Genomic DNA, 143,143 nt, shown 5'->3' on the forward strand with positions numbered 1-143,143 from the left:
TTTCCCTTCTCCAGGGGATCTTCCCAACCCAGGGAATCTAAAGTGAATCCAACTCAAAAGAAAATCATATTTCTTCTTCTTCTTTTTTTATTGAAATATATTTGATTTACAATGTCTTCTTAGTGTCAGGATACAGCACAGTGACTCAGTAATACATATGTGTGTGTGTGTATATATATATATATTCTTTTTGAGATTCTTTTCCCTTATATTAATAGGCCATTATAAAATATTGAGTATAGTTCCTTGTGCTATACAGTAGGGCCTTGTTGATTTTATATATATATATACATATATATATATATGTATATGTTAATCCCAGCCTTCTAATTTATCCCTTTCCTCACCTCTTTCCCCACTTTGTTAACCATAACTTGGTTTTCTATGTCTGTGAGTCTATTTCTGTTTTGAAAATCATTTTTCTGGATTCCACATATAAGTGATATCTTATGATATTTGTCTTTCTCTAACTTACTTCATTGAATATGATAACCTCTAGGTCTATTCATGTTGCTGCAAATGGTATTATTTAATTCTCTTTTATGGCTGAGTAATATTCCATTGTATATTTATACCGTATCTTTTTGTCTATTTATCTGTCAGTGGACTTTTAGTTTGCTTCCATGTCTTGACTATTGTAAATAGTGCAGCTCTGAATGTTGCGATTTGTGTTTCCTTTTGAATTATAGTTTTCTCTAGATATATGCCCGGGAGTGGGGTTGCAGGATCATATAGTAACTCTAGTTTTGGCTTTTTTAAGGAACATCTGTACTATTCTCTATAGTGGTGCAATTTACGTTCCCACCAACAGTGTAGGAGGGTTCCTTTTTATTTACACCCTCTCCAGCATTTATTATTTTTAGACTTTTTGATTATAGCCATTCTGAAGGGAGTGAAGTGATACCTCATTATAGCTTTGATCTGCATTTCTCTAATAATTAGCAATGTTAAACATTTTTTCATATGCCTGTTGATCATCGACATGTCTTCTTTGGAGTAATGCCTATTTAGCTCTCTCCACTTTTTGATTGGGTTGGGTTTTTTTTAATATAAAAAAGTTGCATGAGTCTGTTGGTATATTTTAGAAACTAATCCCTTGTCAGTTGCATCATTTTCTCCCATTTTTGTTTTTATTTTCATTACTCTAGGAGATGAATCAGAAAAGATACCGTTGCAATTTATGTGGACAAGTATTCTGCCTATGTTTTTCTCTAGGAGTTTCATAGTATACAGTCTTACATTTGACTCAAGTTTCTTTAATACAAGGGTAACATCTTCCCTTACCACCTTTCATTCTGTGAGTGTATGGTTATGCCAGTTATTGAGCCTGGAAAGCAGACCCTGAATTTGGAGATGTGGGAGACCGGTGCTTGATTCTACCTAAATGCTCAAATGGGGTGTGTGCACAAGATGAGCAAAACTGTGCTGGGATTAGCCTCCACTCCCAGCATCTGTCAGGATGTGGACCAGACAGGGGTCATGCCAGAGTGCCCTCATGTGGTCATCGTGTGCCTACAGATCCTCTGTGAGACCAGAGGGGACCCAAGGCTCAACTCCTAAGGGCTGAGGAAGGAGGACCAAGTGAGTACTTCCAGTAGTGATGCATCAGCCTGGATCACAGGAACGAGGATCCCCGATAGACTCTCCTGGGATCCCGTGGTACCACCTGTAAGAGGCAACTGACTCATCAGTCACTGAAACGTCTACCTGCCCAGAGAGCAGAAGGCAGCCTCAAGACTGTGCCAGTTCAAAGAGGGGCTTTCCTACCCCATCTGCCTCTCCACATGCCTCTCCACCCCCCACATCCTTTTCCAACACTGGAGGGGGGAACCAAGAAACTGGATATGATGCGGGTGCAGGAAGACTGAGAGAGAAGAAGAGGCTGACTGCAAGACAGGGAAAAAGGGACAAAGCCTTGTCCTGTTCCACAGGGACCTGCCCTGATCCACAGTGGGGAAGGTAAGGAGATTTGGTGCTCAGTTAGAACTTACTGTTACCTCTGAATAGCAGGAAATCCTTGTGCCTGCCTGCCTTTTCTTCTAAGAACAAGGGAAGATTACCTCTGTTCAATAAACTTTATAAGGGCTGTGGGAGACGAAAATTAAAATTGAATTTCAAGTATGTTACAAACACTGCTTGTTTCACATACCAGTTGTATGCGTATCAACACCCAGTAGGAAGGAAACCTGTTTAGTTTCAGCTTAAGGTGCTTACTAAGAAAAGTAATCCAAAATTTGGAAAGAGGCAAAGGGGATTACTAGGTGCTATTTCTCTGTTCAGCTCAAAGTTTCTAACAAGCTTGCTAGAAAAATCTTCTTAGTATTGATCAGGCTGTTTTAAAATTCTAAAGATGACTAATGTGAAGAACAGCAAATGATATTTGTCTTAAGAGTAGAGACGACATCCAAAACCATCATTTATTGCTCTGTGGGAAATTAGCCATGCTTATAGTAATGAAGCAATCTCATTCTACATAAAAAAAAAAAAAGTCTTTCCTGATTAACATATGGACTCTAGTTCCTCAAATGCTCCTTGAAGCTTTATCACCCTGCTGGTCCCCTCATTAATGACTTAATCAACCCCTGACACATTGTGATTTTATATATGGATGAAATAGTCATGCTTTGTGACTTTTTGAAAATTAAACTTCACAACTGTTTCCAAAACTTACTTGGCTGTCAAAACCCTATAAGCTTTTTTCCTAATCTCATTAAGCCCACTGACGTCCCTGGGAACCATATTTCAAGGAATTTACTTTGGAAATAGCTGCCAAGGCAGTGTATTAGGAGAACAAAGGAAGTGCATGGCTTGTAAATAGGCATGATAATCCTTGAGACTCCCTTGGACAGCAAGGAGATCAAACCAGTCAATCCTAAAGGAAATCAGTCCTGAATATTCATTGGAAGGACTGAGGCTGAAGCTGAAGCTCCAGTACTTTGGCCACCTGATGCAAAGAGCTGACTCATTGGAAAAGACCCTGATGCTGGGAAAGATCAGGGCAGGAGGAGAAAGAGGTGGCAGAGGATGAGACGGTTGGATGGCATCACTGATAATGTACATGAATTTGAGCAACTCTAGGAGACATTGGAGGACAGCAGAGCCATGGGGCCACAGTCAGACATGACTTAGCAACTCAACAACAATGAACAATGATGATCCTTATTGATTAAGCAAAAGGAAGATTTCAGGCAGTCCAAAAAGACTAAAAATCGAGACAGCACCCCAATTCAAACACTCCTTTCATCCCCCAATCAACCCTGAGAGTAATGTGAGGTACCACTGTTTGGGAAGATGGAACTAAAACATCCTCATGTCAAACATTTTGTTAGGTATTTGAATTTTGGCATAGATACATAGATACATGTAGGAACATATGAGATTGCTTGTAATTAAAAGAAGGTTCTTATGTTATTGATGCCTACTTGGAGAAGACCAATAATCATAAAACTATATATTGGAATTACAGGTAACTATACCACTCAGAGACAACTGAGCAATGTTCACCTCTTTAACCAACTGATTCCATTTGCAGAATCAGGATGAAACCTAAGATGCTATTAATGTCATCTCCTTACTTCATTTAACAATTTGTCATAAATATTTTCCCTTGTCATCAAATATTGTTCTGCATGATTTTTAATGGCCTCAAAGTTGTCCATTCTAGGGAGGTACCAAAATTTATTTGACGAACTATGGACCATTGAATTATGGACTATTCAGATTGCTGCAAAGTCCTAACAATTTCTTTAGGCTGCGTTCCTAGAAGTGGAAGGTTAAAATGAAGTGTATTTGTCAAATATTTTTTAACATGTTGCCAAATAGTCTTCCAAAAAGATTGTACAATTAAGAATTCCACCAATAGATTTATGAATGTGCTGGTTTTTTTTTATTCTCCACAAAATGGGGTATTGTACTTTCAAATATTTTAGTTTATTATAGTGGTTAATATAACTGGTTATTTAACAGACTGATATTTCATGACTTTAATTAGCATTTGATTATTAATAAGGTCAATACTTTTCCAAATATTTTGGCCATGTTTTCCTACTTGTGTGTTTATTTTTCCACATGAACTTTAGTATCAAATTGATTAGATCCTAGAAAGACTACTGGAATTTTTATTGAGGTTGTGTTAAATTGATAAGTTAAATTACAAAGAACTCATGTGTTTCTGATACTGGGATGTTCTATCCAGGAACACTGGATGTATTTCCATTTGTTTAAAATTCACTTTTTTATCTTTTAGAAGTGTTTCAAAGTGTCCTCAAATTCATATTCATTTTTAGTCTCCACCCTTAAATACATTTGCTATATTAAGCTGTCTAGCTGTATGTCTGAAGGCCCTTTTTTGTATGCTGTTACTGTATTTTGTTACCTTAACGGAACCTTCTGTGGACTCAGTTTTTACCATTTATTCTGAGGTTTTTTGGGACACTATTGTATTATCTGCAACAGAGATAGTTTTACTTCTGCTTTTTTACACCAGTTCTCCTGCCTCTAGTTGATTTACTTTTCTAATTAGCACTGGCTAATACCTCTAGTACAATGTTAAATAGTCATGTAGATAATGGACATCCTTTCCTTTACTTGACCTCATAGAAATGCCTCTAGTATTTTCCCTTTAAGTGAGATGGCAGTTTAGAGCAAAGATATATGATATTACATATAAATATATATATGGAAAGTATCCATCAATTTCTATTTTTAGGATTTTTTTAAAAATCAGGAGTAAGAGTTGAACTTTGTCAATGATTTTTCATAGTCTAGGGATATAATATTATTTTTCTCCTTAAATCTGTTAATATGATAAACAGCTGACCCTTTAACAACATGGTTTGAACTCCAGGGGTCCACTTACACTCAAATTTTCTTCAGTAGTAAATATTATGAAAGTGAAAGTGTTAGTCATTCAGTAGTGTCCAACTCTTTGTAACCTAATAGACTGTAGCCCTCCAGGCTCCTCTGTCCATGGCAGAGAATACTGGCAAGAATACTGGAATGGGTAGCCAACCCCTTCTCCAGGGGACCTTCCTGACCCAGGATCGAACCCAGGTCTCCTGCACTGCAGGCAGAGTCTTTACCATCTGAACCGCCAGTGTAGTACTACACAATCCATGATTGGATACCTCCATATCCTCAGACAGGAACTGGGGATGTGCAGGAACCTCAGACACAGAGAAACTATATATATACTAAGGGTCAACTATAAATTATTGTTGGATTTGCAACTGACAGAGGATCAGTGCCCCAAACTCACATGTTATTCGAGGGTCAACTATATTATATTAATGAATTTCCTAATACTGTACCAACCGTGCATTTCAAGATTAAATTGTATTTGGACATGATGCATTGCTTTTTTCTTGACCATACTTTGTGGCATGTGACCAACCAGGGATCAAACCTGTGCCTCCCTGCAGTGGGAGGATGGAGTTTTAACCACTAGACCATCAGAGAAGTCCTGATGCATTGTTTTCTTAATGTGGTATTTGATTCTATCCACTACTACATTGTTTAGTATCTGTCAAGAACTGAAGTGTGTCCACCTAAAATGTTGAGTTATAGCAAACACCCTCTTCCAACAACACAAGAGAAGATGCTACATAGAGACATCAGCAGATGGTCAACACCGAAATAAGATTGATTACATTCTTTGCAGCCAAAGATTGAGAAGCTCTATACAGTCAGCAAAAACAAGACCGGGAGCTGACTGTGGCTCAGATCATGAACTCCTTATTGCCAAATTCAGACTTAAATTGAAGAAAGTGGGGAAAACCACTAGACCATTCAGGTATGACCTAAATCAATCCCTTAGGATTATACAGTGGAAGTGAAAAATAGATTTAAGGGACTAGATCTGACAGACAGAGTACCTGAAGAACTATGGACGGAGGTTCCTGACATTGTACAGGGGGCAGGGATTAAGACCATCCCCAAGAAAAAGAAATGCAAAAAAGCAAAATGGCTGCCTGAGGAGGCCTTACAAATAGCTGTGAAAAGAAGAGAATTGAAAAGCAAAGGAGAAAAGGAAAGATATACCCATTTGAATGCAGAGTTCCAAAGACTAGCAAGGAGAGATAAGAAAGCCTTCCTCAGTGATCAATGCAAAGAAATAGAGGAAAACTATAGAATGGGAAAGACTAGAGATCTCTTCAAGAAAATTAGAGATACAAAGGGACTATTTCATGCAAAGATGGGCTCAATTAAGGACAGAAATGGTATGGACCTAACAGAAGCAGAAGATATTAAGAAGAAGTGGCAAGGATACAAAGAAGAACTGTACAAAAAACATCTTCATGACCCAGATAATCACGATGGTGTGATCACTCACCTAGAGCCAGACATCCTGGGATGTGAAGTCAAGTGGGCCTTAGGAAGCATCACTACGAACAAAGCTAGTGGAGGTGATGGAATTCCAGTTGAGCTATTTCAAATCCTGAAAGAATATGCTGTGAAAATGTCACACACTCAATATGCCAGCAAATTTGGAAAACTTAGCAGTGGCCACAGGACTGGAAAAGGTCAGTTTTCATTCCAATCCCTAAGAAAGGCAATCCCAAAGAATGCTCAAACTACTGCACAGTTGCACTCATCTCACACGCTAGCAAAGTAATGCTCAAAATTCTCAAGCCAGGCTTCAGCAGTACCTGAACTGTGAACTTCCAGATGTTCAAGCTGGTTTTAGAAAAGGCAGAGGAACCAGAGATCAAATTGCCAACATCTGCTGGATCATCAAAAAGGCAAGCGCATTCCAGAAAAACATCTATTTCTGCTTTCTTGACTATGCCAAAGCCTTTGACTGTGTGAATCACAATAAACTGTGGAAAATTCTTAAAGAGATGGGAATACCAGACCACCTGACCTGCCTCTTGAGAAATCTGTATGCAGGTCAGGAAGCAACAGTTAGAACTGGACATGGAACAACAGACTGGTTCCAAATAGGAAAAGGAGTACATCAAAGTTGTGTATTGTCACCCTGCTTATTTAACTTATATTCAGAGAACATCATGAGAAACGCTGGGCTGGATGAAGCACAAGCTGGAATCAAGATTGCCGGGAGAAATATCAATAACCTCAGATATGCAGATGACACCACCCTTATGGCAGAAAGTGAAGAACTAAAGAGTCTCTTGATGAAAGTGAAAGAGGAAAGTGAAAAAGTTGGCTTAAAGCTCAACATTCAGGAAACTACGATCATGGCACCTGGTCCCATCACTTCATGGCAAATAGATGGGAAAACAGTGGAAACAGTGGCAGACTTTATTTTTGGGGGCTCCAAAATCACTGCATATGGTGATTGCAGCCACGAAATTAAAAGACACTTACTCCTTGGAAGGAAAGTTATGACCAACCTAGCATATTAAAAAGCAGAGACATTACTTTGCCAACAAAGGTCCCTCTAGTCAAGGCTATGGTTTTTCCAGTCGTCATGTATGGATGTGAGAGTTGGTACTATAAAGAAAGCTGAGTGATTAAGAATTGATGCTTTTGAACTGTGGTGTTGGAGAAGACTCTTGAGAGTCCCTTGGAGTGCAAGGAGATCCAACCAGTCCATCCTAAAGGAGATCAGTCCTGGGTGTTCACTGGAAGGACTGATGTTTAAACTGAAGTTCCAATACTTTGGCCACCTGATGCGAAGAACTGACTCCTTGGAAAATACCCTGATGCTGGGAAAGATTGAGGGCAGGAGGAAAAGGGGACGACAGAGGATGAGAAGGTTGGATGGCATCACCGACTCAATGGACATGAGTTTGGGTGGACTCCAGGAGCTGGTGATGGACAGGGAGGCCTGGCATGCTGCAGTTCGTGAGGTCACAAAGAGTCGGACAAAACCGAGCAACTGAACTGAACTGAAAATGTTGAGTCCTAAGCCACAGTACCTCAGAATGTTTGGAGACAGAGTCTTTAAAGAGGTGACAAGTTAAAATGAGGTCTTTAGGGTGGGTCCTAATCCAATGTGACTGGTTTCCATACAAGAAGAGGAGATTTGGACCCAGACAGGCATACATACGGAAGAAAGGCCAGGCCATGTATGGACTAAAGGAGAAGGTGGCTGTCTGCAAGGCAAGTAAGAGGCCTCAGAAGAAATCAAACTTGCTGTCCTCCAGGACTGTGAGAAAATAAATTTCTGTTGTTCAAGCCACCAAGTCTGTAGTATTTTGTTTAGGCAGCCCTAGCAAATAATAAGTATCTTAGCCTTGATAATCATAAGTGACATCAATGTGTAATTATTTTTGTTATTATTTTAAGCAGAAAGCAGTATAAATGCTATACTGGCTTTATAAAAGATTTCTCCAACATCTCTTTGTTGAAGTTAATCCTCTAATAGACTCTTCAAAAGGAGCTCATAAACTCCATATTTCCCAAGCTTTTGCACACTCAAAACAATTTTTCTATAGTTTTAAGACTTGAAGAACAACATAGTGGGTTGAATCAGTTCAGTTCAGTTCAGTCGCTCAGTCGTGTGAGTGGTGTCCCACAAAAAAAGATGTTCAAGTACTAACCTCTGATACCCGTACATCAACTTATTTGGAAAATGGGTTTTTGCAAATATGCATGTGTGTGTACTAAGTCGCTTCAGTCGTGTCTGATTCTTTGTGACCCTATGGACTCTAGCCCACCAGGCTCCTCTGTCCATGGGATTCTCCACACAAGAATACTGGAATGGGTTGCCATGCCCTCCTTCAGGGGATCTTCCCAACCCAGGGATCAAACCCATGATCTTATGTCTCCTGAATTGGCAGGTGCGTTCTTTACCACTAGTGCCACGTGGGAAGCCCTTTTGAAATAAATAAATATCTGCTGTGTTGGGATCAGTGTATCCTGGGTTTAGTACGAACCTGAAATGCAATGACTGATGTCCTTCTAGAAAAAAGAAGGTGAGATTTTAAACACAGAGACACAGAGGGAAAGACTATGTGCAGCCAGAGACAGATTGGAGCCATGCAGCTACAAGACAAGAATGTGGAGAGCTGCTGCACCTGCTGGAAACTAGGAAGGAGGCTGGAACAGATTGTCCCTCAGGGCCACCAGAAGAAGCGAATGCTGTCATCACCTTGATTTCAGATTTCTGGCCTCCAGCACTCTGAAAGAATAAATGTCCAGTGTTTTACGCCATCAGGTTTGGTAATTGACTATGACAGCTGTAGGCAACTAACACGGACTGAAATCTTCAGTTCACACTTTTTTTTCAGTGCTGTTCCATGATTGCCTGCCTTGTATGTTACTTGGGAGAAGTCTGAAGTCCGATGGCTGTCTAATTCTCCTGGCCTTGCAAGTTATTTAACCCTTTTGCCTGGAGGCTCTGAGAATTTTTTCTTTATGGTATAACTTACTATACTGGGTCTCAGAATTGACCATTCTGTGTCAATTTTCTCAAACAGTTGTGGGTTCTTTCTTTCTTATAAAGAATGATGGAGATTAGTGTTTTATTTGTTTTTTTGGCTGCTTCATGGCTACAGGATCCCAGTCACCCAGCTAGGGACGGAACATGAGCCACAATAGTGAAGGCCTGGAGACCTAGCCGTGAGGCCACCAGGGAGCCTCCATGTGGGTTCTTTATATAGTAGATTCAAGTTATTTTCATTTTTGGAATTTTTTTTGGATTATAGGTTGAAATATTAGTTCCGGTCTATTGTCTTGATTTGCTTCTCCAATTATAGAAAATTTGGAGCTTTTTACCTACCTGCCATTTCAGTCATTTATTCTCTGGCCCTTTATACTTCTTTTTCTCATTTTTATTCTTTGATGGCTTTTCTGACTTTTAATACCTCTCATCAGATTTTTTAAACTTTAAACTATTCTCCCTTGGGCTTGGGCACTTTGGCATTTTTTCTTTAATTTGAGATGAGCTTTTCTTCCTTTTCTTTCTTGAGTTCAATCAACTCATTTCCTACTTTTTGTATATTTTGTTCTTAGTTCATTAATTTCTTATTCAAGACATTCTTCATATCCCAAATGCTTATTTGGAGATAATTCATTTGCTTTTGTGTGTTGTATTATAATTTTCTTATGCTTTGTGCTCATTTAGGGGGAAGGAGGGCTTCCCTGGTAGCTCAGACAGTAAAGAAGAATCTGCCAGCAATGCGGGAGACCTGGGTTCGATCCCTGGGTCCAAAAGATCCCCTGGAGAAGGGAATGGCAGAATCAGACATGACTCAGCAACTAACACTTTCACTTTCCATTTTTATCAGCTGAAGTGCTTTTATTTTCCTTATCTGTTTCCTACTTACAATGATTTTGTATTGATGAAAATTCTCCATTCCATGAATGGTGGTTTAGAGTTAGATCATAAGATCATAGCTCAGGACTGCCCTCTCTTGTCAGTGTAATAAAGTTCAATTTCTTTAATGAATGACCTTCTTTTGGAAAGGAAGAGAAAAAAATTGTTTATGACCTTTGATTTCAGTTCTTATAATGCCAAATTTCCTCCTCTTTTTTTCTCTGTACCACCGAATCTTCAAAGAATACTTTTCCTTTCCTTTTAAACTTTCCTCCCCTCTTCTCCTTTTCCCTCTTTGAGGCAATTACCTTGGTCCAGCTCACTTTTAGTTTCTTGCCTTGTAGTCAGTGTTTGACCCACTAGAACACCGTCTTTTAAAAACTTAGTTTCATCCTTAAGTTCTCCTTTCTCTTCTCATCTTAGATTGACTTTTTTTTTTTTTTTTAAAAGATAGTTGGTGATCAGAATTTTTTCCCACTTATTTCCTTTCACTTTTGGTTGTTCTGGATCACTGTTGCAATGCTTGGGTCTAGTTGCCCCATGGCATGTGTGGCCTTAGTTCCCCAACCAGGGATTGAACCCCAGTTCCCTGCACTGGAAGGAAGACTCAGCCACAGGATGTGGTACTTATCAAGAGACTAATTATATTATAGTCATATCATCATTCAGTCTTTACTTCAGGAAAATTTTAATTTCCTATTTAATTTGCATCTTCTTATTTTCCCCTCAGTAAAATTTTATTATCTTCACAATTATCTTGCCTTTTGCTTTTAATTTGACTCCTGGGCGTTTTATATTTGTATTGCAATTCTTAATGCTATTTTTTGCAGTGTATTCTCTACCTTCATCAAGGAACACTATTGTTTTTGTCAATTTTGTATTCAACTACCTTGTAGAATTCTCTTACTATTTTTTCACTTGACTCCCTTAGTTTTTTAAGGAGACACACTATCATTTGCATGTAATGATATTTTATCTTTTTCTTGCTGATAATGACACCTCATTGACTGTTGTCTCTTCCAATGGTTGGGACCTCCAGCACACGTGTAACAGTAGCAGGAATGATCAGCATCTTCGTCTTACTTCTGTTTTAGATAAGAAGTGTCTCTAGTAGTTAACTACTAAGCATAACTGAAGCTGATGGTTTGATATGTTCTTGTTGTTTAGTTGCTAAGTCATGTCCAACTCCAGTTCACAGACCCTGTGAGCTGCATCACACCAGGCTTCCCTGTCCTTTACTCGCTCCCTGAGTTTGCTCAAACTCATGTCCATTAAGTCAGTGATGTCATCCCACCATCTCATCCTCTGTTGCCCCCTTCTCCTTTTGCCCTTAATCCTTCCCAGCATCAGGGTCTTTTCCAATGAGTTGGCTCTTTGCATCAGGTGGCCAAAGTATTGGAGCTTCAGCTTCAGCATCAGTCCTTCCAATTAATATTCAGGACTGATTTCCTTTAGGATGGACTGGTTTGATCTCCTTGCAGTCCAAGGGACCTCAAGAGTCTTCTTCAACACCACAGTTTGTATAAATCTTTGTGCTTTACCTTCCTTATGGTCCAACTCTCACATCCATCACTACTGGAAAAACCACAGCTTTGACTATATGAACCTTTGTTGGCAAAATGATGTCTCTGATTTTTAATAAACTGTCTAGGTTGGTCATAGCATTTCTTCTAAGCAGCAAGCATCTTTTAATTTCATGGCTGCAGTCACTGTCTGCAGTGATTTTGGAACCTAAGAAAATGAAATCTGACACTGTTTCCACTCTTTCCCCATCTATTTTCCATGAAGTGATAGGACGGGATGCCATGACCTTTGCTTTTTGAATGTTCAATAGATTCAACAGACTAGATCCAGTAGACAGAGTGCCTGAAGAACTATAGACAGAGGTTTGTAACACTGTGCAAGAGGTGGTGACCAAAACCATCCCCAAGAAAAACAAATGCAAGAAGACAAAGTGGTTGTCTGAGGAGGCCTTACAAATAGCTGAGAAAAAAGAGAGAAGCAAAAGGCAAAGGAGAAAGGGAAAGATATACCCAACTGAATGCAGAGTTCCAGAGAACAGCAAGGAGAGATAAGAAAACCTTCTTAAGTGAATAATGCAAAGAAATAGAGGAAAATAATAGAATAGGAAAGACTAGAAATCTCTTTAAGAAAATTGGAGATACCAAGAGAAAGATAGACATGATAGGAGACAAAAATGGCCAGAACCTAACAGAAGCAGAAGAGATTAAGAAAAGGTGGCAAGAATACACAGAAGAACTGTACAAAAAAGCACTAATGACCCAGATAACCACAAAGGTGTGATCACCTAGGGCCAGACATCCTCGGAGTGTGAAGTAAAGCAGGCCTTTGGAAGCATCACTACGAACAAAGTTAGTAGAGGTGATGGAATTCCAGCTGAGTTACTTCAAATCCTAAAAGATGATGCTATTAAAGCACTGCATTCATGCCAGCAAATTTGGGAAACTCAGCAGTGGCCACAGGACTGGAAAAGGTCAGTTTTCGTTCCAATCCCAAAGAAAGGCAATGCCAAAGAATGCTCAAATACCATACACTGGCACTCATTTCACGTTAACAGGATTATTCTCAAAATCCTTTAAGCTAGGCTTCAGCAGTACATGAATCGAGAACTTCGAGATGTACAAACTGGATTTTAAAAAGGCAGAGGAACCAGAGATCAAATTGCCCACCATATGCTGGTTTGATATAGTATTGTTTAAATCGGGTGTGCATTGTACAAAGTGGCAGTTCTATTTTTATTGTGTTAGTTTAATAATAATAATATTTTCTTAAGTCTTTTAACATTATACTGGATTTGATTTGTTGTTAAGAAATTTTCCATTTATATACTGGTATTTGTCTATGTTTTGATTTTGTGGATATCTTTAACAGCAATTATGAATAAAGCTGCTATTCATAATGACTAATAAAGTCCATAAATTGAATTAAGAAACCTATATTTTTCTATGATTTGACACAATGAAAATTAATTACTCTTTAAAAATTTGGAAACAACTTACCACGTTTTCTTTTCTTTTGTTCTTTTTTTATTTTGCTGTGCTGCCCAGCTTTCAGAATCTGTTTCCCAACCAGGGATTAAACCTGGGCCATAGCAATGAAAGCCCTGAATCCTAACCAGTAGACCACCAGGAACTCCTCCACATTTTTCTTTTAGGTAATCCTTAGTATCTTAAAAAATTTCTTCTTCCTTTATCTCTACATAGATTATCTTTAATTGTTTTCTTTGATTTTTGAATAATGGTGAAAAATCCAAAAGTTACAGAAGGACACTTACCCTTATATACCATTCACTTCTCCCCAGAGGCAATCACTGTTTCTTGTGTATCCTTCCTAACATATTCCGTGAATGTGAGTATAAGTACCTATCAGTGTATTTATATTTTTATTTTTTACACAAATATACTATACTACACATGCAGTTCTGCACCTTACTGTTTTCACTGTACATCTTAGGGTATGGGTCCAAACTGGTCCATGTAGAGCTGTCTCTACATGGTCTACCATTGCTTGAGTGTACCTCAATTTAGTTCATTTAATTAATGTCCTGATGCTGGACTGAAATTTACAGTCTTGCTATGGTAAACAATACTGTAATAAATATTTTTGTACACATTATTATTCTACATGACACACCTATTAGAATGGCTAAAATCCACACCACTGACAACACCAAATGCGGATGAGGTCGTGGAGCAACAGGAACTCTCATTCACTGTTGGTGGGAATGCAAAATGTACAAACACTTTGGTAGGTAGTTTGACGGTTTCTTACAAAACTAAGCATACTCTTATGATATGACCCAACAATTGTTCTCCTTTATGTTTACTCCGAGGAGTAGAAAACTATGTGCATACAAAAACCTGCCCATAGATGTCTACAGCAGTTTTATTTATAATTGCCAAAACTGGGAGGCAACCACGATATCTTTCACTAGGTGAGTGGATAAATAAACTGCAGTACAACCAGGCAACGGAGTATTAGTCAACAATAAATAGAAATGAACTATCAAGCCATGAAAAAGACATGAATGAAACTTAAAGGCATGTTATAAGTAAAAGAGGCTAATCTGAAAGGCTACATACTGCATGATTTCAGCAGTGTTGTGTTCTGGAAAAGGCAAAATTATGAAGACAGTAAAAAGATCAGTGGTTGTTGGAAGCTACAGAGGGAGGGATGAATAGGAAACGAGTAGAGGATTTTGAGGGCAATGAAAATGCTTTCCATGATACTATAACAGTGGACACACGTCACTATGTGAAGTGAAAGTGAAGTCGCTCAGTCATGTCCGATTCTTTGCGACCCCACGGACTATAGCCTACCAGGCTCCTCAGTCCATGGGATTTCCCAGGCAAGAGTACTGGAGTGGGTTGCCATTTCCTTCTCCAGGGGATCTTCCCAACCCAGGGATTGAGCCCGGGTCTCCCACACTGCAGGCAGACACTTACCGTCTGAGCCACCAGGGCAGCTCACACGTTTGTCTAACTCACAGGATGGACAACACCAGGAATGAACGTAATGTAAACTACGGGCTTTGGATTATAATGATGTGTCAGCGCAGATCCATCCTTTGTAACAAATGTCCCATAACAAATATAACCAATTCCCAACATGGGAATGTGGTGGTAGGGGAGGTTGTGAACCTATGTGGACAAAGGTGGTATGTGGGAAACGTCCGTAATTGCCACTCAATTTTGCTAAAACTTCTCGAGAAAAAGTCCACTTTTAAAGTCATAGGTGTGATATTTCCGGGTTAAAGGACACATACACTTAAGTTTTTAATAGATATAATGAGCTTTCCATAAATACAGCAACAGTTTACATCAGCATTGCCTATATTTCCACTCACCCTCATCAATACAATGTAACTGAACTTTTTGATCTTTGCTAAATTGGTAATGGACTAGGGTAACTGCTTATCATTTTAATTTTCATGTTTATTATAAATCAGATAGAACATCTTTTTTTTCTTGTATTATGTCTGAGTCACTTGAATGTCCTTTGGGGGTGAAATGTCTGTTCATTTTCTTTCCATATTTTTCAGTTAGGTCTGCATCTAATTTTAGAGTTAGAAATACACAAATTGGAATGGGAATGATGGTATTGAGATCTTATATTTTGGATCAAAAAATACAGTCATCATATACTCCACAGTCAACTTTGCATCTTTAAGCATGAGATGAAATTAGAACAGAATGAAAAAAGTCATAGGATATGGGTACTTTTTCTATATATCTGGATACAATATCAGCCTCTTAACATAAGGAAAAATACTCTACCTAAATGTTACAAACAGCATAGAATCAAGTGCACTGTCTACAGTCCTGACCTTTCCTTAGATCATGCAAGGTTCTTTGTGTAGCCTAAAATCTGGAGAGCTGCTGAACATGCTTTTAGTAGAACAAAGTTAAGCACTGTAGCATATGTGATCTGCAAACTGACAGTTTAAAGTAGCCTGAATAATTCAATTGGGTTTTGGGGAGGCTAAAAACTAGGAAACTGACAAATAGTGAGCATCTATTGCAGTATCAAATGAGACACTGACTTTTCTATTACTTTCCTGTGAGTGGGTGAAAGTGGAGTCACTCAGTCGTATCCGACTCTTTGCAACCCCATGGACTGTGGCTTACAAGGCTCCTCTGTCCATGGAATTTCCCAGGCAAGAATAGTGGAGTGGGTACTCCAGTACTTTCTAGGAAAGTAGTACTTTCCTAGAGCTACCTTAATACAATAAAAACAAACTGGATAGGTTAAAACAGATTTACTGTCTCATGGTTGTGGAGGCTAGAAGTCTGAAATCAGGTTTTTGAAGTGCCATGCTCCCTCTGAAATTTGTGGAAGAGTCCTTCCTTGCCTCTTGGCAGCTTCTAGTGACTTGCTGGCCATCTCTGGCATGCCGCCGTGTAACTGCCATAGCTGCTTTGCCATCACAGGAAATCTTCCTTGTGGGTCTCCATCTTTGCAGGGCAGTCTTCTTATAAGGGTACACCACCCCTAATCCAGGACGACCTCATCTTTACATCTGCAATAACTCCATTTCCGAGTCAGGTCCCATTCTGAAGTCCTGGGGTTTAGGATTTCAACATACCTCTTATGAAGGGACACAATTTAATCCATAGCAACCTTTCACCAGATTATTTTGGGAGAAGGTGAGAGAAGGTGAAGGTCAAAGATTTTGACACCTATATCCACAGCACTCAGCCCACCTGAGCCATGTGGGCACTGGCTGTAAGCACACGATGAGGAGTCACCAAAAGCTTAGATTTCAGAGGAACTTACGGGGCACGTCTGGCCCCGGTGGAGCCCACCCCTTTCCTGGTTGGTGATTCACTGAACTGCAGGCTCCATCTTCAGTCATCACCCTGCCACCCTGGCCCTGACGGGATGAGTTGCAAGCTGGAGAAAAAAAGAAACGCACTAAGAAAGGTGAAATGACCCCCGCCCCAAAGTCAGATTACAGACCAGACTGTAGGCCAGGGAGACTTTTTCCACTTCCTGGGCTATTGTGCCTCGTGGGGGCCGCCTCCTGCTGTCCACCTTGTCCCCTTTTTAAAAAGACAAGAACCCACAGGTGGAGCTGTCCCTGAAGTAATCTCAACTGATCAAAGTTTCGACCAAAAGCCGTCCTTTTTGAATTTGACACCTGTTGGCCACCTAACCTATTAAAAGTCTATTCAACAAAGGCCAGATTTTGCTGCTTGGTTCAGTTACCCCTCCACCAAGAGTCCTCTGTCTCACTGTGGGTAGCATTTGAACTTTTGCTGGTTTTCTCAGAATTAACGTGCAGCCTTTCCTTGTTCTCCTGAGGAATTTTGTACTATTAATCCACTCACATCTAGGTGGTTTGTTCTCTTCTTTCCCAAACACATTTTAGAGCATTTCTTGCCCTTTTCAGTGGCCAAGGGATTTTATGCTAATTTCTAGAAAGGGAATAAAAAGTTATTGTTGTTTTTAATTGTTTTGGTTGCGCTAGGCCTTTGTTGCTCTGGTCGGGCTCTCTCTAGCTGTGGTTGCAGGCTTCTCATCACGCTGGCTTCTCTTGCTCTGGCCCATGGGCTCTAGCACAGGCTCAGTAGTGGCAGCACAAGGGCTCAGGAACTGTGCTGCCTGGGACTGGTTGCTCTGAGGCATGTGGGTTCTTCCCAAACCAAGGATCAAACCCATGTCCCCAGCATTTGCAGGCAGATTCTTAACCACTGGACCACCAGGGAAGGCCTATCCTTATTTTAAAATGGGAAATGTATATATATATATGTCTATATCTAGATATAGATATGTCATCGCCAATATACTGGATTGGCCAAAACATCTGTTCAGGTTTCCTGTAATATCTAACTGAAAAACCCAAATATTTTGGCCAAACCAGTATATAACCAGCATGTGTGTGTGTGTGTGTGTGTGTGTGTGTGTGTGTATTTACAGTCAGCAAATCACTAGACCATTCAGTCAGTTCAGTCGCTCAGCTATGTCCGACTCTTTGCGACCCCATGAATCGCAGCACGCCAGGCCTCCCTGTCCATCACCAACTCCTGGAGTTTACTCAAACTCATGTCCATCGAGTCGGTGATGCCATCCAGCCATCTCATCCTCTGTCGTCCCCTTCTCCTCCTGCCCCCAATCCCTCCCAGCATCAGGGTCTTTTCCAATGAGTCAACTCTTCTTATGAGGTGGCCAAAGTATTGGAGTTTCAGCTTCAGCATCAGTCCTTCCAATGAACACCCAGGACTGATCTCCTTTAGGATGGACTGGTTGGATCTCCTTGCAGTCCAAGGGACTCTCAAGAGTCTTCTCCAACACCACAGTTCAAAAGCATCAATTCTTCGCTGTTCAGCTTTCTTCACAGTCCCAACTCTCACATCCATACATGACCACTGGAAAAGCCATAGCCATGACTAGATGGACCTTTGTTGGCAAAGTAATGTCTCTGCTTTTTAATATGCTATCTAGGTTGGTCAGAACTTTCCTTCCAAGCAGTGAGCATCTTTTAATCTCATGGCTGGCTGCAATCACCATCTGCAGTGACTTTGGAGCCCCCCAAAATAAAGTCTGACACTGCTTCCATTGTTTCCGCATCTATTTGCCATGAAGTGATGGGACCAGATGCCATGATCTTAGTTTTTTGAATGTTGAATTTTAAGGCAACCTTTTTACTCTCCTCTTTCACTTTGATCAAGAGGCTTTTTAGTTCCTCTTCACCTTCTGCCATAAGGGTGGTGTCATCTGCATATCTGAGGTTATTGATATTTCTCCCGGCAATCTTGATTCCAGCTTGTGCTTCTTCCAGCCCAACATTTCTCATGATGTACTCTGCATGTAATTTAAATAAGCAGGGTGACAATATACAGCCTCGACGTACTCCTTTTTATGACCTAAATCAAATCCCTTACAATTATACAATGGAAGTGAGAAATAGATTCAAGGGATTAGATCTGACAGACAGAGTACCTGAAGAACTATGGATGGAGGTTCGTGACACCGTACAGAAGGCAGGGATCAAGACCATCCCCAAGAAAAAGAAATGCAAAAAGGCAACATGGTTGTCTGAGGAGGCCTTACAAATAGCTGTGAAAAGAAGAGAATTGAAAAGCAAAGGAGAAAAGTAAAGATATACCCATTTGAATGCAGAGTTTCAAAGAATAGCAAGGAGAGATAAGAAAGCCTTCCTCACCGATCAATGCAAAGAAATAGAGGAAAACAATAGAATGGGAAAGACTAGAGATCTCTTCAAGAAAATTAGAGATAGCAAGGGGACATTTCATGCAAAGATGGGCTCAATAAAGGACAGAAATGGTATGGACCTAACAGAAGCAGAAGATATTAAGACGAGGTGGGCAAGAATACACAGAACTATATAAAAAAGATCTTCATAACTCAGATAACCACAATGGTGTGATTATTCACCTAGAGTCAGACATCCAGAAATGTGAAGTCAAGTGGGCCTCAGGAAGCATCACTATGAACAAAGCTAGTGGAGGTGATGGAATTCCAGTTGAGCTATTTCAAATCCTGAAAGAATATGCTGTGAAAGTGCTGCACTCAATAAGCCAGCAAATTTGGAAAACTCAGCAGTGGCCACAGCACTGGAAAAGGTCAGTTTTCATTCTAATCCCAAAGAAGGACAATGCCAAAGAATGCTCAAACTACTGCACAATTGCACTCATATCACATGCTAGCAATGTTCAAAATTCTCCAAGTCAGGTTTCAACAGTACATGAACCGTGAACTTCCAGATGTTCAGGCTGGATTTAGAAAAGGCAAAGGAACCAGAGATCAAATTGCCAACATCCGCTGTATCATCGAAAAAGCAAGAGTTCCAGAAAAACATCTACTTCTGCTTTCTTGACTATGCCAAAGCCTTTGACTGTGTGGATCACAATAAACTGTGGAAAATTCTTAAAGAGATGGGAATACCAGATCACCTGACCTGCCTCCTGAGAAATCTGTATGCAGGTCAAGAAGAAACAATTAGAACTGGACATGGAACAACAGACTGGTTCTAAATCAGGAAAGGAGTATGTCAAGGCTGTATATTGTCACCCTGCTTACTTAACTTATATGCAGAGTACATCATGAGAAATGCTGGGCTGGAAGAAGCAAAAGCTGGAATCAAGATTGCCGGGAGAAATACCAATAACCTCAGATATGCTGATGACACCACCCTTATGGCAGAAATGAAGAACCAAAGAGCCTCTTGATGAAAGTGAAAGAGGAAAGTGAAAAAGTTGGCTTAAAGCTCAACATTGAGAAAACTAAGATCATGGCATCCAGTCCCATCACTTCATGGCAAATAGATGGGGAAACAGTAGAACAGTGGCAGACTTTACTTCTGGGAGCTCCAAAAACACTGCAGATGGTGACTGCAGCCATGAAATTAAAAGACACTTACTCCTTGGAAGGAAAGTTATGACCAACTTAGCATATTAAAAAGTAGAGACATTATTTTGCCAACAAAGGTCCCTCTACTCAAGGCTATGGGTTTTCCAGTGGTCATGTATGGATGTGAGAGTTGGACTAAAAAGAAAGCTTAGCACCGAAGAATTGATGCTTTTGAACTGTGGTGTTGGAGAGGAGTCTTGAGACAGCAAGGAGGTCCAACCAGTCCATCCTAAAGGAAATCAGTGAATGTTCACTAGAAGGACTGATGTTGAAGTTGAAACTCCAATACTTTGGCCACCTGATGCAAAGAACTGACTCCTTGGAAAAGACCCTGATGCTGGGAAAGATTGAAGGTGGGAGGAGAAGGGGATGACAGAGGATGAGATGATTGGATGGCATCACTGCCTCAATGGACATATGTATGAGTAAACTCTGGGAGTTGGTGATGGACAGGGAGGCGTGGCGTGCTGCAGTCCATGGAGTTGCAAAGAGTGGGATCCAACTGAGCAACTGAACACTTTTTTTTCTTTTTCTTTTTTTGGTGTGATGACCATATAAGTCCAGATGATCCTTTAGCCAATATTTATTCCCTGCTCCATCCCCTCATTGTGTGTTTTTTTAAAAGAACCATGGCTGTTTTCTCTAGATTCTATGCTAGGAAATAAAAAAAAATCTTGCTTGTATATCATATGATAGCTGGGTGGGCTTTTTGTTTCAAAGCATGACAATTTTGTCAGGCATAATTTTCAGATTATCATCTGACCGACTGTTAGAAGTGCAGGCAACACAGAGAGTTATGGTTTCTTCATGAGCTACACTTCAGGTATTTTCTTCTTTGAATCCAGACCCCAGAGAGTGCTGGCTGAAAAAGTCTGGTGGACTTCATTCTGAAGAAGGCAGAAAGAAAATGCCAGTCTCACCTTCCCCAGACAGCAGCAGCAACAGTTCTCTGAAAAGTAGAAAAGAGAAAAGAAGAGGAAGACTAGACTTGAATAGAAATTGTCACTTTTTCTCCCACTGGGAGGTCATTATTTGACATGATGTGGGGTATGCAGCACTATATCTCTCTTGCTTTCAGAAGTCATCTAACAAAATCTCAGGAGGACTTGCTTACTCATAAATCAGCAGTGTAAGGTTCAGTCACATTACAGCTTGCATTCTAGGAGGTAGACACCAAGGAGAGGCGGTGGGGGTGGAGTGGTGAACTATGGACTCCCTGCCCCTCTGGGTTCAAGAGGTTGGAACTTAGAGGGTGGCATGCTTCCTGTTGTCTTCATAGGGGTATTTAGGTGGGATTTAATCCTACATTACCTCTCAGTTATTAGTACTTCACCTCAAAAGTCCTACACTCTTTACCTACCAGGGCCCCAGATAGAGGTAAGTGAGGCACTCTCCTGGGGGCAAAATTTAGGGAAACTCTAAATAGCTCCAGTAATCAAGATAAACGGTATTCTAAAAAAAAAAAAAATTGAAAACAAATTGCAAACAAAGATGCTAATTGCTTGATTTTGTAAACAAAACTTTGAGGGCTGGGATCAATGTGAGAGAGAGAGGTGGGCTTGTCCAAGTGCAGGGACAGATCGTTCATTTCAAATTTTGATACATTGTTTATCATGGATTTTTGCATTAATTTTGACTTTTTAAAAATTTGAACTAAAATATATTTATCTTGATCATTAACTTTTTTTTTTCGAATCCATAAATATTGCAACGGAGGCAACTGTCTTGCACTGGCCTCATCCGAGTCCCAGCCTTTAAAATAGTGACAGGTCGACAAAAAGCTATCCACTTTTCCTAAAACACCATTCTTAGATAAGGACCAGGCCCTAGAGTACGGACGCCAGGCCGTGAAGTCCCCGCGTCCCGGGGGGTTTTGACCCTAATCTGGGCTTCCCGCACTCGGGTTTTACACAGCGCGTTCTGCCCGGCCTTACCCGGAGCAGCCAGCCGGCGCAGCCGGGCCACCTCCGCTCAATGCACGTCTGTCCACCGTATGAGATGGCCCTCTCCTCTCAGAGCTACCCGAGTTTCACCCTCCGCCAAGCCCGCGAACACCAGTAGCCCGCTGCGGTCAGAAGCCGGCACGTGTGACCGCTCCTGCGCGATCCGGTGCGCCGGCGTGACCAGAGGCCCGCGCCGCCCCGACTTCCCCCGAGCTGTCCAGGAGCGCGAAACGCGCCGTGCGCGGCAGTGCGCAGGCGCGGCGGCCCAAGGCGCTTCCTTCCGCCTGCTCCACCGCCGGTCCCGCGGCGCGCCGGGCTCTGGGCCGCCCGGTGGGGGGCGCTGCCGACGGGCGCCGGAGACGGGCGGGGGCCCCCGGGGTGGTCGGGGCCGGACTCGGCGCCCCGGGGCGGGGCCGCGCGGGCGGGGATGGGGCGGGCGCGGGGGTGGCCAACCGGGCTGGCGAGCGGCGGCGGCGGCGGCGAACTGCGGGAGTGGCGGACCGAGGCGCACGGTCGGACGCGGCGCCATGCGCGGCCCCCCGGCTTGGCCGCTGCGATTGCTCCTGAGGCGCGGCGCAGCCGCCCGCTCCCCCGAGACCCGGACGCTGTCGACGCACCCGGCGTTTGCGAGGCCTGGGGGCGTGGAGCCGGCGCTGCTCGCGGGTGGCTGGGCCGCGCGAGCCCCGCGGCGATGGGCGGGCGGGGGTCCCGGCGGCCCCGCGGGCGGCGCGGGCCTGGCGCGGCTCCTGGCGCTCTGGGAGCGGCCCCCCGGGCTGTCTAGGTGCTGGGCGCTCTCCGGGCCCGTCGCCTCCAGGCTCGCGCGCTCCGCGCTTCCTGGCTGCTCGACCTTGGTCGCGCGGGCCGCGGGGGAGGCTTGGCGGCGCGGGCCGGCCTTGCCTGCTGCCGCGGCGACTCCCGATCGTCACCCGGCCTGGCCCGCAGCGGCCAGGCGCTCGGAGGCGCAGAAGCTCCTGAGCCTGGCGCAGCCCGAGCGCCGGAGGCTGGCAGGTAGGGCCCTCCTCTCGGTCACTGGCGACCTTCCCCTTGCGAGGTCCGGGGCCGGCGAGAGGGGCACTGAGCGGGCGGCAGGGGGCCTGGGGCCATTGGACTCGGTGAAGAGGACAGGGTGCTTTTACCTGGGCGTCCTCCCTGGGGGTACGGACGGAGCGCGCCTGCTGTAGCGGTGTGGATCCACAGGTGCGCGGACAACCTGTAGCATATTATGCAAATAGAGAGGCATCTCCTTATTACAGTCGTCAGGTCTGTTTCGCTTTTATTTTGCCAACGTTCTCAAGTGACCTGGGTTGTTTGTTTGTTTTTACCCTATCTTTGTAAAATGAATCGTAGATTCTAGTAAGCCTATTTTGTAATATGCACTTGAAGCACTAAAAAAAAACACAACACATTATTTGCTTCAGGTTAATTTCTTAAGCAGCCAACATTATTTTTATTCCGTGAAACAAAATGATGTAAACCTTTCAGGTTTGTCCCGTTTTTGCCTCACTGAGTGCTAGGCAGGAAGTTACTAAGCTCTTCAGAAGAGTCAGCACTGGCTATAGTCAGTGATCGGTAAACTCTAGAAGTGTTGAGAAACTGTAGATCATAACGCAGCTAAATCATAACTGAGTAATTTTAAAAAGTAAAAATGAATATCTTTAGAAACAAAATTCAGATTTTGTATAGTCTCATTTTTAGCCATAAAATGAAGAAATGTTTCAGTGCAAAGTCCTTGTAATATCTAAACAGCTTTGAGGTTTCTCCAAATCTTCATTTCTTTTAATAAATATTGAGTCTTGTGTGCTAGGCCCTTGGGTTCCATTGATGAGCGGAAGGAATCCTGGTTCCTGCTCCTGCTGGGGCTTGCAGTTTAGTATTGAAGGGGCATTAATGAAAAGATCATGTGACTAGAGATAAAACTGCAGGTTTGATGAGGGTTCGGAAAGAGGGCTTGTAATGTTCTCAGGCTTGAAGCAGGTGAGAATCCCACATTTTTTGTTACACATCTGTTGCTTCAGGAAGGATAGTCCTAGAGAGCGATTTGTGGTATAGGGCAGGCTGGTGTGGTAGAGGGCAACAGAGTGTGAACGTTTTACCTCTCCCTGACTTTTACAGCTTCGTGGGATCTTGGTGTTACTGAGGTATAAGGAGAGTAATCTTGTCACTTGTTTGTGTGTGTATTTTTGATGGAAATTTTTTTTCCTTGTTTCTCTTTTAAAAGAAAAACTTGAGACTGGGAGTCCTCATTGGACTATGAGCTTCTTGGGAAAAGAGCTGTGTCTGCTTCATCTTCCTGTCTGGTCCTTAGCGTGTGTGTGTGGCACAGAATCGGGCATAGTGTGCCTTCAAAGAAGGAATAAGTGATGGTCCGACCAGGCCCACATGGAAACCTGAGTTTAGAAACCCTGAGCACTGCAGGCTGTGTCCATCATCTTCATATGTAATTAAAAATAAGTTAGGAAATCCAGTTTTGTTCCTGAAATTTTAGATGTCAAGGAAGCTTTTAGGTATCAGGCTCTGGGCGCCCACGCGTTCTGGCCATGATGGGTGGCCCAACCCCACCTGTCTGCATGGTCACGCTCCCTATACCTTTGTACTTGTTCCCACACGTCCTGTTAGCCTGCTCAGAAGACAGCCTTTAAGGAGGCAAGAGCTGTACCTCCTTTTATTTTAAGAAGGGGAGCTAGTTAGATTTGCTGCCTTGAATAAGTGTGACTGTATAATTTGAGGGAGTAAGTCTGGGATTGGTACACTAATTTTTTCCCACCTTTCAAACAAATAATCTGCCTGCAGTGCAGGAGATCCCAGTTTGATCCCTCGGATGGGAAGATCCCCTGGAGAAGGGAAAGGCTACCCACTCCAGTATTCTGGCCTGGAGAATTCCATGGACTGTATAGTCCATGGGGTCATGAAGAGTTGGACACAACTGAGTGACTTTCACTTTTACTTTTCAAACAAACAGTATATACATATTGTATTTAATATGATGAAAGCTCCTTATTAAGACATAGGGTTGCCTCAGAAGTTATTAGGACATAGGGTTGCCTCAAAAGATATTCTGTATACTATGTTGCAGCCACTCTGAATGATGACATTTGTAAGATTAAGAGAACGTTGAGGGGGGATCACCATTAATTTGTAACTTATTCTTGTAGGAGCAGCCTTAGATGTTGGCCCATCTCTTTGCAATGCTGGAAATAACTAGCATGTGTGTGTGTGTGTGTGTGTGTGTGTGTGTACTTTAAGTCAAGAGGCCTGAAAAAAAGCTGAATTGAAGAGAAGGAATTCCACTGTTAATTTTTAGAAACAGGAATACAAAAATTCTTCTTCAGAAGTTTAACTGTATGATTGAATCTGTGTTTTCATCTGTGTTCAGCAGTTTGCTGAAAATGTGCCTGAACTGTGACCAGAACGCTTTGCTCTTAAATCATCTGTATCCGAAACTTTAAAAGCAGGGTCTGCCGTCCAAGGTGCCTGCAGGTGTCTGCAGAAGACTGTCATGTCCATCTGTCTTCTGAAGGAACCACAGTCCTTGATGCGCCCCGTGGCCCTTCCTCCCTGTGTCTCACTTTGTGTTGGAATTTGCAGCTATCTTCCCACAGCTGTGGCCTCCAAGGTTGCTCTGCAGTCACTTTTCACTGATAATAAGTCTTATCATCTTGGTCACAGGAGCCTTAGAAGATGAAGGAGCTCACTGAGGCGCCCCTGTGGCCGAGGGGATAAGAGGGGACTGGTCTGAGCTCTGCTCCCGGTCTGGCAGATAGAAGAGGCTGCCGGGGCGTCCAGTGGGTGAGAGGGTGGGAGCGCTGTGCATGGAGGTGGGAGCTAGGAGTGAGCCCAGGGCCTTAGGGGGCAGTGGGATGATAGTGATGGAGGGTCTTGGTGCAGTGGCCACCACGGAGACTATCTTGCTCATAAAGTCACTCCGTTGTGTCCGACTCTTTGTGACCCCATGGACTGTCCATGGAATTCTCCAGGCCAGAATACTAGAGTGGGTAACCTTTCCCTGCTCCAGGGGATCTTCCCAACCCTGGGATCAAACCCAGGTCTCCCACATTGCAGGCAGATCCTTTACCAGCTGAGCCCCCAGGGAGGCCCAAGAATACTGGAGTGGGTAGCCTATCCCTTTGCCAGCGGATCTTCCTGACCCAGGAATCGAACCGGGGTCTCCTGCATTGCAGGTGGTTTCTTTACCAACTGAGCCACCAGGGAATATTCCCTGGTAAGTCACTGGTCAAATGTGGAAGGTGCATGTCCAGGCCTCCACCCCCAAGCTGTTCACTTAAACACTGGTAAGGACTTGTGTGGTTTGAGACGAGGACAGTTCTTAGAGTCTGATGCCCGCCAGGAGCTTTTGCTCCATTCATAGTTGAATATTATGGAGCCAGACCGTTAAGTGACCAGAATGAGGAGTGATGAAACCAGTGGGTGTGGTAAGCAAGTAGAGGGAGAGCCATGCTTAGAATGGCTACATCCTGCAGCCCAGGTCAGGGCTGAAAATTCTGACAAGGACAGTGCTCGTGGAGCAGTGAGGCTGAACCCAGAAACAGAATTGTTCCAGAAAGCCTGCAGTGTGTATTTGCTTTGGAAATACCACATTCCAGAGAAAACCTGAACATCCTTTAGCTGTGCTGTGAAACATGCTAGTCGGAGTTGATTCAAGAGTGAAATACCAGACATTGAAGGGACTTAGTATGGGGAAAAAATGTGAATTTTCTTTACTTTTTAATGTTCATTGAAGACTAATACTTTGGATATATTGGATCAAATAAAATGTGTCATTAAAATTAATATTACCTGTTTCTCTGTAACGCGGCAACTAGAAGATTTTAGGTTCTGTGGGCAGCTCGCGTGGCACGTGTGCTGGACAGAAGTGCCATTCGTGGGCAGGCCCATTGTGGTCCCTGCAGCACAGATGCCAGCTCTGTCACTTGCACTCTAGCCTGGCCCAGACCTTTCTCTCCAGGTCTCTCCACAGCCTCAGAGGCTTCCTCAGCGCTCCACTTCCTGCTGACCGGTGGCCCTGGCTACCTCTTGCCTTGTCCAGGTTAGCTACTTGCCAGCCTCCTTCACTTGAGCTTCTCACCTGCCCGGGCCCTCTATTCCTGTGTTCTCTGTGGACACTGAAAACTCCTTTCCTCCTCTGTCCCTGCTGTTAGAGAGTGGGACCCAGCTGAGAGGGGCCCAGGTCAGTCCTGACGACTCGCGATGCCAGCTGTGATGCAGATGCTGCGTGTGTGTGCGCTCAGTCCTGTCTGACCCTTTGCGACCCCATGGACTGTATAGCCTACCAGGCTCCTCTGTCCATGGGATTTTCCAGGCAAGAATATTGCAGAGAGTTGCCAGTTTCTTTGCCAGGGGATCTTCCAACCCAGGGATCTCCCAGTAGCAGGTGGATTCTTTACCAGTAGCTCCAGCTAGGAAGCCCAGTATGTTAATAGATAATAGTGGATACTTGTCGTTGGCTGGATACTGACACTGGGCTGGAGACGTCATGTGTGTGTGTAATTTCTCACATTTCCTGGAGGGAGAGGTTGTTTCTATTGCCACCTTCTAGATGAATAAACTGAGGTGCAGAGAGTTTGAATGAGTCAGTGGAGGTCAGACAGCTAGAGGACAGAGCTAGGGCACTGATCCTGTCAGTCCCAACTTCAGAACTCCCCAGACTAGCTCTTAAAAATGCCTGCATTCCTTGTCACCATCCTATCCCCACTGCCCCTCCTCCCCACTTCACCTCAGTTTCCCTCTTGCCTGCAGCAGGGCAGCCTCGGGTCCTTTCATTTTACTCTGCAGCCGGAGTGAATCATTTAAAATACAGACCTGACCGGCTCACTCCCCAGCCTGAGGCCCTGTTAGGCCTGCCTTGCTGCAGCGGCCCTGTTCTGAGAGCCTGGAGCCTCCTACCTATTCTCTGCACCACAGTCCCTGCTGCTGCTGCTGCTAAGTCGCATCAGTCGTGTCTGACTCTGTGTGACCCCATAGACGGCAGTTCACAGGCTCCCCCGCCCCTGGGATTCTCCAGGCAAGAACACTGGAGTGGGTTGCCATTTCCTTCTCCAATGCATGACAGTGAAAAGTGAAAGTGAAGTCGCTCAGTCATGTCTGACTCTTAGCGACCCCCTGGACTGCAGCCTACCAGGCTCCTCCGTCCATGGGATTTTCTAGGCAAGAGGACTGGAGTGGGTCGCCAGTGCCTTCTCCGAACACAGTCCCTATCCCAGTGTTAACCGGCAGCCTTTCTGCTCCCTGGCTGTCCTCACCTTCCCCAGCAGAGGTCCCTGGTGTTTTCTCAGCTTGGTTGTGCCAAGATGAAGAAGACAGATTTTTGTCTCGGAGTGTGGTTCTGCAGTAGATGAACTGGGTGACCTTGTGCAAGCTCCCTCTAAGTGCTTGAGTTTCCTCTCTGGAAAATGAGGATGGTGAGAGCATTGTTGGAGGAGACAGTGCATAGCAAATGCTTCAGATAGTGGTGGGTAGTTAGTACCTTAGTCCGTGAGTGACATGGGGCTTGCTGCACCTGCCTAGCTCTGTGGGCAGATGAGTCCTTAAAAGCTCTGTCCTGTGTCTAGCGATGGTAGACAGGCTGTGCAGCCATTGCTGCCCCCAGACCTGCTGGTCCAGGACCTGGGTACTGGCCACAGCCCTTCTCCCAGCAGCCTGCCTTTCAGGTTTTCCTTCTTTCTTTTCAAGGAGATTGCTCTCATTCTTTGAATGCCATGACTGGGTAGACTTAGGGTAACAGAAAAATGCTTGAAAATACCTGTCAAGAGACAGTAACAGTCAGGCAAGGAAGAGGAGTAGCAAACGCTGAACCATGGCAAAAGGTGGAGAATATCCAGAAGGATTGTGGTTTACTTGGCTCATCAGGTTTGGGGAGGAATCAGAGATGATAGTTGTGGTGCAAATCTACATGATTCATGAATGTCAGAGACGGTGTTGTGTAGTAAAACCTTAACAGAAATCCAGCTAACCCAAAGCAGAAATTTTTTTTTTACTTTGTATACATTTAACTTGTAGAAGATCCAACCAGTCCATCCTAAAGGAAATCGGTCCCGAATATTCATTAGAAGGACTGAAGCTGAAACTCCAGTACTTTGGCCACCTGATGGGAAGATCTGACTCATTTGAAAAGACCCTGACACTGGGAAAGATTGAAGGTGGGAGGAGAAGGGGGCAACAGAGGATGAGATGGTTGGATGGCATCACTGACTCAATGGACATGAGCTTGAGTAGACTCCGGGAGTTGGTGATGGACAGGGAGGCCTGATGTGCTGCAGTCCATGGGGTCACAAAGAATTGGACATGACTGAGTGACTGAACTAAACTGAACTTGTAGAAGAAAGAGGCAAATGGCAATAATAATTGTTTGTTTTTGTTTTTAAAGGGGAGATCCTGAAGTGATTTTTTTAAGATGGACTATTTTGGCTTCGCTGGCTCTTTATTGCTGCGTGTGGGCTCCCTCTAGTTTCAGCGAGTGGGGCTGTGCCCTCGTGGCGCAGGGCCTTCTCGCCACAGCGGCTTCTGGTTGCGGAACGCAGGCTCCAGTTCAGCAGCTGTGGCACGTGGGGTTAGCTGCCTTGCCGTGTGTGGGATTAGTTTCCCAACCAGGGATCAAAACTGCGTCACCTGCATGGGCAGGTGGATTCTTAACCACTGGACTGCCAGGAAGTCCCTGGAACGGATTTTAGTTCAGCCAAATTCCTTTTTCTTTGTGATCATTGTCATTACTATGTTAGAACTAGTGTGTATTCATGCTGTACAGGTTCTTATTTTGGAATCATAACTGAATTTGAAAACTGGAGACGGGAGGGAGAGATGAATCTTGGTAGCACTTGGCATGCGTTACACTTACGGAAATATTTGCCAAAGGGAAGAACCAGACTAGAGAAACTGCCTGCTGATGACAGATGAACCAGGTCTTCCAGGTTAATTCCTGGGTCGCCAGCACACTGGTTTCTGTGGCCGTGCCCTGCAGAACCTAAGCTACACATGCTCCCAGGACCCTTGGGCTTTCAGTCCTTCTGAGCACAGTCATCAGGAACACTGAGTTTTAAACAAGATCCTGAGTCTTACAGCAAAATAAAATGGCACTTGGCCAGGTTTATATTATGCAGTCAGGCTGTGAGGAAGGGGTTTTTTTAAGCCAGGCACGTGGGTTTCCTGGCTCTTGTAAAGGAGTCATTTCCACACGGGCTTTCTGAGCTATCAGATCTTGTGTTTCTCTTTAGGCTGTTGATGAACTCTGACATGCTTTTCTCCCTCCTTTGCCACAGTTCAGTTTGTTCATTCATCCAGCCAGTATTTATTGAGCTTATACTATATGCCTGTCCCTTCAGGCAGTCATGATATAACAGTGAACAAAATAGATAGAAATCTTTTCTCCTAACGGAGAGATACAGTAGATAAGTGAAACTTTCCCCAAAGACTGGGAAATGCTGGAAAGAGAATGAAAGGTGTGTTGGGGTCTGTATTATAGATGGGGTTGCAGAGCAGGCCGCCTTTGAGGAGAGGTGTTAGAAGACCCCAGGAGGGAGAGAGTATGGGCAGTATTCCTGACTTAACAAGCTCATATTTCTCCTAGAGCTGTTTGCCAGCTGAACTACTGGTTGGCAGAGTTTACGCTTAACTCTTCGTATTAAGGTTTTGTAAAAGTGAAGCCTTTCACTGAAGTGTTGGCTTTAGGCAAGACACAGAGAAGCTATTTGCAGGGTGTTGGGAGCACCCATCCCCCACACTGTGTCCACTTAGGGTCCTCGCCATTGACTGTTCAGTGATGGTGCTAGCAGGGGGGTGGGGGGCCAGGAGGGACAGAGGGAGCCCCAGGAGGACAGAAGGTTCACAGTGGCATACATATGCACCCTGCCCCAGTCACCTGGTGCCACTCTGCAGAAGGAAGCTGTTACTCCTGTGTTACTTCTCTGGAGATGTGCGTGCGTCGCTTCAGTCATGCCTGACTCCTTACGACCCTGTGGACTGTAGCCCACTAGGCTCTTCTGCCCATGGGATTCTCCAGGCAAGAATACTGGAGTGGGTTGCCATGCCCTCCACCAGGGGATTTTTCTGATCCAGGGATCGAACCTGCGTCTCTTATGTCTCCTGCATTGGCAGGTGAATTCTTTACCACTAGCACCACCTGGGAAGTTCTTTGACCATGGCCCATCTGTAAAGGTAAACATGTGGATGTATGTGTTTATTTTTGAAAGATCATTGGGTGTGTCAGTTTAGGGCTTCCAACAAGCAGATGTCGGAACAGAATTAGATGTACAAGAGATCTACTGGGGTGAACACATGTGAGAGAGAAGGCAAAAGGAAGTAGGAGTAGGTGGGCAGAGCCTTTGGTCACAATGCAGGTCTGAAACCATGATCCTCCTTGAAAGTTTCTATTTACTTTCTTAAACTGTGGATGCCCGTGGAGAGGTACCAAGTGTACATTCCAGACACTCAGACAACATATAGAAACTGAGCCATTTGCCTGTTGGGTACACAGCTTCGGGCTAACGAATTTCTGGGGTTATTTGTGCCTACATGAACTTAAGAACCAACTAGCAAAAAAGCCCCACAGACATTTGTGTCCTCGGCTTTTCTTGATCACAGTGTGTCTTAGTGGATTGCTTCATGTTGTTTCCTATAGAGTCACCTCATTGTTTTTAATGACTGCATAATATGTATAAAATACATGTTCCATAATTGATTTAACTTTTCTTCACTAAGGAATGTTTAGAGTATTTTGAATCTTTTGCTGGTATAAGCAATGTCTTAATGAACACCCCTGAGTGTACCTTTTTTTTGCATACACATATGGGAGTGTATCTATATGTTAGAGATCGAGTTGGTGGACGAAAGGGAACGTGCATTTACATTTGACCGGTAGGATCTCATCACCTTCCACTGCGACTGTGCCCATTTGCATAGCCACTAACAGTGTAAATGCTGCTTCCTTGCAGGTTCACTAACAGGGTGTTGTCAAACTCTGAGCTTTGCCAATCCAGTAGATGAAAAATGATACATCTTTGTGTTTTAAATTTGCATTCCTTATTATGAAAGTAGTTAGCTGTGATACATGCTTTTCCTAATTGGATTTTTTCAATATTTTCTTTTCTGAAAAGATTCTATGCCTTCGTCTTTTTTTTTAAGGAGTGTGAACAGTTGTGTTCTTGCATATTTTTATAATCATGGTGATACTCTGGTACTTTATTTCCCAAAGCAGTCATATTAAGAAGGAAGGTATCACATGTGTAGTGGATGCCCATACCTGTTTTCCATGGCTTACAGTCTTGTGAAATATTAGACATAATCAAGAGCTTTACCTGCATAGTTTGATCTTCAAGCTAAGATACAGTTAGATGCCAAGGAGTAACAACATATAGCATGAATGTAGGAAAAACATCATCTGAGTTGAACCCCTAGATCAAGAGGCAGGAGGGATACCTGAGAGGATTTTTGTGATTAGCTCTCAGTTACTCCTGGGGAAGAAGAGAGAAACAGACCAGGGTAAAGCCAGGTCATCTGGTCTGTATACTTGGATAGGATCCGTGCCCTCTACAGACACCCTGCCTGATGTGGCCCAGAACCATTTCTGGCTCTCCTCTTTAGTCGGGGGTCCAGGGGCTAAAGGGAGGAGACTCCCAGCCTCTGAGAGCATCACATGCTCTGAAAAGTTTATTCGGGAAAGAAGTTGATGAACTCAGCACCCTGTTCCTTGGGCAAAGCACCGATGAACCCGAGAGTTACTTGTGTTTTCCAGCTGCAGTTGGGTTTCTGGCGGTGTCCAGTGTCATCACCATGTCCGCCCCCTTCTTCCTGGGGAAGATCATCGACGTCATCTACACAGACCCCTCTGCAGACTGCAGCTCCAGCCTGACCCGCCTCTGCCTGGCGCTCGGAGGCGTGTTCCTGTGTGGCGCCGCGGCCAATGCCGTCCGTGTCTACCTCATGCAGACGTCAGGTGCCGGGACCCTGCTCCTGGGCGGCCTGGGTGGGGCGGGCCTCGTGGGCTCCCTGTGCTCCGGCCCCGAGGGCAGGGCCAGCCCCAGGCTGGAGATCCTGGTGGGCAAGGGACTCTGCTCACCCCTCCTTGCCCAGCACTAGAGCTCAGTGGCCTGGGGGCCTCCAGGAGGTTGGGTGGTGGTGCGCAGCCGCGGAGCTGCCCGCGCGGGGCGGCCCTGCCAGTGGCGGGCTGAGGCTGCTGCGTCGCTGTGTGTCCCCTGGACACCCTGCGGCCCCTCCCCGTGTCCGTCCCCGTGGAGCTGCCCGTGGCGGGGTGAGGCTGCTCAGTGTCGCTCTGAGGCCTGCTTGTTGATGGGCACTGACCACCTTGGTGACGGAGCCTGGGACACCCGACTCCACGTCGATTGCTGGCCGCTTAGCTGATAAAATGCTCTGTAGATAATTAACCAGCTCTTGCCATTTGAAAGTTCAATCCAGGAAAGGACTGTGAAAGAAGCAGAATTAGCTTGTGAGCAGTGAGCGTGGTAAAACTGTACACTGCACTGTTGGTCACTGTCCTCTGTCATCGGCCCCCGGGCTGTGGTCTCTGCGCGGAGCTCTGCGCTGGGTGCAGAGCGCAGGCGCCTGGGTGTGCGTGGTCTCCCACCAGGCCGGGACCTGGGCAGCTGCGGGTCTGCAGCGGAGCCCCCACTGAGGCCGCTGCTTTTGCCTTGCAGGTCAGCGCATCGTGAATAGGTTGAGAGCTTCGCTCTTCTCCTCAGTGCTGAGGCAGGAGGTGGCTTTCTTTGACAAGACACGCACAGGAGAGCTCATCAACCGTCTGTCCGCAGACGCAGCCCTCCTGGGGCGCTCAGTGACGGAGAACCTCTCAGACGGGCTCAGGGCTGGAGCACAGGCTTCGGTTGGCATCGGCATGATGGTACGTCCCTCAGCTGCTGCGTCCCGTCTGTGCACCCTGGCAGGGTGAGACCACTCCGGTGAGCTGTGCGCAGTACCGTGCAGAGGCCTCGGGGACCCGGGGCAGTTGCCTTGTTGGCACCTGAACCTTTGTTTCTTATGGGGAGAACAGACTGTGGCTTTTACAAAAGCTTACCTTGTTGCCTGGGTTCTAAGAACGCGGTGGGAATGAGCCACAGGTGGGAAGAGCCCTGGGTGCCCAGTGCTGGACGGAGGAGGAACACCAGTCTGTCAGTCTGTCCAGCCATCCGTCCTCGAAGGCAGGAAGCTGCCACTGTCAGTCATCTCTGCAGGACCTGAGGGCTGCTTCCTGTCCTCCTCCTGTCAGGGGCAGGGTGGGCTCCCTCTGCATAGACAGGCAGCTCTGCACTCATTTACCCTCTCCACCCATCACATCTGTTTCTCTTTAGCTGGGGACTGGAGGCCCTCACATATGCTTGCCTCCCTGCATACCAGGTGTCTGAAGACACACCTTCTCCTGTGCTGCTGACTGAGAGAAATGTAGTGCAGGCCACGTGTGCAATTTAAATCTTCTAGTTGTTGTTGTTCAGCCGCCAAGCAGTGTCTGACTATACATGGACTGCAGTACACCAGGCCTCCCTGTCCCTCACCATCTCCCGGAGTTTGCCCAAGTTCATATCCATTGAGTCGGTGATGCCATCCAACCATCTCATCCTCTGCCACCCCCTTCTCCTCTTGCCCTCAATCTTTCCCAGCACTAGGGTCTTTTCCAATGAGTTGGCTCTTCACATCAGGTGGCCAAAGTATTGGAGCATCAGCTTCAGCATCAGTCCTTCCAATGAACACCCAGGACTGATTTCCTTTATTGACTGGTTGGATCTCCTTGCAGTCCAAGGGACTCTCAAGAGTCTTCTCCAGCACCACAGTTCAAAAGCATCAATTCTTTGCTGTTCTACCTTCTTTGTGGTCCAACTTTCACATCCATATATGACTACTGGGAAGACCATACATACCCTTAACTATATGGACCTTTATATATAAAGTGATATCTATGCTTTTTAATACACTGTCTAGGTTTGTCATAACTTTCCTGCCAAGAAGCAATTGTCTTCTAATTTCATGGCTGCAGTCACCATCCTCAGTGATTTTAGAGCCCAAGAAGAGGAAATATGTCACTGCTTCCACCTTTTCCCCTTCTACTGGCCATGAAATGATGGGACCGGATGCCATGATCTTAGGGGTTTTTTTAATATTGAGTTTTAAGCCTGCTTTTTCACTCTCTTCTTTCACCCTCATCAAGAGGCTCTTTTAATTCCTCACTTTCTGCCATTAAAGTGGTATCATCTGCATATCTGAAGTTGTTGATATTTCTCTAGTAGCCACATTTCAAAAAGCAAAAAGAGGAAATTCAATAGCAGTTTAGTGGTTAGGACTTCACCCTTTCACTGCTGAGGGCCTAGGTTGAATCCTGCAAGCTGTGTGGAGTAGCCAAAAAAATTTTTTAATAAAACAGAAAGGTGAAATGAGATTAATTTTGATAATAATTTTACTTAATATAAACAAAGTATTATCAATTCAACATGTATTTAATATAAAAATTATTAATCAAATATTTTTCACATTAGGATTCTAAAATATACTGTATATTTTATACTTACAGAACATCGAAGTCTGGAGGCTTTCATTGCAAATAACCAGTATTTAGATTTTGTAAAATTTGTGGTTGAAGAAGCACACACGGAAATCTCCAGACATACTTAAAACTTTACTAGTAACTGAATAGAAATGGAATATCAGCTTTTAAGATTTAATTTTAATTAAAGCTAAAATTTAAAATGTAGTTCCCTAGCACACTGACCACCTCTCAGGTGACCATTAGCCATCAATGCTGTCATCTCGGTGCAGTTCTAGACCCTAGAATGAGGACTGTGGCTGATTTTTCCTTACAGGTGGAAACGCTGAGGTTTCTGACCAGTGTCCCAGAGAGCACTCAGTCCGGAGCAGAAGGCTCTGTTGCCAGAGTGAGCCTGTAAGGTCTACCATACAGAATGGAAGACAGCTTTGAACTCTTGTGTACACGCAGCCAAGAGAGAAGCCAAGCTCTGGGAGAAGGCCCTCCTGTACCAAATAAAGCACCATTTCCAGATGAGAATAGTCCGGGGCTCAGGAAGAGTGGCAGTTGAAGGGCAGGGCATCAGAGGGGGCCTGTCCCAGTGTCTTGAGCTGCATCACAGCCCCACGAGTGGGGGCTCAAGCAGCAGAAGTGCGTTTCCCTCGGGTCTGGGCTCTGGGAGTCCCAGGCCGAGGTGCTGACACAGTGGTTCGTGCTGAGGCCTCTTCCCTGGGCTCGCGTGCAGTCGCCCTCTCGCTGGGAGCACTGTTCCCATGGCCTTGCCCTGTGCTTCTGTGCAGAGAGCTGGCTACTCTCTTATGAAGACAGGCTCAGGGCCCTCACCCTTATAGCCTCATTTTACTTTCATTCCTTCCCTCGAGGCTCCGTCCACACCCAGCCCCGTGGGGTGTAAGGCCTGTGAGTTTTGGGGGGACGAAGATGCCAGCTTATCACAGGGCCTTATGAGGAGAGGTCCCCTGGCATCTGGCCTTCAGCTCTGGAGGGACTGACATGCTCATTCTTTCTCACGGGTCCCTGGACCTGACTGTGGGAAGCCTGCTTCCTAGAACCTAATGATGTCTGTACCATACTGTCAGTTTAGTAGTTCACATGTGGGGTCTTCCTCCCCGCATTGAGAGGTGTGTTCCTGATTCTCCAGTGCTCCTTTCCATGACAGCACCTGCCTCATCCTTCAGAAGGTTATCTCTGAGCATGCAGCTGGAGCAGAGGGAGGCAGCGTCCTGAGACCGTCCCCAGGCTCAGGGACACCAGGGGGTGTTCCTGCCCTGCCGTGCAGACAGCTTGCCTGGGCTGTGTTGTGTTCAGACCTGCCCGATTGCCTTGCTGCTCCGCCTGTGTCCTGCAGGCCACGGACACCCCAGTGCCTGCTTGTTTGTTCAGCGTGGCCCGTCCCCAGAGGTTGAGGTACTGAGCTCACTGCCGCCTCAGGGCCTCTTGCACTTTCTCTTCCAAGACCACAGGGCACTCCGGGTTCTCCCTCTCTCTGTGTCTCACCTGTTTTCTCTCTGGCTCCCACCTCTCCTCTCCCCTTAGATGGAACACCCCGTGCGTCAGTTACCTCCCAGGTGCCTAGGATCATGCATGCTGCCTGTAGGCCTTAGGTACTCAGTTGTTGAATGAGTAAATAAGTGAATGATTGCTTGATCTATCCTTCACTTTACATTTCAGTCTGCAGCTTTCCCCCAGCATTTTAGGAGAGTCTTACAATGAAGATACTATTTTATAATTAATAATGATGCTAATACCATTTAAAATAGAATCACCTAATTGCAGGGTTGGCTATAGGAAAACCCTATTGTGTTACGTCCTCTTTGGGCAACTCAAGTTGTTAGGAGATCCTCCTTTTGTTGAGTCCAGATCCATTTGTCTGAGATTCCAGTCCTGTGAGCCATGGAAGCAGCTCTAACTTGGCTGTCACACCTCCACACCTCTGCACCTCCTCCTTCAGCTTTGTCACCTGATGTGGGGATTTTGGTCTTGCTGCCATCTGAGTCATCTCAGGGAGACACTGATGGGGACTTGAACACAGAACTCCTGGCGTGGTCTGGCCAGTGTGGAGCAGACGGGGTCTCCTCCCTCCGTTCCCAGCCTGTCCCCCCTGCTCTCTTGAGCAGTGTCGTCTGGTGCACATCACACTGGTCCAGCACTGTGCCGGCAGTGGGGCAGCGTTGCAGGGTCAAGGAGCCCCACAGCTTCAGAGGCTGGCTGTCACCTTACTCCCGTGTGGCAGGCTGAACATTCACGGGGCTTCGTGAAGACTGAGAATGTCTGAAAAGTTCTACCAAACAGCACCTTTAGGCCTACCTATTAATTTAAACATACACATGTTTACGGTGGGCAGTGAGAGTATCTTGCTACTCTGTGTAACACGTACGTTTGGGTTTTTTTTGACAGTTTTTTGTCTCCCCTAAACTGGCCACTTTTGTTCTGAGCGTGGTGCCTCCAATATCCATCATCGCAGTGCTTTATGGTCGATACCTACGGAAACTGACCAAAGTCACTCAGGACTCCCTGGCACAAGCCACTCAGGTAAAGGCCTCCCCCTGGTGCGGTCTCAGAGCCAGGTTATCGGTGGGCAGACCCTAAGGAATGTGTTTAACCTTTCCAGAAAGTACTTCATTTTCCTCGTGTTAGCCCTGCAGATCCTAGAAACCCCAAGCACTCTGCCTTCTAGACTAGATTTCTACCCACACCGCAGCACTGATCCCACTTGACTACATCATATGAACTTATGTCACTGTTTTTTATAGGATGAAAAGGCCAATCATATTCTGAAAATAGTTGTCCTGGATGATACTCTGTCCTTTATCAACTAATAAAAATAGCTTTGTAGTGCTGTCCTTGTAATGCTGTCCAGTTTTGTCTTTTTTAAAAATTAAAAATAATCATTATATTTCTGTTACAAAAACCATGCATATTTATGAAAATAAAATTTTGAGAAATGTAAGGAGAAAAAAATGCATAATCCTAGCTCTGAATGAATGTTATTAACATTTTGGAGTCTATCCTTTTTATCTTACCTTTCTCACTGCATAAAAATATATTTATTTATCTACCAACCCTCTCACTTATTTTTCTGTCTACCTCTATATATATGATGTATGTATGTGCAGATACATATTTGTTTCCAAAAGCAGGATTCTTCATATACTCTGCTTTGTAATCTGTTTTTCACTTAGTCGCATATGACAAGCAGCTTTCCGTTGATAGTATCTTAAACATGAGAACCACATTTTAATTTTGCCTCCCCTGAAATGTTTGTATTATTCTCCCAGCTAGCCGAGGAACGTATTGGAAACATCAGAACTGTTCGAGCTTTTGGGAAAGAAATGACTGAAATAGAGAAATACACCAGCAAAGTGGACCATGTGATGCAGTTAGCAAGGAAAGAGGCATTTGCTCGGGCTGGCTTCTTTGGAGCAGTAAGTTGATCATTTTGGAAAGAGTGAAAAGTGTAGACACCGTGATCAGGAGAGATTTTTATTCTGTGGCTCTTGCCATACATAGAAAATACTTCCCTTCTCCCTCAAGACTAAGAATTACCATTCTTAAAAATATTTTTGTGAAGGAGGGGGAAAACAAGTATATGTAATTACAGGAAAGGTGGTGAGACCAAAACTGTGGGATCAGGCCCTGATCCTCAGAGTATGGTCCAGACTGGGCACATCAGCTTCACCTGGAAACTGGTTAGACACACAGATCCTCAGCTCCACAAAACTCTTGGAATGCAGCTGGCGATCTGTCCTTTAGCACCAGGTCATTCTGGTGTAGGCAGTTTTAAACCCACTGAGGATTAGCCAAAATAACCTCAGTGTATTCAAGAAGGGGGTATAAGAAAGTTGACCACATTGATCACAAGGAGCTCAGGTAGGACATCGAGCTAGAAAATCACCATGATGGCAGAGTCACAGTACTTTCAAAGTGGAAAGATGGTAGGGGTGATTCAGTAGCGGCCGTAACTGAACAGACGGGAAGCCCTGAGGAGGCACGCTTACAGAGACTGTGTACCTAATGCACATCAGAGCAGGTGAGCCTGGTATCTTATCTGCTTCCCGGTGCAGCCTGCCCAGCCCACCATGGTAGAACACATCGATTTCTTCCACTTAGGGGAGGCATCCTGAATATCATTTTTTTTCCTTTGCAAATTGATTAGATTGAGTAAAATAGGAATCTGATGGGTAGCTTAGTATCTAGGTTTCTATGTTTATGAGATTATTGCCTTCAATATTACAATATTTCAAAAATAATTTTGAGGCACTTAACCTGACTTTCCAGCAGTTAAGATTCCATGCCTCCATTGCAGGAGGCAGAGATTTGATCCCTGGTCAGAGAACTAAAATCCCATATGCTGTGCAGTACAGCCAAAAAACAAAAAAAAAGAATTTTAAAATTGAGACTAAAATGTAGTGTTTTGGAAGAATCTTGCTTGGTGGTTACATGCATAAAGGGGGTCTGCACAGTGTGAGTGCTTTCTGCATGGGGGCCTTTGGCTCTCACCTGACTTCTCACCTGTGTTTTCTTCTGTCCACAGACTGGGCTCTCTGGGAACCTGATCGTGCTTTCTGTCCTGTACAAAGGTGGGCTGCTGATGGGCAGTGCCCACATGACAGTGGGCGAACTCTCCTCCTTCCTAATGTATGCTTTCTGGGTTGGAGTAAGCGTCGGAGGTATATAATTTAAATAGGCTTGGGGAATTAATGAAAAATCAGGTTATAGTTTCTGAAACGAAAACCTAACTTTCCCATTACTCCACCACTCACCAATTAACTAACTGCAAAAACATTTCCTAGAATGTTACACCAACCTGACTTTGAAGGACGGAATAAAGATGACTGTGATCCTCCCTGGGTTGAGAAGTGTTAGATTTTTACAGGCCCCCTGCCCCCCATAGCTCACAGAGCACAGGGTCTCACTGGATCTGTTCCCAGCCAGCATGCAGGGCAACCTGTTCTCTTTCACTGTAGCATGGATGCTGGGGGGAAGGATGGTATGAACAGGCATGTGCAGGAACCCTCATCCTCTGATGGTGATGCTTTCATGATAGGCAGGTTGCTGGTGGAGAGAAGGCAGCCATGTTCAAAACTAGTGAACAATCCAAAATAGAAGTGGTAAAGTACATGAGACACAGTTGCTTGCTTTTGTAAAGAGTCTCTCAGAGCCCAGCTTTCCTTGTCCCACTGAGTGAAGGGAAGCAAGCTCCTTGGAGGCAGAATTGTGTGGAGTCTACAAAGCCCCAACCAACCTGGAGCCCATGATTTCCTGCTTTTTGTTTTCCTTCCTTTCATTGAAAACCGAGACGGAAAGGTTAGATCAACAGCTTCAAGTCTGGTTAAAGGAGCTCAGGTATCCCACAGGGTCACCTCAACTTTTTATTTTCAGGGTGCCAGAGTTTTCTCCTGGTTAAAGGAGAGGCTTTTCCTTAGACATCCGCAGGCAAGCAAGGATTTTTCTGGACTGAGAGTTCCAGAGATCTGTTTAAAATAACATTTTAGTCCTGCTGGCTGGTCTTGAAGAAAAATCTGGTCCAAGATGTTTCTGGGTGCTGAGTGACTTGCAAGACAAGACCCATTCAGGATGCTGGCGCGATGACAGTATTGTTCCTTTCTTTCCAACCCTGGGGTTGGGTCTGACAGGCGGTAGGGTCACACACCGTGTGGTCATGTTTCCCGCTCTGAACAGATGTGCTGGCCGCCACCTTCCCTCTCTGTGACGTTTCTGTGCACGTTTCACGCTTAGCCATCGTCAGCTTTCCTCCTGGCCCCCAGTCTTGTGCTCTCTGCCACATTTGACTTGATCTTTCTTAGAAGTTTATAATTTTAATGAACTTTAACTTAACAATATATTCTTTCATGGAGTGTGCTTTTAATATACTTAAAAAGTCATCTCTGAACCCAAGGTCATGTAAGTTTTTCTCTTATGTTGTCTTCTAGGAGCTTTATAGTTTTGCATTTTATGTTTAGATCATTTTGAGTTAATTTGTGAAAGGTGTAAGGCCTGTGTCCCTATTTGTTATTTGCACATGGAAATCTAGTTGTTGCAGCACCATTTGTTGAAAAGTCTACCCTCTCTCCATTGAATTGCCTTTGCTCAACTATTGAAGGTTGATTGACTATATTTATGTGGCTCTGTTTCTACCCGATGCATCCTTAATTTAACCTGAAGGTTTTAGTCCACTGTATCTTATACAAATATTCATATACCCGAGGATATCTGAATTGCATTTTTTCAGCACCCTTACTGAGGGAAAGTGTTACAAAGTATATGTTCTGGCAGTTGATGTGGACCAGTGGACTTGGGATTTTAAATCATAGTTCAAAGGTGACTTTTAAGCAGAGGTTGTTAGTGTATCTAACATTGCCAAATTTCTTTTCAGTTTTCAGCCTAGTAATGTTTTATTTGTTGAGTTGGAAAGATGGGTTAATTTTGTGGATGTGCCTTTTAAATGAATGTTGGGGTACCTTGTATTCCTTTTTAATATGAGATAAGCATTATATTTTATTTTTATTGCTCGACTTTTGACTAAGCAGACTTTTCTGTAACATTGTGATTTTAATTCAGTGGTTGACTAGTATGACTATATATATTTGTAAATCCCCGGATCAAACCAAAGCCTTATGAGAGATAATGAAATTGGAGGAGGAGAAGCTGAAGGAAAACAAGGGTATGAGACAGAGGGAATTCTGACAGATTCCCAGGAAGCTGCTTCAAACCCTTCAAACCCTGTTGTTTGAAAGTAGCAGATTTTATGTTAAAAGCAGGCTATTGTCACTGTTCCCAGAGGGCTGGGGGTGGCAGAGGGCCATTTATTGGCCGATGATGGATGTGCGCCTTTGCTTCTCATCCTCAGGTCTCAGCTCCTTCTACTCAGAGCTAATGAAGGGACTGGGTGCTGGAAGCCGCCTCTGGGAGCTCCTTGAGAGAGAACCTGAGCTTCCTTTCAATGGTGGGTCTGAACTGGGTTTACTTTTCTTTGCTGGGATTGAACATGTGTGGTTTAGGACAGTGAGACCAGCTTCCTGCCCTACCTGGGAAGGATGAGCATGAACTAGACCCTGTCTTTACCACGACAGGGAGGGACGGGGCCATCGGAGGGTGGACCGTGAGGACAGATTGCTGTTGGGTGCTGCTGGGGGGCCCCAGGGCATCCCTGGAGGTGGGGGGCCTGACCACACAGTGTGCACCGACCGTTTCCCTCCCTGCAGCTGATGTGTTACCACAAATGGCAGGAGGAAGTGCGTGCCGCTCAGGAGTGCAGACAGGAAGGGCCTGGCCAGGCCACCAGAACTGTCTTCCTTGGTGATTTTGACATTTGGGGGCGGGGAGGAAAGGAAGAGGGTTCGTGCATAGGAAAGCCTCTGAGTTGCTTGGCTTTGGGGATGGGGTGGAGGATGCTGATGCTAATTGGCTTTGAACCATCTCCTTCGTGAGCTGCTTCACTGGAAGCCAATGTTTGAGGCAGCTGTGGCCTGGGCCCAGCAGCCAGGCTCAGTGGAAGAAGCAGCGATCACTGTCAGCTACTCACTGGCCCCAGGGCAATAGTGAATGCCAGCATTCTCCACTGTGATAGACTGGCAGGAATGAGCCCGACTGGGAGAGATGGAGCCACTTCTCCCAGTCAACAGCAAGGTCACCCCGGGATAGAACTGACCTCTGACCCCCTCGAGCTCTTGGGCTTTTGTGCAGTGCCTGCCTGTTCATCACGCTCTTAAAACAACTCTTTAGAGAAGGTGAGATAAACCCTGGATGGGGGGCCTGCAGAGGCAGCCCACAGGGAGAAGGCCACTGGACTCGGCCCGCAGCTCTTGGGCCGGAAGCTCCATCAGCTGCTGCTCGATCAGTAGGACTGGGATGCGGCCTTGGCCTCTGCGGCTGCAAGGCTCCAGCGCGGCGGCAGGCCTGCAGTGCCCTGGTGCAGAGCAGGCTGGGGGCGCGGGCTGCGGCTGCCTCCCGACACCTGAGAAGCGCCCAGATGCCAGAGCTCGCTGTGCTGGGCGGAGGCCGTGGTCAGGTGGGTGCAGCCTGGGCTCAGCTGTGCTCATGTGCTTAGCGCTGAGTGATTCGTGTCCTGTCTTACCTTGCAGAGGGGGCTGTTTTGAATGAGAAAAACTTCCAGGGCGCTTTGGAGTTCAAGAACGTGCATTTCGCCTATCCAGCTCGCCCAGAGGTGCCCATATTCCAGGATTTCAGCCTTTCCATCCCATCAGGATCCGTCACAGCACTGGTTGGCCCAAGTGGTGCTGGCAAATCCACAGTGATTTCCCTCCTGCTGAGATTGTATGACCCTGGCTCTGGTGAGTGGTTCAGCGTGTTGTGGGACAGGGGCCTCTCTTGAGCCCTTATACTCCTGAGCCCTGGGAGAGGGTCCGAGTGTTGCAGAGGCCATGCACTGTGTGAGTTCTGAGTGCCAGAGGGTGTGTTCCCGGGGAGGAAGCCCCTTAAACAGCGGTGTCACTTTTCGGGCTGTGCGCTCACCCAGGCCTATCGGGCATCGTACCCTTTGTGTCAGCTCCTCATCTCCTGTGCAGCGTCCCCTGCACCCGGAGAGGGGAGCAGAAAGGGGCCTCTGTGCGGCGCTGCTGGCCGCACGTGGAGAGCGTGTGCCTTCGCCGTCCGAGCTGCGCAGGCGCCGAAGGGTCCTCCCGCCGGGCGCCGGCGTGCAGGCCGGGCACGTGGGCGTCAGTGACCCACTTGTGTGCTGCTCCTGAGGCTCTCTTCAAGTAGTAGATATTTTCTCATTTCGGTTTCTGTTTCTAAGTGGATTATAGCATCTTATAGAGCAAACAACACATTCTGTTACTTACTTATATCTTTTTTAAAACTGAGATATAATTGACATTTAACAGTTTCAGGTGTACAGCATAATGATTCACTATGTGTATATATTGTGAAATGATCACACAATCATTAGTGTGATGTTAGTGTGTTAAGTTAACATCCCTTACCACACGTAGTTGATATCCTTCTTTATATCAGAGTTTAGAGAAGATATTCTGTATGTGTTGGTTTATTTTTGGATTAAGGAAACGTTTCTTGACAAGAAAAAAAATCATTGATATAAAATTAAAAATTGGTTTATTTATTTTTGGTCTTGTGATTTGTGGGATTTTAGTTCCCCGACCAGGGATCGAACCTGGGCCCTCAGCAGTGAGAGATTGGAGTCCTAACTGCTGGACCACCAGGGAATTCCCTAAAACCATGAATTTAAAGAGTAGGTCTTATAGTCTTTTTGGTTAGAACACTGTGAGAGCTGGTTGTGTGCCAGGGAGTGATCTCATGTGCAAAACCACCAAGTGTGTTAAAGTGGATATCACTACACTGTCTGCCTCTGGAATCACTGCCTGGACTTACCTTCTACTTGCTATAAAATTCTGAGCTTAGGAAAATCCTAGCGAGAGGGATGCAAAACATTGAGTCTGTGGTTTCTTCATCACAGTGAATAGATCAGGGAGAAAAGCAACTGCAGTTACATTCCTGCCTTGTGGAGCCTGTACAGAGTGCTTATGCTTTCTAAGTCAATACCTCGGGTTTTTTGTAGGTGTATGAAAATTTATTTTTGGCTTGTATAGTGTCATATAGCTAACTGAGAAAGAATAGGATTTCTTGTGTTGGTCACTGTCATCGTAATCAGGAGGCATGATTTCATTCCCTCAGGGTATAAAGGTAATTCTGTCAGCTGAGGTCAAAGAATTACATCTGACATTGAAACTCTCTGCCATCCTGTCAGTCAGATAGCAGACTCTTCTACATCTGTGTTGACACAGGACGGAAGGTGAGCTGGAGGGATGAGCTAGGTGTGCTGGTCATCCAGTCATCACAGGGAGAGAGTAGGTACACATGATCCAGAAAAGTCCCTTCCAGCTCTGAAAGTCACTGAAACCCATTGGTTTTAGATTTGTTTGGAGATTTTGAGTATCTAATCTTTAAAAAACTGAGTCTGGAGTTTTCCCACCAGATCCCATCTGTGTTTCTGTCAGTCACTGCCCCCATGGCACCCACTGACCTCTTTCCCTTCTTCCCTGCAAGGAACAATCAGCCTGGATGGCCACGACATCCGTCAGCTAAACCCAGTCTGGTTGAGATCCAAGATTGGGACAGTGAGTCAGGTAAGAGGAGAGGGGTCCATTTTTATTACACTTTATTTTAAAATTGCTTTTGTCATTTGCTTTTCTCTTGGTCTTGGACCTTTCAAAAGAAAAAGAATGGATGTTTTTCAGATGTAGTAAACTAACCTCATCAGGCAGATTGTTTAGGTTTGTAGTGCTGTTTCCTGAAGACGTTAGACACTTTAACCACTTTAACCACCTTTTTCCAAAGGTGGACACTGTCATTACTTGTAATGCAGGTAGTCCAGAAGATTGGGGAGAAAAAGATACAGCTTTTTAGCTTCTTTTGATTCTTTCTCAGTTCTCATGTTCATTAGTAGCCGGTCTACTGTTTTGCCAGGGTTTCAGAGATAAGCAAGCAAAGACTATGCCAAGAGCCAGGTCCCCTTGCAAAAGGTAGAGGATTTCAAGAACATTAATATGGGCTCTTTGATGAAGCTCTTTTCACAAGACCACCTAGTGCAGAGGAATTTTGACAAGCTATTTATATTTTTATTACCAAGCTTTGTGCACAACAGACAAACCCAAGCCTTCCCCCACTCCTGGGCCTCTCCCTCCAGTGAAACCCCCCCTCAGCCCCACTCCTCTGGGGACGGGTCGGGGACAGTGATGGGCTTGGCTCGGGAGTGCTAGGGTAACAGCGGTGCCATGTCCTCATTAAGGATAGAGCAAGAAGCTGGGAGTTTATTAGCTTTTTAGGACAATTCCACAGAACAGTTCTGTGCAAATGCCACTTTCCCATCTGCTTTGTGTTTCAAGAAGTGACAGAAAGAGATGGACCCTCCCTTCGTCCTTGGAAGGCAGGCAGCTGGAGAACGCAGACGGGGCCGAGGTCTTCCTCGGGAAAGGGGACTTGAATTTACAGAGCATCTGCTACATTCAGGGTGAGGGCAGGATTCTGCAGTGGTGATCTTCAGATGGTAAAGTCAGTCCTGCTCGTGCTAACATGTGAATCATTTAGTCACTGTGGGGTAAATTGATGGAGAATGAGAAAATAGAACCCCCCGCCCCCCAAAAAACCAGTATATATTCTCTGGGAAAAGTTCTTAGATATAAATATTGTACTAAGCTCCACTGTATTACTGGCCTTTTGAAATTTTCAATAAGTATGTTTTGTTTCCAATGTGTAGGAGCCAATTTTGTTTTCTTGCTCAATTGCGGAGAACATTGCATATGGTGCAGACGACCCCGCCTCAGTGACCACTAAGCAGATAGAGCAGGCAGCTGCTGTAGCCAATGCAGCTGCTTTCATCCAAAATTTCCCTCAAGGATTCAACACTGTGGTCGGAGAAAAGGGTGTTCTCCTCTCAGGTGCGTTTTTGTTACTCTTCGTCGCAAAACGTCTCTGCTCCAAAAAACTCTCCAAACATTTCCTATCGCGCTGTTATTTTTTAATTAGGCTTTTGTCCTTAGAGTTCATGAAATTAACATTTTTGTTTTCTCAGATCTCTTTTGTATGTGACAATTCCCCAATTCCCTTCACTTTCTCCCCAAAGGTGTTTTTCCAGACTCCCACTGGAGGTCCCACTGGGTAGTATTCAGCCACAGCCTCTTTTTCTCATCTGAGAATAGATGTTTTACAATTCAAGATCCTTGAAAGTAAGACAGACACTGGATGGCAGGATGATTTGTCCTGGGAGGCAGAGACTGAGCCAGAGGAGATGTGCAGCTGGAGGAGATTGTGTGTAGACCCAGGACTGAGAGGCTTTTCTATGAAAGACCAGAGAGTAGATGATTTAGGTTTGTAGGCTACATGTGGTCTCTGTCAGAGTCATCTTTTTTTTTTAAACAACTCTTTTCAAATGTAATAACCACAGAGAGGCCCTGGTCCGGACCTGACCCAGGCAGAGCCCGTCACGTCCTGTTCTGGACAGTGGGGGCTTGCAGGCCTGTGGCACCACTGGGATTCCAGTGCTGGGACTCCCTGTGACGTCAGCTCAGGCAGCGAGTCAGATCGCATTATGGGGGCCGAGTTACAGGAGGGAAAGAGAAACAGTTCTGTTGCTTTCAACTGCAAAAGTAGGACCAATGAATAGAGAGGTAAGTTCAGTTCAGTCACTCAGTCATGTCCTACTCTTTGCAGACCCATGGACTGCAGCCCGCCAGGCTTCCCTGTCCATCACCAACTCCCAGAGCTTACCCAAACTCACGTCCATAGAGTCGGTGATGCCATCCAACCATCTCATCCTCTGTCGTCCCCTTCTCCTCCTGCCTTCAATCTTTCCCAGCACCAGGGTCTTTTCCAATGAGTCAGCTCTTTGCATCAGGTGGCCAAAGTATTGGAGTTTCAGCTTCAACATCAGTCCTTCCAGTGAACACCCAGGACTGATTTCCTTTAGGATGGACTAGTTGGCTCTCCTTGCAGTCCAGGGGCCTCTCAAGAGTCTTCTCCAACACCACAGTTCAAAAGCAGCAGTTTTTTGGTGCTCAGCTTTCTTTATGGTCCAACTCTCACATCCATATATGACTTCTGGAAGAACCATAGCTTTGACTAGATGGACCTTTGTTGGCAAAGAAATGTCTCTGCTTTTTAGTATGCTGTCTAGGTTGGTCATAGCTTTTCTTCCAAGGAGCAAGCATCTTTTCATCTTTTCATGGCTGCAGTCACCATCTTCAGTGCATTTGGAGTCCCCCCCAAAAAAAATAGAGAAGTAAAATTTTGGTTAAACACAGTTCTGTTTTGTTTTTATTACAAATATTGAGAGGTGCTTCCTTTCACGATGATCTTTGTCACTGGATCTGCACTAGCAGGGGAGGGAGGCCTCCATGTCAGAGTGAAGGTTGGTGCAGGAATCCTTTCCAACACTAAACTTTCTGCTTGAACTTAGCCTACAGATAGTTTAAAAAATGTTTTAAGATTGTTGTGTATGATTTGTTAAAACTATAGGCAGTAGATGGAAACCTGCTTTTGATGGATGGGGTAAGTTACAGCCTAGCACTGTTCCTGTGTCTCTGGGACAGCGTGTCCTCAGGCAGGATGCTGGGAGCTGACGGGGATGGAGGTGCAGAGCTGGGGGTGCCTGTGCACGGCCCAGCGGTGCATCACCTGCTCCCTGGGGACAGACTCTGTGTGTCTTCCCTTCACCAGGATTCCCAGGCTCTGTCTCCCAGTGAAGGAACCGAAGGTTTCAGTCCACTGTGGAGGAAGGGGTGGGCTTCTAGCAGCAGACGCCTGTGTGCTCACTGGCACCTGGGATTTTCAGAGCTGACTAAAGCCCTCACTGGCCACTCTGCCCACCCACACTGAGCATTCGGACCCCCACCAACCAGAGAGGTTCAGATAGAAAGGGTTTTTCCTCCCTCCCTCGTTGTGAGGATGGGATTGCCTAGTTGAGGACAGCTTTCAGCAGTACCATTCATTTCACTTTAAGTGATTAACTTCTTTTAGATGAAATAAGAAGTATGTTCAGCCAATACAATTAATTACCGAGGACGGAACTGAGTTTTCTCACATGATGAGCTAAGTTAGAAGGAGTGAGTTGTGTCCTGCTGTGAGACTCCATCAGCTTTGAGTTAGGCTAGTGGCCCTGGAGGAGAGCAGAGGGCCAGTGGGACAGAATTGAGGAGGGGAGTTAGCACTTCCTGTCCTTCTGCATTTCCCCTACGCATCCCACCCCCTTTTTTTAGTAACGTTAGAGCCGACAAACAAGGCAGGAGGGGATTAGAGTAGCTGCTGTCTCTGCCGCCCCCAGGCGCATGCGTGCAAGCTGTTCCACGGGTGGGAAAGAGAACCAGCTGAGCGTGGACGCACAGAGTCACGCTCTGGGCAGACAGGAGCGTCACCATTCCAGCTGCCTTCGCTCTCATCAGTTCACGCCCTGCCTCGAACCCCAGCTCCCCTGAGTTTCCTTTGCCTTTCCTCCTACAAGAGACACTCTGCTGGGGGAGGGGGAGCAAACGTGTGGTGATAAGCACAGCCCGTGCACAGTTCAGCAACACGTGAGCCGCAAACTTCCAGATGTTCAGACTGGATTTAGTAAAGGCAGAGGAACCAGAGATCAAATTGCCAACATCCGCTGGATCATCGAAAAAGCAAGAGAGTTCCAGAAAAACATCTATTTCTGCTTTATTGACTACACCGAAGCCTTTGACTGCGTGGATCACAATAAACTGGAAAATTCTGAAAGAGATGGGAATACCATATCACCTGACCTGCCTCTTGAGAAACCTGTATGCAGGTCAGGAAGCAACAGTTAGAACTGGACATGGAACAACAGACTGATTCCAAATAGGAAAAGGAGTATGTCAAGGCTGTATATTGTCACCCTGCTTATTTAATTTATATGCAGAGTACATCATGAGAAACGCTGGGCTGGAAGAAGCACAAGCTGGAATCCAGATTACCGGGAGAAATATCAATAACCTCAGTATGCAGATGACAACACCCTTATGGCAGAAAGTGAAGAGGAACTAAAAAGCCTCTTGATAAAAGTGAAAGAGGAGAGTGAAAAAGTTGGCTTAAAGCTCAACATTGAGAAAACTAAGATCATGGCATCTGGTCCCATAACCTCATGGGAAATACATGGGGAAACAGTGGAAACAGTGTCAGGCTTTATTTTTTTGGGTTCCAAAATCACTGCAGATGGTGATTGAAGCCATGAAATTAAAAGACACTTACTCCTTGGAAGGAAAGTTATGACTAACCTAGACAGCATATTAAAAAGCAGAAACATTACTTTGACAACCAAGGTCCGTCTAGTCAAGGCTATAGTTTTTCCAGTAGTCATGTATGGATGTGAGAGTTGGACCATAAAGAAAGCTGAGTGCCGAGAAATTGATGCTTTTGAACTATGGTGTTGGAGAAGACTCTATGGTGTTGGAGAAGACTCTTGAGAGTCCCTTGGACTGCAAGGAGATCCAACCAGTCCATCCTAAAGGAGATCAGTCCTGGGCGTTCATTGGAAGGACTGATGTTGAAGCTGAAACTCCAATATTTTGGCCACCTGATGTGAAGAGCTGACTCATTGGAAAAGACCCTGATGCTGGGAAAGATTGAGGGCAGGAGGAGAAGGGGATGACAGAGGATGAGATGGTTGGATGGCATCACTGACTTAGTGGACATGAGTTTGGGTGGACTCCGGGAGTTGGTGACGGACAGGGAGGCCTGGTGTGCTGTGGTTCATGGGGTCGCAAAGAGTCGGACATGACTGAGCGACTGAACTGAACTGAATGCACAGTCAGACCTCGGCAGTGCGCTGGCCCGCTGTGAGGCCGCCTGCAGGGTGTTCGTGGCACAGTCTTTAATCTGTGCAAAGGGAATCATTATAGAATCTACTTCACAGGCTTGTTGTTGAGATGAAATGAAATAATATGTGTAATGCATTTAGGAAATACCTGGTACATAGGAATTCCTCAGTGTTAGCCATGATAATAATTCTTATTATTAATCTCTAGAGTGATGAGGAAATAATATATTTCAAAGATATGTTTCTATTCTCTCATCTATCTCAACTTGACCAACTGGGAGAAGCTACCTTCAGATTGCCATATGGCTTATCAGTAAAGCCTATTACCAAGAATTTTTGTTAAGACCTTCAGTTTAAAATATATATATATATATTGTCATTGTCAGGTGGGCAGAAACAGCGAATTGCAATTGCCCGTGCTCTGCTTAAGGTAAGGCTGAAGCCACTTGGGTGGGGGTTTTGGGCATTGTTCTTAACCTGGGACCTTGTAATTAGTAATGTACAATTTTTCTCCTTTCTTTTTGGAGGAGGTAGGTAGGTATATTGTTGACAGCTCTGGTGAAAGATGAGTTGGGAATTCCACTGACTGTGTTCAAATTTAACAAGTATTTCTTGGGCATTGGGAGCCCAGTACAGTGCTGGGATTATCAGAGGGAGAAAAGCTTAACACACAGACCTTCCGTCAAGTAGCTTACTGAGTATTAAATAAAAAAGGATGTCTGTATGTGTGTAACTGAGTCGCTTGGCTATACAGCAGAGGTTTGCATGATATTGTGAATCAACTGTACTTCAATATAAAAAGTAATAAAATTAAAGAAGCATGCAGTCTCTAACTGGAGAAACAGTAACTATATCAAAATACCAAAACAGTACAAGTATACTTACTTGTATAGTATTTAATAACCTGCCCAACCGAATGGGGGGCTTCCCTGGTGGCTCAGGGGTGAACACCCGCCTGCCAATGCAGAAGATGCACGAGATGCAGGTTCAATCCCTGGGTCGGAAAGATCCCCTGGAGGAGGAAATGGTAACCCACTCCAGTATTCTTGTCTGGAGAATCGCATGGACAGAGCAGCCTGGTGGGCTACAGTCCATGGGGTCACAAAGGACAGGATGGAGAATGAGCACAACACACTGAATGGTACAGACTTGAAATGCTTACACAAGACTCCTAAGAGGACACGGAAAAGCTGAAGTTCATAGGCATTGCATATTTTAGGAAATGATGGCCTTCTCCTTTGTTAGATAAGTACTCTCCTCAGATTTAAAGGTGATTAAAAAAAAAAAAACCCAGCTTTACTGAAGCATGATTTGCATATCATAAAATTGAGCAGTTTTAAATGTACTTTTCAGTGACTTTTAGTATATTTACAGAGTTGTGCAACCATCATAATCCAGTTTTAGAACATTTCCATCACCTTGATACACATGAGCAACCTTTCTGCATTCCCAGCCCCACCTCCCAATAATATACTTTGATTTTGTCTAGATTTGCCTTTCTGGACATTTCAGGTAAATGAAAGCAGACAGTGGTCTTCTGCTTGTAGCCTCCTTTCCTAGTAGAGCTTCTAAGATTCCTCCATGTTGTAGCCATATCAGTACTTTATTCCTTTCCAGTCCTTCGTATGGACAGACCACAATTTGTCTATCGCTCATAGGTTAATGAACACTTGAGTTATTTCTGGTTTAGGGCTGTTAGAAATAACACTGCTCTGAATGGTGTACAAGTTGGTATATGGTTATGTTTTCATTTCTTGTGGATAGATTCCTAGGCAAGACTAGAATTTATCTGTTATATACATTGGCTGACTCTTCTTTCTTTTCAGTTTTGTGTGTACTGCTCCCAACTAAACTCCAAGAGGACCCTGAGAGTTAGACTATCTGACTCACTTTAGAGCCCCATCTAATACTTTTAGTTGTTTCACCTGCAGAATAAAGCTGCACTATAAACATCCGGTTCATTGATCACTGTGATAATGGTTTAAAGTCATCTCTAACTCTTCCATTTATGAGCTCATCTCAAGCACAATATGAACTATTTTTCATCCTTTGTGGATGCTTTATTGTGGTGGAATTCACACACTATATAGTTCACCCATGCACAGCATATAGTTCAGTGTTCATGTATTCAGAGTTGTGCATCCATCACTGTAATCAATTTTAGAACCTTTTCTTCATCACCAAAATAACATTCACACATACCCACGTACCTTGTTTCCCCGTTTACCTCAACCCCAGGTGACCACACATCTGCCCCTACAGATGTGCCTGTTCTGGACATTTCCTGTAAATGGAATCATAGACTTTTATGTCCAGCTCCTTTCATTAGGGTGTTTTCAGGGGTCATCCATGTTGTATCATGTATCAATGCTTTATTTCTTTTTATTTCTGAGAGGTTTTTTTCCTAATAAAATTATATCTTTCTTATCTTTTTAATGTTTTTCCTTCTTCAGAATCCCAAAATTCTTCTCCTAGATGAAGCAACCAGGTGAGGATATCTTAATGTGCAATTATATTAAATCAAATTCTTTCTTTATCACAAACTTACTCTTCTGTATTTCAAGTGACGTGGCTGAGAACACCTTACACTTTAAAGGGATGGGATATGAATTAATCATGACAGTTGGGAGACAAGATGAATTGTGAGTTGAGGGTTCTAGGTCCAATTCAGACCTTTGTGATGAATCCCTCATCACTTATCAGCAGATGTGAAAAATCCTTTTTAACTTACATGGCAGTTCTCTGAAGATCAAGGGTTCAGAGCTTCTTTTTTTGATAGTCACTTTATAAAATTTAGACAGTTGGCCCAGGGAGTTGCAGCCTTGATCATAGCAGGGATCAGCTGCTTACGAGGCCCTCATGTATGTGCACCGGGAAACACATGCGTGAACAGTGTGCGTGGCACTGATGCCGCCTTCCTGTGGGCTCTTCTGTTTAGCGCACTGGATGCTGAGAACGAGCACCTCGTACAGCAAGCCCTGGACCGACTGATGGAAGGAAGGACAGTGCTCATCATTGCCCACCGTCTGTCCACGATTAAGAACGCCAGCGTGGTAGCTGTCCTTGACCGGGGGAGAATCATCGAGTGTGGGAAACATGAAGAGCTGCTTTTGAAACCAGATGGGATGTACAGGAAGTTAATGAACAAACAGAGTTTTGTTTCAGCATAAAGAAGCGATTACTGGGAAACTTAATATGAGAGGTTTTAAAGCAAAGCTGCACTGTGTGGGGAAAAACACTCAGACTGTATGAAATCTGTAAATCAGACTTCAAGTCATTGAAATCTGCCTATTTTTTCCAAAGTTTGTAAAATAGTTTTGAGATGGATCTGTTCTGAAGACCTTTTTATTTAGAATTTTAATAATTATAACTTTCTAAATGGTCTAGAGCACTGATGTTATTTTCAGGTTTTGTATTTTCTTTTATCTTAGAATATTTTGATTAATAGAGCATGGCACCTCATTTTCTTTTATCTGCTGTTATAAATTGAAGTTATTGTCATACGACAACTTTTAAAAGGGAATTATAAATAAAAAGCCTAATTATTTTAGGCCAGTTCACCAATCACTGTGTAATCTCTTGGTAGTACTCTACCTACTTTGGGTCTCATCTTACCACGTAGCATGATAGATGGTGAAAAATCTAACCCTTTATTTTATCCTGCTAATCTCATAAAGCAACCTATACATATATTGTTCAGTTGCTAAGTCGTGTCCTACTCTTTGCAACCCCATGAGCTTCAGCACGCTAGGCTTCCCTGTCTTTCACCATCTCCTGGAGCTTGCTCAAACTCACGTCCATTGAGTCAGTGATGCCGTCCAACCATCTCATCCTCTGTCGTCCCCTTCTCCTCTTGCCCTCTGTCTTTCTCAGCATCAGGTTCTTTTCCAATGAGTTGCCTCTTTGCATCAGGTGACCAAAGTATTGGAGCTTCAGCTTCAGCTCTAGTCCTTCCAATGAATATTCAGGGTTGATTTCTTTTAGGAAATACATATATATACAGAAATAGGTAATGTCACATGGCCAGGAGGGCTCGTTTATATTTCCTGTCTCCTCTGTCTTCGAAGGGATGAAAGTACAGGAACATGTGTTCTTTTGGGCTGAGACTGTGTTTGCATGTGTGCAGTTTTTCACGGTTTCGGCACCTGAGAGCCTGATGGATTTTAAAAAGGGAAGAAGCCCCATCCTTTGAATATGAGAACTTCTGTTTTCATTATTCGTGTATTTGGGAAGTGAGGCATGAACTGCCAGGTATTATCAAAAAAGATGTAATTTTACCCTTAGGTTGTCTGTAAGCATGTATCTTGAAAATTATCTTTTAAGAGTTTATCATTCCTAGTCAACTTTTACAGTGTTTTTTCAGTTAAATAGTTATGACATTTCATTCAATGAGGCTAAATTCCAAAATTATTAATATAGCTGTAATTTAAATCTTAAAACATTTGAAGGAAGCTTATACATTCTACAAAATGTCAAGAAACCTTAAGAGCTTGTCACCCTCTGAAAAGAGGATATAATTAACCGTCTTTCTTCTATTTGTTGTTATAGTTAAAGCTAAACTTCTCAAAAATTCCTCAAGCAATGTTTTGAGCATTGCTTTGGATTTGTTGTATTCATGTCAGCACTATTAAGTTGCCGTTCCCTCAAGAAAAAGTACTTTTTCTGTAATGATAATGTCAGAACCTAAGAAGTAACAACGTTGATATGACTAAAAAGGAAGTCTTCTCAGGTCCTAAGTATTGTGATTAACTTCCTGATTATACTGGAAGAAACCACTATTTCATGATAAGCATGGAGTATTACATTTTATTCTACATAAGGGAATTCATTAATGAATTCAGTGAATAAATGAACTCTGTTCTTTGAATTTAAACAGTACATCTGTGACAATCATTTTTAACAAGTTTACCCATATTCTTCATGGTTTACTACTATGGTGGTGTTCTCAAAAAGCAGACAAAACACAATTACAAGGTTGAATTTAAAGGAAATATCTTTGTGCCACAGAAGTATTTACAAAATTGAATGTAATCGTTATATTTTACTTTCTAATACAAGGTATTCCCTTTTATATCATGGATTAAAATTTATAGTGAACTTTATCTGTGTTTGTCATTTCTTGTAAAACTTTTTACTACATTCAGTTTCTTACTAGAATTTATAAAGATTCAAGACTAAAAAAACATTACAAACATAGGAAAGTGGGAGTAATTATAAGTTCCATTCCTTTCATTCTAATCTGTTTTAAAAATTTTGCTTACTTATTTTTGGCTGTGCTGGGCTTCCGTCACTGTGCATGGGCTTTCTGTAGTTGCGACTAGCGGGAGGCTACTCTCTGGTCTGGCTTTGGGGCTTCTCACGGGCTGACCCTGTGGGCTCAGCAGTTGTGGTACACGGGCTTAGCTGCCCCTTGGTATGTGGGATCTTCCCAGACCAGAGATCGAAAGTGTCCTCTGCATTCACAGGCAGATTCTTACCCACTGCACCACCAGAGAAGCCCCTAATCTAAGGCTTTGAATGTGCTCACTTGTTATTTATAAACATTGTTCAGTTGCTTCAGCACAGTAAGGGAGCATCTCCTGCCACGTGTCAGACAAGGAACTGTGCTGTAGAACTGGTGCTAGATGAGTGAGGTGTGGTGTCTGCCCTCTAGAAGCTTCCAGTGTAGAAGGAGCCGTCAGGTATATAAAAGAATTAATGACAAGAAAACAGTAACAACACCTCTGTGACAGTTAGCTAACACAGAGTTTGTGCCACTCTTTGTTTCCAGACTGCACGTTACCACAGTGGTTACTTGGACAACCCTGTAATTTAGATAAATACCGATCCCTGTTCACAGTTGAGGACGGAAGCACAGGCAAGTTCTGCATTGATGCAGCCAGCCTTGATGCTGCATACAGGAATATGCCAGAAAAATGGGCAGGGCTGACATAGGGGCCATCACCACCACTTGGGAAACAGTTCTCATTGTGTGTGCATGGGGAGCCACTGAAGGACATGTAACTCATGTAGGCAATATAAAGATGGCAGAAAGAAAGCTTAAATTGTGTGAAAACCTCCGTGTGAAGATAAAACATCACATTAATGGACCAAGTGCTTTGTTGTCTGCTCATCCAGGCTCCTCTCTGCAATGTCTCTAACCTTGGACCTTGCTGGTTCCCGTGAAATAATCACAAATTAAACCATGATAGGCTATGCCCTGTATTTGAACCTTTATAAAGTAGGGCTCCACTGAGGAACTCCATTTAAGCTCCATTTCTCCATAAAAATGCCAAAGCTGTTAGAAAATAAATGAAAACAAATGTGTCACAAAACATTAAGTATATTAGTGAAAGAAGTTTGTGGAAACTGCATTGTAAATGTTTGTTTGGGGGTGTTTTTCTATGTTTTTACATCTGAAGCATCGTCGAGCTTAGCTGGTAATCTCCATTCAACTCATTCAATAAACATTTCTGGAGCATCTTCTGTTCTGTTCAGCTCTGTGCTAGTGCTGGCTGGGCCTTCCTCAGGAAATTGGTACTGGTGGTCTACAGCTGTGACCTCTTACCTGTTTTGTGTGGCCTGCGAAGCTAACGAGGGTTTTTACAGTTTTAAATGGTTTTTAAAAGTTCATAACAACAACAACAAAAGATAATAAAAAGAAAAAAAAGTTCATAACACTTGAAAGTTACATGAAATTCAAATTTCAGTGTTCATAAGTTGTTTTATTGGGACGCAGCCACACTTACTTGGCAACAGGCTGCAAGCCAGGGACTCTTCCTCTCTGTCCCTTGACAGAAAGAGTTTGCAGCCCCCAGAGCTGGTGATAACAACACATGTTCTTCACTGCTTGAAGGATGTTTAAACTATGCTGAAATTTAGAGTTATTTCAAAAAATTCCCTTGCCACTAGATGAGACTAAAGGGAAGCCTTGGAAATGATTGTGTGCATGCATGCTCAGTCGTGTCCGACTCTTTGTGACCCTGTGAACTGTAGCCTGCCAGGCTTCTCTGTCCGTGGGATTCTCCAGGCAAGAGTACTGGGACGGGCTGCCATGTCCTCCTCCAGGGAATCCTCCCCACCCAGGGATCAAACCCATGGCTCCTTTGCTCCTGCATTGCAGGTGATTTTTTTACCACTGAGCCCTGGATAATATCCACGATAAGTTCGTCACTGTGCCCCTGCCTTCCCATTTGAAGAGGATCATAATTACTGTGTCGCTGAAAATAGAATTCTGACAATCCTACCACATCTGCAGGAAACAATCCTGGCTGCTTTCCTATTGATGACTGCAGTAATGAGTTCTACATCAATCAGTTTGGTCCTCACTGAAAAAGCTGCATTTTAGGAAGCTGGACAGAGGGAAGCACATGTAGGTTGAGCATCTCATACACATACACATACTGCACTTGTGAGGGATTTTTCTTTTTATTTTAATAAAACAAAAATGGACTTACATTGGACATATTAATTTTTAACCAACCTGTTTTTACATTTGATGACAATGTTTCCCTACATTTTTAAGTATTCATTACACACAACCACATGTGTTCTTTTTAACCTATAGCATTCTATAATGTTAGTATATTACAAATCTATTGTTAGATTTATCTTTCTATATTCTCTGCTGTCATAAACAATGCTGCCTGTCTATCTTTGTTATGATTTATTTTTTTCAAATTTCTAAAAGTGTACCCTATTTGATTTTTCTAGTTTACTAGCAACTTAACAGAGACTCAAAAAGGTGACACAGATAGTAGAGAGAAAAGGTGGGGATTTGAAACAAGCCTCATTTAATTCCAGAGTCTATGCATTCTCTCAATTACTGTTGTTTTCATTGTTTAGTCGCTAAATTGTATCCAACTCTTGTGACCCCATGGACTGTGGCCCGCCAGGCTCATCTGTCCATGGGATTTCCCAGGCTGGAGTGGGTTGCTATTTCCTTCTCCAGGGGATCTTCCCAACCCAGGGATCAAACCAGAGTCTCCTGCATTGACAGGTGGGTGGATTCTTTACCACTGGGCAACCAGGGAAGCCCTCTTCATTACCACACAGTAGTTACCAAAATGTCCTAAGACCAGAAAAAAAGTCCCAAGACAGACGTCTCCATAACACCTAGGAATGCAAATGTTAGAAATGCAGATTCTCAGCCCTCAGCCCAATGAGTCAGACACCGAGGTGGGGCTCAGCTATCCAGCTTAACCAGCCCTCCAGGCGATGCTTAGGCTGGAGAGGCCTTTGCACTACACCATTCTTCCTTCTGGACTTCTAAACTGGCTACACTAGATAAAAAGAGGTGAAAAGATAAATAGGGAAATGGCAGCACTGCTGCTGCTGCTGCTAAGTCACTTCAGTCGTGTCTGACTCTGTGAAACCCCAAAGACGGCAGCCTATCAGGTTCCACCGTCCCTGGATTCTCCAGGCAAGAACACTGGAGTGGGTTGCCATTTCATTCTCCAGTGCATGAAAGTGAAAAGTGAAAGTGAAGTCGCTCAGTGGTGTCCAATTCTTAGCGACCACATGGACTGCAGCCTACCAGGCTCCTCTGTCCATGGGATTTTCCAGGCAAGAGTACCAGAGTAGGGTGCCATTGCCTTCCCCATGACAGCACTAGGGAGGGGTAAACAAGTACCTGGGTGGCTTCCCCAAGGCATATGTGCTGCACATCTTCTGTTCTACTCGCCTTCTCCACTATTTCCTCCAGGAGGTGGGCCCTCCCACCAAGAGGATGGTCCTCACGTTCTCCTCCTTCACATTCTGGCCTCCTCACACTGAGGTCAGGGCACTTCCATTCCCAGCCGTTCCCTCCTTCTGGGTGGCCTTGAGTTGGTTGTGTCTCCTGATCCACAGCCATGGCCTGGTGACCCCTTCTTTTCTTGGCCCATTTGTTCTTAGAGCCTCAGGGCTCTATACAATCTCTAACAATCCTTTATTAAGTTCTCTACCCAGCTTGAGAGTGCTATCTGTTTCCTTTAGGATCTTGTTTGATAGTAAGGCCCTTCCTGGGCCCTCATTTCTCCAGATTCCTCCACTTTTAGTCACTTGTCATTGGTTTGTTTGTCTAAAGATCCTGGAATGTACCACGCTCTTTGCTGCTTCCGGTCCTTGCCAGAGGATCCACTGCTTCAAATATTCTTCCTCTTTTTTTTGCCTGGCTGAGGGCACGTCTCAGCAGAGATGTCCTTTTCTCTCAGAGGCCTTTGTAGATCTTCCTCCAAAGTCAGATACCCAGTCATTCTGTCAGACACCCTCCTCTTTTCTTTCATTGTACACATATCAACTCGTGGTTGTGTAAATAAATCTGTGTTCATTTATTCAGGACCTGTCTTTCTCATTGGCCTGTGATCTCCACAAGGGCAGGGCCCATGTCTGCTTTGTTTACAGTTAGAAAACATAGCACTTAGTATACAGGCTGGCACATGGAAGGTAGTCAATAAATCCAGAATGAATGAATGAATTCACCATCCTCCAACATCTGGACTCCATGTCAAGTCACATAGTATGGAATGATGCAAAAGGCTGGGCTTACTGAAATTATCATTCAATACGCACCTCAGCTAGCTGGGGGTCAGTATCCTGTGTTTTCATAGCCTGAGTTTCCTCAGGGCTCACCAGCTCACATGGTGGCAGCAATCACTGATGACTATGACATCCTTTGTTTACTTATATGGCAGGCAATATTCCACTTATCAGCTGTAGTGTGGAAGGATCATGTTGAAGACCATCCAGAGGCGAGAAGACCCAAAAGAAGGCAAAGGGCTAAAAAAGAGGGAAGTGTGAGCACTTTAACCAGAGCAAAGGCAACGCAGATGTGCTTTCTACTAGAGATGCTCAGGAGTACAGTGTCCCAGGTGTTACAGTGGAGGAAACCGAGAAGGATGAATCTAGGATAGAGCTCTTCTTTTTCCACTGGCCAACTAACCAATTTTATCCAACGGGCCAGAGGTGGTAGTGAAACAGGAGTCCTAAAGAAAACCTGAATTCAGCTTTTAATGAGTAGATCGTGAGGCATGAGCAGGACATCCAGGTGGAAAGCGGTCCACTAGGGCTGTCGGAAGCCTATGGTTTTTGACCAGGACCTGCAAGAGATAAACTTGGTATGTCACTAGCATGAAGGAGAAATGACAAATCTAGGGAATAACATCTATAACACTGAATGTGAAACCAGTGTCAGCTTTACAGTTTTAAAGCGTCTGCCTGTAGTGCGGGAGACCCGGGTTCGATCCCTGGACTGGGAAGATCCCCTGGAGAAGGAAATGGCAACCCACTCCAGTACTCCTGCCTGGAAAATTCCATGGGCTGGGGAGCTTGGTAGGCTACAGTCCATGAGGTCGCAGAGTCGGACACGAATGAGAGACTTCACAGGTCCCTTATTTTGGACCAGGGAATGAACTCTCTTCACTTCCCAAGAGGTTCAGGAAGGACCAGCGTGCCGGGGCTTTGCGTTTCAGCTGCTGGAGGGGCAGTCCCACCCTGCAGACCGGAGAAGAGCCCGTGCTTTTCCAGTTTCACTTCCCTGGAAACTCTGGACTCCCCTCCACTGTTCCGCTCCAGGGTCTCTAGCTCAGATTCCCTCTCAACTTCGACGATCCGCAGCTTCCACCACGCCCCCACGGCTCGGCGGTCTCCTTTACGTCATCAAAGCGCGCCCCATTCGGGTTTCTCCTGCCGGCCCGGCCCAGCCTCGAGACTCAGCGCTGCACCTCCGTCACCACAGCGCACCCTACCTCCTAATTTTTCCTGAGGTCTCGACCGCGCCTTGAGGCTCGCGCAGACCTTGGACGTCAACACAGCGCACCACACAGCCTGGCGCTGCTCTTTGACGTCTTAATCGCGCGCCCTCCCGCCCATCAGGTGTTGGAGCTCCGCGCGCGGGCTGCGCTCCATCCCCACGGCTGGAACGTGCGCTGTCTGTTGCCTCTCCTTTCGGTCATGTTCCCGGCAGTCTCCTCTCCGCGGACCCCGGGGACCGGGACTCGAAGAGGCCCCCTGGGTGGAGTCGGGCCGGGCTCCACGCCCCGGGCGACCAGCAGGAAGGGTCTGACTCTGGGGTCTTCTGTCAGCTCCCCCGTGCTCTTCTCTCCGGCCGGCCGTCGGAGCTCCCTGAGCTCGCGGTGAGTGGTCATCCTGGGTTGGGTTCGGCGACTCACAGGCTCACGGCCCTCCAGAAGCCACGGAACCAGGGGCGGCTAGGGACGCCAGAGTGTTGGGAAAATAGACATCCGTCACCCTTGCACCCTTGCGTGTGATTATTTCAGCCTCGCTTTGATTAATTCATCAACTGAATTAATCACAAAGTGTGTGCTTCACACACTTTGCATGGATTTACCTTTGTGTAGAGGTAGAGTAAGCTCCGGGAGTTGGTGATGGAGGGAAGCCTGGCGTGCTGCAGTCCATGGGGGTGGCAAAGAGTCGGGTACGACTGAGAGACTGAACTGAACTGAACTGAGAGGGGAAAGGGGGATTCCCAGGTGGCTCAGTTGGGAGAGAGTCTGCCTGCCACGCAGGAGACGCGAGTTCGATTCCTGAGTCAGGAAGATCCCCCGGAGAGGAAATGGCAACCCACTCCAGTTTTCTTGCCTGAAAAATTCCATGGACCGAGGAGCGTGGGGGGCTACAGTCCATGGGGTTGCAAAGAGTCGAGCACGACTTAGCAGCTAAACAACAACTGCCTTGTTCCTGTTACCCCTGTAATCTAGTGTAGGTCACACATGATCTCTTCATCTGCGGAATGGCAGTAATGAACCTAATCTGAGCCTGCCAAAGGAGTAAAAATGAAATACTACGATGCAGATGTAAAGTGATGGTGGCAATGAAGGCCTCAACCCTGTAGAATCATTTTATTTGCCTAACATACTAACTCCCTGTTAACATCTGCTGATTGATAATTAAAGGGATTTTAGCTACAGAGGTTAACCCTGCAGCTAAATTAATAGGGAAGAGACTTTCCATAAGCAACGAAATAAGAATAGTTGTTATGTTACCAAATAAAAGTGTGGCACACCAGTGCACGTCACTTGTGAGACCATGCTCTGCATCTCTCCTTTCATAGTTAATCTAGAAAAGAAGCACGTATGTTTTTTGAGTGGTTCCCTTTGAATTCATCTATCAAAATGAATTTGCCTCTGTAAGAAAATGGTAATATTGAGTCTTGAACTTATATTTAAAATTTATGTATAGAAAATTGCAATATTTTAAAGGAGAAATGATTTTTAAAGAATACCTTGTGTACCTTGTATTCCTTGATTTTTGCAATTTGTAAAGTGCTCTTCAAATGGTGATCTTGTGATTGTTTTCTACTCCTTTTGACAAAAGTCAGTGAATAAAAGTCATACTTTGTTTTCATCTTTTTATTTTAATTTCTTCTTTTGGTGATCAGCTCAAAGAAAAACCTTTGTTATATTCAGTCAGAAATAATACCGTCAACCACTCTGTATGTGCACTCATTTAATGATAAGAGAATCCTATAAGAGAATAACTTTCATATTGATATATTTATACTTTTTCTGAATATTAAGAAGAAGGTGAGAAGGAAATATAATCTCTACTGCTGTATCTGTTATTGAAGAAGAGGTAACAGCAGATACTCATGACCCTACTTAATTTCTTGATTTTGATTGTATTTCTGGTAAAATATTACATTTCTAGATTTGATGAGAACGTAAAGATAATGTAACCCAATGTCTGTAAAACTTTTTTGACCTTAGAATATGATAAACTGTACTCTGTATTTTGTTTTTCAAAATGTTGAGTGAGAAACCCTCAAATTTGAGAAACCCTATAATTTGAAAAACACTGATATAGTCCAACCTTCTTATTTCACAGTTAAGGAAGCAGAATTATAAAGAGTTTAAGTGACTAGATCATGCATCTAATTACTGAAGCATGAGAATCGAAGCCAGATTCTGTTAGTTTTTTTTTTAATGAAAAATACATTTACACACATTACACATGTATACACAGTATACATGAGCCAGAGTTTTTCACTGTTAAGCTTCATCTTTCTTCTTGTTTATCAAAGATTTTCTCTTCATTGTGAAAAAATATATATAACATTATAATGAATAATGGAAAAATTTTAAGCTATGAGTAAAATAATATGGCCTCATTTCTTTAGAGGAACACCTACGCGAATATTACCACACCATTCCATAACTGAGTCTGTGAATTATGATGTGAAAACATTTGGATCTTCTCTCCCTGTTAAAGTCATTGAAGCCTTAACATTGACTGAAGGTGGGTGTCATTTTTCATTTGTCTCTATTAGCAATTCAAATGAAGCCTAGGTCTGGCATGAAGATAGAAATTTGTGCTTTCTCTTGCCAGGCTGGTAAAGAATCCATCTGTAATGCAGGAGACCCCGGTTTGATTCCTGAGTTGGGAATATCTGCTGGAGAAGGGATAGGCTACCCACTCCAGTATTCTTGGGCTTCCCTTGTAGCTTTGCTGGTAAAGAATCTGCCTGCGATGCAGGAGACATGGGTTCAATCCCTGGGGTGGGGAGATTCCCTGGAGAAATGAACGGCCACCCACTCCAGTATTCTGGCCTGGAGAATTCCATGCACTGTATGGTCTGTGGGGTCGCAAAGATCAGACATGACTGAGCGACTTTCACTGTACTTCACTGGTGTACCTTCACTTCCTTGGGGAGAAATAGGTGACTTACTTGGTTTTTCATTGTGTTTGAGAAATATAACAAATATGGGAAGCAGAATGAGCTTATTTTAGCACAATGAAGTATTTATGGTTGTACATACTGTGTATGCAAAACTCAGTCCAATTTCAAAAGTTGTTTGAGTATATGAAGTTTAGCTTTTTAAAAAAATCCAAAAACTGCCTTACATTATTGGGTTTAATAATGCAATAGAATGAAGTCTTACTTCCATTTTGGATCTGTGTAGTACCCCAGAAGCTGTATGCATAATTTTTTTTTTTTTTAACCTTTCGTGCTCATTTTTATTTTCCCTTTTCCTTCTCACATAAGAACTTTTCCACCCACCAATTTTCTTACAGCTGTAAAGTCATTTGATGTTGGTCAGGTACCATTTTATCCCCTAAAACTTTGGTGGCATCAAAATATGACAGTTAACTAGTGTTAAACCTATAAAATATTTATATAGCTCAGCACTTTAAGCATTAGACACTTGGCAATTAAGCCACATAAAAATTGGACAAGACCCTTGTCCTACATGTTCAGAATCAGGTGTTCACAGCCCCTGTCTGGTGCAGCCCCTATCTGGTGATTGTACATGATTCAGAAGGCAGCAGAGGCAAGAGGCAAGTTACTTTGAAGGACGTGGAATACCATGATCGGAAGAACATGTTGGTACTCCAGGGTCATGTACCACTCCACCTTTCTCCAGGGTAGTCTTGATGATTCTGGAATGGCAGGTCTGGCTGATACAGAATAAAGACGACAACACAACATTTACCCTGTGGAGATATCCCAACTCCTACTATGCATGTATGGTGATCTTGAATGCAACTCATCTTGAAAACTTGTCATGATCATTCTGGGTTTTTAGGTTGGGTGATCCATCAATCTGGCACTCAACTGTTAACTTCTTTTATGTCATCCTTATTACCAAAGATGAACTAGAGGTAGCTCACCTAGTGGCCGTAGATCACTCCCATGCAGTTTTTTCCTGTAACATGAAAAATATTTTATATCTATCTTTCCACTGGGAAGATAAGTTGATAGAACTGCTGGGCTTTCATTCTTTGCAATACATTCTATCCTTGGTTCTCATTGAGGCTTTAATATAATCATTCTGTTCATTTTCACAAGAGTACAAAGGTTTCCTGTGTTGTGGCCAAACTTGGCATCATCCACACCTCTGCATGCTTCAAGTAAGGCAAAAGGAAACTGACATGCAGTATAATCTGGACCTTTCGGCTCAGAAAAGTTTCCATTGTTACATTCTGTGAGATTCTGTTCTTCTAAGCCATATGGCTTTAGAAGTTTCTTAAGGTCATCAGTGTACCTTTTATAGGACTCTGGATTAGACATGCTGAATGAAAATCGAATACCATCACTAGTTTTGGAAAAACCATTTAAGTCCTGAACTTGGAATCTGGTCATGATCTTTTGGAATCTCATTGTTCAGAGTCTGAAGTATAGCCCACATTGTGAATGAAGAGAGTGCAGCCAGGAACCCATAAAAGAGTAGGTGGAAGAGCAAGATCAAACTCAGCTCTTAGCAGTGCACCCCAGTAACTCTCTGGTGGTCAGGTTGTAGATGAAGACCTTCCACTTGGCCAGACTCTGTTTGAAGGACTTCTTGTCTGTCTTTGTCATGGTGTGTGCTGACCGCACGAGGAGTGGCGGCTCAGAGGTAGAAGAGGCAAGAAGGGTGGAGGTTTGTCCTGGTTTGAGCAGCAGCAGAAGGCAGTGTGTCCAAGGGACCCTCCTCGCTGTGCTGAGCACACAGGCCGACTGCTCTGCACCGTGCCGGGCTGGGCTGCCGCGCCGGCCAAATTTATGTTATCAGTTTTGTGCACCATTGGAAAATTCTCTTGGCAGAAAATTATTATTTTCATTTATTTTAAAACACTTGTTTATTTTTTACCGTGCTGGGTCTTTTCATTGCTGCTCCCAGGCTTTCTTTAGCAGTGAGCAGAGGCTACTCTCTAGTTGAAGTGCATGGGCTTCTCATTGCAGTGGCCTCTCTTATTGCAGAGCACAAGCTCTAGGGCACGCTAGCTTCAGTAGTTGTGGAGCATGGGCTCCAGAGTGCAGTCAAAGAGGTGACCCGTGGGCTCAGTTGCCCTGCAGCATGTGGGATCTTCCAGAACCAGGGATGGAACCTGTGTCCTTACATTGCAAGGCAGATTCTTAACCAATGGACCACCAGGGATGCCCCACTGGTAGAGAATTAGAGTGGAAGTGTGGAAGGTGTGGTCAACACGAGCTTCAGAAAGATGCCATTAAAGATGAGAAGTTGGGGTGACTCTAAGAGTAAAGTTCAGAGCATCCTTTGATTTCCTGGAACAGTGTTTTTCAAACTGCAGGTAGTGACTGAAATCACTTTAGTGGTTCATGACCAGCATTTTTTTAAAAAATGAGGTAAAGTAGATTCAGAATGTCAGAGTGTATCTCATTTTGTTTTATTTAAATTGTGTATGACTACATCATGCTGTAAAATGTATTTCATACTGTGAATGACAGTCAAAAAAGTTTAAAGTACTCCATTCCATAAAAAGGAATATTTCTCATCAACTTGAACTAGCACATTTTACCAGTAAGTCCATGGGAGCTTCAGGTACAGTTATTTTCAGACAACTAAACTTCTACTAACCTCTGTCATGCATTGTTCCTGGTTTAAATATATATATATTTTTTCCCTTCTAAAAATTTCAGTTTAAATTGCATTTAAGCCTTTGACACACTCCTGGTTCATGTCATCAGATCATGTTAATAGCAAATAGTACACAGACTCAGAGGAGAGACTTTCTAGAAATCAGGATGTGAAAACTGAAGACTATGTAAACTTGAGATGATCTCATCCTCACATGGAAATTTCCAAGCCCTAGTCAGTTGGTGTACTGAGTCAGGGTCCTCAAGGGTTCACCAGTGGAGGATTTGAAGCTGCCACAGTTCTTTTAGGGAAAGAAGGTACCAGTCAGGTATTCCAGTTCAGCAAAAAGCCCACACTCAACCTAGGTATGATTTGATATTTATATTTCAGCGTGTACTTTATTGGTGCCTTTTATTTTGCCCCTCTACCCTGTCTTCAAATGAAGAGCAAAGCTCATATTGATTAAATTTCTAGGGCTGTTAATGCATTTACACAGGTTTAGCAGCAACACTTAGAGCAGCAGTAGAGTAGTCTTCCCTCAGCCACAGGCAGACATTCCAGGAGCCCCAGGGGTTGGCTGAGACAGAATAGCACTGAACCCTGTATATACTATGTTTTTCCTATACATGCCTGCCTGTGATTAAGTTTAATTTGTCAGTTAGGCACAGTAAGAGAATATCCACAGTGCTGCATCACTTCTCTCTGCTTTGTGGCCTCGTTTAGTAAAACAAGGTTACTTGAACACAAGGACTGCAACACCAAGACAGTTGCTCTGATAACTTAGACTGCTACTAAGTGGGTAATGGATGGGTGATGGGCACAGCGTCCGTACACTGGACAAAGGAATGATTCACATCCCCATCAGGACAGCGGGACACTGCAAGGTTTCATCACAAACTTGGAAGTGTTATTTCCAGACTTTTCCATGTAATATCTCAGGCCCCAGTGGACTGCAAATAACTGAAGCAACAGGTGAAGCTGAGGAAACCTAAGCCCTTTAGGTTAGCATATAATAAAGTAATTCATCACATTCAAAGAGCTCTTGTTTGAAAATCTTGTTCTTTTGCAGGAACATGATTTTTCCTTGAAATGTTTTATGTATTTAATGAGGGGGTTTATTATTTGTGTTGCTTTATCAAAATAAAATTATGAATGTTACTAAATATTATAAAAAGTGAGATAAGTTTGTAACAAAAAATAAGAAATATTAAACCTAAGACCAGAACATAGTTTTTACCTTTCAATATATTTATAAGAGTGGTTGTCAAAATTAAATGGATCTCTTATTTTGGATATTAAGAACTCTTGAATTATTCAAGAGTATTTTTTGTTGTGAGTTAATCTTGTATGTGTGGTGGTTACTTTTTTGGGTGAAGAGTATGGCAGTGAGGAGGATTTTGATATGAGACATTTTCTCAGTTTTAATTCATACTGTAAGATTCATTGCATACCTTGTTTTTTTCTTTAGTTGATGATCAGCTGACTGTTCACATAGATGAAGGTGGATGGGCTTGTCTGGTCTGCAAAGAGAAACTCATTATTTGGAAGATTGCTCTGTCCCCTATCACTAAGGTAATGATTCTTTAAAGAGCTGGAGGGAGAGAGAGGAGGAGATTCCTAATTGACTCTTAATTTTTACCCTAACTTTTTAGAGTTGTTGGAAATCTGTAATTTCAATTGACTCAAGCATTATAGATTTGCATTTTTATAGTGATATGAAATACCAAGCATGAATGCACATCTGTGTATTGGGAAAAAGGTTTCTCTCCTTATCATGATTTTAAACAAGATATATTTTATTTACATGTAATAAAGCTAGAGACATTGGCATTTTTAATGAATGTCTTGCTAGTCCCTCTGTGCAGTGAAGTCTAAGACTAAATCCATCCACATTAACTAGTGAACTGTCTCTAAGAGGATAGGAATGTGTTGCACTGAATCTACTGAACCATGTGTAAGAAAATAGGAAAAAATTATACCAGTTTTTATAATGGTAATTTAACTCTTCATTGTCAGCTTCTCACATGGGGACTTTAATTTGATGTTCGCTGCTATACTCTCAGCAGCCTCTTTCTGTCCACTCCAGATCAGGCATCCTCTCTTGCAATACTTGTGCCCACTGGGACTGAGGCTCCAGCTTCCCTAAACTCTTCATGCCTACTGGCCTCTGTACACCTGCTGTCTAGGAGACCATGACTGTGGTTAGGAGCACAGGTGAGGGAGAGGTCCTGCGGTGGGCATCCTGAGTTAGCAGAGGAAGCCTGATTCTGGCTGAGTCTCAGAAATATTTTCTAGGCGACTTGGAATACATACTCTAGTCATGCCAATTTTCAATGTCAACTCAACACAAGATTAGACTGGGAAAATTCCGTAGGAAGTCTACACAGCTCTTTCAACCAATAGACTTTTTTTTCGGTCTAGGAAGAGATTGGAGTAGTTTGTGTTAAGGGTCTGGTCTAGCTGCTAAGTTTTCCTGATTCTATATCTCTTAAAATACTTTGTTTTAAAATGAGTGAAAATGATGATGGAAGCCTGATCAAAAAGATGTGATAAGAAAGTATTTCTAGAATAGTATTTCTAGCAGTGAATTAGAATCTAAAGTATGCAGAGAAAGTGAAGTCAGGTGCATGTTCAAAAATTGGATTTGAAATGAAAAATTTTTTGTTTGGATTTGTTTTATAGTTATCTGTTTGCAAAGAACTTCAGCTGCCACCTAGTGACTTCCACTGGACTGCCAACTTGGTGGCTCTCTCTTACTCCACTACCTCCGGCGAAGCACATTCCACGCAGGTGGGTGACTTAAATGCTTACTGAAGCACATTTTTTTAAGATAAGGGAGTTCTCAAGTTGGGGGGATCACCGAGTTGGGTTTTGAACCATAGCTTTAAAGCTGCAGGAATCAAGACAGAATGGTAACGGCAGAGGTAGACACACGGGGCAGTGGGACAGAACAGTGTACACTACAGACCCACACAGAGATGGCACGCTGAGCTCTGACGGGTGCGGAAGAAACTCAGTGACACGAGGATGGTCTTCTCAATAAATGATGTTGGAATCATCGACCATCTTTAGGAAGAAAAAAACATTCCTCCTAAACCTCATGTAAAGATGAACCCCCAGTGGACCATAGGTCTAAATGTAAATTGTAAAACTAAAAACTTTTAGAAGAAAATAGGAAAAAAAATCATCATGACATGGGGTTAGTTGAAGAGCTCTTAGAAATCACCAAAAATGTGACTCATAAAAGAAGAAAAATAGATAAGTTGGACTTAATCAAAATTTAAAACTTGGCTCTGCCAAAGACTCTGAGAAGAAAATGAAGAGAGAGCTACAGATTGGTAGGAAATACTATAAATCAAACATCCAATAAAAGACTTGTATCCAGAACATAAAATGAACTCTCAAAACTTAGTAAGAAAACAACCCAATTTAAAAAGTAAGGCGTAGGACTTGAACACTTTACCAAAGAGAATATAAGGATGTCAAGCCGTGAAGAGACATTCACATCGTTAGCCATTAGGGGAATGCAAATAAGTGAGATACCAGGTCACTATTACTACGATGGCTGAAATTAAAAGCACTGACACTGCCATCTGCTGGTAAGGATGTGGAGCAACTGGAACCTCATACTTTGCTGACAGGAATGCAGAATGGTGCAGCCACTGATTTTCACTTTCTTAGAAAGTTAAAGTGCCCTTGCCATATGACCCAACAATTCCATTCCTGGCTGTTTGTTTTAGAGAAACTAAAGCTTATGTTCACATACCCACACAGACACACACCCCCCCACACACACACAATACACTAATGTCATAACACCTTTATTTATGATAGCCAAAGGTGGAAACAATCTGAATATCCTTTAGCAAGTGAATGGATAAATAAACTGATTCTTCCATAGGATGAAATACTGCTCAGCAGTAAAAAGACATGAGCTATTGATCCATGAAACAACATGGGTGAATCTCAAAGGCATTGTGCTAAACTAGATAAACCATTGTCAAAAGGTTCTTTTCTATATGATTTTGTTTGTTTGGCGTTCTCAGAAAGACAGAACTATAATGATGGAAATGGGGATTGCCGGGGTGAGGGTAGGGGAGGGTGTGACCAAAGGGAAAGTATTACAGAGCTTTGGTGCTGCTGTACTCTCCTATATCCCTATTGTGGTGGGACTTGAGTCTAAAAGTGAAAGTTTTAATCACTTAGTTATATCTGACTCTTTGTGACCCCATGGACTGTAGCCGCCAGGCTCCTCTGTCCGTGGGATTCTCCAGGCAAGAATACTGGAGTGGGTTGCCATTCCCTTCTCCAGGGGATCTTCCCAACCCAGGGATTGAACTTGGGTTTCCCACATTGCAGGTAGATCCTTTACCATCTGGTCCATCACGTGTTTTAAATTTCATAGGACTGTAAAAAGCAAAACATTTTGTATGATCTGAAGAGAAACAAGGGTATAAAAATTCATAGAATTATAAAACAGAAGGAGAAAATGTCAGTTTTACTGTATGATAATTTTTTAAATATGGAAAAAAGGAATTTTTTCCCCTGATTTCTGTTAATCAGTAGTACATTGCCCTGGTTTCTTATGTCAGTGTCGTCAGACTACCGCCTTGGGCTCGTTTTCTTGTGTCTGCTGAGTGTTATGGTCTTGTTTCGAGGCTGTTGCTGTCATGGTTGCCACCAGAGAAGGATCTGTCCGCTACTGGCCAAGCCTTGCTAGTGAGGACACCTACACGGAGACGTTCATAGATCTGGGAGGCGATAAGACCTACAGTTTCCTAACAGCAGTACAGGTATACGATGGATATTCTTTTATATGTATTGGAGAACTGTCATTTGGCTTGGAAATCAGGTTTGAATGACTAAAAATTTGTGATTTTGAGCAGATCATACAGGTAGGGGTGGGAGGAGATCACAAAAGAGGCGAGGAAAGAATGTAAGGATCTAGGATTTGAGCACTTAGACCGAGGGAAGCCCTTCTTGCAGGACTCTGATGTGTCAGCGGAGCACAGTAGCCAGTGGTGTTTGTTTCTGTCAGAAACATATTTAGAGAGTGATTCAGCAACTTAGAGGAGGAATGGTTTGCTAATACATGTTCTCCTGGTTTACCAAAGAAATAAAATCTGATTCTTGATTTGCTGAACCTACATAATGTGAACCTATAACTTAAAAATCAGAATTTAAAAAAAGGCAAACATGCAATTAAGAAAATGGCTACGAAGTTTTTCTGTGTAGTATTAAGTGAATGGATTCATAAATAAATGATTTTTAAAAAGTAGCACTGTTCGTTTTTTATTCTTTTAGATTTATGTTGAGGTACAGATGATTTCCCTCAAAGTGTATCAAAGTGATTTGTGTTCATTTTCTTTTCTTAGTCTTAAATGCTTAACTGAACTAATTTCACAACGTTTGTTCACAGGGAGGAAGTTTTATTTTATCCTCATCGGGGGGCCAACTAATCCGCCTGATGCCTGAAAGTATAGGAAAAATTCATCAGCATATCCTGCCTCAAGGACAAGGCGTGCTTTCAGGAATTGGTCGGAAGGTTTCTTCTCTTTTGGGAATTTTATCTCCTAGTAGTGATCTCATTGTAAGTTGATACAGTAACTTTGTTTTACTAGCTTGTTTCTTAGTGAAATCAGTAATTTGGCAGACTCCTATGAAGTTAGCGTTGCCACTGTATGAACAGTGGTGTACATGAGATGAAAACTTTGATCTATCAATGAAGCATTTTTATTATGATGATCAGATGAGTCCATACTAACCCTCTTGCATCCTCTGTAACATTGATTATTCTTAAGTTTTATAGATTATCTTACAAGTTCATTTTTTGAATTAAAACTAGGATGTAAAATTATAAATGTGTTTAAGGATTAGTAACCAAAAGTGTGCTTTCCACCCCCGCACCTCCAGCTGTCTGTGTGGATGGCTCAGATCTGTGGCTGCTGGGCTCTGCCCCAGGCTCTGAAATGGTGGGTGAAGATGCTGGGAACTGACATGTGGGGCATCTGCTCTGCCAGCTGCCCTGTGTGTGTCACCTCCTGTTGTTATTGTCATCTGTAGTGTTTGGAGCTTCATGTCCAATTTGTGTTAAATAAATGAGGAAATGGCTTCAGTGAGGCTACTAAAGCTGCCCGAAGTTGAAAACTGCTCAGCGGCAGATGCATGCCCACATCTGTGTGAATTGAGAGCACGTGGCCCCGCCCATGACTTTTTTAAGCATTGTATTTTACAGGAGGACAGCTGAGTAACATTGCTGTGGTTTCAGGTGGACAGTAAAGGGACTCAGCCATACATACACATTGTCCGTTCTCCCCCAGACTCCCCCTGCGCCCAGCCTGCCACGTGACGCTGAGCAGAGATCCCGTGCTGTGCATTGGCCGTGTTAAACACTGCACATCCTTTGTCAAACTGTGCTCTTCCCTCTGATTTCAGGCTGCTCTCATTATCTGCTTCCTCAAGTGCTCTTTGAACCTAAACCTTAGCATGTCTAGAAAAGAATTGCTCATGTTCTCTTCTCTCCTACTGGCTTACAAATCACATTTTTCTTTTGAGCTGTCTATTTCTAATGGCACTGTTGCCTGTTTCAGAGACCCAGGTATAAAGTCCTGGTTGTGTCTGTGTGTGTCTCCCTCTCTTTATGGAACAGATTATCTGCCAGGTTCTATAGATTTGAGTCATGGTGACCGGACCAGTGGAGACAATTAGGGTTTTAGTTCAGCAGTCATGCATATGCAATTTTTAAGTTGGGTTAGATGTGTTCTTCAGAAGCAAGGAAGATGAAGTGATGTAACCGTGTGGAACTACACACACCCCTCCAGATTCCTTCTCCTGTAACACAGCTCTTCTGCTCACAAGCTATTGATACTATCTCCTTAGCTTACTTGGTTTACAAACTCACATTCAAGACTGTGCTGTGTGTGAACCTTAGTTTTGCTTCTTTCTTAGCTATAATCCACATTCCAGTTTAGCAGGACTGTGTTTTGTTCTCTAAAGAGCCTCTGACTTTCCTGCCTCCCTACTCTGCTCTTCCTGGGCCTTCTGCCTGTGAAAATCCTCCTTACTCTCAAGGTCTATTTCAGGATCACTTCTTCCCTTGAATCCTAAATGAAGAATTCTGCTAGAATTACTAATCAAATAGCTATAAAATATAAGATTTTTTAATTTCAGAAAAATCATCATTGACATTAGAATTTAGTGATCGATAAACTTTTTTTCTCCTCTCCATACAGCTTTCAAGTGTCCTTTGGGATAGAGAGAGAGCGAGCTTTTATAGCCTGACAAGTTCAAACATCAGTAAATGGGAATTAGATGATTCTTCAGAAAAACAAGCACATAGCTGGGATATAAATAGAGTCCTGAAGGAAAACATTATTGACGCTATCTGGGTAAGGAACAGTAACATTCATCTCTGTCATTTTTATTTATATAAGATTGCTAGTTCCTTTAGTTGTGTTTATTAGAACACATTTCAGTGTAATACATCAAGTTTTAGCCGTCAGATAAGCAGAGATGGAGTATTCAATCTTTACAAGTATTGGGACTCACTGGTTTACTTAATTTTTTAAATGCATACATTATTCATTCATTAAGTTTAACTTACTGTGGATGAGGCAATTTAGTAGATGCGGGGTATATAAAGGTGAAAAGAAATGATTCCTATACTGAAGGAGCTTACATTGTTGATATTTTCATGTAGGGATCTGAAAGTAACTATGAAGCTATTAAAGAAGGGGTCAACATTCGGTATTTGGATTTGAAGCAAAACTGGTAAGCAATTCATTTGTCGTGAAGAACATAGGTAGTTGTTTGGAAAAAACAGATTGATGTTTTTTATAGAATAATAAGCACCCTTGCTATCTGTTCTTCTGATGTCTCTAACCCTGCTGCTGCTGCTAAGTTGCTTCAGTCATGTCCAACTCTGTGAGACCCCATAGATGGCAGCCCACCAGGCTTCCCCGTCCCTGGGATTCTTCAGGCAAGAACACTGGAGTGGGTTGCCATTTCCTTCTCCAATGCATGAAAGTGAAAGTGAAGTCACTCAGTCGTGTCCGACTCTTAGCGACCCCATGGACTGCAGCCCACCAGGCTCCTCCGTCCATGGGATTTTCCAGACAAGAGTACTGGAGTGGGGTGCCATTGCCTTCTCCGTCTCTAACCCTAATCTTCTATTAATCCACCTTCCTGAATTGCTTTGTTCTGTCTGGCAGTGCTAATTCATTTCAGAAGTGTGGGCAGTTTTCGGCCTTCTGCTGCGTGTCCCATTAGCTGTCTGCCCTTGTTAGGGATCATCTGTTCTGCTCGCATGGCCGGAGCGTCCGAGAGCTGCCTGCCCTGCTGCTGGATGTGCGCCATGCTGTTGTCTTTACTGACTCAGTGGAGATTCTAGGGGCTCTTCTCCAGTCCTTTTTTTGTTGCTGAAGGAGCTTCAGCCTGATTGTGTGGCTGTATTAAATCAAGGAAGGATGCATGAGGTTTTGTCCTGGCAAAGTTAGAAGTTAGAACTCAGAGTACAAGTTAGAACTCAGTCATGGTTTATGACTGAGTCACTCAGAGTGAATTTCCTCTTAGAACCAATGCTCCTTACTAACACATATATATGGAATTTAGAAAGATGGTAACGATAACCCTATATGCAAAACAGAAAAAGAGACACAGATGTACAGAACAGACTTTTGGACTCTGTGGGAGAAGGCGAGGGTGGGATGTTTCGAAAGAACAGCATCGAAACATGTATATTATCTATAGTGAAACAGATCACCAGCCCAGGTTGGATGCATGAGACAAGTGCTTGGGCCTGGTGCACTGGGAAGACCCAGAGGGATTGGGTAGAGAGGGAGGTGGGAGGGCGGATCGTGATGGGGAATACATGTAACTCCATGGCTGATTCATGTCAATGTATGACAAAACCCACTTCAATATTGTAAAGTAATTAGCCTCCAACTAATAAAAATAAATGAAAAAAAAAAAAAGAACCAATGCTCTTAGTGGTGCTTAAGATCTCAAGTTAGTCTGATAAAGCTACTTAATCCCATGTTATTGTTTAGCTTTAATATTATGGTCATATAGAACTGAAAAGCCATTTATAATAGGGCTTCTGTGATAGAGTTTATAATGAGTGCAAACATATGATTTGTAATTCTTTAAAACATAGCTTACTGGAAGTTAGGATAATTTTTATGTGTTTTAGAGTAGTTTAGTAGAATAATTCTACTTGTTTCTTGGCTTGCAGTTCTGCTGTTTAATTTTTCTCTCGTGGACTGTTGAGACTTGTCAGGATCCTTCTTTATAATTTCTGAAAAATTTGTATGTAAAGTATCAAAGAAGTAAAAATGATATGCTTAATTTCCAAAAACATTTTAATTAAATACAGTGTATCTTGTTTTAATTTATCTTTACTGGACCTCCGTCATAAGTTTAGAACTGGTGCCAGGATGCAGCCAACTGTGGGGAAGAGGATGTGACATTTTTTCACATGTAATTTTCAGAATGGAGACATAGGTTGAGCACAGAGACGCGTGCTTAGGACTTGCTGTGCTGAGGCGGACCCAGAATGCTGCCGTGCCAGCAGGACTTGGTTCTTGTGGGGCCGGTGAGATGCAGCTCTTATCCTCCTCCTTGGCCCCTCCCGCCAGTGCTCCAAACGATCCGCTCATCACTCTATATCCTCAAGTTCCACTGATCCTTGTAGACTGTTCCATGTCTGGACAGGTGTCTTCTGTTTCAGAAGCATGTGTCTCCCTGGTGCTTGTTGCTCTTCCTTGATCAACTGTTCAAGTTTTTACTGACTTGCAAAATTAATTATCTTTCTATCATCTTTACTACCCAAAATAGCTTCATGTTATTTTAATCATGAAGATTTTTTTTTTGGTAAAGATGTCAAATGAAGCTGATCTAAGCACCACTTCCTGAGGAGTTCCTTATTAGCCGTGTCTCTGGGCCTCATTGGCACCTCTCACCCCACGGCAGTCCAGTCTGTGGAGTAACTTCAGTTGACTCACCACAGCATGGCCGTCTCTGCCTCCCTACTGTGTTCCCTGGGGCCTCACTCACTGCCCGCTTAGCTCTCACCCAGGAGCTGTTTAGGTCACTGCCGGTATGTTCCCATTTGGACCAGTGTCCTTGAAGTTTTCGAGGGAATTCAGGTAGAAGTGATAAGAGCTGGGGATCTGAGGAAAGGAAACAGTGGAGAAGGAAACAGAGTTGTATCAAGACTGCTGGATTTGAGGTGCATGTCCTCTAGTCAGTAGCTTGCTTTATTATTTTTAGTTGTCAGTAGAGAGTGCTTGTCATCCTGTTAATATTTCTGAAACTTGAATGAAAGTTGATAAAAATGCTACTAAATGTTTTAGGAGTTGAGGTTAGAGACCATTTAATTTTTTTTTATGTTGGGGGCAACAACTCTGATAGATTTAAGAGGACCACATACATTTTTAAGATGGAAAAAAGTTTGTTTTCACATACAGCAGCTTGAATATACAGTAGCAGTTCTATGATTGGTTATTAAAGATAAAACCAAAATGTTTTTCTTCTGTACAAAAGTAAACTTTAAAAAGCAGATTAGATCAGGGGTTAGCAACCTTTTCTATAAAGGGTCCAAAACTATATTTTTAGGCTTTAGGGACCACGTGTTCTTCATTGCAGCTCTTTTACTTACCAGTGGTAGTATTAAAGCATCCATAGACAGCAGACAGACAAGTGGGCATGGCCGTCTTGCAGGACAGATACATCTACAGAAACTCACCTGTGGTCAGTTTGACCTGAGAGCTGCACTTTGCTAATCCCTATGTTTGATGATTTGTTGGTCTTTTAAAGTCAGATTTATTGAGTTATATTTTACATACAGTAAATATTTTGTACCTTTTTTAGTGTATAATTTGGTGAGTTTTGACAAGTGCATAGTCATTTAACTACAACCACAATCAAGATACAGAACAATTCTATCACTCCGAAAATTCCTTTGTACTCCTTTGTCAGGGGCTTTCTGGGTGGCTCAGTGGTTAAAAAAAAAAAAAAAATCCACCTGCCAGTGCAGGAGATGCAGGAGACACAAGTTTGATCCCTGAGTTGGGAAGATCCCCTGGAGGAGGAAATGGCAACCCACTGCAGTATTCTTGCCTGGAAAGTCCCACGAACAGAAGAACCAGATGGGCTATAGTCTGTAGGGTCACAAAGAGTCAAACAGGACTGAGTATGTATGCACACACTCCTTTTTCAACCCCATCCTTCACTTCCAGCTCCTGGCAACCATTGATGTCTTTTCTGTCCCTATAGTGTAGATGGCATCATACAGTATAAAGCCTTTGGAGTCTGGTTTCTTTCACTTAGCATAATGAATTTGATATTCATTCAGTGGTTCCTTCCTTTTTACCGCTGAGTAGCTTTACCAGGATTTGTTTATTCAGCAGTTGAAGGGATACTGAGTTGTTTCCATTTTTAGGCAATTATGAGTAAAGTCACTATAAACATTGGTACACAGGTTTTTGTGTGAAGATAAGTTTTTATTTCTCTTAGGTAAATACCTAGGACTGGGCTTGCTAGGTCATATGGTAAATGCATGTTTATCTCTTTAAGAAATTGCCAAACTGTTTTCCAAAGAGACAGTATATCTTTCTTTTTCATTGATTAGCGATGGGCTCCTAATTTTGGCAGCAGCATGGCACCTGGCTGACAGCCCCTGCCTTGTCTATTACTCTCTGATAACAGTAGAAGATAATGGCTACCAAATGTCAGATTCAGTGACTGTGGAAGTCACTCAGTATAACCCACCTTTTCAGGTAAGATTTCTGTTTATAAGCTAAATGACCAGTGACAGTAACTTGCTGAGTTTTTTCTCCCTAACAGTTGCAAGGTCAGATTCTTTGAGATATTCATCTGTAAGGCTTAGAAATACGTTTAATTTAATTTTTAAAAAATCTCTTTATTGGGGAACTTTCTTGGTGGTCCAGTGGCTAAGACTCTGTGCTCCCAATGCAGGGGGCCCGGGTTCAATCCCTGGTCAGGGAACTAGATCCCTCATCCTGCAACTGAGAGTTTGCATGCTGTAATAAAAGATCCCACATGCCCCAACTAAAACCTGGTGCTGTCAAATGTAAATACATTTTCTAAAATAAAATCCCTTTATTTATGTATTGTTAATAGCCACACCGTGCAGCTTGCAGGGTTTTAGTCCCCTGACCATAGATTGAACTCGGGCCCTCAGCAGTTAAAGCAGAGTCCTAGTCCACACTGGACACCAGGGAGTTCCCAGAAATACATTTTAAATAGCTAGTTTTTAGGCATTGCATTCTGTTTGCCATCTCATAGTCATTCCTCTGTTCAGCCTTAGCTAAAGAGAAGTGAGAGTGGGAGCCCTTGACAGCAGCATGTTGCTCCTGCAGTAGCTCTGTGATAGGATTTTCATTTCTGTATTACTGAGTAGAAAGAAAATATTGACAATGAACTGCAGAGTGAAAAATAGGAAGAAACTTGATGGGAATTGGACTTCTGTTTTGAGTGCTGTGTATTACAGAAAAATCCTCTTTTTGCTCAAATACGGTTATATTTGTAGGTAACTGCATTATATATTTATCAAAATTCATGTGAATAGTTAAAAGGCAAGAGTTGTGGACATGAGGGGACAGGGCGGGGCTGGGTAACGAATTGAAAGAATAGCATTAAAGCATATACATTACCATATGTAAAATCAGGTAGTCAGTGGGAATTTGCTGCGTACACAGGGAACGCAAATGCTCTGAGACAGCCTAAAGGGGTGGGATTGGCTAAGAGGTGGGAGGGAGGGGGCATATGTATACCTCTGACTGATTCATGTTGATATATGGCAGAATCCAATACAATATTGTAAAGCATTCATCCTCCAATTAAAAACGAGTAAATTTTTTAAAAAGACAAGCTGTCTAATTTTAAGCTTCTTGATAGCAATTTAACATTGTTTAATAACTGCTGTTATTTAGGAGAGGCCTACACAAGGTTAACTTCATTTAACCTTGTATAGTATTTAATTCTTTTGAACTTATTCTTAATACAATTTGCATAACTGACTACTGTAAGGAAATCTTAATTTGATCTTTCATTTCAAACAAATAAACCTTATGTGTTCTGATTATACAAGAAAAGTACACTCAGTGTTAAAAATTTTTTCAGACAATGCAAAAGGGATAAAGAAGACAATTTGAGAATTAAAAAATCATGGAATTCCACTTTGATGTTTGTAAAATTCTTTTAATAAGCAAAGTATCCTTTTGAGCTTTTGCTAATTATATGACTTACTAAGTCTTATTTCTATTTCTGTTTCTAATTTCATATATGAACAAATTAACTCAGTTTTCTTGTGCTTGATATCTGCACAGTGAAGAAAGAAGCAATATTTATCAGGGGTTGTTTTAAAAGTATCTCTAAATTCTAAAATAATGAACTAATTTTATTTTCTTTCTCATGTTTGTTAATAGGCTTTTTAGTTGAAATCTTACCACCATGGAAACATTTTCAAACTTTGCTAGTTATTTGCAACTCAGCAAATGATTTCTCTAATTGATGTTTATAAACTTATGTCTGTCATGTTTTGTAAATCATGTCAGGTAATTTTCACAAGGATATTCAGTAAATTACTTTGTCATTTTTATGAGATAGTGTACAAAAGTGTGAATTATGAAGTCATACAAAAGTATTTTTTGTTTCAATTCTTATTAAATATAACCTTTAATTTTCAGTCTGAAGCCTTGACTGTATGTCGGTTGATGGTCCCAAACTTTTCAAACCAGACTGCCTGTCTGTACACTGAAAGCGCCATCTACATGTGCTCCACGGGGACCGGGAAGTTTTCTCTCCCTCAGGAGAAGATTGTTTTTAATGCGCAAGGTGGGTCATCGGTTTTAGAAACTAGGATCAGGAACTCATTGGTCATTCTGAGAAGTTTTTGTTCTCTTTCCATAAGCTTTGCTTCAAGCATGATACTTGTGATAATTCAGCACCATACCTACAGTAGCTGAGAAACTGGGGGTGGGGTGGTAGAGCCGAGTTTTACTATAGACAGAAAATAGTAGCATTTTCCCCAGAAGAGGCCAAGAAGGAAAGAACTGATGCTCAGACAAGTAATTGCTTCTTCCTGGTCAGTAAGAGTGACTTATTCTGAGTTGATATTCTTTAAACAAGTTTGTTCAGACCCCTGAGTGAGAAGAGTCCCAGGCACTGGACTCATGCAAGGGGACTGTGGCGGGGGGCAGGGGGCGGGGGGAGCCAACCATGAGTGGGAAAAACAAGCAGGTAGTATTTATCTGAAGGGGCAGAGGACAAAATCGAGGTGAGCAGCAGCATGGCTCCTTGATGGTCTGGTCCCAGCCCCAGGGCCTTGACTGGTTGAGGGGATGCTGTTTCGGCTGCAGGCAAGCTTAGACCTTTTCCTTGCCCTGCCGCGGGCTCACTCGGTGAGTCAGAGTGGGGTTGACGAGCTGCTGCTCTGTGTCTTGCGGAAGGGATGATGTTCTTGATTGGCTCACTGCTTTTGAGCAGCACCGTGGAGGACTCAGCCTGCCTCTGCAGATAGCAGGGAGCCCTGACTTGATGCAGGGTCATAACTGGGTGCAGAGTAGGAGTAGCATGGTAAAGGGCCGTCAGCAGGCTCTTCTGCTTAGGGAAGTAGATTCAGGAGGGGATTGTGTGGTAATATGTATTTGATTCGTATTTTCCTTTCTCTTAGGAGACAGTATTTTAGGAGCTGGTTCCTGTGGGGGTATACCTATCCTTTTTTCTAGAAACAGTGGATTGGTGTCTATTACTTCAAGGGAAAATGTGTCCATATTAGCAGAAGATCTTGAAGATTCCTTAGCATCTTCAGTTGCTGGACCAGGCAATGAGGTAACGTGGTTTCATAATTTTTTTTTAAAATATAGTTGATTTTGTTGTAGTTGTGTAGTTGCTAAGTCATGTCAGACTCTTTGTAACGCTATGACTCCGTAACCCTCCAGGCTCCTCTGTTCATGGGATTTCCTAGGCAAGAATACTGGAGTGGGTTGCCATTTCCTTCTCCAGAGGATCTTCTCCACCCAGGGATCAAGCCCACGTCTCCTACATTGCAGGCAGATACTTTACCACTGAGCTACCAAGGAAGCCTGTTACAAAGGATTTAAACATTTTTATTGGGCTGTTTCCCATAAATGTTTGAAAGTGATACAGTTTTGAAAGAGTTATGATGAAGACATTATTTCTTTTATCTCTCTCGTTTCCTTTGTCCTCTTATTCAGAAGCAACTACTTTTAAGTCTTTTAGGGGTTTTTTTTGTGTTTTCCTCCATATTTCTAAGTAATATGTGTGTATTGCTGTCTCTCTCATTCGTTATTTTTCATCATCTGTAGACCTCCTGTTATTGAAGATGAGGACTTGGGGTCACTTCCACGGCTCTGCCTTGCCTTTATCATTCCAGTATACATTTTTTCCATTCTAATCACAATGTGAATGTTGTTTTACAGTCCAGAGTGAAGCAGTATGCTGATTATATTTCTTTAATGTAGTGTACAACTTCATGTGATGCTTGGAGTGGACTAATTGTATATTTGCTCACTTTTGTCTGATGCCGGGTTTAGTCTCCAGCACGTTCCAGCAGCTCTGTAGATGACTTTCTGTCTAGCGTTGCCCGGTCACATATAGAGACCCTGTGCCTGCTGTCTGCCTGGAACCACCTGCTCCTTGTCCTCAGCATCTGCGCACCGCCTGCGTTTGCCTGGTCTCCCCTTCTGTCACTTGCTGCTCTTCCCTCTGCTTTCCTTCTTTGTGTAGCTGGAACCACAGATGTGGGGGGGAGGGGGTGGTTGAGTCTCTTTTTCTTCTTGGTATTCTAGGGATGATTTTTGAGGGGAGAGCGGGGTAAAAACTGGTCATTTTTTTCACTGTCATCTTGAAGCTCATTATCTGTGAGATTTTTATCATTCTTTTAAGCATTAATACTATTTTGGGTAATTTCTGTTTGAAGAATATGTAAAGTATATAGACTTTTTGTGTAATTCAAAATGAAAATGATTTAGTAACAGTTTGAACAGAAAGTAACTTTTTAAAAAACTTTCATTCTTTTGTAATCATGTAGTTTTCACAATCCTGCTATGTATTCTGAAGCTATCTTAACAGTATTCCATTTCTTTTAAATTTCTCCAAGTTTTTCTTTAAGCTTGAAATCAACCATTATGATTAGAAATATACTCTGTGATATAAGGGTAAACCTATCCAAAGGTTGTGTTGTGATGAAGTCCCCAAATAATTTTACTCACAATATAATTCCTGAATTATATGTACATTTTCTGTAGGACTGTAATCATTTGATGTTTCCGTAAATGTCTTAAGTATATATGTCATTGATACAGAGAATATGGCAAACAGCTTGTGTGTCTGTGTTGTTTTCCTCATAGCTTGGTCTAATTTTTTTTGCAGTAACTAAGAATATTCTTATATACCTTCAACTCTAAACTATAGTTTATTATTTTACAGAGTGTGGTTTTTGATACTTCTACCAAGAATGAAACTATTGCCCAGGAAGATAAAACCAAATTGCTCAAAGCTGCTTTTCTGCAATTCTGCAGGTATAACAAGTTTTTAAAATTATGGCTCTTTTGATGTCCAAGGACACTTTACTGACATTTGCTGCTTATTTGTTGACTAGTGGGAGTGAGTTGAAGGAATGACGCCATCACCGAGATGTTTTTCTGAGCTTAGTACTTTGACAACCTCTTGTTCTGATTTGGGTAGCCAGGGGAGGATTCCAGCCAGGCTGGGAAGAACATGATGTAACACAGCCCTTGCTCTTGTTGCAACAGTGCAGCACTAGAAATGGTAGTTGTAAGGTGGCTTGTGAGCATCTGTTCTGTGTGATGTGAAGGCAGTGAAGTTGCACACAGACGGTCATCCCAGCTGTTGTAAAGTGTTGGCCTGGTGGTCGAGTTTTGTACTGTTGCAGTTACCGCAGGACTCACTGGCTTACTTAATACAGCTCCTGGTCCTGCAGTTGGGCTGTTTGGGGTTACGCCGGGGGTGGCAGTTTTCCTGGTCCTGCCTGAGCTCGTGCATGGTCTGTGGTCAGTAGCCAGCTGTCTGGCTACACTTGCCCACATTTTGGGGGCCGGTGTCTCTTCATCTAGCAGGCTGCCCTGGCCTCTCTCAAGCCTCAGGGTTCCGGGAGCAGGAGAGGGCAAGCATTGCTACGTGAGCACTCCTCAAGTCTCTGTCTGGTCATGTTTGCTAATATCCCAGGGGCCCTGGCGAGGTCCGGGGGAGGACGCTCACAGGAGGGTATGCACAGGGTGGGGCAGACAACTGCTCTCGCTCCGTCACACTTGCTGACTGGGTACAGTCATCTCCGCTTGTCCCCCACACACATTCTGCATAGTATGTGTCTGGTACCTTCCTTAAATGGTGTGCATTCCATTAATGTTGGAATTAACACTCAGGAACATTGTGATCCAGCCTTTGCTCTGCCCCTAGTTAGCTGTGAGACTGGACAGACCGCTTATCGTTTCTGGAGTTCTGGTTCAGCAGATCTTTGTTTTGAAGAGATATTCATACTGTACTGCCTCCATTTCCCTCACTCTCAGCTCATGGTCCTGTAATTCTGCTCCTAGTGGTGTCTGGTGCACGGAGCCTCCCTCTCACCAAAGGGGCACACAGCTTGAAAGGGGCGGTGCACTCACATGTTGAAAATTCTGGGCCATTGTAGTGACGAGGTCTACGGAACTTAGTTTCTTGTCCAGAGGAGGGCACCATTAGATCAGCTTTTGGTTTCTGTTTTTATATAATATTCTTTTAATCTTGTTTTATTGCGTAGTGTTCAGTCTGACTGCCAAGATTTGGATTAATACTATGATTTTATCTTGTATAATTTTATACTTTAATTAACAATTCTGACAGTCCTGTCACATCTCAACATTTATATGGTAATAGAGTCATTGTACTAGTTTCCTGTGCCTGCTGTAATAAACTGCCACAAACTGGGTGGCTTAAAGCAATAGAAATCTATTCTGTCACAGGTCTGGAGCCCTGGGGTCCAAGATCGAGGTACCAGCGTGGCCAGCTCCCTCTGAGACCCTGGGCCAGGACCGTTGCTTGCGTCTCCCTGGCTCCTGGTGGCCGCTGGTCCCTGGCTTGCTGGGCCGCGTCTGCGCCCCTCCACTTGTGGCCAGTGTCATCCATGGCTGTCTTCCCTGTGCTCCCGTCCTCACATGTCCTGGTAACGACACCAGTCATTGGAGTTAGGGCCCACCCTAACCCAGTGTGACCTCACCGTAACTCACCTGATCACATCTTCAGAAGCCTCAAATCCCAATAAGGTTACATGCTGAGTTTCTGAGTGTACTTGGCTTTGGGGGAAACACCATTCCACCCAGCATAGTCATTTCTAAACGTTTTACTGGAGAAGATGATTAAGTCCAGAAGGGGTCCCTGACCTTAAGTGCTGAGAGTATAGTAACCTTCGGACTGGTGTTATTGAGCTTCTAACACAATTGTGCCTTCTACTTACACTGCTTAGCATGAAGTACCATGAAGTGAACAAGTAATCATTTCTGGGATGGTATCAGCCAATAGTCTTTAAAAAATTAAGACTTTTCACAAATGAAATTATGATACCTTTAAAGCAGCGTTTCTCAGTCTTCTCACTATTGACCTCTGAGGCCAGATAATTTTTGTTGTGGGGCTGTCCTGTGAATTGTAGAGTGTTTAGCAGCATCTCTGGCCTCTTCCCTTTTGATGCTGGTAGCATCCTTTTCCCCCAGCCTGTGACAACCAGGATTATTTCCATAGGGCCCAAGTTGGTGGGTAGAACTTTAAACTATTGTTTAGTTTTTTTGTGAAGGTAATATTACTATTTTTTTAGTATGGTTTCTTTGAAATTAATTTTCTTTTGATTTTCATTTTGCTGAACTTAGTATAAATATAAAATCTTGTTCATGAGAATTTTAAGAAACTTTGTCTTTTGAGTAAAACACTTCATTACTGAGTGATCTTGCTGTAGTACACTTTGTATTCCCGTAACCTCTAGCACAACTAGGTTTCCAGCTTCAACCTTGCCTTTAACACTTTTTGGCAGTTCCTCTGTGTTTCTCTGATCAGCTCTGTCTCCTGTTCTGCCCAGAGACCATTTCAACCCTTTCTTCACCTCCTCTGTCCCCATCTCTCCTCTACCCTTCCACCCCGCCACAGCCCAGCAGTTGCTTCAGCCTCCTGTTCCACAGAGATAACAGAAGCCATTGAGACAGCTCCCTGTACTTAGCACGCACAGGCTTCCCTGCACCCCAGCTCCTCTTCCTCCTTACCTCCCTGGAGAGCAGGAAGGAGTATTCTTCCTGAGGCCAGTCTCCATCTTTGTTCTGAGTGCCACTGGGTCCTGCTTCCCTTGAGACTGTACTCTCTTAGTTATCCTGTCCTATATCTCTGACATGCCATTTTTAAAAAAGACCAGGTCTTTGTGTCCCCCTTTGATCTAGCATCTCTTTTGTTTGTTCCTGTTTATAGCTAAACTACCTGAGAAGCTGTCTCCAGTTGTTATTGTCTTCCATATTTTCCTCTCTCTACTCCCTGCACAATCTTTTCTCCTTCCCAGGCTTCATTTGCTAAAGAAACACAAACCTACCTTGCTCTGGGCCGGTACATATAATGATGAATGTTCAAAAGCAGTTGTGTGTTCCACAGGCAGCTGGTTGTAACACATCTGAAACTGCTTGTCTTCTCCAAAGATTATTCTTTCTTTCCCAGCCTATGTTCCAGCCACATTCAGTTGTTGAGACTCATCTTTACATGTCAGATCTAACCAATGGCCAGAATTTCCCTCTTGTATCTCTTTCTCAAAGCTGTCTACTTGTCTCCTTCTCTGCTGCAGCTCCTGCTGGTGGAAATTCCTATCCTCTCTTGCCTGGACAAATTTCTGCAGTAACTTCCTCTCTGGATTTTTACCCCTCATGTCTGATCTCCCATCTCCATAGCGTAGTTAGAATGATCTTTTAACACTAGAACAGATCACATTTCCTTCTGAGCTCACACTCTGTCACGTTTTCTGAGACCTTCTGTACACTGTCCTTCAGTTGCTGGTGTTCCTAGGAGGTCTGCCTGGACCCCTCTTCCCTCTCTCCTCTCTGGGTGGTCGCCATTCCCCAGGCCTTCGCTTCTCTTGCCACAGGTGTGCGGGGAGCTGTCTCTGCGGCTGTGCGTCCCTCCTGCAGTCCCCCAGCCTCCGCACCTTCTCCTCCGAGAAGGCCCTGCCCCCTGGCGGGTCCTGTTTCTCCTCTGTGTGCTCGTGGCCCGCTGCTAGCTTCCGTGTGTGCGCGTCACTGCCGTTGTCTCACTCCTGCCACCGTAGCCTTTGTGACGTCGTGGGGCGGGCTTCTGATGCTTTGTTTATTGTCCTGTCTCCAGAGCCTGCATATTGTAAATGTTCATCATATATTTGTTGAATTAAGGAATGGATGATTGTTGTCTCCCTTTTAAATAAATGTTATTAGAAGTGATAAACATTGGGCTAACATATGGGATTTTAGCTTCACAATTAACTTTCATGGTGAATTTAGTACTTTGAGTTGTAATGCTTTTGTTTTCTAATTTTATTTCAGGAAAGATTTAGGTCATGCTCAAATGATAGTTGATGAGCTGTTTTGCTCTCACGCTGATTTGGACTCCGATTGTGAGCTAGACAGAGCTGTCACCCAAATCAGCGTGGACCTGCTGGATGACTACCCGGCTTCCGACCCACGCTGGGCTGAGTCTGTGCCCGAGGGTGAGAGCATCCGAAGTGTAATGCTACAGGGAGGTCTGTTGCGACAAGAATATTCTGGTTCTTTTGTTTAAGCATTTCTCGGTGCATATTTTTTTATTTTCTGAAACCATTTAGTATTAATTCAGTATTTTGTGAAAGGTTGTAACTTTCCTTATAGCAGATTTTTAAAAGGGCTCAGTGCAGGTAGTTCCCTGGTGGTCTAGTGGTTTAGAGTTCAAGAACGTTCACTTCCATGGCCTCATTCAGCTCCTGGTCAGGGAACTGAGATCCTGCCAGCCTTGAAGCACACCCAAAATAAGGAACAGCAACAACAAAAACCCTACCTCATCTATTTTACTTACACACACACACACACACACACGCACACACACACACACACACACACACACACACACACCACAGCGTTCACTTCCATGGCCTCATTCAGCTCCTGGTCAGGGAACTGAGATCCTGCCAGCCTTGAAGCACACCCAAAATAAGGAACAGCAACAACAAAAACCCTACCTCATCTATTTTACTTACACACACACACACACACACGCACACACACAGAAAGGGCTCAGAACAGATCTGCATAGTAGAACAGAAACCGAGGAAACGTTGGAGCAAATCCTACATGTTGTCAGCATTTTATTTCTAAAAGGAAATTCCTGGCATAGGTAAACATTTGGCACTTACTAGCCCCAAATTAAATGATAATTTTAGTGTAACTCCTGAATTTGGCCAGTAGAAATTATATGTTTTTCTAACAGCAGCAGTGATCAAACCTCGGCCTCTAGAAGTGGGCACATGTTCTCCTCTCTGCCCTGGGTCTTCTCCTGATTGTTTCTCTTACCCTCCAGGCAGCATTGGGCTAGGGTGGTTCCCAAGGACCATGGAACTGTCTCAAGCTTCCTTTCTCTCCCTAATTTCCTACCTAGCAAGTAGCAACAGGCTCCTTGGAGACTTGGGAAGGAAACAGCAGTGCTCACCTTCTTTCTTTGACTGTTTTGAACTGTCAGGCTTAGAATGATACAAAGTGATGAAGCTAGTAGTAATATATTTGTGTTTTGAATAACTGTGGTGTGAATTTTATCAAAGCCCCAAAGGTTTCCTATAAATTTTGAACCTCTTGGGTAATGTAATTAATAATTGCATGGAAAGGCCAGTTCTTCCCTTTTGTGTAGATTTTTCTCAACTTTTAGTGGCAGCAGTTGTTGTCAAGCCAGCCTGTCTTGTGTTTGTCTTGTTGTTTCACCAGAAGCACCTGGGTTCAGCAACACGTCCTTGATTATTCTCCACCAGCTGGAAGACAAGATGAAAGCCCACTCTTTCCTCATGGACTTCATCCACCAAGTAAGCATCCCAGTCGCTGTGAACCCGAATGGCTGGACTCCTGACTTTGCTGTGCCTCCTGTGGCTCGCTCATGACAGTGGGAGACCCTTCCTTGCTAATTCTGAGGTGTTTCATTGGGCGGGACATGACTCCTGTTGTCCATTTTCTTTGCTGACTTACGTAAATAATTCCAGGGCTGGTAGGAACCTGTTACTACAAGAATCAAAGCTGCATTGAAAATACGATGAAAAGGAGAAAAATAGTATACTTTAGCAAAAATGTTCAGAGAAGGCAATGGCAACCCACTCCAGTACTCTTGCCTGGAAAATCCCATGGACAGAGGAGCCTGGTAGGCTGCAGTCCATGGGGTCGCTAAGAGTCGGACATGACTGAGCAACTTCACTTTCATGCATTGGAGAAGGAAATGGCAAACCACTCCAGTGTTTTTGCCTGGAGAATCCCAGGGACGGGGCAGCCTGGTGGGCTGCCGTCTGTGTGGTCGCACAGGGTCGGACACGACTGAAGCAGCAGTAGCGACTTAGCAGCAGTAGCAGCAGCAGCAAAAATGTTATTTTAACTTTTCTTGTTACATTTTGTGACACCCTGCTTTTCATTCAGATGTACTGTGTGCTTTTTAAAACTTAGGTTTTCCTGAGTTGATTTGTATCATTAGACAGTGAAGACTCTGAAGGTGATGACAGGTTTTTCTAATATGTAGATGTTTAATTTCGACGTGCCATTAGCATCAAGTACTCATTTAAAGTGTCCCTTTTTTTTAAGGGATAAGGAAATTCCCATTTATATCATGCCTAAAATTAGAGTTGTTACATAAAATCACCCATCCTTGCCTTGTTGGTCAGTTGTATCCCAGGCATAATCCAGAGGAGTTAGATTATTCCCATTTTCTGTGTTTTTCTCCCAGATTAGAAACGCCTCTGTTAAAAAGACTGAAGCCAGTGCCGTGTAACAGAGCAGTCTGTGGCGGTAGACTGGCCTGTGTCCGGGCTGCCCAGTGTGGCACCCTCCGTCCCCAGCAACTGTTGAGGAACTGGAATTGCTGCTGCAGCTGAGGGACTGAATTTTTTTTTTTTAATTGACTAACATTTCAGTCACCACTTTGTTGGATAGTGGCTACCTTTTTGGACAGTGTGATTCTAGACTATTCCAGAAATGTCTTGGTGGTTTCTAATCCTGCATACTGCTTCAATTTTAATGCATGGTTTGGCTCCTGTCTACTCTTATTGTCGTGACAAGACAACTTTATTTATTCATTGAGTTCTTCCTTTTCTTAGTATTTTAGGTGGGCTACAGATCAATGGGGAAAAAACACATTTTCTCCTGATGTAATTGTTAAGTATATCACTTAACTATTAATACAAAACAAACACCCCAGGATGTACTAAGTTGAAACAACTCAGTGGGTTTGACGGGTAGTCCTGCTGACTTCCCCTGGGCCCCCTCCTTGAACCACATTTGGGGTTGGCTGACGGAGCTGGCACATCCCCGGGTGTCTTGCCCTACTGGCAGGCGGTGCTGTCCAATCTGCTGGGGCCTCTTGGTTCCCCCCTACCTAGTCTCATCCTCCTCTCGGCTAGACTGGCCTCCTATGCCAGTGCTCTCCTCCAGGGAGCACTCTGAGGAGGTGAACTTAAGGCTGTAGGCTTCAGACATCACATATTGTCATTTCCACCAAAGTGCCATTGATTGAAATAAATCACAAGGCTAGGCCAGATGAAAGGGATTGGGGAATTGACTCTGCTTCTAGATGGGAGAAGTGGCAAGGTCATGTTGCCAGAGGGTGGGCGTGTTGGGATGGGAGAGTCCGTGGCCCTCACACGCCACCCTAAGGGAACGCGTAGTTCCTGGGGGGTGGGAGCCGTGGAGCTGGAGCTATTGCAGCATCTCTTGTCACAGCCTCCCTGGGCTCAGACCTCGTGGAGTCACGCAGCTGCTGGCAGCAGTGTCTGTTGCAAAGGAATGTCTATCCAGATCTAAAAGTCCCACTCTGCCTACGCCTCTATATTTCCTTTAATATTTGGAGCTTATTTTGTTGAAAGATTTGCATTAATAATCAGGGGAAATGTACAACTACATACTTGTATCTATGGAAATAGTTTTAAATATAAACTCTCCTTCTCGAGGCAGAAATGGGCATCAAGTAAAGAGGCAGCTGATGCAGAGGGTTAGAGACCCCATCCTCCCCCTGGCTTTAGCGTTCTGGAACATGAACACTGCTGAGCTTCTAGTTCCAAAGGTCTGGAGTTGAGGGGAGTTGATTAATGTAGGTAGAAAAGAACAATTTTATAATTCTTTGATAACCATAAACAATAATTTGAGGAGTAAGGCAGGCAGAGACAGCAGTAGTTGACAGAATCTCTGGGGTCAGTGTAATCTTAGAAAAGAAGCACCTATACTTCCTTGTAAGTTGCCCTGGCTGGTTGTGTGTGTGCGTGTGTGTGTAACAGCCTCAAAGACAGCAGCCAGAGATCTTTCTGGGGGAGACTGGGGCCAGCCTCTCTGTGCCCAGTGTGCTTCTGGTGGAGATACGACGGCATCCTCCTGTGTTTTACTTTGAATGCTCTCTAAGAACACGTGTTCGTCTTTCCACAAGGTCGGCCTCTTTAGACGCCTCGGCACTTTTCCAGTGAGAGGGACGCCGATGGCCACACGGCTGCTGCTCTGTGAGCACGCCGAGAAGCTGGCTGCCGCCATCATCCTCAAGAACCACCACTCGAGGCTTCCTGACCTCATGAACACAGCGATCCTGATGGCTTTGAACAAGAGGGACTGTGACGTCCCGTCCAACCTGACCCCTGCAGACGTCTTCTTCAGAGAGGTGAGCTGAGCGCCCTCCTCCCCTTAGCATGACTCTGGAGCACTGCCATTTACTGAATGGACCCCCAGCAAGGAGAGCTCTGAAGACAGAAGATCTCGTTGAGTTTTGCTTTGAACTCCGTGTTTTCTGGGTAAATTATCACTCAGAAGCGTCACTCACTGATCACTCCCTGTGGGTGAGAGCTTGGGAAGCTGACGACGTGTCTGATGTTTCCTTGTGCTTCTCCGCAGCCCTCTTGTCCCCCTGGGGGACATCTCCACAGTGGGCTCCCGGCCCCTCCGTTCCTGTTGGTCTGATGGAGCCTTGTCCCCGCCTTCCTCCCTTGCTGCTTCTGCCTGTTTGCTGTGCCTGCTGTCGGACCGGCCTCCTCTTTGGCTACCCTCTCTGTACGTCCAGCAGCTGCTCCATCCCAGCGCCCCTTCAGGCCTGGAGCCAGTCGTGGCTCCCCGCCGCTTATAGCCCGAGGCTACGCCATCCTGTCCGGGTGCGCTTACTCCTGCCCACAGCTTTGTAGACAGTCCCTTCTCTAAACTCTTCTCAGCTGCTTGTTAGGATCCTGCTCTGCATCTTTTTTTTAAAATTATTTATTTATTTTTTACTGTGCTGAGTCTTCATTGCTGTGTGTGAGCTTTTTCTTGTTGTGGAGCACAGGTGCTAGGAGCGAGGGCTTCAGTAGTTGCCCCATGGCATGTGGAATCCTCCTGGACCAGGGATCGGCCTTGTCCCTTCCATTGGCAGGTGAAGTCGTAACCACTGGGCCACCTCGGAGGGCCCTCCACTTCACTTTTATTTATTTTTTTTTCCACTTCACTTTTAAAGTCAGATTTATTTTCAGAGAAAAGGAAAACTTACTGTAAACTTGGGAGGGAGAAGAGATGAAGGTGCTGGAAATCAGCCCACAGCTCTGGTGCCTGAGTGACCCCTCGCAGCCTTGTGAAGGACGGGGCTGCCTTCCCGTCTCCATGAGTAAGCACTCATACCATGACCCAAGGGCCACTTGTCTCAGTGGGGACCACAGACCCTGCTCGGAGCCACCTGCAGTAGTGTTTTGGGCATGCTAATAGGTTGCTTCTGGAGTTCATAGTCCTTCCCTGGAGCTGCCCCTCCTACGTTTGTGGCATTACCTGAGTTTAGAAGCAGTGCTAGCCTTCGCCCAACTCTGTGGAATGTGGAATTGTTTCTTGCATTTGGGAAACTTCTCTGTTTGATGCTTCTAATTTTGTTTCCTTCCTCCTACAATTTAGCTATAATCTAGCAACTAGTAGCCTCTGCCAAGAGTCTCTTTTATTCTAAATATTTGATATACTGTAACCTGAAAATAATTTGACACTGAACTATGTTCAGATCTGTTGACTCCATAAATGTATCTAGTTTGAAGAAGACATCATTTTTATATGTTTGGGCTTGTTTTCTAGGGAATGTAAGGCAAAACACTTTTCTGTTTTATTTTGTTTTTTAATCAAGGAAGTATGCCTGAAATCTGAATTAAAGCAAAGAAAGACAATTCACCTCAGATTTCATTATCTAACCAAACTATTGTCATTTTTTGTGTCCCTTTTTGTCTTTTTTCCCCCATGTTCACCATTTTATTTGAATATTGGATTTAATAAGGAAAAAGATGCACTGAAAATATGTTACAGAAAAAAATACACAAAACAAGGTCATTTTTTAAAGTATAATCACCAAAGAGAAGGGTAGTTCCGGGTCCTGTGGCATCACAGGACATCACATGTCCCATAACTGCTCCTCACACCCCACTGAGGATGGGACAGGAGAAGGTTGATTTGTCCTCCAGATACAATGTCCTAATTGTCCTTTCCCGCCTTCGCCACATGGCAGGGTTGGTGCATTTGCACAGATCTTCTGTTGTGAGGGGAGGGAGAGTGGCTTGTGAGCACAGTTCAGCTCAGGTCAGGCAGAAACAGTGCGCCTGACCAGTTTCTGTTTTATTCGGAAGGTGCACTCAGTAATTCAACAAATTATCAAATCGCTTATGTTCATAATATTCTGAAGGGACAGCACTGTTTAGGTGGACTTGGATAAGATAAGCATAACAGTGGTAAATTAGCCAGAACTGGACATTTTCCTGTTTAAGGCATGACGGAATTGTCACCAGAGAAAGTAAACAGAAGTAAAATAATTTACTTGCTCATCCCCTGGATTTTAAGATTTTGAACTATGGAAAATGGAAAGTAAGCTTTGGTGTCAGTGCTAGTGTCTAGGACGTGCTGCGTGTTACGTTGCTTCCGTCGTGTCCAACCCCGGACGGCAGCCCACCCGGCTCCTCCTCCATGGGATTCTCCAGGCAAGAACACTGGAGTGGGTTGCCATTTCCTTCTCCACATTTTTGTCTTTACTCATACATAATTTTACATGATAAAACAAAGGTTTTTATTTTAATGATTAATGGCAGATTGAATTGAGTAAGAGCCTGATTCCTTTTTCTACTTTTAGATCAAAGTACAGAACATCCTGGTTAATTGAGTGTGTGTCCATTTCCCAGTTAACTGGGAAAAAAAAGAAGAGTCTGAGACTTATCAGTTAGATGGATGCATAATCGATGAGTAGCACCGTAGGACATGACAGGAGAAAGAAACTAAAATATGATTGCTTCCTCAAAAGAGCGCTCCATGTAGAAAATGATAGTAGTTAAGATTGTTTACATCACCATTTATCTTCACTTCTCTTTGCATTTACTGGTCTTTGGGTAAAGTTCTAAAGGTCCTCCCACATAGCATAATCATAACAAAAAAAGAGAATTCAAGAGAACTGAAGAAGGAACACAGAAGTTTACCATGTATCAAGTTTTTTTCTTTTTACCTGTCCATCCTCTTGGAAGTGCTAAATTACATTACAAACAGGTGTTAGCATTTTAAGAGACTGGTTAACCCAAGTCAGGGTCTAATTAGTGGGCAATGTGATCTCGCAGTCCAGGTGAAAGATAAAATAATACAGACGCTGCTTGAAGATGCACCCTCCACCTTGCCTCCAGTCTGGGAAGGGGCCCCACATCTCCTGGGGCTTTAAAAAGTGGGTTCACAGCTTCAGAACAGGCCTTCCAACTGTGTTGGTACAGCTTATGAGCAGTGTTTGAAACCACTGAACATGTAACATGTGATAGGGTATTTAGCAAATGTTTTGGCGTTTCATTTGCTTTTGTGTCGTTTTCTGCCTTTATGTCACATTTGCTTTCATTATCTTTCTCACAGTAACAGTGTAAAAAGAACTCACAAATTCAGTGTGCCAGAGGTTTCTTGCTAGGGCTGTTAGGATGACTTTGAGTGACATCAGAAACACTAAAGGAAGAATAAGACTTGCAAGACAGTGATTTTATTTGGGCTGCATTGTGCATGTGTTTGTCTTGTTCCTTCAGCTGGTTAGTAAGCTCCTTGAGGGCAGCAAATCTGATTTCCATTTCTTCTTATCTTTGCGTGCCCAATGCTATGCCAACTCTAACTACCAAGCAGATATCCACTTGATAAATAAAGGGGGGTGAAAGCTTAACTTCTGAGCTGAAACTGGAAGCAAATGTTTCTGTGCTTAACATTTTTCCTCAGTTACCTTTATGTGTTAATAATTAATGATAGAAAAGAACAGTTACAAGTTATATATTTAGTTTTTATGTAGCTACTACTATTCTACAAACATCTCTATTATGTCTAAAGAAAATAAATTCCTCAAAGAAAGAAATTAGCCAGTTCATTAGCCAGTTGAATCACTATTTTAATCTGTTGATTCATTTGTTTAATTCAGTAGTTTAGGGTCTTACGTTGTAATGTGACATTATTTGTAACCTAATACTATTTAAAGGTGGCATTGAGCCTTCATAACTCTAATAAACAAATATTTCAGTTACTTGATATTTAAATAAGTCTACCTGCTAACAGTTGAGAATTTGCTTATTTATCAGACTGTTATTTGGGCTCGCTACCTTTTAAAAGTTAGGAGAGTCTAACTTTCCTTGGTTTTAAAATTTGTTTTTATCACTGACTACACCCCTGACTACTAAGCAGAGGATGTAACTTAGTGAAAAAAGCCTGCTGGGTCGATTCCAGGCAGTTGTGATTGTCACCTGTCAGCATGATTTCTCTTACTAGTGGGTGCGGTCTCTGTCCTCTGCAGGTGTCCCAGGTAGATACCATCTGTGAGTGTTTACTGGAGCATGAGGAACAAGTCTTGAAGGACACATCCATGGAATCAGTTGAGTGGGCGGAAGTGGTGATCAATGTGAACAGTATTCTCAAGGTACAAACATATGAAGAGTCTAGCAAATCAAAGCCCAGACCATGGACAGAGGAGAAAGTGGTTTCCATATTCCTACTCTGCATCACCAGCAATCCATAGTGGGTTAGCCATTAGTTAATTCCAAAAAGTTAGGAAAACATCAGTAATTTTATCAGTCAGTTAGACATTTTGAGTGTGTGCCTTTTGCATATTAAAAGTTTCTGTTTGGTAGAATAAGCCTTTTATTTTGGAGAAGGACATATATATCATTGTAAATATATCAATTTTATTGTAATTATCTAAATAATTGTCAGACACCGCTTAGCAGCTGAGCAACAACAAATAAGTTTCTCTTTTTTAATCACTCAAAAGCTTACTTAAAACATTCCATTTAATTTTACCTCATGGACATTATAGTGATGATTTTCCTACTTTGATTACCATAATTTTCTATAATTGAAGTTAGATTGTGGAGTAAAACAAATTTCAAATGCAGAAAGAATCAAAAAGTAATTCTACAGGCCTGTGCTGAGTAATGTTTTGTAATAATAGAAGTTGATGTTTCAGATAATCTCAGAGATCCTGGGATCCCTCATTTCCTGCATGTGATAACACATTTCGTTTTCCAGGACATGCTGCAAGCTGCTAGTCACTATCGACAAAATAGAAACTCCTTGTATAAAAGAGAAGAGCCAGGAGATAAAGAACCTGAGTATGTTCCATGGACAGGTGAGATTGCAAGCACCGATCCCAGTTTTCAGATTCATTAGCAGTTGTTCAGTTTATATATGTTTTTCTTTTTTTTGGTTGCACTGGTTCTTTGTTGCACACCAGGGCACAGGGCTCTTCTCGGTTGTGGCGAGCAGGGCTCCTCCCCATTGCCGTTTACTGGCTTCTCCCGTTGTGGAGCACGGCCTCTAGGCGCACAGGCTTCAGCAGCTGCAGCATGTGGGCTTAGTGGTGGTGGCACGTGGGCTGTTGCTCTCTGGCATGTGGAATCTTCCTAGACCAAGGATTGAACCTGTGTCCCTGCCTTAGCAGGTGAATTCTTAATCACTAGGATGTCCCAAAATATATTTCTAATAGTCTATTATTTTAGGAAGTCATATTATTCTCCTAGTACAAGTTTGTAAGTGAAATAAAAAATAATATAAGTGACATCTCCAAAATGAGCAGTTCTTATGAAAAATCACTTTATTCCTTTGAAATAATTTGCAGCTGTCTCTATAGCTTAATTTTTTAACTGATACTTGTGCATCTACTAGGTTTTAGTGTGTATAGTTATTCATAGAAGCAGGCCCTGAAAGTAGTGACTATATTTTATGTTAATTTAACACACAGAAGTAAGTGGAGTAGCTTTAAAGGAATTTAGAAGGAAGAAGAGTCAGGTTTACTTGACTTTGCCAAGGCCATCTCCATAGAGAAGATGGTTTTGAGCAGTACATAGACAAGTGTCTACTGACCCCCTGTTTGATTTCTTTTTCCATCAAAGGTGACAGGATGTAATTTTTAGGCAGTTGGTCTTCTCTGTAGCCATTATGGAACCCTTACTTGTCCTTTTATTTTGTGTGATTTCACAGCAACCAGTGGTCCTGCTGGCATCCGAACAGCAATAGTGCGCCAGCATAGGACTGTCCTGAAGATGGTTTATCCTCAGGCAGACAGCAACCTCCGAAACGTTCTAACAGAGCAGTTAGTAGCACTGATTGATGGCTTCCTGGATGGTTATGTTTCTCAGCTCAAGTCTGTGGACAAATCCAATGATCAAGAGAGATATAGCAATCTGGAAATGGAATACCTACAGAAAAGATCAGATCTCTTATCTCCGCTTCGTAAGTGCATGATATTTAATAGTGAGGGCTGTGGGTTTTTGAGTCTACAGAATGAATGGAGGAGTCAGATCATTCAGGCAGTGGTTTTCAGTACAACATTGTCAACCCAGTTGTAGGTCAGAACTTAAGCAACTCTTCATATGTATGGCTTTCTGTGTTCATCTCTTCGGCCTTATTGTCATTACTTACCTGGTAAAAGTATCCTAGACAATGCTGAAGATGATTTACAAAGGAGTAAATTATCAGCATTTGGAGACTGCCCTCAAAGAACTTGTTACGGTCTGAGACCTTCATAGGAATGGCTCGACCACTGGGCAGAGCAGATGAGGGCCATTTGAGGGTGTGGATGGGTGATGAGGCTGCAGCAGAGGACGCAGCCAGACTGTCACAGCCAAGTCTCAGAGGAGGAGCTTGTCTTGCTCCGTGAAGCAGGGGAGTAGCATCTTAGGTGGGCAGTGATGGAGGAAGGGCTGAATATACATCTTTAATGAGTTTATATGGATTATGAAACTAAGTGCCAATAACTAGAAAGCTTTCCATTAATTACTTTTAGTATGTAATAGGAATAAAGGCAAAATTTCAAGAAATATTATTTTTTATTACGTACTAAGTTTTCGCTAACAGGATTTTTTTTCCATCTGTTCTCATTCCCACAGTCACACTAGGCCAGTACCCATGGGCTGCTTCATTGGCAGAAAAATACTGTGACTTTGATATCTTGGTACAAATGTGTGAGCAGACTGACAACCAGACCAGACTGCAGCGCTACATGACCCAGTTTGCTGATCAGGTAATGAGCACAGGGGTGTAGGCAGTGGATCCTGTAAGAAGGCTTTACCATTTTATATCTTACTTAGTTTTCTTTTTTTTTTAATATGTGTAATTTTATTAACTATTTATTTTTGGTTGCACTGGGTCTCCGTTGCTGCATGCAGGCTTTCTCAGCTGTGGTGAGTGGGAGCTACTCTTGGTTGCAGCCTGTGGTGTCTCCTTGCAGTGGCTTCTTTTGTCGCAGAGCACAGACCCTAGGCACATGGGCTTCAGTAGTTGCAGGTTTTGGGCCCTAGAGCACAGGCTCAGTTGTGACACTTGGGCTTAGTTGGTTCATGGCATGTGGAATCTTCACAAATCAGAGATCGAACCCATACCCCCTGCACTGGCAGGCAGATTCTCTTCCATAGTACCACCAGGGAAGTTCTTACTTGGTGTTTTTGGAAGATGATGCAGTCCTTTTGCAGTTTACTGGATACTAATTTGTACATTATGTTTCTTTGTAAATTGTCAGACAATTTTTTATATATAAATATTACAGAAGGATTCTTTGACCTTTGAAAAATATGTCAAGACTTTTATTTCTATTTTTATATTTTCAAAGTACTTAGGTGTAGTAATATTGGTAGAGTTCCACAGTTTGAATGGACGATCTTGGGAGCATAGGATGCAGCTCAAATTCCCATTTACCTAAGACTCTTGTTTTCCTTCTTTGACATCTTGCTTCCTTTTTTTTTAATTTCTAATATTTTTTTTAAAGTTCCCATTATGACACTATGTAAATTTAAGGTGTTCCTTAAAACCAGTTTATTTAGCCAGTTGATCTTTATGTAAAAACTGATTTTTATAAACATAACATTGTATAAAATTCAGGAAACCACCATAAAGAAAGAAGAAGATAAAAAGTCATTCATAATTCTACCACCAGAGAGAACTCTTTTTTAAACATTTGGTTTATAGTCTTTTTAATCTATGAAGCATGTTTTATTAACTGCTTATTTCACTTAATACATAACAGACATTTGTCCATATCATTGAATATCACACAACCACATTTTAAATGGTGTTATGGTATTTCATAGACTGGATATAACTTATTTGATCACTACCTGATTTCTGGACCTGACTTATCTTGTATTTCATAATAGTGCTAAAGTAAGTACTTTGTGCTTATCATAATTTTTATTCTTTTTAAGGATTCTTATTCTCTGTTGACATTTTCCACGCATTCTACTTTGTCTCTTTTACTTTTTTAAAAAAATTTTGTTTACTTGTTAAAGTCCTTTTGTGCTAATTCCAAAATGATTGTTCTTAAGTCTGCTTCTGTTATCTACATATTCATATTTTTCTGCTTCCTATATCTAACAATTTTTAAGTTGTATTTTGGACTTTGTTTGTGTGAACCATAAAGATGGAAATCAGTACTGGTTTTTCCCCCTGGAAGGCAGATAAAATGAAAGGCAGATCACTCAATTCATCAAGAATAGAGGTAGGCCAGGGCTTCATTGCTGCCTCTGTTACATTCATTCATTCCAATGAATTAATTGGTTTCAAATGTCTAATGGGACTGGTGGTTCGTTGTAGAATTCCCCCTTTTGTGGAAGCATCTCATAAGTAATGTGTGAGCCTGCAGGACACTTGTCTTCCTTTCCAGCCCAACCTCTTACTCTACTACCGGATCCAGCAAATGCCCTGGAAGGGAAATTGCCTGGGCATTTGGAGCCTCGCTAAATTCTGATTTATCATGCCAGTCACATCAACACCTGACACACAGTTCTACCCTGGAATCTTTCATCCTGGAAGGATGGAGTCCCAGCAGTGTCCAGTAGACCTTCCTGGTAATGAGACCTTGCTCATGTGTGCTGTCCAAAATGGGAGTCTCCGGCCACAGATGGCCTTTTGAGTACTTGAAATGTAACTGATGTCTCTGAGGAATTGATTTTTACATTTTAGATTAAGTTTAAACAGCTGCAAGTGAGCAGTGACTACCATATTGGACAGAGCACATCTAGATTCTGGGTGATGTTGAGCAAGATCCCCATTCTGAATCTGAATGTCCTCCTTTGTCAGATGAAGTCATTTGAGGACCCTACAATTAGGAACTTGGTGTTTAAAAAACAGGATTTCCATGCTGGAGTCTAAGACCTTTGGGAAAAAACTTAATACTTTTTCATCAGAAATGTATTTTTTGAAACTGTATTACTAAATACTATTGGATTCTTGCTTTGTTCTTTACAGAATTTTTCAGACTTTCTCTTCCGTTGGTATCTGGAGAAAGGAAAGCGAGGCAAATTATTATCTCAGCCCATTTCTCAGCATGGACAGTTGGCGAATTTTTTACAAGCTCATGAACATCTCAGCTGGTTACACGAAATTAACAGCCAAGAATTAGAAAAGGTAAGGTTTCAGCTGTATGGATCAGATTTAGGCGATTTTTTAATTTAGTTTGTAGCTAGTTTTTTTTTTGGAGTTAAATACTACAGATTTTTTTTTTAATGTGTATCTTTCTCTCACATAATTTGATAAAAGTATTTTTCATTTATGATGGTATTGCCGTTACTTGTTATATCTCAGTTAAAAGAAATGGAGCCTATTATAATTTGACTGTTATTACAATAAAATAAAGCACAAAACTTCAACACATAAATAGCAGTCATTGGCCGTTTTTTGTAATGAGTATTTTCTTATAATAGAAATGTTCAAATTATCAGTAAAAACATTAAATAAATTCAAGTTTCTCGTTGACAAGGTGTTGTAGTGAACATATAATTATTATAGAGCAAACGTTTTATACATGTCTCTTTTCCCAGTGACTAGTGTGAGTGGCTGATATTTCATTGTGTAATTACTCTCAAAGTATGCTGCTGATCTATTTTAAGTTTTGCTAATAGTGACTTGATCTTTCATTGATATAGCTTGTGGGGGGAAACCAAGTTTGGGTTTTACTTAATCATTATTTTAACTTGAATTAATACCGAGAATTTTACCACAGTTTTTATATTTTGTTATTGTAGGCTCATGCAACACTTCTGGGTTTGGCAAATAGGGAAACTCGTTACTTTGCAAAGAAAAAAACCCTTCTTGGCTTGAGTAAATTGGCGGCATTAGCTTCAGACTTTTCAGAAGATACACTGCAAGAAAAAATTGAAGGTAAAAGGCAGTATTTGAACAAGAAGACTTATAAGTCAGTCATGCAGTCAGTGTAATCTTAGAATGCATTCCTGTTATCAGTTAATGGGATCCTCTAGAGACAGGAGCCATCCCCTTTCTATTCAGTGTTCTTAGACAATTACTCAGTTATATAATTGGGATTCTCTTTTTATAGAAAACTAGTTTGTGCTTTAAATAAGAATTCCTAAAGAATAAATTCAAATGACTTGGACAGAGTACTCTGATTACACGCTTAGCGAATCACATGCTAAGACTGAACGGCCATGCCAAGAAACCTGATGTTTATTCGGTGGGTTTGCTGTAGGTGGTGGTAATTCTGAAGCTCTTGATTTCAGAATTCAAAAATTGTTGACGTCATAGTAGTGAAACTATTCTGTTTCACAATCTGTATATTGTAGACTGAGAAAATGATTGAGAATATTATTTTTGAGAACCAAAGGGAATGGAGGTATAAGTATAGAAGGAAGGTGAGGAAGAACCCTGTATTATTGCATTTGAATTTTATGTATCACATGGAGTCATGGTTGTTCTCTGAATGTATTTCTTGGCTGTCCCCTGAAAAGTCCTAAGAGCGGTATCACCCCGGATAGCGTGAATATACCTAATCCCATACTTCGGGGAGGTGTCTTGCCATGTGGTTCAGGGTGAAGTATATGTAAATGGGGGTATTGGTGACAGGAGTAGTCTGTCTGGGGTCTGGGTTCACATTCCACTGCTGTCACTTTCTTCCTCCAAGGAGTAGATGTAGTGGAAGGAATCTGAACAGAAATTAGACCAATCTTGTTTTACATGTTTTTTCCAACTGACTAGCTTTGTGACCCGCAAAGAAAGTGAAAGTGAAAGTTGCTCAGTTGTGTCGACTCCTTGCGACCCCATGGACTATAGAGTCCATGGAATTCTCCAGGCCAGAATACTGGAGTGGGTAGTCGTTCCCTTCTCCAGGGGATTTTCCCAACCCAGGAATTGAACCCAGGTCTCCCACATTGCAGGCAGGTTCTTTACCAACTGAGCTACGAGGAAAGCCCATAGTAGTGACCCAGGGTACACTACAAAATGCGTAGTTCTAACAATCAGAGACACTGGGTGTTCCTTGAGAAAAAGTTCTACTTTTTGTAAAATTGAGTACTCAAATCATAGGATTAGCATTTAACTTTTATTACTGAAATTATTTTTCACTGTCTTTTATTTTTAAATGCTAATGGTGCCTGTTGTTCTAGAGAAGTGTGTATATGTTTTGCAAGGCTGGTTAGTAGTCTGCAGGGGGAGCCATATTTTAACCTGTCTGTCAGAGAGAGAGCATGTTAATCAAAATATTAAAAAATCTTTTTTAATTTATTTTTATTATTTTTGGCTGTGCTGGGTCTTTGTTGCTGCATGCAAGCTTCCTCTAGTTGCAGTGAGTGGGAGCTACTCTCTAATTGCGGTGCCCAGGCTCCTCATTATGGAAGCATCTCTTGTGAAGCACGGGCTCTAGGGTATGCAGGTTCTAGCAGTCATGGTGCACGGGCCCAGCTGCCCTGCAGCATGTGGAATCCTGGACCAAGGATCAAACCCATGTCCCCTGCATTAACAGGTGGACTCCCAACCCCTGGACCAGCAGGGAAGTCCCTAGTCAAAACATTTTAACACGAGGTTTTGCTTCTGTTTTTCCTGCTTACATCTGGCTATTGTTTTGCATCTGATCGCTTCCTAGTTTTTGCTTTCTTAGTACAATGAGAGTATTTTCAAGCCTCAATAATTTCCTGCAGACTATTATCACATTATATCTAGTTGAAGGGAATAGATTTTTAAAAGATAACTTTATATTGGTTATATAAAAATTTCCTTATGGAAATTTGTAAAGTATAGAAGAATAACAACAAGAAAATAATAGAATAATATAATCCCTCTACCCTAGAGATAACTACTGTGACTTTTTTCTGTATCCTTCCAGTCTGTTTTCTTAGGTATGGAAATTCCACAAAACAGTTCCATTTAGTTTTTACAAGATTGGGATCATATGGAATGATGCCAGTATTTAAATGAGCATATCTGTGCTTTAGTCATTCCATTTTGCTGTAACTGCTGTTAGCAAACAGTTCTCAGCCCTTTTTTCCTGCAACCCAGCTTGTTCTCATGGGTGAAGCCAGGTCATGATGGTTTATGCAGACCCAAGGCCCTGTTACCTCATCATATGGAGATAAATAACCATTGCTGGGTAATAGGATTGGTGCAGTCCTCTGGGTGGTGTTCTCCTGGAAAGTTCTCATCATGTCCCTTAGTGAATGAGATTATTCGAGACACTCTCATAAGGTAAAAAGAGGTACTTTACAAGAGCAACCTTAAAACAGACACTTCAAGTTTGGGGGGCTTCTGTCTCTGAAATTGCCATCTGCTCTGCAGTTGCTTCGATCAGGTTTGTTTTCTTAGCTCTTCTCTCCCTGATATTTCTGGTTGCTGGGACAATCCATATGACTTGGATAAGACCATGAGTATTTGTAACATAGGGATCAAGAATAAGCAGAATTAATAATATTCTCAGATCGTTGAATAGTGATGGGATTACCTTCAGAGCTGTTCCTTTTTCTTTTTAAATTTATGTTGATGACAGAGCAAAAGTGAATGTTCATATCTCTCCCTGTGTTGTCTTCTAGAAATGGCTGAGCAAGAGCGCTTTCTGCTGCACCAGGAGACACTGCCTGAACAGCTGCTAGCCGAGAAACAGCTGAGTCTCAGTGCCATGCCTGTGCTGACCGCATCACAACTCATTGGCGTATGAGCTTTTCACAGTCCTACACCGTCTTAGTCTCAGAGCAGCCTGTGTTTCCGTGGCCCCTTAGTACAGTCTCTCAGAGTAGACATCTCCATTTCCTGTTCTCCTGGTCACTGTCCTCTGGAGTCAGGTGTCAGCGCTGCTTAGGAGCAGGACGCCCGTTAACAGAAGGCGGAGGGTCAGCCCCCAGCAGCTCTCTGTCTGTTCTTCAAGATGCTTGTCCAGGTGGCCAGAAGACGTTGCTTCTATTGTGCTTTTCTAGCACAAGACAGACATGTACGAAGAGATATAGTTCCTGTTCTTTAAAAGAAGGATGGTTTTAGGAACTGGATTTGCACAGCTTCTAAGTGCCATCCGCATCGTTGCTCTGCAGCATAGCAGGCTCCTGAGGACGTAGCTAGATTAGGGGCTGCAGCCCAGAATAAGACAGTTTTATTGCATACAGCTGCACCCTTAATTCTTCTTCTCTCTTTTCCTTTCAAGAAAGTATTTCAAATGTAAGAGCTAATTATGTTACTAAGGAAGCAAGCAATTCAAAAACTTTCGTATTGTAGCCATTGTTAGTATTAATAACAGATTTCCTATTGAGCTCACATTGAGCTCACAGCAGCTTCTCCTGATAGATCATATCTAATTTAAAAACCTGAGGAACTGTTGCCTGTAACACCATTGTTTTATATACTGTTAGGATGGAAAAAAGTTTTACCAGCTTTACTCTGATACATTATCAATTTTAGTACTGCATCCCAATTTCAAAGATGTTGACACTGGGGAAGAAAGGTTCAGAAACAAATAAAATATTGTTTAAAGTATTGTAACACAATGACAAGTGGGTAGCTTTTTTTCTGAAATGGTTTGAATATTGTCTTGCTGTTAAAGGCTTTTGTGCAGTATTTTAAAAAGCAGTGTTATTAGTAGGACATTTATGATGTGAACAGGACATTAGTGATTGTATAGTTAGCTGTGATCTAACTAGCAAGGGATAACTGTTGGTAACATGTTGGTGTGTTTTCTTGTCTTCTGAGTAAACTGTGGACCAACTGCATGCTTTCTCATCAGTCTCAGTGTTCAAAAAACTATTGAATGAGGACATTTCAAAAGCATTATCACCAACTTTAAAAATGCAAGAGCAATTTACTGATATTTTAAAGCTATATATACACCAACTTATACAAGTTAATTACTGAATGAACATAGGTGTATTTTAAAAGACAGTTTGTTGTGAGGTAGATGGAGTTTAATTTCCAAATGTGCCACTGTTCTTTTCTATAAAGATACCTGTAAATGTGGTAACTTCTCTGTAAATCTCTCTAGTCTTATTTATAGGATGTTACAATAATTCTCCCTTTGTTTTAACTTGCTACAGCTGTATATCTGTGAAGAAAACAGAAGAGCTAATGAGTATGATTTCAAGAAGGCTTTGGACTTGCTGGAATATATTGATGAGGTATGTAAAGTCACTTGATAATCTCAGGTAAGGATCACAATTTGTGTATAGTTTTCTGAAGAACTGAGTACATCTTGAAAATGTCTTAATTTTAAAAGACTACCTGGTTCAGCTACCTGTAACTCTTGGAGTACATAAAAGTCTTTAGAAAAGCTGTCAGAAGAGCTCACCGCCTGATAATTTTCACACATTTCCAGGTATCTTTTTCTCTGCAAAAATAAAAACTGCTTTTCAAGGTCCTGACATTTTTTCTTTTGTATTTAATAAGTCATTGTTAGTTTCTCAAACTGATAATCTACTTTGTCAATTTATTCTTCATAGTACTTACCCTAAGAGAAGCTGTTTCTCAGCCTGCTTTGAAAAAAAAGATGGTAATGATAATTTTGTAGGGTAAATAGTAAGCCCTGCAGCTGTGAGTAGTTTGGTAGATTATAAAGACATAATATGTTGATTTTTATGTTACTCTGTTTAAAATCTTGACTCTCTCATGCTTCCTGATAAAATCAGGTTATCTCAGAATAATCAGAAACAATTTCACATAAAATTATTGATAGTCTTACTCTCCTGAGTCAGCTTTAACATCTTACAGAAAGGGAAATTTGCCAGGTTCCTCTCTCCATGGAATTCTTCTGGCAAGAATAGTGCAGTGAGTAGCTGTTCCCTTCTCCCAGGGATCTTCCTGACCCAGGTATCGAACTGGGATATCCTGAATTGCAGGCAATTCTTTACCAGCTGAGCTACCAGGGAAACTCTTAAAATTATAAAGTAAAGCTTAATAATATTTATATAGTATTAGGAGCTGACATAACTAAAATTTAAGCATGTATTTTTTAAAATCAGGATTTAATGAGGATTTTTTTTGTTTTGCTGTGAAGGAGGAAGATGTAAATATAAATGATCTAAAACTGGAAATCCTTTGCAAAGCTCTTCAGAGAGATAAGTAAGTTCCCATAGTGTGAATCTAAGACATGATTTTAGGAAAGGACTGTGATATCATGCATCAAATCATTTTGTAACCTAACTGTATGGTAAAATTTATTATGAAAATGTTAATAGTTTCATTAGCAATCCTAATTTTTTGTATTCAATAATTAAGGAATTGCTTAAGGATTTAAGACCACTGGAGTAATGATTCTCTACTTTTGATTTTAAATTTTGCACTGTCAATTTGCACAGAAATATATATATGTTCCTTATTTTCTCAGTAATTGGGCTAGTTCTTCATAGGAAGACTTGAGGCTACTTTTTTTTAAAATAAGAGATTAGTACAGTTTGAGAATCAATATTGTCTTCTAAGTTACTGAGACCTCTTTTTCACTGTAATCTCCCTGCAGAGAAGGTGTTCTGTCCACTGGAATGGTGGTGGTAAGATTCATTGGCAATTAGAGACTGAGAGTAATCAGTTGTAGAGATGGATTTCTCCCAGGGAAAGAATTTTTTTAAAAATTTCGGCCACACTGCACAGGATACAGCATCTTAGTTCCCCAAGCAGGACTCAAACCCACGCTCCCTGCAGTGAAAGTGTGGAATTTTAACTACTGGACCGCCAGGGGAAGTCCATGCTTTTTTTAAAAAAATGTTTGGCCCAGAAAAGAATTTTAAAGAGAGCATGACTTGAGTGCTAAAGGCCTTCTCTACTCAGTTTTCCTTTTTCTTGTGGCTTTGAGAAATTGAAGTGGAACTATTTTTACTAAAGCATTTCTTCCTGTGATCACTCATAGATAGTTTAAATTGTTGTCAGATATGGTCTTGAAGGTCATCCTCTGAAGCATCTAGCTCTGCCTGTTGGGTTCTCCTTCCCAGTTGTAAAAAGCTTACTATGTCATTTGACTGGAATTCCTTGTCTTGGCTTCAAAGTGTGAGGGATGTAGCCATTGAATACTATAGAGCATGGTTCTGTGGGTTTGTATTTCAGTAGCAGATAATCTCAACCAGATAAAGAAAATTTAGGTTACATCAGACACTGCTTGCCATTTTATAAAAAACAGAATATATTATAATATATTTAAACTATGTGTAAACTATTGCCTGTGCTCTGAAAAGTCATACTTTGGGGTCATTACTAGGTTTGTTACTTACTTACAAAATTTTCTTGGGGAAAATACCTTACTACTTGGTTTGGACATTAAATATATGCTACCTGGCTGTAGCATCTTATATCTAATATAGAGACTCTGGGTATATCTAGAGACTGGGTATATCTAATTTGAAGCTCCTTTATTTAAGCAGTTTTCAATAGTGTCACAAAATTCAAGATTCTTTACCCCTGTTGTTGCTGTTGTTGTTTAGTCGCTAAGTTGTGTCTGACTCTTTTGCAACCCCATGGACTGTAGCTCACCAAGCTCCTCTGTCCATGGGGTTTCCCAGGCAAGAATACTGGAGTGGGTAGCCATTTCCTTCTCCAGGGCATCTTACCAACCCAGGGACTGGACCAAAGTATCCTGCACTGGAGGCAGATTCTTTACCTCTAAGTCACCAGGGAAGCCCACTACAAATATCAAAACAAATCCGCAACAGCAAACAAGTCATTTATTTCAGATTATGGCCGTGGTTTCATTTTCTCCTCACAGTGGTTTTGTTTTCTAGCTGGTCCAGTTCGGATGGTAAAGATGATCCAATTGAAGTATCTAAAGACAGTATATTTGTGAAAATCTTACAGAAACTTTTAAAAGATGGTAAGTGGTTGGTTAATATTGGAAATTACAGTGTCACTCCTTGGTTTGAAGTCTTAGAGTGATGGAGATTTGCCCAGATATCAAATATCAGAAGGTTAAAATTAAATGGTATTGTACTTAGATTTGTTTAAAATAAAGGGAGGGAGCTGTGTCATGGTAGAGTTGTCATCTGCTTCGCCAGTTAACTCTTGTGAAGGTTGAAAATCTGAAATGCAGTTTTTTTGGTGTGTCCCACACTAAACTGGCCATACCATGCTTAAGAACAAACCACAAAATATTCTACCAATTCATTTTGGATATTAAAATTAGTTTTAAGGACAAAATAAAAAACAAGAAGGGAGTATCTTTGGTATATGTTTTATACCTGAGACAGAAAACAAAACTTCTATTTCCTGATCAAGATCCAAATAAGTAAAGAGGCTTTTATGGTTAAATGTTTGTTATGAAGGGAGATGAAGTAGAGGACACTTAACTTTTACTTCCTTTCATATAACTAATATATGGAGAATATTAGACTAGAGGTGAGAGATATTGTGCATTTTATACACAAAGACAAGTATAGCTCATTTATTATAGAATTATTCAATCAAAACAGATGATGTTAAATCCAGGCAATGTGCAAAATAGGCTAATGTAATATTTACTAATCTTTTAAGATATAAGGACATTCTCTTCAAAACCACCTGGAAAAAAGTACACAATGACAGAAACTATTGTAAACTTAGCAGCCCTTCTAGATGGATGTGAATTTTATTCACGATGCTGACATTTACATATAGTTGGAAATGTTCCATACCTACGTCTGCAGGACACATTATTTGATCTGTATAAGACATGCCCAGCCCAGTGCCTGGTACATAGTAGTCACTCATTAAACTGTTGTTCTTTGAAAGGCTAGAATTATTTTACAGATTCACATCCGCAGTTCTTCTGTAGTAGATTCCACGCTGCGGTCCTCTGATTGAGAATCCCTGGTTTAACTGAAATGACGAGGGCCTCAGAGGAGAACCGCGGAGCTCACCACACCAGCCAACATGTGAGTGAGGTGAAAGAGCAGCAAATTCTTGGTGCTTACATGCCACAAGTTTCACTCTGGATCAAACTGTTGACCTCAGTACTGACCTGGAGGTTTATTTATGAAAAATAGACTCTTGACTACCCCACATTGACAGTTAGGTTTAATGAACACTTTTATTTTCAAAGATGAATAAATAACACAAAGGCAGTTAAGCCATTTCATTGTCAAAAAATAAAAATTTTAAATTAAATAATGGAGATAACAAAAGAAAATATCTTTTGCTTAAAAATACTTGAAATTCAGACAGTTAAAATATATGTCCTAAGCTTTCTCTTTTCTATATTTGGAATTGAAGAAATAACTGGATATGGTTGATTTCTTTGTGCTGTCAAAGAGATTCATTTGGATCCAAATCTGATGCTTTCCATGAAGTTAGTTCTTGTAAAGTTGCCACTGAACCGAATTGTGGCTAATTAAGTATATGGTAATATTTAAAGTTCACCTTGCAGTTTCTGCTATCTTTAGATTATATATTGTAGATTGAAAATGAATAAAAACCTATAATTTTACAAAAAGGATTATTAAGTTTTGACCAAAGGACAAACCAAGTGGAAACTATTATATGTATTACATAATGATATAATATATGTAATAATATATATTTATTATATGTATATAAAACAATACCAAGCCAAAGGCATTTATCTTTGGAATCTTTTTAATAATATGACTTCCATATTATTTACATTTACAAGAGTAAATGTTTTTAAAGGGCAGATTCTGAAGGTAGATATAGATAGCTTCCATTATATTTCATAGACTTAGGCAGCCTAACAATTACTTCAGCTTGTGGGATGAATTTAGGCTGTAGATATTTTTAAGTTACCCACCTGGAGCTATTCAGTTTTTGTTTTTGTTTTTTTTAAATATTTATATGCTTCCTTAATATGCTTTTCAGTTTTAAAGTATATTATAGTGAGTGAAGTCACTCAGTCATATTCGACTCTTTGCGACCCCATGGACCCTGCCAGGCTGCTCCATCCATGGGATTTTCCAGGCAAGAATACTGGAGTAGGTTGCCATAGAGGAAAAAAAATGTGTGTCATTGCATGGAATTTAACATCTTTCCTAATTAGTCTCTGGCATTTAATAATTGACAAGAGCTCTTACAAAAGGCTTATTTTCTATGAGAGAACAGAAAGAGATTTTAAGGAAACAATTCTATTCACCATTGCAATGAAAATAATAAAATACTTAGGAATAAATCTACCTAAAGACACAAAAGACCTATATATAGAAAACTATAAAACACTGATGAAAGAAATCAAAGAGGACACAAATAGATAGAGAAATATACCATGTTCACAGATTGGAAGAATCAATATAGTGAAAATGAGTATACTACCCAAAGCAACCTATAGATTCAATGCAATCCCTATTAAGTTACCAATATTTTTCAGAGAACTAGAACAAATAATTTCACAATTTGTATGGAAATACGAAAGACCTCAAATAGCCAAAGCAATCTTGAGAAAGAAGAATGGAACTGGAGGAATTAACTTGCCTGACTTCAGGCTCTACTACAAAGCCACAGTCATCAAGACAGTATGGTACTGACACAAGACAGAAATATAGATTAATGGAACAAAATAGAAAACTCAATAGATAAATCCATGCACCTATGGACACCTTATCTTTGACAAACGAGGCAGGAATATACAATGGAGAAAAGACAATCTCTTTAACAAGTGGTGCTGGGAAAACTGGTCAACCACTTGTAAAAGAATGAAACTAGAACACTTTCTAACACCACACACAAAAATAAACTCCAAATGGATTAAAGATCTAAATGTAAGACCAGAAACTATAAAACTCCTAGAGGAAAACATAGGCAAAACACTCTCTGACATAAGTCACAGCAGGATCCTCTATGACCCACCTCCCAGAATATTGGAAATAAAAGCAAAAATAAACAAATGGGACCTAATTGAACTTAAAAGCTTTTGCACAATGAAGGAAACTATAAGCAAGGTGAAAAGACAGCCTTCAGAATGGGTGAAAATAATAGCAAATGAAGCAACTGACAAAGGATTAATCTCAAAAATATACAAGCAACTCCTGAAGCTCAATACCAGAAAAATAAATGACCCAATCAAAAAATGGGCCAAAGAACTGAACAGACATTTCTCCAAAGAAGACATACAGATGGCTAACAAACACATGAAAAGATGCTTAAGATCACTCATTATCAGAGAAATGCAAATCAAAACCACAATGAGGTACCTACATCTCACGCTGGTCAGAATGGCTGCTATCAAAAGGTCTACAAACAACAAATGCTGGAGAGGGTGTGGAGAAAAGGGAACCCTCTTACACTGTTGGTGGGAATGCAAACTAGTACAGCCACCATGGAGAACAGTGTGGAGATTCCTTAAAAAACTGGAAATAGAACTGCCATATGACCCAGCAATCCCACTTCTGGGCATACACACCAAGGAAACCAGATCTGAAAGAGACACATGTACCCCAATGTTCATTGCAGCACTGTTTATAATAGCCAGGACATGGAAGCAACCTAGATGTCCATCAACAGAGGAATGGATAAGAAAGCTATGGTACATATACAGGATGGAATATTACTCAGCTATTAAAAAGAATGCATTTGAATGAGTTCTAATGAGGTGGATGAAACTGGAGCCTATTACACAGAATGAAGTAAGTCAGAAAGAAAAAAACCAATACAATATACTAATGCATATATATGGAATTTAGAAAGATGGTAACAATGACCCTATTGCGAGACAGCAAAAGAGACACAGATGCAAAGAACAGACTTTTAGACTCTGTGGGAGAGGGCAAGGGTGGGATGATCTGAGAGAATAGCATTGAAACATGTATATTGTCATATGTGAAATAGATTGCCAGTCCAGGTTGGATGTATGAGACAGGGTGCTCAGGGCTGGTGCACTGGGATGACCCAGAAGGATGGGATGGGATGGGGAGGGAGGTGGGAGGGGGGATCAGGATGGGGGACACATGTAAACCCATGGCTGATTCATGTCAGTGTATGGCAAAAACCACCACAATATTGTAAAGTAATTAGCCTCCAATTGAAATAAATAAATTTTTTTTAATGTCTTGTTTTCTTACTTCTCTTAAAAATCCAAAGATTTGCTACACTAGACTGAAATATTAACCTGGTGGCCATCACCTAGAGCCAATGGAATACTTCCCACTTAGAATGGGGTCCTAAGTTTTTAAGAGAATTGATCTTTAGGAAATTGATATTTTCACAAGTGTAATACTGTTTCGCAGAGAAAAAGTCTTTATTGACAGTGTGTTGATTGTAATGAATGATAAAATTGCAGATTAAGTGTCATAACATTTATCATAAGATTTTTATTGTATACTAAGTACCAAAAATGGCACTATGCACTTAGATGATGTTAAAAATAAACAGTATTTGATTTTGAGAAGCTTGTGGTAATATGACAGGTTATAAAATATTACCTTATTAATTTAAAATGTTTTTTCCAATTTCCTTTATTTATCAAATGAGAAAATTGTATATACTGTTATGTAACTACACAGATGCTTGTTGGCTTTCCAGCCTCATCGAGGACTGACGAAGGCATGGTTTCCTGCTTCTAATCTCAGAGAGAAACTGTCAGTGTGTTAGGAGATGCTGCAGATAGCATTCATGGCAGTGTTCTACTAGATTATTTCCTGAATAGGAGAATACAGAATTGTTGGAAATACTTGTTTTTCTTTTTTTTTTTTTTTTTTAATTTTTAAAGAATTTTATGTCTTTTCAAAAATAAACTTGAAATACAAAATAAAGCTGATCAAAGTCAAGGAAAATATATATTACCAAAGTTGACTGGAAATTAATTTTTAAAAAATTAAGTGAACCAATCACCCTAGGAAAAAAACATTAAAAACCAGTTCTCAAATAAGCGCCTCTGCACTCAGGCATTTCTGGAGTGTGGGTAGACCACCCATCCAGGTAAAACAGTGGGTCTTTGATCTGGGGGACAGATAAATGTCTGAAAGTCTTTAAAGAGGATGTGGCATAACTTTGTCTTCCTTGATAATTCAGGATTCCTGTCTTGTAAATTTTGCAGCTGGTTTATAAGCAATCTTTCACTGATGCCTTCTACTACTTTTACTGTATAGCTGCTTAGAGTACTGTTTGCTTGGTCTTGAAATACTTGTTTTCAAGTGATTATTAACTTAAAACTTCCACCCTGAAGGAATGGCTTAAGCTATGGAGAAAAATGAAAATATTGCAGATTGTCATAAAGACTTTAAATGGAGTGGCTGTTTTGATGGCTCTTTTGACCACTAGAGTCAAACATGTAGCCTGAATATGTAGAACAGTCATGTAGCCCCTACTAAGTGAAGAATGTCATATTGTCAGGCCTATAAGTATGCTTGGCAGATGGAAGGAATTTAGAACAGAGTATTTTCCAATAGCAGAGTGACGTTATATTTTAAATAGAAGCACAGGTGTTTCTATCATCCGTCATCTTGATTCATTTGAGAATTATGTGAAAATTAAAAAAAAAAAACCCACCAACTTTCTGTGTTTGTGTTTTTAGGCATTCAGCTCAGCGAGTACCTCCCCGAGGTGAAGGAGCTGCTGCAGGCTGACCAGCTGGGAAGTTTGAAGTCCAGCCCTTACTTTGAGTTTGTTTTGAAAGCCAATTATGAATACTATGTCCAGGGACAAATGTGACTGTTTATAAAAATGGTCGTTTTTCCTAAAAATTTGTATAAGTGTGTCCTTATAAAAAGTTTGGACCTTAAACATCTAGAAGTTTGTACAGTTTTATATCACATATTTCTGACTTTTTTATACTTTATTTGTAAGCTACTACAAAATAGTTGTATGACTATACTTTTGGTATTCAGTTACATGATATTGTTTTTTCTTCCTCTTTTCCATCGAGGTTTATCAGTTTTCATACCTACTACCGTTCCTTTTTATCTCACTCCATCCAGGGTCCTGGTTCTAGCTTCTTGTATGCAAAGACCACTTCTAGGCTTTAGTTCTATAACTCTAAAAACAGCAAGATTGCACTAAGTCGTCTCTGAAATTGCTGTGAATCATAGATGGTACGTACTGGAAAGTGTCTGGAATTTTTGTTTTGATTTTGATTAGGGCTGGGAGCAGAATGTCTAGTGGGATAAGTGTCACAATTTGCTAACTTATGAAACAGACAGAGTGGGGCAATTCAGTGTGAGCTTGATAACTTTACTTCATTGGGAAATGTCAGTTTTTTCCACATGAATAATAGAGTATTAATAAATATATTTTGGTGAATAAAGCATATTCATGTGGCCTTCTAGTATTCTTGCCTGGGAAATCCCATGGACACAGGAGCCTGGCGGGCTACAGTCCGTAAGGTCGCAAAGCATCCGATATGGCTTAGCAATTAAACCACCACAACCTATTCAGTCAGCTTCATGCATTTCACAATGATTTACACTGAATTCCAGCTTCACCTCAGTCTGTCTAGCTAATGTAAGGGGTGAAACCTTTATAGAAACCTTTATAGGTTTTCTTAATATGGCAACTGATTTAACTGAAAAGTAGTTGTTCTCAAAGCTTCTTTGTCCTGGCCAATGTCATCGTGCAGTTTTTAATCTGTCTTTAAATAAAGACGGAGTTGCTGGCGTATTCAGGCTTTGGCCCAGTTGAGTACTCACTATACAACTTGCTCCAGCAGCTGAAAAGGTCAGGAGTTAAATGTGGTGCAGAGAGTCCGGTTCTGGCTTCGCAGAGCTCAGCCCTCATGTGGGCCCCACTGCAGGCTGCAGAGGGTGCCTCTGAGCCACTCGCAGTGCTAACCAGAGGGCAGGAAGGGCCTGCCCGGCCCCTGGCCTCTGCCTGCATTGCCGTGGTGAGGCAGCGTGAGGTCAGGGGGAGAGAGGTTTCAGAGGGCATAAGAAATGGTTGGATTCTTGTGTTAAAGGATGTTGGTTTCAGAGGGACTTAGTTCTTACCCGTGAGATCCTGTCATGTGACACTGTGCTCTGGGGACCCAGGACCGTGCCGCCTCCTTGAGTGCCACAAACCCAGTTACCCCGTGTGAGGGGAGGCAGTGACTGTGACCCTGGCCCGCTGACCACGGGGTGAAGTGCTGCTCTCACGGCATGACGGCTGATTGTCTCATTTTCACAGAGAAAGAGGCTCTGCCACCTCTGTCTGTTAGGGATGGCCATAGCTCTAAGATGGTTGGGGCTTTTAAAAAACAAACATTTTAACGGTAATAGCGTAATTAAAGCCTAAAGATATTGAGTACTTTTTTTCTTCTAAATTTTAAAAAATTTCCACAACATAGTTTTCTCAGAAAATAACTGATTCTTTTACAAACTGAGTAGTTGATAATGATAAATTATGAAAGTACTATAAAGGTGAGCGTGTTTATTAAGGAGACTGAAATGGTTCTGACTTGGAAAAGGTTTTCTTTGCTCCTGTCTTTGAATGCTACTCAGAAACTCACAGCTTTTGGCCCCAGTCAAACAACAAGGTTGTGGGTTTGATTGTGAGGAGCAGGCCTTGTGTGTTCTCCTGTTTTAGGAATTTGTGAATGTGTCAAGGATTAAGACAGAATTTGAGAATCACAGCAAGAGACATGCTGGAATTCTTGGTGAGGTAGAAGGCGACTGATACTGATGCCCATTGTTTGGGGATTTTGTTTTTGAAGAACATTTTTTAGAAATTGGATTGTGTTTCTTTTTATCTTTGGAGTCTGAATCATACTTTTCTTGAATCATCCATCACCCTCCAAGTACTGAGGGGCTGTCTGGGGGAATTAGGGTGTGTGGCACAGTCCTCCACGTAACTAGACCTGGAGGAGAGCCACACTGTGATGATCTTAGCCTTTCTCCCCATGCATGGGTATATTTGATAACTACAGAAGTATCAGTGTAATCCACCTACCTTTTCCTGGACAGTTTATTCAAGGAATACTTCTGGAGAAAACAGCTGTCTATATTCTTATGTAAACTTAACTCATTGAATACCAAAGTATATTTTTTACATAGACTTATGTAATTCTGAAAGTTAAAAAATACCGTAGGAAATGTGAAACCTCTTAAAAATGTATGGAGGAAAATAAACCCCTGTAATCCCACTAGCCAGAAATAACTTCAGTTACCATTTTGAAATAGTCCTAGATTGTACATGTATCACAATTTTATAACCTATGTATTTTGATGTGAGGTATTATGACCAACCAAGACAGCATACTAAAAAGCAGAGACATTATTTTGCCAACAAAGGTCCGTCTCATCAAGGCTATGGTTTTTCCAGTAGTCATGTATGGATATGAGAGTTGGTCTTTAAAGAAAGCTGAGCACCGAAGAACTGATGCTTTTGAACTGTGGTGTTGGAGATGACTCTTGAGAGTCCCTTGGACAGCAAGGAGATCCAACCAGTCCATCCTAAAGGAAATCAGTCCTAAATATTCATTGGAAGGACTGATGCTGAAGCTGAAACTCCGATACTTTGGCCACCTGATGTGAAGAGCTGACTCATTTGGAAAGACCCTAATGCTGGGAAAGATTGAAGGTGGGAGAAGGGGACGACAGAGGATGAGATGGTTGGATGGCATCACCGACTCCATGGAGATGAGTTTGAGTAAACTCCGGGAGTTAGTGATGGACAGGGAGGCCTGACGTGCTGTGGTCCATGGGGTCGTAAAGAATCGGACACGACTGAGCAACTGAACTGACTGATTATGAGCAGTTTTATGTATCTTTAGTCCAGTATTTCTCAACCTTCTTTTTCATTATCATTCCTCCTAAGGAAACTTTTAAAGACAATTTTCTTTAGTCACTTTTTTCCCTTCACTCCCACCTCCATGAAAATTTATACCACAGGTATATTGTGTATCTTTTTTATGTACCACAGCCTTTGGAGCCACAAATCATTGTAATATCTAAGATTCTTTTAACCTCCTGGGAACTAACTTTCCCTCCTTCAAGAATGCATGTCTTCAATATTCCTCAAGATAGATTTTTTTTTAATGACTGCCTGACACTTTACCATATGGCTGTATTATAATTTATTTAACAGATCTCTGTCTCTCTTCTCAACAGTCTTAAAACACTGGGTTATTGGTCTTGGGTTGGTTTGTTTATTTTTTACCATTTTAAATAAATACTGGAATAAATCTCTGTACAAAAATGTTTGTGCACTCCAGATATATTTAGAATGCATTGACTTTTCCTGTCTAAGTGCTCAGTGAACAGTTGTAATGGTTTTTAGTGTCCTTTGCTCACTCTTAACACCTCATCCCTCTCACCGCCTCCAAACCCTCTTAGAAGAAAGATAGTGTACCATTGTTTTTTGTGTGTGTATTCCATGCACTTACCTAGTTTCAACCTTCAAGTCAGTCTTAAAGAGTAGGTGGCATCCTCAGTTGAGAAGGCTGATTGTCTCTGGAAGCCACCTGCCCCAGGTCACATAGCCCATCAGAGGACAGGTACACTCAAATGGGCTTTACTGAAGGAAAACTTTTTAACTGATTTCATGACAGCTGACGTGGGAAGTGGTAAGGGGAGAAGCGGAAAGTAGAGGGAAGGGGCAGGAATGGCTCCGGTGGAGTCATGAGTCCCTTAGAGATGACCAAGCAGAACAAGTCTTGGGCTGAGAAAGCCACCAGTAGAAGATTGAGGTCCTCTCTTCCTGATTGCTGCAGTTGCCTGCACATTTTTAGAGGTGTGGCTTAGGAGGACAGCAAATTTGGGTTTTTCCCTTTACCCACTTGGTTGCTGGACTGTTTCTGACTTTGTGTTGCCAGGCAGCCCCCCCCCCATTCTTTTTTTGAGATGACAGGATGGCCATGTGTGAAGCCGTGACTTGAAGATGTCTTTGGCCCTTCCTTGAAGAAGATCCCTTGAGGATCTGTTAAGTTCCAGAACATACCAAGTGTTGAACAAGTTTAGAGGGAGACAGAAGGTAGCCCGACCACTCCTAGGGAAGGGAGAGTCTTCCAAGCCCCTGCGTGTTCCCAGCAGTAAGGTACCCAGTACATGTCTAGCTCCTTGGACCTTGGTTTTCTTATGTTTAAAGCTAGTGTAACCAGTACTGTCTCACGTACCTCCAGACAGTTACAGGATTACTGGAACAATATGAAAACATACAAAGCATTTTAAAAGTTCATGTCTAAATAGGTCAGAGACCAACAGCACAAGGCTGGGATCCACAAACGTGAGAGGAGGTGAGGGACGCGGCTGAGGGGATGTGAGCACATCCCCTGTGCTGTGGCAGACGGGCCTGCCAGATGATCGAGCTGCGGCTGCCCCTGCAAACTTAGAAGCAGGAGTTCTCCTTTGAGCATAGCTTGCATGGCTGACCTTTCCAGGGTCACTCTCAAAAGGCTGTGCAGGCAGTGACCTGCTTACTCAGACGCAAGGCACTGGGGTGATCCCCAGAGCGTACATGTATGGAGACTGCCTTCCACCTGCTCTTCGGGCCATTCCTGAGCCAATGAGAGTTCAACCACCCCGCAGTGGCCCTCCAGGACTATTTCAACCAGCCTGACCCAGGGCAGAGGGCAGAGATGCCAGCTGGTGTTCTTAGGGCCCACCTCCCCAGGGTTTGCAGTACCATCAGGTCTCTGTGAGCTTGTGAGTGCTTGATTCATAGCTTTTCATGTGTGTTTGACTCTTAACAGACTCTGAGCTTACAAAAGCTTGATTCATAGCTTTTCATGTGTTTGAATCTAATAGATCCTGAGCTTACAAAAGCTTGCACTGAGAAGTGTTGCCCTGAGCAAGAGTTTTGAAAACTACAACCTCCTTCCCGTTTAAGATGTCACCAAGTTCTGAGGCATTCAGTCAGTGGCAGCATACTTCTACCTTTAAGACCAAAACTGAAGCTATTCCCCTCACACTGCACACAGAGTGCATTTGCCAGGTTCTTTTTTTCTAGGGTCTCCATGTCAGACTGCCACAGCAGAACACAAGGTATTGAAATGTAGTTCTGTCCATTACTCATTCATTCATTCTCTAATTTAAAAGGCTGAATATGAAGGCACACTGGCTTTATACACACTACAGAGGCCCCGTACTAACTCCCGAATTTGTAATTGACTTTGGTCATTTTTAGGAAGGCCTGCAGTGGTGTGCGTCTGGGAAGGAGGGTTTCGTATGTGCTTTTATATCCCTCTTCGAGGACCCACACCTGTCCCAGTTGCTGAGTTCCACCACCAAGTTCCTATTCTGGGAACACTTGAGCACATCAGAGAAATGAGTGGTTCCATTCTGGCTCATACCACATCAGTGATGTACCCCTTAAAGCATGTCCCTGAGTTCATTGCAGAAAACTCTTCCTCCTTGTACTTTCCACAGCAAGGTTAGAACTGTTCCCCCCAGGGGAAAAAACAGTGAGAAGCACCAACTTAATAACCTCCTCTGACCCCTACTCCACCTTTACCATAAGTACATCCAAATCCTACTAGAAAATTAGAAAGACAGATCCCAGTGTATCAGCGGTATAAATAGAACCACTCGGCAAGCTCTGGTGGACGGTGACTCTCCAAGGTGGATCGGGAATCAGCTGGCCTTGGCTGGGCATCACCCTCTAAATATAACGATGAGTTTGTTCAGCCTTTGCAGAAGGGAAAGGTTTTGCCCATCCTAGAGCGCGATGCCCTTGTCCTCTCTACAGGGAGGAGGGACGGGTGAGGCCTCACCTAGTAAGAGCACCTCTCAGTTCCCACCCTAGGGCTGTGACACTTGCCTTCCCGCCCCAGGACTGGGATGTCGGTGAGCCCCGGCAAGGATGCGGGAGTAGGGTGCTCAGCTCGGCCTGTCACACTCCGGAGCCGGCCAGTTACTCACTCAACTTCACTCCCTTCATGAGCTCCCGAGCCCACAGCGCGTCCCCGAGGCGGGCAGCTTTGGGGGTCCTGGCTCAGCGCCAGAGGCTGCGGGAGCCGCTGCGGGGCCTGTCCCTGGAGCTCAGCGCCTCCTCCCCGACTCTCCACCCTCTCCTCACGCCGCCAGTTGTCCCCGCGACAGCTGCGCCCCGCCGGCCGCTGGTGACCCTCTCCGGTGGGTGGGGGTGGGGGCCGACGGGGTCAGCCCTCTGGATTCGGGGAGCTCGGGGTAGGGGGAGAGACCGAGTTCGCTGGGAGTCTGGGGGGAGGGACCGCCTGCCTCCCCTGCCCGGGACTCCGGCAGTGACTGCATCTCCGGTCCTCTCGGGCCCCCCACTAGGATATAGAGTCCTCCTCGGTGGAGTCACACTTGAGGAGTTAGGGGGTAAAGAACCCGAAGAAGAGGTGAAACGCGGGTGCACCTTCCCGAGGCTCCGGAGCGCCGAATGGCCGGGGGCGGGGCGGCTGCGGACAGGTGCAGCCGGGGCGCAGGCTCCCTGGCGCGCCCCGCACACTCCGTGACCCCCGCCGCACCCCAGGCCCTCCGCCCGGCCACTGGGCCGGGTCGGGAGGGGCCGCCCGGCGGGCAGACGCTCCATATACGGCCCGGCCCGTGTTACCTGGGCTCAGGCCAGACCGCTCCTTCTTTGGTCAGCGCAGGGGACCCGGGCGGGGACCCAGGCCTTGAACCGGTCGGGGGAGGGGGCTCTGGTGCCCGACACCCAAATATGGCTCGAGAAGGGGAGCGACATTCCTGCGGGGCGGCGCGAGGGGAGCGCCCCGGGGCTATATAAAACCTGAGCAGGGGGACGAGCGGCCACCGCAGCGGACAGCGCCCAGAGAAGTCTCGCTTCCTTCCCACGGTGACCGGGACCGGAGCCGGAGAGCCGCAGGTGTAGCCACCCGCCCAGGTAGGCAGGGGCGGGGTAGGGACAGGAGGACGGGCCCCACCGCGGGAGCCCGGAGATCGCCGGGGAGAGCGCGCCCGCTCACTGCATCAGCCCCCGCCCCGCGTCCTGAGAGCCGCGCCTCCGACCCGGAGTCGGAGCGGTGTGCTCCAAAGAAGAGACAGGAAGCAGCGATCCTTGGGAAAGATCTCCAGACTTATTCCCAGGCCTTTGGGGCAGCTCTCCTTGACACTTAGCGAGTGCCGAGGTAGATGAAAGGTTTTGCTTTAGTCCTCCCCAGAGTTCCTTCCCAACAGAAGCAAAGGGCAGTAGAAGGGACTCCCCTCGCTCACCATCAGTCCCAAGGGCGCTTGGGCTGTGAGTCTGAAGTGTCATGGAGGTCCAAAATAGGCCATTCGTGCCTTGGTGGAGTGCCCAAGCCCTTTCCACGGCGTCTCCTTCCACCCTCACAGTGGCCCAGCAATCAGGGTTCGCGGACCTTGACCCCCATGCGACGCCAGGGAGGGGCAGAGAGGGCGGCGCCTGCAGCGAAGGCAGAGAACTCTTGGGACCGTGTGTCCTGAGTTCCCAGGTGGAGAAACGCTCTCTGTGGTCTCCTCGCAGCAGAGCTCCCAGCAGCGAAGCTCCGCCGGCCCGGCTTCGATTGCTTCCCCCGCAGGATGGCGCCGCGCTGGGGGCTGGGGGCTGGAGGCCGGAGGTGTCCACAGGTCCCCGGGGAGGGAGGGCGCTCCGGCCAGCGAGGCCTCTTGCCCTGAAACACTGAGAGTCTCCATGGCCTTCCCGTCCTTGCAGAAACCAGATACCATGTGTGACGAAGACGAGACCACCGCCCTCGTGTGCGACAATGGCTCCGGCCTGGTGAAAGCCGGCTTCGCCGGCGATGACGCCCCTAGGGCCGTGTTCCCGTCCATCGTGGGCCGCCCTCGTCACCAGGTCAGGCTGCCAGTTCCCGGAGGGAGCCGGGCCGGGTCTCCACGCGGCCTAGCCCCGCTCCACTGGGAACCCCGGTGATGAGAGCTTGGTATATCCGCTCCGCAGGGCGTCATGGTGGGCATGGGGCAGAAAGATTCCTACGTGGGCGACGAGGCGCAGAGCAAGAGGGGTATCCTGACTCTCAAGTACCCCATTGAGCACGGCATCATCACCAACTGGGACGACATGGAGAAGATCTGGCACCACACCTTCTACAACGAGCTCCGCGTGGCCCCCGAGGAGCACCCCACCCTGCTCACTGAGGCCCCCCTCAACCCCAAGGCTAACCGCGAGAAGATGACCCAGATCATGTTTGAGACCTTCAACGTTCCGGCCATGTACGTGGCCATCCAGGCCGTGCTGTCCCTCTATGCCTCCGGCCGTACCACCGGTGAGAGCCCAGGAGCCCCTGGCCCCTCTTCCAGAGAGCCTCGCCCCCCTCCCCGAGCGCCTAGCAGGGCCCAGCCGCTCATCCCCGACCCCACCCTCGCGCAGGTATTGTGCTCGACTCCGGCGACGGCGTCACCCACAATGTGCCCATCTATGAGGGCTACGCGCTGCCGCACGCCATCATGCGTCTGGACCTGGCTGGCCGCGATCTCACCGACTACCTGATGAAGATCCTCACCGAGCGTGGCTACTCCTTCGTGACCACAGGTGCGCGGCGCCCCGGGCTCCCCAGGCGGGAGGGCCGGCAGACCGTGCGCTGTCCCCGGGACCCCGCGCTGAGGGCTCCTCTCCCGCCCCGCTCCCCGCAGCCGAGCGCGAGATCGTGCGTGACATCAAGGAGAAGCTGTGCTACGTGGCCCTGGACTTCGAGAACGAAATGGCCACCGCCGCCTCCTCCTCCTCGCTGGAGAAGAGCTACGAGTTGCCCGACGGTCAGGTCATCACCATCGGCAACGAGCGCTTCCGCTGCCCGGAGACGCTCTTCCAGCCCTCCTTCATCGGTGAGCCCCGCGCCCCCGCCATCCGGCCGGTGCCAGCCCCGCGGGCCCCCGGGGCCTCCCGCCCTCTGTCTCACGCTCCCTTCCGTGGCCCCCAGGCATGGAATCGGCGGGCATCCATGAGACCACCTACAACAGTATCATGAAGTGCGACATCGACATCAGGAAGGACCTGTACGCCAACAACGTCATGTCTGGGGGCACCACCATGTACCCGGGCATCGCCGACCGCATGCAGAAGGAGATCACCGCCCTGGCCCCCAGCACCATGAAGATCAAGGTGGGTGGCGCCCTCCCCCAACCCCCGGCCTGTGAGGGGCTCCCCGGCCGCGACCGCGCACCCGACAAGTCCTCACTGTCTTACAGATCATCGCCCCGCCTGAGCGCAAGTATTCCGTGTGGATCGGCGGCTCCATCCTGGCTTCGCTGTCCACCTTCCAGCAGATGTGGATCACCAAGCAGGAGTACGACGAGGCCGGCCCCTCCATCGTCCACCGCAAGTGCTTCTAGACGCCTCTCCGACAGCCGCGACTTCTCCCCAGGACGACGAATCTGCTCGCGGCGCAGGCGGCTGACCTCGAGCCACCGCGCGGCAGCTGCTCTCCAATCATCTGCATTACCGCTGCCGCAAACTGACACGCTGTTTATAATGTGTACATACATTGTTTACCTCATTTTGTTATTTGTAGAACGAAACCCTGTGGAAGGAAATGGAAAACTTGAAGCATTAAACTCAGCCGTTCTGTTTTGCTGCGTAAAGGGGTCTGTTGTGTTTATTTGCGGGGGCGGGGAGCTGTGGGGGTCGGGGTGTAAAAGGGACTCCGTCTTCCTCCGTCACTTTTCACAATACCCTAAATGAGTGCAGGCCTTACAAGGCCGTGAGTTAAGTCTTCCGCAGCTCACGGCCCTCCCCTCTGGCTCAGCTCTACTCCTCAGACCTGCACCCGCGCCGTGGCCCGACTTGACCTTGGGGCGTGTCCCCTGCAGGGCGATCTGCAGGCGGCGGCGCGGGGGCGGCGCTCGGGTGGCCGGGGCGCGCCGCGGGCAGGGCGCTGACCGTGGTGCTGGCCCGGGATCCCGGGCGCAGAGCGCGCTCCCGCTCCACCCGCGGCGGGCGTGGCCTTACTGAAGCCGGGTTCCCTCCTGAATCTGAGATCTAAACTGAAAAGGGTACGTTCTGCATTTGAGGAACCAGTTCTCCTTTGTTAAGTGAAGATAACCACTTCTCGGGAAGGCCTTTGCTTCATCTGGGTGACGAAGCGCCCTTTCCAGAGTGGGGAGGGGAAGGAGCCGCGCCCAGAGGTGGAAGCAGGCGAGAAAGGACCAGGTGAACGCTCCAAGAGAAGGACAGCGCGGCCTCAGCGGGGACAGGCGTGGGGAGCGGGCCAGCGAGGAAATGCCTTCAGGGAAGGAAGTGGAGACCGTGCTGAGAAGAGGTCTGCAGCGGAGAGGAAGCAACCCTGCTCCACTCCTGCAGAGTCTGAAAGGCACAACACAAGGGAAGTTTGTGTTTCTATGAGAGAATTCCTGGGAGTTCTCAAAATTCCTGGGAAAAGTGTTTCCTGAACGAAATAGATTCTGACTCAAAGAAGGTAATACACTCATTCAGAAATATATTTATAGGAATTAACAATACAGCTATATCATATGCCACCTTGCCACGTTTATGCTCTCCTTTTGTGGCCTTTTGAGAAGCTTCAGGAATATTTGAAGCTTCCAAGGTAAGAATACTGCCAAACCCAGCTATCAAGAGAACCCGTCATTCAGTAGAACTTAGGATTTTAATAAAACAAGCAAATGATACCAAATCCATTGAAAACCATCTATCTACCCGGGGTGGACAAAGATTTAAAAATGGGCTAAATTCTAGTCTTTCAGAGGAACCCAAGTTTTACTGAAAAATATCAGAATTACATGAGTCAGCTAAGTGGCAGGTTAAATCTTTATTTTTTTTTAAGCCAAAACCCAGGTCTCTTAATTAGAATTTTAGTAAGATATTTAAGGCAGTAATGAGCCATTTCTCCTGTGATCATAATCATCAAGTGACTAACAGAAATTTTCCTCCTGCCTCGTCTTTGACAGTTTTCTTCTCCTGAAAGCATGTACAAAATTTAGAAATTATGTGGTTTCACTGGAAGTGTGCCAAATGACCTTTCTTTTTCTGGTACTTCTTTAAAAAGAAATGAACATCACATATTTCATTAGTTTTCTGTATCTTTCCTTCTCTCAAGTAGTTTGTGATTATAGTTATTTGGTAAATTGTGTTACCTATATTAGACCTGAGAGAAGATTTTTGGTGTGGTGTAGAGTCAGACACGACTGAAGCGACTTAGCAGCAGCAGCAATAAATACTTTATATATATTCCCTGGGTGGAATAGACTTCCCTTGTGGCTCAGGAGTAAAGAATCTGCCTGCGATTCAGGAGACAAGGGTTAGATCCCTGGGTCAAGAAGACCCCCTGAGAAAGGAAATGATAACCCACTCCAGTATTCTTGCCTGGAAAATCCTATGGACAGAGTTGCCTGGTGGGCTACAGTCCGTGGGGTCCCAGAAAGAGTCAGACACAACTTATCCACTAAACAACTATATATATATATACATATATACATATACTATATATATATATACATATAAAATGCACATGCCCACTGTGTATAGAACATATCCACATCTTTGTGCTGGGAGAGGAGAGAAATAACTATTTCCAGCAGCACTTATGTGTGTTTGCAGTAGGAAGAAGTGAGAAATTGCTGTGTGGCAACAGTGTACTCACACTAGAGGGAATAGTGTTATGGCTGATTTCCCACTGAAAAGCCATCTCAGAGCTCCAATTTTTGGACCTGTGAGAGAATTGAAAACAACAAAAGACTTTCTGATGATCACTTTTGGTGTGTTTCCTTAGACTTGGTAAGTCTTATCAGGGATCTAACTGCAGTTATTTTCCTCTATCAAAATAAATTGCCACAATTTTTATTCACACCAAATCTATTTTACTGGTGCTCAGTTGAAGAAACAAGAGACAAAGAAGAAAATGAGAAGAGAGGCTATGTCAGGATTGAAAAGAAGGATTAGACTGAGTGGGAAAAAATAGAAGAATCTGGGATTGGAGTACACCTTGGCTTTATAACTTAAACCATTGGAAGTTATTAATATAATTAGACCATGGAATGTCAGGGTACCTCCTAGATGCATTAATTCCTGAATTGTCCCCCAGATATGGCAGAACCCACAAGGGGTTCATGAAATATTTTATTGCCCTTCTACTCTGTGCAAGGGGTACAGAGACAGCTAAGATGTGGTTCCCTCCTGGGAGTTTGTGTCACTACCCCGCCATCACCAGGCACTGATGCCTTGACTTGGATCACCATAAGACTTGTTGGAGGAGCTGGCGGGAACAGGGAGGCCACCCTGGAACATGACCACTGGATGCTGCGGACTTCAGACTGCTTTGCTCTCACCACCTCCAGGCTGGCTTCCTTTCCACACAGCCTTGTTCTCTGACAGGCTGGATGGTTCCAGATATAGATTCTTGTGGGGAAGCATCCCTCATTGTACAGCAGAAGGACATAGAATATGGCCACCTCTCATCTAGCAGTACCTCTGCCCTGAGGACAGGAGGCAGAGAGGGCTCAGGCCATAGGCCAGCCCTACCTCTGAGGGCACTCGTGTGGCCAGCCCACCTGCATGTTTTGCTCCTTTTCTGTCTTGCCTCATTTGTCATTTCTGTTTTCTCTCTGCCTGGTACTGTCCTTGGAAGTTATCCCCTTTAGCACTGTTGATATGTCACAGTTCATTTGGGGAGTTTCCACAAGCCGATGCTCTGTGTCTGGGCTGCAACTCAGAGAGAAGCTGAAAAGATTTGCTTTGATGGCACTCTGGTGAGGTGGGCAGCACGGTGATTCCCAGGGCTCCGGGTCCACTTGCAACCTCGTCACCTACAGTCAGAGCCACTTCTCCAAACAGGCCCAGGGCTGCAACTTCTGGAACTGGCATAGGGTGGCAAAAGCAGCTGGAGGTAGCCAACGTGAATGAGCAGCAAGGGCCCCTCACTAAGGGTGGCTCTGTTGCTGGGTGCAGAGTCCTGAGCCCGTTGCTTGACCCTGCCTCTGCTTGTCAGTTTCTTGATGGCTTATCCTAATGAAACAGAGCAGGATCCTATGGAGTCTTCCTAGAACAGACACTGCCCTCTCCACCACATGCCATCTGCCTGCCTCTTGTCTGTAGAAAAAACTTCAGCCAAAGAATAAATTTAATCAAAGAAGTGAGAAATTGCAGAAGCAAAGAAAGTAGTCAAAGAGGATGGTATAATAATAATCATTAAACAAAATCAAAGACTTTAGGTCCTCCTTAAGGGTTATAGGTAATATTCTGAGCCATGTTCTGTGAGCTGTCTTATAGATACTGAAACTGCCAGCAGGTGGAAGAAGTTAACTACATGATGACCAGGTGTAGCCATGACATAAGCTGCCACAATTCCAAGAAATGGGTACAAATCGACCCTGGAACCAAAGATGAACTGTACTGAAACAATCTAGATGACACTGATCAGACCACTGCATGACCGATTTCAAGGTGACTCTCAGAGAGGGCAATGGCACCCCACTCCAGTGCTCTTGCCTGGAAAATCCCATGGATGGAGGAGCCTGGTAGGCTGCAGTCCATGGGGTCACGAAGAGTCGGACACAACTGAGCAATTTCCCTTTCCCTTATCGGACCCTATTGTGCTGTTTCTGCATGTATTAGTTTGGTGCAAAAGTAATTACAGTTTGGCATTGTTGAAATTTGCTATCTAATATTGGAATACATCCTTAAATAAATGTGGTTATGTTATATACCATTTTAATGTTCATCTCTTGCTCTATGCTTTTTGCTAATGACTTACTACTTTCTTTTATTTTATAGGTATTTTAGACTATGGAAATGATGTTAGACAAAAAGAAAATTTGAGTAATTTTCTTATTTGAGTTCAAAATGGGTCATAAAGCAGGAGAGACAACTTGCAACATCAACCATGCATTTGGCCCAGGAACTGCTAACAAATGTACAGTGCAGTGGTGGTTCAAGAAGTTTTGCAAAGGAGATGAGAGCCTTGAAGATGAGCACAATGGCCAGCCATTGGAAGTTGACAAACAACAATTGAGAGCCATCGTTGAAGCTGATCCTCTTCCAACTACATGAGAAGGTGCCGAAGAACTCAATGTTGACCAGTTGACGCTTCGGTCATTTGGCATTTGAAGCAAATTGGAAAGGTGAAAAAGCCCAATAAGTGGATGCCTCATGAGCTGACTAAAAATCAAAACAATCATCATTTTGAAGTGTCATCTTCTCTCATCCTGCACAACAACAACGAACCATTTCTTGATTGGATTGTGACGTGCAATGAAAAGTGAATTTTATATGACAATCGGCAATGAGCAGCTCAGTGGTTGACCCGAGAAGAAGCTTCAAAACACTTCCCAGAGCCAAACCCTTTTTGCACCATAAAAGGGATCATACTCACTATTCGGTTATCTGCTAATCCACGAGAACTGACCCACTGTGGTACTGGATCAGCAGGCCAGTATCAGTAGTGGATCAGCTGGTCCACTATTGCTGATCTGATCCACTACAACTTTCTGAATCCCGGTGAAACCATTATATCTGAGAAGTAAGCTCAGCAAATCGATGAGATACACTGAAAACTGCAATGCTCGCAGCCAGCATTGTTCAACAGAAAGGGCCCAATTCTTTTCCACAACAACACCCAACCGTACATTCCACAACCAATGCTTCGAAAGTTGAACAAATTGGGCTACGAAGTTTTGCCTCATATGCCATGTTCACTTGACTTCTCGCCAGCCAACTACTATATCTTCAAGCATCTCAGCAGCTTTTTGCAGGGAAAACACTTCCACAACAAGAAGGAGGCAGAAAATGCTTTCCAAGAGTTCATCAAATCCCAGTGCTCAGATTTTTATGCTACAGGAATAAACAAACGTTTCTTGTTGGAAAAAATGTGTTGATTGTAATCGTTTTGATTAATAAAGATGTGTTTGAGCCTAGTTATAATGATTTAAAATTTAAGGTCCAAAACTGCAATTGCTTTTGCACCAACTTAACCCCTCCCTCTGCCTGTGCATCCCTGAAGCTCCCCTTTCAAAGCTATTGCCATCTGATTGGCAGGGGGGAATTGGCCTTTGGATATGAGTGTGCTTTTTCTGCAGGTCACAGGCCTCCAGAATAAAGCAAGCTTTCCTTTCTACCAACACTTGCCTCTGCAATATTAGCTTTCAATGATGAGCGTCCAGACTACAGTTCAGTAGCACTGGTACTGAACAGTTTCTGGGGGTGGTGACCACATGAAAGAAAGACTGTGAAATGTGCAAAAGTGATGTTGTAGTTCTCAGAGGTGCCCGCGGAATCAGGATTGCCTTTCAGATGACAAACACTGGGCTTTCCTAAGCATTATTCCCATGTAGATGGTTCTGGTCCCTGGACCAGAGGAACTGGCCTCGGGAGTAGTGGTCACTCTACATCATGAGCCAAGAGGGCCCTAGTACCCCTGGATCCTCGTCCACCCCATCCTTCCTAGTTTCCTTTACAGGACCTGTACTAAGTTCCTGTAACAAGTTACCACAAACTAGGTGGCTTGAAACAATAGGAATTATTGTGTTTTCCCTAGAGTTCTGAGTGCTAGAACCCCAAATCTAAGCCGAGTTTTCTCCTTTTGAGGTCTCTCTCCTTGGCTTCTAGAAACTTCTTCCCTTTCGCCACATGTGTGTCCACACTTCCTCATAATATACCATTCTGAAAAAATAAAATACTCTGTCTCCAAATACAGTCACATTCTGAGATCCTGGGGGTTAGGACTTCAGCATACGAATTTGGGGTGGTGATGACACAATTCAGCCCACAATAGGAGCAAAATTTAACCCACTATAGAAGAGATTACCATTAACATTTCATTTTATTAGTCTATGCATCTCTTATGTTAATATTGTATCTGGTGCTACATGAAGAACTTTCAAACACATTAGCTTATTTTATCTTTTAAAGTAGTTAGGATAGGGATTATTATTCTGCTTTTATAACTGATAACAGTGAGGTCTCAAGACTGAGTGACTTGCCCAAGTTTATAAACAGTTTATAAATTAAGTTTATAGATTAGTAAAAGTAGCAAACACTTTTATAACTCCTGACACTATTATTTCCTTTTTTAAACTATTCATTTTCAATTTTGATGTACCCTTATATTTTATTACCCTTATATTTTATATATATTTCTTGTAAATAGCATAGGTTGAAAAGTTTTTCTAGCCTGAGAATTTTGTCTTTTAATTGAGACACTTTGTTCATTTATATTCAGTGTGATTACTGGCATATTTAGGATTAAACCTATCACTTTACATTAGCCCACCCTGTTAAAAATCTAAAATTAATCAGTATCTTTACCCTCTTCCCATGGAATAGTCCATGGAATTTTCTAGAACAGAATTCTGGAGTGAGTTCCCTTCTCCAGCAGATCTTCCCAACCCAGGGATTGAATCAAGGTGTCCCACACTGCAGGCAGATTCTTTACCAGCTGAGCCACCAGGAAAGCCCAAGAACACTAGAGTGGGCAGCCTTTCCCTTCTCCAGGGGATCTTCCCAACCCAGGGACTGAACCCAGGTCTTCTGCATTGCGGGCAGATTCTTTACCAGCTGAGCCACCAGGGAAGCCCGAGAATACTGGAGTGGGAAGCCTGTCCCTTCGCCAGCAGATCTTCCTGACCCAGGAATCGAACCAGGGTCTCCTTGATTGAAGGTGGATTCTTCACCAGATGGGCTACCAGGGAAGCCACACAGGGACCCTTTGAGGCTGCTAGTTCATCTATTTGCTTTCCTTCTGACTTGTCACATATTTTATTCTATCTTCATAAATCCCTATCTATTATTATTTATCATACATCAGTCATGGTTTTAACCTCCTCAAAGACTGTAATTATTTTATAGAGTTGAGGTTCCCTTGCATATCAATAATTTTTTCTGTTCATTTCTTCTTCCTATAGGTCCCTCCCAAGGGAGATTATTTCCCTATGACTGAAGCACAGTCTTTGGAATTTCCTTTCATGATGAAGTGTTGGTTGTGAAATCTTTCAGTTTTTGTTTGCTTGTTTACTTATGTTCTTATTTCTCCCTCATTTTTAAAAGACAATTTTTTCCTAATATAGAATTTCAGGATAATGGTTATTTCTTTGTTGTAATGAAGATGACATTTCTCTGCCCTCCAAGTGCCATCACTGTTGGTGAAAAGTCAGCAGTCAGTCTAGACCTTCTTTGAGGGAATCTGCATTTCCCTTGCCCCACATTCTCGCTTAATTTTTTTTTCTCTTTGTCTTTGATATTCTGCAGTTTCTCTATGTTGTATCTAAAGATAGGTTTCTTTTTACTTAGCTTGAGCTTTTGAATATGTGGATTCCTGTCTTTCAACAGCTTTGGGAAATTATCAGCCTGTGTTTCTTCAAATATTGCCTCAATTCCATTTTTTCTCTCCTCTCATTCTAAAGAATTGACAGATTGGGTTTCACCAAAATTAAAATAGTTATTCACCAAAATAACACCACTAAGAAAATGAACATTCAAACCACGCACTGGCAAAACATGTATCTGACAAAAGGTTGGTATCCAGGCTATATAAAAATCTAAAATTCAATAACAAAGACAAAAATGCGATAAAATAGGCAAAATATTTTAAACAGACACTTCACAAAAGAACATATAAATGGATGATAAAATAAACATACAATCATGCTCATTACAATGGCTATTGTAACAAATAGAACAAAATAACAAGTATTGGCAAGGATATGGAGAAATTACAATTCTTGTGCATTGCTAATGATAATGTAAAATGGTATGGCCACTATGGAAAATATTATGGCAATTTCTAAAAAAATTAATGTTAGAATTACCATCAGACATGGCAATTCTACTTCTGAATATATACTCTAAAGACATAAAAGCCAGGGATTCAGAGTTATTTACACACCCATATTCATTGCAGCATTATTCCCAATATGCAAAAGGTAGAAGTGGCCCATGTCTGTTAACGGAGGAATAGGTAAATGAAGTGTGGTGTATATGTACAATGGAATATTATTTACTCTTAAAAGGGAAGGAGATTCTGACCCTACAGCATGGGTGAGCCTGAAGACACTATGCTAAGAGAAGGAAGCCAGTCACAAAAGAACAAGCACTGTACTATTCTGCTTATAGGCTGTCGCTAGAGGAGTCAGACTCACAGAAAGTAGAATGGTGACCGTCAGGGACTGGGGAGAGGGGAGTGGAGAACCACCATTCAACAGGAACAGAGTCTCAGCTTGGGGAGATGAAAAGTCTCTGTGGATGGAAGGTGGTGGTGGTTGCACATCAATGTGAGTGTGCATGATGTGCAGAGCTGGACACTTGCAGATGCGTAAAATGCTAAGTTTAATGTCATATGTTTTTACCACAATTGAAAAAAATGATAAGCATATGAAAAAGTGCTCAATGTTTTTAGTCATCGGATAGATTCAAAATAAAAGAACAGATACTTCTATATACTCACCATTGTGGCTAAAATGAAAAAGATTGGCACTAAAATTTTGTCAAGTATGTGGAGCGACTGGAATTCAGCCTCTGGGAATTGTAAATGGGTACAGCCATTTTGGGGAACATTTGGGAGTTTCCTATAAAGCTAAACATACACTTGCTCTAATACCAGATAGTGCTATTCCTAAGAATTTACCCAATAAGATTAAAATTATAGTCACAAAAGGACTTATACAAGAATGCTAATAGCAACTTTATTCATAGTAATAAAATCTGGAAATAGACCAGGTGTCCATCAATAGACATATGGATAAACAATCAGGTACAGCTGTAAAATGGAATATTATTCAGCAATAAAGAAGAACAAACTACAGATTCACATAACAACATGAATGGATCTCAAAAACATCCTAAGTGAAAAAGAAATTTACACAGAAACATATGTACTGTTGAACATGACTTAGCAACTGCACAACAAATATATACTGTGATATTCCATTTATATAATATTCTAGAATAGGTAAAGCTAGTCTATGGTATAGAAAAATATCAGAGCAATGGTTGCCTCTGGGAGTGGCATGGAAATTGAAAAGTGGCATGAGGGGATTTTTTGGAATAATGGAAATGTTCTATATCTTGATACAGGTTGGGATTACAAAGGTCAAATACAGTGACTGTATGATTAAGATCTGTCCACTTCATTTTATGTACATTTTAATCAAAAGAAAAAACTGCAAGCAAAAAATAGAATGTCAGAAATTCTGATACTTTCTACATTAATTTTTTTTTGTATTTTTCTTTTTAAGATGTATATCTGAACTACATCTGAGTTACATAGGATAATTTCCTTTAATTGATCTTTCAATCTTCTTCTCACTTACTTAATCTCTTGTTAAATCCTTTTGTTCAGTTTTAAATTTCTGGTATTGAATTTTTAACTTTTAGAAAATTTTTTTAAAATTTATTTATTTTTAATTAAACGACACTTGCTTTACAATATTGTGTTGGCTTCTGCCATACATCATCATGAATCAGCCACAGCACTTTTAGAAAATGTTAAAAATGATTTTACTACTTTTCAAATTAACTAGGTCATATTTGTGTAGTTTTCTGTCCTGTGGATATTTGTTAACTTGTCCCTCACTTCTGTAATAGAGCAAGCGTGTGAATCTAACAGTCCTAAGTGGCTGAAGTCTTGGAGTTTGTGTCTGCCACCTGCTGTTTTGGTTCTTACTCATACCACCCTCTTCCGTGTGTGCCTGACAGTGCCGTGTTCAACGTCTTTGAAGAAACCCAGAACAAAGATGATTGTCCTCGGAAAGGACTGTATTTGCTTCTGCCAGGGATCTCCTAGGATGCTACTAATCTGAGACGATGTGAAACTCTACCCATAGGCCTCTTGGTCCCCCTAGATGGCATGGGCTGCAAATATACGAGTGAGCTCAGCCTGACTTTACAGCTCCCCGGGAATCTGCACCCCATGCCCCTAGCACGCACTCAGCAATAAGGCCACGGGCTTTTCAGACCCTTGAGTTCCACACGGGGCAGGGCGTCCTCCCGGCTCACTCCACCACGCTTACCCATGGTGTAGGCTTCAGGGGCCCAGCTTCATGAGGGAGGTACCAAGCTCTGGGAAACTTCTGGCCCTCAAGTGCAAAGTAAATGAGATAAGCAAATGTTCTTGGGGCAAGAGCTTTTTCTAGAATCACTGGCCTTGCTGGCTCCTGCCAGATTGTGGACTAATTTTTTACTTCCTTGTCAATTCTTCAGTGCCTGTAAGATGTTCAAAATACTTGATCTGACTTTTTAGCTGTTTTCCACAGGAGTGTTGTTCCAAGAACTCAGCCTGTCATATTCCCTAAAAATAGAACTCAACATCTCTCACTGTGCAAGCCTGGCTTTGGCCACCACAGAAATGCAGCTCAAATCTCACACACAGGCTTAAGAAGTTTTGCCCCAAATTCTGTTGCTTTATTTTAAAGCTGTTATTTTTTTTCCCTCCGGGCCTAAAAATGCACTGGGTCTGAAAATTACCAAGGATGACAGGGAGCCAACTGGGAGGCAGAGCTGCCTGGAGCCCTGACGCCGGCACTAATGTGCCACACATCAGCAGGGGCCCGCTGGACCAGGGGAGTGAAGGGCAAAGGGTCAGAGCAACTCGCTCAAGGTGATAAATCACCACAGTGCTTTCTCTCAAGGAGATGACAGGTGATTTTTTTCCTACTTTTTATACTTCATTATTTTTTTTAACTTTTTTTCAAGATATATATGCTATATTATTATTAAAGATACTTAAGTGAAAAATGAAAAAAATTAATAGAGAAAAGCCCTGTCTATACTCACAGCCCTGAATGGTATTTCCAGCAGCAGATATGGGTTTGGGCAGATCCATTTGCAGCCAAAGCGGTGATGGGATGCAGGGAAGCTGAGCCCGACAGAGGAGCTTAGGACTTTGGGCTGGGCCGGGAGTCAGAGGATGGCTGTGTCCAGCGTAATCCCAAGGCAGCGTCTGCTAAAAGGACTAAACCTGCTTCTTCCATTTCTTCAGACTGAGCTCCCGAGTGAGCTGGGCAGATAGCACTGGGAAGAGTCTCTGGGTTCCAGCCCTGGCTCAGTGGATGATTTGACTTCCATGGGTAACAGCAGTGGGGAGGTCAGCTCAAGGTGGTCCCCATTCCTCTGATTGCCTGTAATCCTGCTCCCCTCCAACTCCTCCTGCCTGGGACCCCTGGGACAGGAAGGGAAGGTGGTTCTGAAGCCCTCAGGATGAAGAGAAGGGGATGAACTGAGAAGATGAGATTCCAGTGCTCTAAAGAGTTTCTCTACCTCCAAGTTCTCTGTGAAGTTCTGAAAGTCTCCATGTGCACTTTGCCCTTCTTAAGCCAGAGCACTCACAACCCTGCTCCTTCATCTCCATTCATCAACACATATTTATTGACTGTCTCTTCTATTGAGGTGCTGAGAGGTACTATGTGGGATAACTACATTGCACTTGAACTTCAGTAAATGCTTTAAAAGGATGCCTTAGATGCTTCCCATCTCTGAAAGGTTCTCTGGAGTCTGGGTTTTCCTCTGAACTTTGTTTCTGGCCTCTAGCGCGGGTGCAGGGCAGGCAGGTGGAAAGCCAGACCCCAGGCAGCCCATGTGCTGGGATCACCAGGGATGCCCAGAACTTGCTTCCTTCCAGAAAAACTATTTATTTCTTCCTACATTGCCCTGGCTGTGGAGGCCAGGAATTTGAAAGCTGGGGATCTAGCACATATATAGGGCATCTCTCGCTGACACGGGGGCACACACAGTGTTCCAGCAGGGCCTGGCGGTGCCCTCACAGCTGGGCCTCCTCAAGCCTCTGTGCCCCACTCCCCAGTGCCTTCCTGGCTGCTCCCTAGTCCCAGCCCTGCACTGGGTGGTCATACTTTTTCCAAAGGGCAATCCAGGCACTGTGAGGCAAACAGATTTGTTCCCGGCCACAGGAGAGCATGGGGTCATGGTTCATTCACAGCCAGGGAAGTGTCCTTTTCCTTCACTTGTCTTCCTGGTTATCCAAGGACAAAGGCGTGGGGCCATCCTTCCCTCAGCTGAGGAGCCAAGACATGTAACATCCAGTCTTATTATTCTTTAGCTCGTTTTCCAAAAGCACTGAGAACTCTGTCACTCCACTCTGGCATACCCTGCAGCTATCAATCAATTTGCTGATTTACTCAGTAAACATTTACTGAGCACCTACTATGTGCAAGCACTGTGCTGGGAGACAAGGAGGCCCACTGGACAGTCTTGGTCTGGCTTCAGGGAGCCCGTGGAGGAGACCACATTTATCAGTTGTTGTTCAGTCGCTCAGCCGTGTCTGACTTTTTTCGACCCCATGGACTGCAGCCCGCCAGGCTTCCCTATCCTTTAACATATTCTGGAGCTTGCTCAAACTCATGTCCATAGAGTTGGTGATGTCACCCAGCCATCTCATCCTCTGTCGCCCCCTTCTCCTCCTGCCTTCAATCTTTCCCAGCATCGGGGTCTTTTCCAGTGAGTTGGCTCTTCGCATCAGGGGACCAAAGTATTGGAATTTCAGCTTCAGCATCAGCCCTTCCAATGAATATTCAGGGTTGATTTCCCAGCTCAGAATTCATTGGACTATGATACAAATGGATGTAAGTCTGTCCATTTAGCACAGGCTACAAGAGGCATGGCATGTGACAATATAGAAGCCAAGGGGGATGGGTTCCTGAGCAAGAGTCTTTGAGGTACTTTGAAGATGAGGAGGAGGCAGCCGGTGAACTGGGGAGGCTGGAGGTTTTCCACCAGCAGAGAGGTGGGCGTGGCTGGGCATGGGGGTGGGGAAGAGTGGTGGGCAGCAAGGGTACAGAGGGAGGCAGACACAGCCTGAAGACCCACCAGCTCTGAGTGTATATTTTCTCTTTATTCTAAGGTGATGGAAAACCATGAAACTGTTTCAAGCAGAGAGAGAGGGGGAAGCTGCATTGCTGGGGCAGAAAGGGGTTCCAGGATGCCTCTCGGGCCTCTGACTTACCCGTGGATGCCCACTGAAGCAATGGCTCCTGGAGTTTGTGAGCTGTGGCTTGTGTGGGAGCCAGGCAGATTGGTGGTCCCAGGCAGGAGGGGTCCTGGCCTTGAGGGGATGCAGCCTAGACCCTGAGGGGAGGTGCAGCCCCGGCCTTGAGACAGGGGTGCACGCTGGGTCCCAGGATCGGGCTGCAGCTGGACCCTGAGCAGGGGCATACAGCCTGAGTCCTGCGGCGGGAGTGTGCTGTGGGCTTCAGCCTCTCACTTTCCCTCATTCCATTCTGGAACGTTCTTTATAGAAAACTCAGAAAAACCACAGGAGAATGAGGGTTTGTGCTGTTTTCCTCCCATCTCCAGGCACTGAAGCGAGGAAATCGTAAATGATAAATGAGCCTTGGAGAAACCTGCCTCAAATAGCACTGCTTTATCCAGGGTTTGTTCAGAGGGGCCTGGGGGGCGGGGTGGAGGAGGAGGGGGCGGGTGGTGGAGGGGAGGAGGGGGAGGGGAGGGACGGCAGCTGTCCGGCCGCAAGCAGTCAGCCCCCACCACCTGCCTCTATTTTTATATCAGTGCCTGTTCATATCTCGCTGGTTGAATCAGCCTCCCGGTGGTGGAGGGGCATTATGAAGCCATCCCTCTCCCTTGCGAGATCTTCATCTTTTCCCTGGTCTGCGGTGCCCCTGCCAGGCCGTCAGAGCTGTGGGGACAGAACAGAGTGTCACCCCGGACACCAGGCTGGATTTGGCAGCGAACGAACCCAGCACGGTGGCAGCTGCAGGGGGGCTGGGTGGAAACTGTACCACCCGGCGGCGTGACGGCCTCAGGGAACAGCGGTGGGTAACAGACTCTAAGGAGCCCTCAGAAGCTCGGGCAGGAGCCGCGGGCTGGCAGTCAGATGCCCGAGGAGGCTCCCTCCTCTGGGCAGTGCCGCCTCCTGCAAGCCCGTGGCGTCTGTGAGCCCCCTTCTGGTCTGTGCGAGGGAGCAGCGAGCCCAGCCCTGCAGGGTGGAAGGATCTCAGCAAATCACTAGTTCTTCCACCCCGCTGTGTCTGGAGAAGAGCTCTGCGCACTAGCCTAGGTCTGTGACAGGTACTGCAGCCTTTCTGAGGTCACCAGCAGGGGTCAAGGGCTAGAGGTGCTCTGCCATGTCCCTTTGGGCCCCTATGGGGCTCAGTCTGCACTCAGGTAGATCAAGATCGTCTCTCAGAGGTCATAGCTTCTCTGAGGTTCTATACTTTCAATCCCTTCTTTATTTGGTGCATCCAGTCAGAGGCTGCTACTGGTTCCCGGCTCCTGAAGCTAGGTGTTTGCATCAAATCACAGGATGAATATTGCTAGCCTGGGGTCTAGAGGCCCTTGGAAGACGGAGTCAGGGCTGACTCTCACTGGGAGGGAAGGGGTGGGCTGGGAACAGCGCTCCCCTCTGGCTTGCTCTGTGGAGTGGGCGCCGGCCCCACCAGCCCCCCAGCTTCCAAGCCTGGTGAACAGCCATGAGTCTTGGGTCTCCGCTCTGATGTTCTAAGCGAGAACCTGGTGGTCCAGGCCCCGGGCCTGCCTGTGTCCTGAGGCTGGGGCTAGCCAGGCTGACCCTGACCCGGAGCAGCGCAGAGCCCCGAGGGTCACGGCCGCAGAGCAGGCGCCTGGCCACTGGCACAGCCTCGCCTTTTGGGGACTCCGCGGCAGGCAGCTGTCCTCCCCTGCACACACTCCACCTGACCCTAGAAGGAAGCAGAGGGACAGCGCCAAGTGGCCAGTTTTTTCTCCTTTCTCCTTGGCCACTGTGTGCCCTCCCCTTCCTGCTGGGAATCTGGAAAGCTTGTTCTGCCCATGGCCCCAGTCAGTGGGCAAGGCATGGCCCCCAGGGAGAGGCACTCGGGCCCTGAGCTTCTTGGAGGCTCTCCTTGGCTTCAGGTGCCTGGCCACGGTCTTGTTAATCTCAGGCGCTCCTCGGGAGTGGTGGCCAAGCCCCCCAGAGCCCTTCCGCTCTTCCTGTGGGGGCTGGCTCTGGGGGCCAGCTGGCCCAGCAGTGGGTCTCTTCCCATGGTGACCTGCGGTCAGGAGGTCTTCTCTGCCCCCTGCCCCTGTGCCAAGGAGCTGCCAGCCCCAGAGGAAAGCTAGAAGTTTTCCCATTTTGCAGATTGGAAAGTCCAGGCCGAGAGGCGATGATACAATCCCAGGATGCTGGTTATTTCTCCTAGGCTGCATGGGGGAATGTGGTGGTGAGGATGGTGGGCAAGCCTGGGGCAGCCCTGGAAACAGTCAGGGTCCTTATGAGGAAAGACTAAAGGGGCACGGCCCTCCCACGTCCCCTCAGTCAGAGTCAGCTTTGAGGACAAAGCTACCACCTCCTTTATAACAGGCTTGCTGTTTTTCCCTCTTCTAAGTGGCCTCCCCGCGCTCTGTGCTTCTGCTTTGCAGTTTTACAGGTTCATTACCGTTCAGTCTGGGCTGCAGCCTGGGGACAGGAAGGAGGGTGTGGGGGGAGCTGGCTTTCTGGGCCGCCTCAGCGACAGCTGGGCCGCATGCCTGCCATTCCCCCCAGCGGGCTCATTCTCTCGATATAGGGGCTGCTGGCACAGCCGGGGGCCTGGTTCCAAGGACCGGCGCCCTGCTGCTTTAGGGCAAGGCCAGCAGGCCGGGCTGGGCGTCAGCTTTCCCTCTGTCCTTGCATGGCCAGGGCCCGCAGCCCGTGTTCTGATTTGTGTGTATTATTAGGTCTCAGGACTCCTGCGGCCCTGGGCGATCCTCAGAAGGTGGGGCCCAGCCTGTCTGTGAAGGGAACGTGTCCCAGAACTCGGACTTTGTCGGGGGTCCTCCAGCCCACTTGAGAGGACAGGCCGACCAGCTCCTGCCGGCAGATTGAAAAGGGGCCTGGGGAGCTGTCAGCGCCTTTTCTCTCTGTTCCCCACCTGTCTCTGAGCTCCTGATGCTCAGCCGTCCCACCTGCACCCTCTGCCTCCCAGGGCTGCTTTCTGTTCTATAAACTGGTACATGGCTGATGGAGGCTTCACTGCTTTTTTTCCCTGGTAACACTGGAGCGTGTTTATGTTTATTGGGGCAATTAATGCCATGACTCTGCAAGGAGAGTTAGTTTTGGAAATTGGGACCACACTGCCCTGGTGGGCACAGAGGCACCCCCGTGCCCAGGCCTGGCCTGGCTGCTGAGTCCTGGGAAGGGACGGATGCCCGGACACTATTCCGCAACGACTATGAGAGGGGAGAGGCTGAGCAGCTTTGCCACCAAGGGGATGGAGTGACAGGCCCCTTGTTCTCTGCCTTCAACAAGGAAAGCTCCCTGCCTGCTGCTCTGGGGGCTCAGAGCCAAGGCCAGCCCTAGTGGGCAAGTTTAGTTTGATTTGATTATCATTATTATTATTAATCTTTTGTTTACAGGCAAAGAACTTCATTAACATTTGTTTCAGGGTTTATTCCCAGGCTTCTTCAGCTTAGTGAGCTGTGGAGAATGAATTGTTTAAGCAAAGGGTGAAAAGAACTACAGTGTCCAGGGGGCTTGGACTTAAAACTACTGGAGATCCAGATTTTATCAGATTCATGAGCAATAGTTTGAAAAGCAGCCATAACAGAATGGCAGCTCCCAGTTACATCCTCAGGTTTTGTCACCTGGTGTTGACTCAGTTCAGTTTGCTTGGCTCTTGGAATTCTCCAGGAGATCTGATCCTCGTCTTCACTCCTCACCTGCGTCTGAGCACAGGTGAGAACCTGGTCTGGGGAGGCCGGGCTTGAGGCGGGAGCTGCAGGAGAAGCCATCCCTCGGGGCAGGCGCCTCACGCTCACCCCTGGCCTGACCCCTTGGTGACACCCCCTTCCCAGGGGGTGGCTCTGGGTGAGGGCTGCAGCCTTTCTTCAGAGGGCACCTCCCCCACAGCGGGCAGCCCCAGGGCCAGTCTCCCCTGGGCTCTCATGGCTCTGGTGCCCCCACCTCCTCCAGGGACCCTTGCTCCTGGGGACAGCCGCTCCTGCCTCTGTGCCCTGGAGTCTTGTCTTCAGCATCTGTAAACAAGCGGCACTGCGGTCACTCCCTGGGGCCTCTCAGCCCCAGCCCTGAAATCCTGCCTGCCCTTCCATGCCAGCTCAGGCCTCGTGGGCTCCTGAAGGCCCTCTCGGCAATGGCGGTGCTGGTGGGCCCTCCGCCCTGAGGAAGGAGACCTGCCCCCCTCCCAGCTCGCAGCACCGGGGCCAGGGCCCTTTTTGTGCCCTCTGTCCTCTGCGTGCCAGCGTGGGCCACCACGGTCACCGCTGTGTCAGAGGGAGAGGTGATGTTCAGGCCGCCCGGAAAAGCATCCTGAAGGGGGTAAGTGCAACATACATGGTTGTTGAATGCATTAGGGATTTATTATTAAAAACCTCAATTAGAGATTTTTCAAAAAGGAGCTTCTATTTTGGAAAAAGTTTAGCTTTGAAGGGGAGTTTCCCTGGGAGGGCACAGACTCCCAGGCATCACGTCTCCCTCCTCCGTCCGGTTCCGCTCCTGCTTCCTGGAGGCCTTGTCACTCTCACAGCAGCCTTGGTGCGGCGCTGTCACCCACTCCAGGCTTTCTCTGGGTTTCTCCCTCTGCTGCCCTCTTCTTGCTCCAGGATGGACAGCGCGTCGCACAGTATTATCACATTCGTTTCCTCTGGTCTGGGCCAGTTTCTCAGTCTTGGCTCGTTTCTCGTGACCTCAACAGTTTTGAGGAGTTGTGGTCAAGGATTTGATAGAAGGTCCTTCAATTTGGGTTATGCCGGTGCTTTCCTCATGATCCGGCTTGGGTTATGGGTTTTTGAAAGGGCATGGCACGTGGCTGAGGACTGCCCGACAGCGTTCTCCTCCCTAGGGACTATTCCCACTGTCCCCACAATATTCTTTGGATCCCAGGCGCAGAGGAGGGGGGTGAGGCGCCCGCCCCCTGGAGTGGGGACTGCGTCCATATACTGTCAGAAATCCCTTGTAAAGAGAAGCAGCCCCTTCTCACCCATTTATATACTTATTCAACAATGATTTTCATTAGTATGGGTTTTATGTATATAACTATATGTATATATAGTTATTTTGTACTTTGGGTTATAACCCAGTACTATATTATTTATCCTATTGTTCAAATCCTTCTGGATTTGGCAATAGAAGCTCTTTCAGGTTGGATAAGATACTAGGAAATACATGTATTTTTGGTCCCTGCCATAGGTTCCTGGCACAGAGCTCCTATGAGCCTTGTGATTTCCTGAGTGATAGGAGTGTTTTCTGTTCTAATGAGGTGACTTTGGGGGATGCTCCTGGGTGAGGGCAGGTCACCAGCAAGATCCAGGCAGGATGAGAATCCTGGAATTGTCAGCCCCACCCCCCATTGAGAAGAGCTGAAAGTGGAGTTGATGATTCATCAGAAATGGCAGCCCACTCCAGTGTTCTTGCCTGGAGAATCCCATGGACTGAGGAGCCTGGTGGGCTACAGTC

General features: G+C 43.9%; 3 protein-coding genes, 1 long non-coding RNA gene and 1 pseudogene across 6 annotated transcripts; 3 read left to right on the plus strand and 2 right to left on the minus strand.

The window, feature by feature from the left end:
• Positions 1-14,757: 14,757 nt before the first annotated feature.
• LOC122446700 lies at positions 14,758-22,295 on the minus strand. Its single transcript, XR_006270979.1, has 3 exons — positions 22,051-22,295; positions 21,037-21,065; positions 14,758-16,636 (listed from the first exon to the last, which is right to left on the minus strand). It is a non-coding gene; the product is annotated as an uncharacterized LOC122446700 (long non-coding RNA).
• A 146-nt stretch (positions 22,296-22,441) lies between these two features.
• ABCB10 (ATP binding cassette subfamily B member 10) lies at positions 22,442-55,945 on the plus strand. Of its 2 annotated transcripts, none has more exons than XM_043477194.1 (13): positions 22,442-23,067; positions 32,801-33,001; positions 33,720-33,922; positions 37,949-38,083; positions 38,830-38,976; positions 40,086-40,131; positions 42,402-42,497; positions 43,636-43,845; positions 45,578-45,657; positions 46,788-46,968; positions 51,230-51,273; positions 53,297-53,331; positions 53,782-55,945. In XM_043477194.1, the coding sequence occupies exons 1-13, from the start codon at positions 22,587-22,589 to the stop codon at positions 54,011-54,013; spliced, it is 2,091 nt and encodes a 696-aa protein (XP_043333129.1). In that variant the 5' UTR covers positions 22,442-22,586; the 3' UTR covers positions 54,014-55,945. The 2 variants fall into 2 exon arrangements, with proteins under 2 accessions (XP_043333129.1, XP_043333128.1); XM_043477193.1 differs by having other exon boundaries at positions 22,444-23,067; positions 40,086-40,221.
• Positions 55,946-61,521: 5,576 nt separating this feature from the next.
• Positions 61,522-115,239, plus strand: NUP133 (nucleoporin 133). Of its 2 annotated transcripts, none has more exons than XM_043477195.1 (26): positions 61,522-61,936; positions 63,940-64,058; positions 68,589-68,692; positions 69,803-69,910; positions 71,779-71,913; positions 72,540-72,710; positions 74,353-74,508; positions 74,820-74,890; positions 78,750-78,897; positions 80,830-80,977; positions 81,816-81,973; positions 83,594-83,685; positions 87,700-87,896; positions 89,104-89,198; positions 91,790-92,014; positions 96,137-96,259; positions 96,868-96,967; positions 97,819-98,070; positions 98,727-98,860; positions 101,080-101,238; positions 101,856-101,991; positions 104,646-104,764; positions 106,131-106,211; positions 107,087-107,151; positions 108,798-108,886; positions 114,506-115,239. In XM_043477195.1, the coding sequence occupies exons 1-26, from the start codon at positions 61,755-61,757 to the stop codon at positions 114,640-114,642; spliced, it is 3,504 nt and encodes a 1,167-aa protein (XP_043333130.1). In that variant the 5' UTR covers positions 61,522-61,754; the 3' UTR covers positions 114,643-115,239. The 2 variants fall into 2 exon arrangements, with proteins under 2 accessions (XP_043333130.1, XP_043333131.1); XM_043477196.1 differs by having other exon boundaries at positions 61,527-61,936; positions 87,700-87,863.
• On the minus strand, positions 65,279-66,120 carry LOC122446703 (annotated as a pseudogene).
• A 6,322-nt stretch (positions 115,240-121,561) lies between the features above and the next one.
• Positions 121,562-124,385, plus strand: ACTA1 (actin alpha 1, skeletal muscle). The gene is made up of 7 exons (XM_043477197.1): positions 121,562-121,710; positions 122,500-122,640; positions 122,746-123,070; positions 123,175-123,336; positions 123,438-123,629; positions 123,725-123,906; positions 123,993-124,385. The coding sequence occupies exons 2-7, from the start codon at positions 122,512-122,514 to the stop codon at positions 124,134-124,136; spliced, it is 1,134 nt and encodes a 377-aa protein (XP_043333132.1). The 5' UTR covers positions 121,562-121,710; positions 122,500-122,511; the 3' UTR covers positions 124,137-124,385.
• The last annotated feature ends 18,758 nt before the right edge of the window (positions 124,386-143,143 follow it).

Source organism: Cervus canadensis, chromosome 8 (assembly GCF_019320065.1).
Source record: "Cervus canadensis isolate Bull #8, Minnesota chromosome 8, ASM1932006v1, whole genome shotgun sequence".
Taxonomy (NCBI): Eukaryota; Metazoa; Chordata; class Mammalia; order Artiodactyla; family Cervidae; genus Cervus; species Cervus canadensis.

What these genes read in the sequence shown, in the direction of transcription:
- ABCB10 (XM_043477193.1), top strand. Translation starts at nt 22,587, where the DNA reads ATGCGCGGCCCCCCGGCTTGGCCGCTGCGATTGCTCCTGAGGCGCGGC. An exon ending in CCCTGGCACAAGCCACTCAG is followed by an intron (nt 38,084 to 38,829) that starts GTAAAGGCCTCC and finishes TTATTCTCCCAG; the next exon opens with CTAGCCGAGGAACGTATTGG. An exon ending in GGTTGGAGTAAGCGTCGGAG is followed by an intron (nt 40,222 to 42,401) that starts GTATATAATTTA and finishes TCTCATCCTCAG; the next exon opens with GTCTCAGCTCCTTCTACTCA.
- ACTA1 (XM_043477197.1), top strand. Translation starts at nt 122,512, where the DNA reads ATGTGTGACGAAGACGAGACCACCGCCCTCGTGTGCGACAATGGCTCC. An exon ending in TGGGCCGCCCTCGTCACCAG is followed by an intron (nt 122,641 to 122,745) that starts GTCAGGCTGCCA and finishes TCCGCTCCGCAG; the next exon opens with GGCGTCATGGTGGGCATGGG. An exon ending in CTACTCCTTCGTGACCACAG is followed by an intron (nt 123,337 to 123,437) that starts GTGCGCGGCGCC and finishes CGCTCCCCGCAG; the next exon opens with CCGAGCGCGAGATCGTGCGT.
- NUP133 (XM_043477195.1), top strand. Translation starts at nt 61,755, where the DNA reads ATGTTCCCGGCAGTCTCCTCTCCGCGGACCCCGGGGACCGGGACTCGA. An exon ending in CGGAGCTCCCTGAGCTCGCG is followed by an intron (nt 61,937 to 63,939) that starts GTGAGTGGTCAT and finishes TCATTTCTTTAG; the next exon opens with AGGAACACCTACGCGAATAT. An exon ending in GCTTTTCTGCAATTCTGCAG is followed by an intron (nt 83,686 to 87,699) that starts GTATAACAAGTT and finishes ATTTTATTTCAG; the next exon opens with GAAAGATTTAGGTCATGCTC.